At 38.6% G+C, this 144,179-nt stretch overlaps 3 protein-coding genes and 2 long non-coding RNA genes across 5 annotated transcripts; 2 read left to right on the plus strand and 3 right to left on the minus strand.

The window, feature by feature from the left end:
* Window positions 1-4,849: 4,849 nt before the first annotated feature.
* Window positions 4,850-10,356, minus strand: LOC119505318 (cyclin-dependent kinase inhibitor 2A-like). The gene is made up of 3 exons (XM_037798018.1): window positions 10,217-10,356; window positions 7,040-7,315; window positions 4,850-4,977 (listed from the first exon to the last, which is right to left on the minus strand). Exons 1-2 carry the CDS (start codon window positions 10,340-10,342, stop codon window positions 7,043-7,045), a joined length of 399 nt encoding a protein of 132 aa, XP_037653946.1. The 5' UTR covers window positions 10,343-10,356; the 3' UTR covers window positions 4,850-4,977; window positions 7,040-7,042.
* Window positions 10,357-19,843: 9,487 nt separating this feature from the next.
* On the minus strand, window positions 19,844-27,870 carry LOC119505321. The gene is made up of 3 exons (XR_005210715.1): window positions 27,316-27,870; window positions 25,685-25,701; window positions 19,844-23,203 (listed from the first exon to the last, which is right to left on the minus strand). It is a non-coding gene; the product is annotated as an uncharacterized LOC119505321 (long non-coding RNA).
* An 81-nt stretch (window positions 27,871-27,951) lies between these two features.
* LOC119545226 lies at window positions 27,952-42,529 on the plus strand. The gene is made up of 4 exons (XM_037850771.1): window positions 27,952-28,138; window positions 28,294-28,587; window positions 28,791-30,011; window positions 36,607-42,529. Exons 1-3 carry the CDS (start codon window positions 27,952-27,954, stop codon window positions 29,684-29,686), a joined length of 1,377 nt encoding a protein of 458 aa, XP_037706699.1. The 3' UTR covers window positions 29,687-30,011; window positions 36,607-42,529.
* On the minus strand, window positions 35,396-56,051 carry CDKN2B (cyclin dependent kinase inhibitor 2B). Its single transcript, XM_037798017.1, has 5 exons — window positions 55,731-56,051; window positions 44,890-45,076; window positions 44,589-44,763; window positions 42,803-43,957; window positions 35,396-40,519 (listed from the first exon to the last, which is right to left on the minus strand). The coding sequence occupies exons 4-5, from the start codon at window positions 42,956-42,958 to the stop codon at window positions 40,259-40,261; spliced, it is 417 nt and encodes a 138-aa protein (XP_037653945.1). The 5' UTR covers window positions 42,959-43,957; window positions 44,589-44,763; window positions 44,890-45,076; window positions 55,731-56,051; the 3' UTR covers window positions 35,396-40,258.
* LOC119505319 lies at window positions 42,530-72,135 on the plus strand. The gene is made up of 7 exons (XR_005210712.1): window positions 42,530-43,005; window positions 58,404-58,500; window positions 59,081-59,218; window positions 59,906-59,933; window positions 61,380-61,914; window positions 67,365-67,449; window positions 67,936-72,135. It is a non-coding gene; the product is annotated as an uncharacterized LOC119505319 (long non-coding RNA).
* The last annotated feature ends 72,044 nt before the right edge of the window (window positions 72,136-144,179 follow it).

Below are 144,179 nucleotides of genomic sequence, written 5' to 3' on the forward strand. Positions count from 1 at the left end.
AAAATACACATTCTTCTCAAGTGCACATGGAACATTCTCCAGGAGAAACCGTGTGTTAGGTCAAAAAACAAGTCTCAATACATGTAAAAAGATGGAGATCATACCAGGTCTCATCTCTGACACAATGGAAGAAAACTAGTAATTGAAACAGAAGGCAAACTGGAATATTCACAAATATACAGATATTAAACAATACCTTCTTAAGCAAGCAAAGGGTCAAAGGAAAAAGCAAAAGGGAAATTAGAAAATACTTTGGGATTAATGAAAATGAAAACACCACATGCCAAAATGTGTGATACAGTGAAAGCAGTGCTCAGAGGGAAATTTATACCAGTAAATACATTAAAAAAGATAAAGATTTCAAAATAATAACCTAACTGTACACCTTAAGAAACTAGAAAAAGAAGAGCAAACTAAATCCAAAGCTACAAGAAGGAAGGAAATAATAAAAATTAGAGTGGAAATAAATAAAATAGAGAATAGAAAAACAATATAATAAACAAAAACAAAAGTTGGTTCTTTGAAAAAGATCAACAAAATAGAGAAACCTTTAGCTAGACTGACTATGAAGGTTAACTTCATGTGTCAACTTGGCTAGGTTATGGTGTCCAGTTATTTGGTCAAACAAGCACTAGCCTGATTGTTACTGTGAGGGTATTTCCTAAATCATTAGTCAGTTGATTACATCTATAGCTGATTACATCCACAATCAACAAAGGAGATTGCCTTAAGCAATGAGAGGAGTTTCCTTAATCAGCTGGATGTCTTAAAGTGAGAACTGAGGATTTCAGCAGTCAAAAAGAATTTCTTCCTCTACTTCAGCCACCCACTTCTGCTGGGGTAATCAACGTCACTTTCATAGGTGTTTCCAAATTGGAGCCTGTTTATACACACACACACACACACACACACACACACACACACACACACACACCATCTGTTCTCTCTGTGTCTCTGGAGAACCCTAACTAATAAACTGACCAAGAAAAGAAAAAAGAAGACTCAAGTTACTAGAATATATTATATAGAAATATAATTGGGGACATTCCTACCAAGCTTAAAGAAATAAAAAGGATTATGAGAGGATGCTATGAATAATTTGTGCCACAAATTTGATAACCTAGATTAAGATTAAATGGACAAATTATTAGCCACACACAAACTACCAAATCTGACTCCAGAAGAAATAAACAATATGACTAGATATATAACAAGTGAAGAGATAAGCAGTAATCAAGAACCACCTACATAGAAAGGCCCAAGGCCAGCTGACTTCACTGGTGAATTCTAGTGAACATTTAAAGAGGAATTAACACCAATTTTTCACACTCTTACAAAAAATAGAAGAGTAAAGAACACTTCATATTTTTTGAGGCCAGTGTTACCTCTGATTTGTCAGGCAAAGACAACACACACAAAAAGAAAACTGCAGACCAATATCCCTTATGAATATAGATGAAAAGAAATCCTCAGTAAAATACTAGCAAACAAATTCCTATGCCATATTAAAAGGATTATGCAGCATGACCAGGTGGTATCTTTCCCAGGAATGCGTGTGTGATTCAACGTATGAAAATCCATCAATTTAATATACCATATTAATAGAACGCAGGGAAAAATACATGATCATCTTGATTGATGCAGGAAAAACAGTTGACAAAACCCAACACCCTTTTATGATTAAAAAACAAAACAAAACAAAACAAAAAACCACCCAACAAACTAGAAATAGAAGGAAAATTCCACAACATGATAAAGGGCATTTATGGAAAACCCACAGCTAACATACTCAATGCTGAAAGACTGAAAGCTTTCACCCTAAAATCAGGAATGAGGCAAGAATGCCCACTTTCACCACATCTATCTTAATATTGTATTGGAAGTTCTAGCCAGAGCAATTATGTAAGAAAAAGAAATAAAAGGCATCCAGAATGGAAAGGAAGAAATAAAACTATACTAATTGTAGATGGCAGGATCTTATACAAGAGAACCTGAAAGACTGCACAAAAATACTTTGGAGCTAGTAAACAAATTCAGCAAAGTTCCAGATACAAGATCAACATGGAAGAATCGGTTGTATTCTATACACTGCAATAAATAATTTGAAAAGGAAATTAAGAAAACAGTTCCATTTACAATAGCAGTAAAAGGAGTAAATTTAATAAAGGAGGTGCAAGACATATACACTGAAAGCTACAAAATATTGCTGAACGAAATTAAAGATGACCTAGCTAAATGGAAAACATCCCATGTTCATGGACTGTAATAGTTAATATTGTTAAGGTAATACTCTCCAAAGCGATTTACAGATTCAGTGCAATTCCTATCAAAATTCCAATTGCCTAAAATTCATATAGAACTGAAAGTGACCCTGAATAGCCAAAATGGTCTTTAAAAAAGCTACAGTGACCAAAAGAAAATATTGATTAAATATAGTTATGTATAAAGATAGGCATGTAGATAAATGGAATAGAATTGAAAAGTCCAGAATTAAACCTGTGATCTGTGGTCAATTGGTTTTAAACAAAGATGCCAAGACCATTTACTTGAAAGAGAATAGTCTCTTCAACAGAAGATGGTAGGACAACTGGACAACCATCTGGAAAAGAATGAAGTTGGATCCCTGTCTCTCACCATATAGAAAAATGAACTCTAAATGAATCAAATATCTAAATTTAACAGCCAAAACAATAAAACTCTTAGAAGAAAACATAGGAATAAATCTTCAGACCTTGGATTTAGCAAAGGGTTCTGAGACTGACACCAAAAACACAAGCAACAATAGCAGAAAATAGATAAATTATACTTCATCAAAGTAAAAAAAAAAAACTTTTGTGCATCAAAGGAATCTATCAAGAAAGTGCAAAGACAGCCCACAGATAGGAGAAAATATTTGCAAATCATATGTCTAATAAGGGCCTGGTATCCAGCATATACAAAGAACTGTCTTACAGCTCAATGACTAAAAGACAACCCATTTTAAAAATGGGCAAAGGACTTAAATAATCAGTTCTCCAAAGGAAATATACAAATAGCCAATAAGTACTTGAAAAGTTGCTCGACATCATTAGCCACTAGGGAAATACATATCAAAACCACAATGAAATACCACTTCACATCTACTAGGATGGCTATAGTGAAAAAAAGTAAAGTATCAAGTATTGAAGAGGATGTGGAGAAATTGGAATCTTCATTTATTGCTGGTAGGAATTTTAAATAGTTCAGCACCTGTAAAAAAAAACAGTTTGGTAGTTCCTCAAAAAGTTAAACATGGAATTACCATATGACCAAAAGCAGGAACCAATCCAAATGTCCATCAGCTGATGAATGGATAAACCAAAGAAAGTGGAAAATTATTCAGCCATAAAAAGGGATGAAGTATTGATACAGGTCACAATGTGGATGAACCTTGAAAACATTATGTTACACGAAGGAAGGCAGACACAAAAGGTTATATATATTATGTGATTCCGTTTATATGATATATCCAGAATAGATAAATCCATAGAGACAGAAATGACTGCAGGAGCTGGGAGGAGGGAGGAATGGGTAGTGACTACTTAATGTGTTGGGGTCTCTTTTGGAGGAGATGAAAATGTTTTTTGAACTAGATACAGGTGACAGTTGCGCAACTTTGTGAATGTATTAAATGCCACTGAATGGCACAGTTTAAAATGGTTAATTTTATATGATTCCACCTCAACAAAAATACATATGCACTTACACACACACACACACACACACACGTATATGTAATACATACGTATGTATATATACATACATAGCAACCGCGGCCTCGGACCGAGGCAGCACGCGCCGAAACGGCTTCCCCGCCAGAGCAGCGGTCGGGACCGAGTCCCAAGCGCGCGGCTGCTCTGGCGGAGAAGCGCTTAGCCCCCTCTAGTTTGGGCGTAGCTCAGTGGAAGCTCCGCAGCCAGCCAGAACCCGGATGCGGCCGGAGCACGGGGCTGGGCCCAGGGCTGGACGGAACTAGGGGGTGGAGGGGGCTGGACGGGGCAGCCCACACAGGTCCAGAACCGACTGCCAGAACCAGGATCCGCCGCCTCACTCCGTCTCGGCTCCACCACCCGCTGGCTGTGACGCGGAAAGCGAAATACCCAACATTGCGGGGCCCGGGAGTGCTGTCAACAAAAGAAGGCCCCAAGGTGCGAGAAGTCGTTAATCCGAGGGCTCCCCGGAGTTTGATCCCCAGTTTTTACCGCGTATCATAGATCATAAGACTCGGCTGTTCACATTTTGTCACATTTTATCTGAGACTGGAATGTCTAACGATCCATGGTGTGTCATGGTCTAACTGCAGGGTTTTTCTTTCTAAGTGGTACATGAAACAACGGTGAGCCTCAGAAAGGATAGTGTCTTCGATTCAATAGAAATAGGCATTAAAATTTTTCTGCCGTGTTTATGTTTATTAGTTGATGTCTGACTCCCGCAATAAATGCCTGGCACAGTGCCTGGCGCATAAAAAGGCGCTCGATAAATGTTTATTGAATAGATGAAGGAACTCTTGTTTTTATTCCATGCTTGGCTCTGCCATTCATCGGCAGCTTGAAAGAAGGGAAGCCACGTAATCCCTCGGAGCTTCTTTTTTCTAGTTCACAGAACGGTTCTCATAAGGCAGCAGCACCCAGAGGGCGTGAGGCCCGCAAGGTGAAGCGCTCGCGTAGATGTGTGCTCAGCACCTCGATACTCACCCCTAAAACCCGACCCAATGAAAAGACACCGGAACAGTATTATTTTTACCTTTTATAATAAATGTAAATGGAAATGGAAGGAGGAGAAGACTGGTCCATTTTAAAAAGTATTTCTATTTTGTAAGAATCTAAGCAAGCAGGGCAGAAATGGGGTTGGGGTGGGGGTGGGGGTGGGACGTCCAGCGGGTTCAACTTCGAAGTATCTTCAAAGTGTCTCGCGATCTCCTCCAGATCTCCTCCTCCTTATCCTTAAAGGCGAGACTGTCTGCAGAGGGCAAAAAGGAAAATAGGTTTTAGAAACCGGAACTCAAAGATGAGCAGCCCATCCCGCCCTCCTTTTTTGCAGTCCTCCCCTCCCCCCGTGTATTTTGGCACTTTTGGACCAGGTTCTCAAAAGACGCCAGGAATGGCGTCGCCTGCATGACCACTCCTCTCTGTATTCACCAACCCTCGGCACAGGATCTGGCCATCAAGTCTAGACTCTGCCAGGCGCCGCCGCCTTCCCTGTGCTTCCCTGACGCCGCAGCGCGTAACTGGCAGGCCCGCGGCTGGAGCGGACCCTCCCGTGCTTGGGGCCAGCTTCACGTCGCGGGCCTGGAGGGTGCCGCCGCGCGGCCCTTCGGGTTGAGAAAAACATTCCAGCGCCCGGTGCTTGCCATGAGCCCGGGCGTGCAGACGCTTCGCCCTTCGCGGGTCCTCAGGCCTCTTTTGCACTTAGGGCGGAGCGAGTTCGCCAGCTCGCGTAACTAGAAGGCACCTCGGATTCTTCGAGCGGCTTGGCAGTATGGAAACCTTCGGTCCTTCTTCCCCCCAAACTCGCCAATGCCCAGAACAAAATCCACGCTCCTTTCTTTGAACTACAAGGCCCTTACAGGATCTGTCCTCTAACCTTCTCTCTGATCTCGTCGCGTTCTTGCTCTAGCCCGCCTTTTGGTTCTCCTAACCCGCCACGGTCTGTTTGTAAGTCTCTCTGCCTCCCATGGCTACTCTCTTTTCATCATTCAAACTTTGACCACGCTTTCTAAAGTTACTTCCCCCTCCCCATTTACCACTTCAGTCTTTGTCCATCACACGGGTTTTTTTTTAACTCGTTCTCTGAAAATACATTGTTATATTGCGCGAAATCTATTTCCTAGAATGTAAGCTCTATGAGGGCAGGGCTCCTGTTTTGTCTAGTTCGACTTTGAACTTCCAGCGGGCCCCTCTTCCCATGCGGTATCCTATACGCGATTGGGAGAGCAGAGAGGGTGGGCGGGCTAAAGGGTCTTCTCGCCTCTCACTTCGAAGGCGCGTAGGGTTTTGCCTCGGGTACTGACAGCACCTGCAGGCTCCTCCCAGCAGAGCGCCTAGAACCAGCGTCTCCATCCTGTCCTCCGCCACGCCTCTGAGGCCCGGGAAACCCAGTGACCCAATTCTGGGCCAAGAGATAGATTTCAGTACCTCTAAAGCCATGTTTTACCTTAAATATTCATGCGACATTCGGGTATCATTTCAAATATCTATTTTAATAATAATAATAATAATATTCCCTTTCTAAAAACTTAAAGTTGGCACTTGAGGCAGACGGTTGGGGATGGAACGGGTTGGGGCCAAGGGAAAAGAATGGTCGCAGAATGGAAAGGTAAGGAGGATCACAGATCCATCTCCCTCATTCAGCGACCTGTCGCAGAAGCAGGGAAATTTTAATAGAGGAAGAGGGAAAAGAGAGATTCTGCCTCCCGAGAGCGCAGCAAATCCTGGTATGCAGGCTGCGAGGGCTAGCGAGGTCTCCGTCCTAGATGCCTTACGGAGCTCTCTGGGGGAGCGCTGGAAAATTCCATTGCATAGAGCAGAGGGTCGGATTTAGTAGAATTGTGCCGTATCGCAGGGAGTTCGGTTCGTAACAGATCTTTCGCAGACGGTGCCACGCGGAACTGGGTTTGCTCCGCCCGGCTGTTCCAAGGGACCTAGGTATGTGAATGAGGAAACTGGGGCTCGGTTAGCTCATACAACTGGCCAGCTAGTTTGGAGGAAGAGGGGCGCTAGACCTCTTAGTCTCCTGAATCTTCAAATCTCCACAGTTCAGGTCGTGAGCTGTGATAAGAGTGTGTGTTTAGGTGGGGGTAATGGGATGGTCTTTCACACGCAGAAGTACATCTTCCGTACGCAATCCTGCTGGGGCAGCGCGATCGAGGAGATCGCGGTGGCTCCAGAGAGGCAGTGTGTGAGCTAAGGCGAGACTCGAGGCTCTGGCTACCGGGTCCAGCTTTCTCTTCTGGAAAATCAATGCGTGGAGCTCTGGAAACCCTCAAGGTTAAAATTCGTAGATCCGGGGAATCTGTCCTCACCTGCTAGACTGCCTCTGGTGCCCCCACCGCCGCGCGTAGGTACCCTACGACGTGGTGGTGGCCCCTCTCCTCAGCCAGGTCCACGGGCAGGCGGCCCCAGGCGTCGCGCACGTCGAGCCGCGCCCCGGCCCTGTGCAGCGCCAGCAGCGTGTCCAGGAAGCCCTCCCGGGCGGCGTCGTGCACCGGTCGGGCGAGGGTGACGGGGTCGGCGCAGTTGGGCTCCGCGCCGTGGAGCAGCAGCAGCTCGGCCACGCGGGCGCTGCCCATCATCATGACCTGCGCGGGAAAGCAGAGACGTCAGGGCGGCAGGCGGGGGCAGGAGTAATTTAAAGATATACCTATTAAGTCCCCATCTCGTGCACACACGCGCGTACAGGCGTCTGTTTACCTTGCATTTGCTCCCCAGTTCTCCTACCCATCCAGCCTCTCAATACACAATCAATTTCAAAATATTTTCTAAATTTTTGCGGAGCTCCAGCCACATATAGAACACTGCTACAGGCACAGGCACTAGTGAAAGGGTGAGGGACAAACTGGCTTTTAGCACAGCCTAAACATCCTGTACTTTCCCCCCTCATTTTGAGATGAAATCATGCAAGACCCAGAGACTTGCTTTGATCACTGCTGTATTCCTAAGAACAAACAGTGGTAACTGTTAAAAAATGAAAATAAAAAATTGTTAAGAAAATTTATGCCTGCGTTAGTTTCCCAGTGTTATATTTCAATTTTTTTAAAGTGTAAAATGAGAAGGTTTGTCTAACTAGCCTTAAAATTCACTCCTGTGTTAGGAAGAATAATGTTTCCCCATCCAAAGATGTTCCTGCCTAATCCCTGAATCTTGTGAATATATTACCTTACAGTGCAAAAGGGATTTCTGCAGATGCGATTAAATTGAGGATTTTGAGATGGGGAGATTATCTTGTATAATCTGGGTGGGCAGAGTCACAGTCAGACAGAAAATATATGGACAGAAACAGAGGTCAGAGAGAGGAGAGAAGATGCTAGCTCCTAGCTTTGAAGATGGAGGAATGGGTCCCTAGCCAAGGAATAAAAGTGGCCTATAGAAGCTGGAAAAGGCAAGGAAACAGATTCTCCCCTAGAACTCCAAAAGCCCTCAGAACTGTAAGAAAATAAACTTGAGATGGATTAAGCCACTAAATTTGTGGTAATTTTTTTTTTTTTTGCAGCAATAGGGAACAAATACACTTCTCAAGCTTAAAATCTGAGAGTTCATTAAAAAGGAGATGTTCACTTCTTTTGGTTCCTATATCATCTTTAAAATAAAGCTCTTTCCAAAGAGGAATTTTTAAATGGTATACACAGTCACAGCAACCTTACAATTTGGGGGTTGCATGGAGAGTGGTGGTGGTGGAGTCGTCTTTTTAGGAAAACCATTATTTGATATTAGCTCAGGGATAGTGACTGTATAAAGAAGAATTACTTATTTTTAGTTACATTCTGTATCAAACACAAATTACTGTTTGTCCAACTCAAGGAACCAAAAAAAAAATTATGTTTCTTAAATCCTGACCTGAAGGAAGTGAAACTGATTCAGTTTTCAAAAAGACAAGGGAAAAAATTTTAATCAAATTACAGCTTCAAACAGAAGGAAAAAAACATTGCGGTGTGCTTTTTGTCATTGTTTAGCCAATGAAGTCATTCACCTTGGTCATAAAACTGGTCTTAAGTGTTTTTCATATATTTCGCCATATGAAAACAGTGGAAAAGTAATCCAACATTTAAATGGTTAAATTATAATAGCAATCTCAAACAAAAGAAGATGAATCAACTAAACAATATTTGTAGGATGCTTAGAATCCATTTGATACAAAATTAGTTTGGACCTAGTCATTTTTTAAAAGTCTATAAACTAAGTTTTTCTATAGTAAACAAATTTCTATAGTAAACAAATTTCTAAATCAAAATAATTTTCCCTTTTCTGTATGTTCTTACCCCCCTATTAAAAATTGTGAAAACTAATTATCCAACTTTCTTTTTCCTTTTTGTATTTAAACAAAAAAAGGTCTCTCCTAACATATTCCAGCATTCCAAGGCCAACACCAGGGCTCCAGGCTTCTGGCAAATTTTTAAGATGCCAAATTATGAATCACTCAAAAATTTTAAGGACTCAAACTATCTTCTACACTTCAGATCCCAAGTAATCTCGAGTTCTAAGGCATTTTATTTGTATATACGTATTTTAAAGTGTATAAAATTTATTCGTTGTAGGATAGACTCAGGAAAGGAAGATTCATTGTGACATTTTTGAAGTTAGAGGTAGTTACTTTCCTTTGCCTTGTTTGGCTGGAGTTTTTGCAATGTGCATTTGTTTCATATACATTTTATTTTTCAGAATCAGAAATCATTGTAACCACAGGCAATAAAACTGGGGTGGTGATTGCCAGGAAGAACTCATTTTTAGCTTGAAATTTAGGAAGTAGTGAAGGCAAAGACATATAAAAAAAGGGGGGGGGAGGGTGACATGACACGTCTCAACACTGAAGAAATGAAAACTGCCCCCAAAGAAGTATCAAATAAACAAAAAAATAGCGAAAATAATAAGAGATTCCACCAAAATAACAACTAAATTGACAACATTGTCTCAGGAGAGATCACACTAATGTTTTTCTTCCTTTGCGTCTGTATTGCCAAGCTCCCTACAATAAGCATATTTTCCCTACTCAGTTAAAATAAAAACACATATGTAGTTGCTTCTGAATTTTATCGATATTTATTCCAACATACATGGCAGGAGATTTCCACAGATTTCCCCATAGCAAGGAAGATAATCAGCTCCATTCAGGGGTCTGTGAATTCGGGGCTAAGCAGTGCCAACAAACTTTACATTTCTTTAAAAGTTCTCATTTTATCTCAAACATTCGTAGATTTTGTATATGTATAGAATATATTTCAGTCTATATTAACACCAGATCGACCAGATCGTCACACCATTTCAGAGATCTGCACCCTTACATGCGTCCTCATTTCTTCCTTGGCTTCCCGAGGCCCCAGGGCGTCGCCGGGAGGTCTCCGATCCCAAAACCCCATCTGAAAACTCCCCAGAAAGTCTCCTCTTTTTCCAAGAATCGAAACGCTACCAGGTCCCGATTCCACCGCAAACCTGATCCTCCAAAGCTTCCCTCCATCCCCTCCTCCCCCTCCCGACCTGCAACCTACCTGAATCGGGCAGCGACCAAAACGGTTCGGTGCATTGGGCTGTGCCCCGGCCTGGAGCAGCTCCCGCACCTCCTCGACCCGACCCCGGGCGGCGGCCGCGCACAACCGGTCTGCTAACTGCTCCATGCTGCTCCCTGCGCTCCTTCTTCACCTCGCGCCGCGGTCGCGCGCACTGCGGCCCTCCCCGCCCTCCCGTGACTAGCGCCCCTCCTCTTTCCTCCTCCCCGACCAGCGGAAGCCTGCCGCCCAAACCCTGACTGCGGCCCCCAGACCCCGCGCCCCGACTCCCGCGTAACCGTCGGGTCTTTCCCTGCCAAGAGGGCGCCGTGCAGCCGGTGCTCTCTGAGGAGGCGCCATTCGCTTAGAACACGCTGCGAATGTAGCCCTGGTAGTCGCTCCACGAGGCGGCTCTGCTGCGCGGGACCCTGGCTCACCCTGGAGGGGGAGCACTGGCAGGAGGAAGCGGTGGGAGGAAGAGAGGAAGGAGCCCTGGGCCCCTCCTCAGCTCCCGGCAACCGCCATCACTTCTCCCTCACCGAGCTGCACCCCCCCCCGTGCCCCCATCCCCCAACAAACGCGCACGCGTGTCTCTGAAGCGAGTTCGCTCTAACAAAGAAGAATTTCTCTCTAGCTTCCTAACTCCTTTCTACACCCCTCTGGCATTTGAAAGCTGCGCGGGGATTCCTAACTGCCAAGTTTGAATGCAGGTGTTTCGCTGTTATAAGCAATGTATCGCTTCCTCCTTTGTCAGATGAATTGGCCAAAGCCGCCCCCCTCCTGGTAGTAAGAATCCCACCGAGGATCGGGATTCCCGGTGTAAGGCGCCTTCTTTTAGAAGCCTAGATCACACACTCTCTCCTCCTTTTCGGGAGTCTGACGGCTGCCCGCCGCCCCCCCCCCCCGCCCCCCCCCCCCACTCGTGTAAGATGGATGCCTAGGGCGAGGATTTCCGAGAGGTACAACGTTCGTACTTGTGACTGGTATAACAACAGGGTATGCCAATCAGGGCTGGCTCCGAGATGTCCTAAATTTCACAGGGATAGGGAAGAATTCTACCTAGACGCAGGTAGAAATTGGTGAGTCATTGGGCCGACAGACCTGGTTTAACTTAATAAGCCATTTCTCCTAGTCCAGAAAACATGCTCAGCTCTGGAGGCAGATTGGCACAGTGGTTCAGAATCCAGGCTCAGACACACACTGTCCTGAAGTTACTCCCGAGTCTCTTCCAGCTCCCCACACCTCTCCTTCTTACTGCAATTCCTTGCAGTTTTCTTAGCTATAAAATGGAGGGAGTGTGGCTGGGTGGGTGGGTGGGGGGAGGGAGGACAATTGTGGTCCCTACAACATAGGGCTGTTGTGAGTTTTAAGAATTGATGTACACATTGCTATATAGAAGGGAAGGCCAAGAAGACTTTAATCACGGAGAAGATAATTATGCACTCCCCACCACCCCCATACTTTATAAAAGTTTAACAGAACTAAAGAGCGAAAGGAAATCGAACAAGGTTCTAATTTTTCCTGTGATTTTTACTTGAATGTATTTTACATTAAAAAAAAGTTGTGGTCGTACTTGCTAAGGTTTGGCTGATGCCTTAAACTCATGCTTAGTCTGCCTATTGGATAATTCAACTCTGATTAAAAGTGTTTCAAGTCCTGGCTGACTTCTCTTAAAATCCCAGGATACCTTAAAGTCCCAGCAACCTTCAGTTGCTGTTGATTCAGGCAAAGCATGCAGTTTTTAAATGACGCCAATGAAAACATTAAAGGATGCCAAATCTGTTGTAAAAATCCACAGTGCACTACTGTGCCATCTATAGTTTCCTACAGTCACCACTCAATTATCTGGGCAGCAATGAGGTAGAAAATTCAAACTGTGGATAAAGAACCTAAAATCATTTAAATTTAGCTTAAGGCATTTTGTAATGAGGAGAGGGGATAGTGGTTGCGATGATAAGAGGGAGGGAACAGATTTCCCTTGTAATTATGTCTGGTTTTTAGACCAATAGAAAAATTAGTTCCTATTAATAAAATAATAGTTCTTAATCTTGAGGTCGGGGAGAGCAGCCCTTCTGAGAATCTGTTGAAAGCTACGGACCCTCTCCTCAAAAAAAATAAAAAAGTATGCGATGAGGACAAAAACAAGTATGTTAATTTGCATGTGTATTTTTGAATAAACCCTTCTAGGAAGTCACGGATTCCTCTGAAGCTCAATTATGGACTTCTACAACCAGAACCCCTTCAATTTATGTGACTAGGACAATTGGTGAAGGAAGCAGGAGCTGGAACTGTATAGAAACATTCCCTGGGTGTATTATACACAGATATGGAGATTTATTGCTTTGAAAATACCAAGAACAAGTTTTAGACATGTATTCACTAACTCAGGCACTTGCATCAGAGCTCCCAAAAGTTTATGGCATCCTTGGGTGTGGCCCCTTTGTTCTGGAAATTGATCCTCTATTATAATTCTGTATAAATAAGAACCAAACAATAAAGTGAAGGTTTCTCCAGTTTTTTTTTTTTTCTTTTAAAGAAACTATCACACTCCCAATTTATTCATCTATATCAGCCCAGACCTGAGGGGCAGAACTCTAGAAGAAATGAAATATAAAGCTCAGGATGTGGGCACTGGTTCTGCCAGCCTCAGATTTCTCATTCATAAAAACAGGATACTTCAAGAGTGCTTGAAATAAGATGATGTAGGCAAAGTTTTAAATTATATAATTTAATCATAAATAATTTGTGGTTATTTTTGTGATTATTCCCACATTTGCCTCTCCTTTTTCCTGATAATGCCATGGTCTCTTCTAGGTTTGTGTTCTTGACAGGCTTGAAAAATCTATACTATGAAATTTAAATGTTTCAATTCTTATCAAGCTTTTAAAAAGAAAAATGACTATTACTTGTTCATTCATTCAACAAGCCCACAGGCTAACAGTAGAAGGTAGAGGGTTAAATGTGTGGGTTCTAAAGGTGGACTGCTTGGGTTCAAACCTGGACTTTTCCACTTGATAGCTCTTTAACTTTGAACAAAGGTACTTAATGTCTCTGAGCCTCAGTTTTCTCATCTGTATAATGGGGATAATAATAGTACTTGCCTCAAATGTTTGTTGTGGGAATTAAATGAAACATTACTAAAAAAGCACTTAGAAGAATGAAGGGAATAGAGGATGACACAAGAAATTCAAAAAGGGAGCAAACTCATTCTGATGGCTTAGGCAAAAAGCTCCCTAGATCTATATCTGACCCCAGTCTTGAAGAAAAGTGTAGAAGTATAAATATAGAAAACGGAAAAAAAGAGGTTCCAGGCAGAGGCAAGAGCATGTGCAAAGGTGTAGAAATTTAGAAAAACTGAGAGTAAATCACTGAAATGTATGGTGAGCTGCTGGAAATAAAAGCTTCTCCAAGTAGGGCTGCTCAGAGAGTCAGAAGGAAAACCGGGAGTGAACCACATAGCAAGGGAGTGGAGACACTGTGTGTAGACTACTCTTTCATAGCTCAGCTGTGATTGGTTTGAAGAGATATTGTGAAGAGAGGCAGATGGGCGGTGGAAGAGAATGGAGCATAAACATACATTGAAGAGAAAGTGCCAGGTGAAGAGAAGGAACAGTTAGGAGAGAAAACAGAGAAGTTGAGGATGGAAATACCTCAGGTATTTCTGAGGACCTGGTGTCCCTAAAAGAGCAGAAAAAGATGGAATCCAATGCACAGGGGGAGATAATAAATTTGGACACAGGAGATACACATAGATTTGAGGAGGGAGAAAGGGTCAAGTCAGGGAAGAAGTTAAGGTACTTCCTTCCCCAAAGGAGGCGGCTAGCTTGCTTGCAAAGAGTGAGAATAACACCATGGGTTACGAAGTTTGAAAGTGGTGAAGATCTGGAAACATCTGATATGAGCAAAGGGGCATGGGCCTGAGTAGGACTCAAATAGAGAAGGCTTTTCATCTGCCTAGTAGACCCATCTGAGGGTGGAGAACCTGACACCATAGGTGCATCTGACTACTTCATCTAAACCAAAGAAAGCCTACAAATCAAAGAATAATAATACTAGGTATGGATATTAAACACATCATCAGAAAGAGACAGAAAAATATTTGAGAAGATAGTGTTCTGAAATTAGATTCTGGACTGAAGAGGCATTGCAGGATCAGGAAGGTGATTATATGATAAGCAAGATGATTTCATTAGGAAAATAAAAAGGTGTTGGACAAATAATTCTGGGTTAGAACCTAGTGAAAATCCTGATGTATCTACTGAACTGATGTTTGTGTAATCTTTGAGACCATTTTTAGCTTCAAATTCTATGTCTTCAAAATGGGCTGTATCCTACTCTATCCATTATACCTCACAGGACTATTATATCAAGTGGGACACAGAGACTGTTCTAAAAGTTTTCAGCAATTTCGATATTATTGTTATTAAAAACAATTGGTCAAGATATTGTTTGAGGTTAAAAGTAAGATATACACAGAAAATCTCTGGAAAGATACATAAAAGTTCTGAGACTTACTTTTCACATTATACAATTGGTACTGTTTGAACTTTGTACTGTGTGCATATATTAACCATTCTAATTCATTAAACAAGCATAGTGAAAATCAGTAAAAAAGAGTTGCTTTTCTGAGAATCATTATCATAACTTTATTCAACAAAGAGTAACTGAATACTTACTATATGCCTGGCACTTGGTTTAATGTTGTGGATATAATGAGAGGAGGTCTCTGATAAGAGTGCCTGTTGGTAACAACCACCAATATATTTGCTTCTTTGGAGGAGGAAGGTAGTCTTGAATTGTGATGGGGCTCTTGAGAGGAGCCTTCATTAATGGTATAGGAGAAGGAAGACAGGGGGATTGATGCATCCTGTCTGATCTGACACCCCAGACCTGTGTTATCAGGAAAAATATGTTGTATTTCAGTGTCTGAAAAGGATCTCATAAATGGAGAGAAGTTTATTCAGAAATGACTTAGAGTGGGGCTTCCAGGTGTAGCTGTGTTGAGCCAGAGTAGATGGGTACACAGGGTGAGCAGAAAAGTATACAGGGTGTCATAGAGAATTATTGTAAGACCAAAGACCAAGGGATGGAAGAACAATTCCATCCTCCCCCTTTACACAGAAAGAGAGAATAATGTCAGGAAAAAGAGGGTCATGGGGTTAGCTCCACCACCTACTTTGTCACAATGAGCAAGTGATACTTTCTTCTGGCTTCAAAGTCCTCCTCTATAAAATGGGAATAATAAAAACTGTGTCTCAAGGGATTGTTTTCCAGCCCCAACAAGACGAGTGCCCCTCAAAGTGCCCCTGGGCAAGAATTCTGAGGGCTTTGTGTCCAGTCTGGGTGAAAAAGGCATGTTAAGTGGAAAAGAATCACTTGCTTAGGTGAAGAATGGCAAGGAATGAAAGGCTTTGAATTATTTATTTTTCCACAAGGAGAAAAGGTAAGAACTTTGTCATAAAAGGAAGATACCTGATTAAGTAGAGCAGACCTCCAAATATGTTTGCTAAGAAAAGGCAATGTATCTCTCAGAGTAGTAAGTCTCTAGAAATTTCAAGATGGAGGATGTTTCCTTCTCCCCTTTACTTTTCTCTATTAAATTCAAGATAGCAAAATTACCGAGTGTCTGCTATGAATAAGGCACTCTGTTGGGGACTCTATGCTATCTTCTCAATCAGAATTATTGTAAAATCTCTCTTCTTGTTCAAACAGGACCTTGGCAAGAAGCACAAAACTTTAAATGCCTTAGTTCATTATAGACTTAGTGTATATACATTTTTAAACCTTAGTTTCCAAAAGTGTTAATTGGATGTAGAATCTACAGTACCTATTGTCACCTTCCCAAAATCATTTTGAGAACAACTTACAAGAGGATTCATGTTACACAGCATGTGTCTTTTCTAAACTGTGTGTAAAAGAAATGTGATTTTAAATCTACATAAGGAATTTCTATTAAAAGTATCTCTAGAGTGGACTCTGGTGAAATGGAGAATCTTTGCATCCATGAAAACAATTGCTCCCTACCTTAACTATTTTGTAAATGTCTAGTTTTGTATGTTGCCAAATTTCTTGTGGTGAATTACTTATATATGCTTGTAACTATTTGGCCAGCTGAAACAATCAAAGGATTACCATAGCATATGTGTATGTATGTATGTATGTGTGTATATACATACAGGTATATATACTGTATGTATGTGTATATGTGCATATGGTATAATTTGTCTACATGCTTATAGGCACACTATGCTGAGAATTAGCCTCATTTTGAGGAGTAAAATGAGTAATGAGACATTTAATTAGAGGAGAGACAGGAACAGAGACAATAGAATATTCAATGTTGCCAAGAAAATAATAATTCTACCATTTGTTGAACACCAACTAGTTGACAAGCAGTAAGTAGTTTTACATATATTATATATTATTTCTAATCCCTTGTCAGGCCTATGGGATGGAGAATATTATCCTTCTTTCATAAATCAGCAAAAAATAGGCTCAGAGTGCTTAAGTACAATGCACAAGGAGATGGAGTTCAAATCCAAGATTCCCAGTTCTGTCTGAGAGGACCACACTCTCCCCACTATGATATTTGTTTCCCTGATGTTTAATTAATATGGTAAAAGGTGGACAACTCAGCAGTGCTTCCTTTTCTTTGAGAACTGTGCCTTCAAGTAGGCTGTGAAGCCTGGACCAAGGTGACAGGGTCCACACTTTGAGGAACCAAAAGTGTTTCTGCATTATTATTCTTGAGTAGCAGAACATATACTGATAGAAATTTGGATCTGGATGCCCCGTCAAAGCTACTTAACCCAGTACTCTCAAGACTACCTTCCTCCTCCAAAAACTTTTTTTCCTAATTATAACCCACATAAATAAAGAGTGAGCTGTGTAAATAAAATGAAAAATTATACTACATGGAAACAATAACTGTTAACATCTTGAAATATTTCTTTCTTGTCTTTTTCCTTGTTCAGTCTCTACTTGGTTGATATCATACAATTTTGAAGTTAGGTTTTCCTCTCAGTTATCCTTAGAGCATTTTCAAAATTCTCCCCAAACTCTTCATAAACATTACTTTTAACAGCTGCAAAATACTCCACCAAAAAAAAGTGTAATAATTTACTTAAATTATGTCCTGGTTTGTCAAAAATTTAGGATACTTCTAATTGCTCCTATAAATAATACTACAGTTTTTCAAAGAGTATAAGGCTCTTTATATGTATTACAAAACTGCTTTCCACAAGCTACCTCCTTGTTTTACAGATAAGAAAATGGAGGGGCAGCACATTGCTACAGAGGCCCCGTTAATGTTTGTTGCAGATCTTGTACTCAGTTCCTCTCTCTGTGTTCTTTCTGTGGCTACTTACAGTAACTTGAAAAGATGTGGGTGAGGATGCCAACTGTATCTTAACCATAGTCTTGGAGGAGACACAAATGCAGTGCTGAGTAATGGAAAAATCCCAGTCTTCAGATTCAGATAGACCTAACCTGTCATTTACCAGCCATGTGGGCATGAATGAGTTATGTAAACTCTCTGAGCCTCTGTTTCCTCACCTTGCAATGGGGAGAAAATAACTTACCTTGTAGGATTATTGTGAGAAATGAAGAATGTCAGATATATAAAAAATCAGACACACAATAGGCTCTCAATAAATGGAACTTACTCTTTCTTGAGACTAGATATGACATTTACTATCATGTTAATCATTTATTCATTCAATATCCTCTTGGGTAGTTTTTCCTTAATTACTGTACATTCCAGCAGGTATCTGTGGTTTGAACAAGCAAATTCTTTTCCAAAAGGTGTGATTAATTCTGCCTTCTTTGAATTCTAACCCTCTGAAAACAGAGCTTCTTCTGTAACAAAGTTGGCCATCTTATAACAAAAGAACTCCCCAGAAAAAACCTCCTTAAATTATGGGAAGTGACACTGACGTGTGTCATCGTGTTCAAATACAATGTTTCCTCTGCATTCACTGCCACCCACTACCACTATTTCTGTTCTTTGGAGTGCATTTCAAGTAGAAGTGCAATGGAGTGCATTTCAAAGGGGGAAACTATGGCAAAATTGTGGTATTTCAAGTTTACCTTCACTAAACCTCTATTCCCACCTCCCTCATTTTTCTCCTTGGTGGGATAGATTTTCTCCTTTCAAGCATTGCCCTAAATTGCTAACCATGAAGACACAGACATATAAATCCCATTCTGATTATTCTGCCCAAGTATACATTTGCTATTAGAATACCATTGAAATTGATAGAGAAGCAATAGCATTTTCAGTTTTTACTCTTGATGTGGAGTTGAATACTCATCGTTGACTGACTAGATTTAACAATGATTTATGATACTCAAGGATACCATCTATGTTCTGAGATAAGTGTTCCTCTTCAGATGGAGAACTGATTGCTTCTCCGCCCCCACCCTTTTTTAATAATTCAATTTTATTGAGATATATTCACACACCATAGTCATACAAAGCGCACAATCAATTGTTCACAGCACCACCATACAGCTGTGCATCCACCACCAAAATCAATTTTTGAACACCTTCATTACCACACATACAAAAGTAATCAGAATAAAAATTAAAGTGAAAAAGAACAATTAAAGTAAAAAAGATTACTGGGTGCTTTTTTTTTTTTTTTTTTTTTTTTTTTGCCCCCATTTTTCTACTCATCCATCCATACACTGGACAAAGGGGGGTGTGGTCTATATGGCTTTCCCAATCACATTGTCACCCCTCATAAGCTACATTGTTATGCAATCGTCTTCAAGATTCCAGGGTTCTGGGTTGTAGTTTGATAGTTTCAGGTATTTACTGCTAGCTATTCCAATTCATTAGAACCTAAAAAGGGTTATCTATATTATGTGTAAGAGTGCCCACCAGAGTGACCTCTTGGCTCCTTTTGGAATCTCTCAGCCACTGAAACTTACTTCATTTCATTTCACATCCCCCTTTGGGTCAAGAAGATGTTCTCCATCCTACGATGCCAGGTCCAGATTCCTCGCAGGGAGTCATATTCCACGTTGCCAGGGGTATTTACACCCCGGGGTGTCAGATCCCACGTTGGGGGGAGGGCAGTGATTTCATCTGCCAAGTTGGCTTAGCTAGAGAAGGCCACATCTGAGCAACAAAGTGGCATTCAGGAGGAGACACTTAGGCACAATTATAAGCAGGCCTAGTCTCTCCTTTGCAGTAACAGTCTTCCCAAGGGCAAGTCTCATGACTGAGGGCTCAGCCCATCTGTAGCCTGCCTTTTTGGGGGCTTCGTGGTATGTTCATTTTTCTTTGGCCTTTCTTGGATTCCTGGAAATTCTGGAGCCAAGCTCTCTTCTGATATTGTAAAAGATCATAAGGAAATTTTCTTGTGTTGAACCACTTCCTCAAGTTATATTCTTCCAATATGTGATTAAACTCCCCTGGAAGGAATCAACTTCATGATGACATATATCAATCATGATTAAATGAGGAAAATGATTCCTATTTCTGTTTTAGCCCCTTTCCCTTACAGACTTAACATTTCCACTCATGTTTTCCTTTGAGTCTCTGGGTCGAGGGTATAGTTTTACTTTTTTTCTTTCTTATGGTTAAAATAACTTTCAAGCTTCATTTAAAAAAAAGTAACAGAATACACTTTATATTTACTCTGTACTGATTTTATACACCTAAAGTGAATTTAGCATTAAGGAAGTAAAATATTTAATGTATTTTGTCACTTAGATATCCTACTTTTAAGTAATTTCTTCAAATGTGCCTAAGAATAATTGAAGGTCATCCCCATAGAAGACATTATGAAGGCTTTGAAACCTTTGAGGATGACTTTAATACCTCTGCCTCTCTTTCCTTCCATCCCCTAAATACACACACACACACACACACACACACACAATTTTTTATACTAAGGAATTTTTAGAAAGTTGTTCTGCACCAAAACTATTGAGTCAGATATTCAGACTGATGACAACCATCCTGATGGAATTAAGAATCCAGTTACCCAAGCTGCTCCTTCCAGAAATTATTATTCTGGGTTATTATTGAATTTTCTGGTAAATTGAAGGCAGTTCAGTAACTTTTTTTTTTCTTCAGTTTTCTAAAACTAGCTGAGTTTTCATCTTATTAACATGAAGATTGTTTAATATCTATTTAATGATTATGAATACTAGAAGAGTTGAGTTACACTCTAAAAGCCACACCTTGGGCTTCTGTATGGGTGTAGGTAAAAAAGTAGGCAAATTTAGGTGCTACTTTGCAATGTAACAGGTATTTGAATAAATAAATACATTTTTATTTTACTATGTATATTCTATAAAATGGAGTTCAAGAATTCTAGGTTCCTTCAATAATTAATTCTAATTAACTAGGCATTTACTATCAAAATAGGCATATACTAAACTAATGTGCTTTCATAAGGGCATAGTTTAGTTTGCCACCTTAACACTAACTAACCAATATATGCTACTTGAAAGCTTACAATGTACCTTTGCATATACACTTTTATCTGTTTCTAATTTCATGACTACTGTAGGGTACTGTTTCAGGTTTACAGATGAGAAAATGGAAGCACTGGGGGTTTAAGTATTTAGTTCTAATGGTTCACACCTAGTAAGCAGAAGAGATGAAATCTAATCACAGGTCATATGAATACTATGATGACTCAAGAAAGTCATCTTTCTACTTCATGCTTCAAGTTATTCCTATGCTAGTATGTAGGTTTACCATGTATTGCTTTTAAAGCAAAGTGTCAATAAGTAATTTACGTATATATTTACAAGGTAGTTTTAATTAGTTTTATTCTGGGTAAGAAATAAATTTCTGAAAGAAATTAATCTCTTTGTTTTATTTCGAGGTTCGATGACTTTTAGGGCCCATAGCAACTTTGGTTATTATTATAATGCCTTATTTTCAGAACTATTTCATTCATGCAATTAACTAGCAGAGATGGAACTGAAACTATATATATTGATCTCCCCAAACTGTTACAAAGTGGTAAGTGAGGCCCTTGGGGTGAGAAGCACCCTTAGTTCAATTATATACCAATTACTAGCCAATTATTTTTTGGAATACTATGAAATATAAGCCTCAGTTTCCAAATCTATGAAATGAGAATAAAACACCTAAAACATGAAGATACTGTGAGAACTAAATAAGATAATTTAAGTTAAAAAGCTCTATTACTGTTAACCTCCTCAAAATCGTATTCAGGGAAAAAGAGAATTTGAGCATACGCTTTTGGAATAAAGTTTCAAGAAACTTATTTTTAAGGATTAAATGGATATAAAATATATCCAACTTGAACTATTCAGCTTGTAAATGTCATGGAGTAAAAACCAAAGTGCTCCATGTTTTATGGACATTTAACAATTATTTCAAGGTTAAAAGATACCACAGGCTGGGAAAGACTTTCAATTGGGGGGAGTCATTGTTCTTTGAATGGCTGCTGTTTCTTTAAAATCTGGTGAGAGTCGTACATTTGCTGAGTCAGATAATCTGGCAGCCTGAGAGAAACACAGAACAAGAAAATGGTGGCACTTGAAAAAAGAAAGCAAAACATAAGCTTTTTCCCTAATACATCAGCAAAGTCATTGGTGTAACATGAGACAAACTAGTTCAAAAGCAGAAAAATATTACAATTTGGAAGAAATCAAAATTTATTTTTCTTATAAATGCAAGTTATCCTCAGGTCATATTATTCATACTATTTCCCCCTTTCACAGACAACAAAAAGTCCTGTCATTTTGTTCATAAGTGCTATATTCTGTTATGGCCACATTTTACTGCAATCTTGCCCTGATCTTAAACAAACAAAATTTAAACTTGTAAAACACTTCTATGTTTTGTTATTTCTCTCCTACGTGTCTTGTCATGTTTACCAGCATGGTTTGGAAAATAAAAAGAAGTGAAAGAAACCTTATTACCAACAGATAGAAAAAAAAAAGATAATTGTTTTAGTGTAAACAGGGTAAGTGTATATAATACATGTATTTTACAAAGGTAAAATATCCATAAATGTCCTATGTGGAAAATTTCTATATGATGATTTAAAATTTAAAACATAAGTATATCCTGTCATATCCTCCCTGCCCCCATGTTCTGATCTTAAAAATCTGCAATTTAAGACATCTTGCTAATTCACATGAAGGATCAAATAATAATAAAGGGTCTCCTTCATGTGGTGAAATAGCTCCTCCACTCTGACTCTCAGTATCTTTCTTGACACCCAAATGTGACTGGTTCTAAGACTTAAAATCTTACCTAAAAGCCTGGACCTCAATTTAAAAATAAATAAGTAAAAAATAAGGTTTAAAAAAAGCAGCATCTGTCATATTTCTCAGGCCACCTTTAACATAATCCCCCTGAAATGCTTATTTAAATGCAGATTCCTGAACCCACAGCAAATCTGCTAAACAAGATTCTTTGGGAGGGAACCCCCAAAATGTGTATTTTAAACAGTAGCTAGGTAATGATGCTGCTGATGCAGTTGCTGGTTTAATCTTTTTCTTCTTTTCACTTCTTTCTGCTTAAGTAGTTCTGTCTAAACCTAACAGTCATTCCAGCATTCATGGAATACACAAATAATGGCAATAAGACCAACTTAGGAGCACTGAGATTTTTAACTCCCCCCACCCCTTCCTTAAAAACCAAATGCTATTGACATTTAGTAAGTTTAACAATTGTGAATACACATGGGCTTGCTGAATACAGATTGAAACAGCATGAGTTAGGATATGATGAATTTGTTAGGTGCATGAATTAGGATATGGTGACTGCCCTGCTTGGTGGGCTTTTCTAGGAGAGATCAGAGCCTTTAAAACAACTTTCCTTTCCCCACTGAACAAAACCTTCGTTTATTACCAACATTTCCACCATCAATTGGCTTATGCTGTCGTAGAAGTGGATCTTGTTTTAATAGCTACTGACGTTTTTTATTCTAATCAATGGTTTCACTTGAATATTTAACTGAGGGGGGTAGTTTTCAAACATGGGGAAAGCTGCAATATAAAAAGAAAACAGTTATGAGACGTCACTGGGAAAATATTACCTGCTACTCTCTATCTACTATCCCAAGCCCCAGACAGAAACAAAGAGAAGGCCTTTCAACACTCTGGTCTCCACCTGGCATGGAACGGAACTTCATGGCCTCCGTCCGAGTCAGGGAAGTGAACTTTCCGACGGTTCCTTGATGTGAACCTGACCCACCCCTCCCTACTCCCCCCCAAAAAAGGCCTAGCAAGTCCCTACGGAAGCGTCTTAGAGACGCCCGTTATTGCACTCCTGCACCCTCCCGAATCCAAGCGGCCCACTCTGACTCTGCCTGCCCGCGCTCGCCCTGTAAATCCCGGATCCTATTGTAGTGTAACGCCTGGTCTGCAGCTACCGCTACTCTAATCAGATTTTATCTGTGGCAAGTGGTTGGGGTAGATGCGAGGTCCAGAGGAAGCTAAAAGTAGAACCGCTTGTGAGGGGTGGGGTGGTAAGTGGATCCAACCTCTAAACTCTGGCTGGAGGGTCCTGAACCCCACCCCACTTTCCGCTGCCAATTAAATTTCAGGGGCCCGCTGCATTTCTAAGAATTGGGGGATGGGGATAAGGGCCCGGCAGGCCAGGAGGTTGGGGAAATGAGAGGTCGGAGCTGGGTGGGTCCTGCCGCCCACACGCTAGAGTTCCGGGGACTCCCGGGATCCCCCTGCATCTCTCCGGGATGTGAGGGCACCGCTCCGGGAGGTGGAAAGCCCCAACCTAAAATCTTCCCGAGAGGACTCAAAGGGGTTGTGGGTGAGGGGAGGAGATGGTATCCCGAGACCAGAGGCCTAACAACCGGACGCCTTAGAAACAGGTATAAGTATGGATTTATTTTACCGTTTATTTAAATACGGAACTACGCGGCGAACAGGCACAATGTACGTTAGAATGTGCACCCTCAAGCCCCTCACCCTGTCCCCAGACCTTAAGGAGCCACCACCTGCTATATGATACCGGCCCAACTCAGTTTCCTCACCCTTCCCCCTCCCCACCCATCTTACGCTGAGCAAGCTTTCAGTGCATCCGCAAGTGTAGAATTGTTACAATGGCAAAGACTTTGAAAATAACGTATTTTTACTGATGATGCTCATGGTATGCATTTTGGAAAACTCAAAAGTATATCGAAGAAAATAAAAATCATCAATGCCAGCCCCCCATCCTGAGAAAACCACTATAAATATTTAGAAACACAAAGAGAAAGAGAGGGACAGAGAGGAAGACAGAGAGAGGGAAGGAGGGAGGAAGGGAGAGAGAAAAGAGGAAAAGTATGAACTGCTTACTGTTTTGAATCTTGCTGTTTTAAAGTATCACCTAATTTTATAATGAAATACTATACATTCTATTAAATAGTCTGCAAAAACAGGATGATTAATGAATGCTTAATATTTCAGAGTATAATTGCACTATAAGCACCTTACTGCTAGATTTTTAGGCAGTTTTCAATTTTTTTTGCAACTGCTTATCCTTCTGTATTGATCTCTGTCAGAATCTTTATTTCCTTAGGAATAATTACTACATAAGGAATAACTGAATGAAAGTATATAGATATTTTTAAAATTCTTGATACATACTTGCCAAAAGTTTTCTTGCCAGTAAGGTGTTTAAGAAAGTGCATTAACCTCATCAGGCAATAAATGGATACAAAATCATTGGTTAAGTATGTGAGAAGCAGAATTTAGAGAACTGAAGTTTTGTAAAAAGCATATTCAATATTATAATTGTATATTTAGAAAATGAAATGATACCCATTGTTTACATAATTTAAACTGCAGAAAATAAGGCACCACAAGAACTTCTAATCTCATTAAGTTTTGCAGCAGGTAGGGGGATTCTCTGGCCTAGAGTTGTTTTAGTATGCAGGACAAGTGAGATTTTCACATTTCTCAAAAAGGAAGAAACGCTTAAAATCTTAAAAACACTAAGCCAAATGTTCAACCCTGAATTAAGAAAGTATTTAAAATATTTAGCTATTAAATATTTTAATAGTTAATATCACAGATGTTTATATGTGTATAATTTCATATACGAAGTTGAAGAATTGCACATATTTTTGAAGATTTCTGTTCTACCCAAGCCATATGTTCTATCTGCAGATACTTCTTGAAAATGAGGCTTTTCACATAGTGAAGGCATCACTTCACAAACAGGAAGTCATTCACTACTGGAAAATGGCTTAGTTTAACTCTACCACAGTAGTTATTAGTGATGGACTTATGTGTGAGTACAGACCTGTAAAATATTATAGATGTATACAGTAATAGCCTGTTGTTGTTACCTTGGCTTAACAATGAACTTTTTTTTTTTTTTAATTCAAGTGTCCCTAAAGAAGGAAATAAATATTAAATCCTGGCTTCTGAAAGGATTATTGCTCATTTAGAAGACAATACAAACTGGGGGTCAGGTACACATTGGTAATAAAGGTTTATGCTAATTAACTGTACAGTACTTACCTTGAGAGGACACTATGCTGTTAAAGAAAAAAAAACAAAACAACCCTGAGAGTTCTCAAATAGTAAACACAATGAATATATAACTTCCTGTTAAAAATATAACTATTTTATGAACACATCTAAGTACAAGTAACAAATCAATTGACATAATTCATCAGATATGTGTGGATAATCAACTACTAATGTGGAATTTTATTATGCACATTTTCTAGTCACATAAAAATAAAAAGTTTAATGAGCATATTTGCAGGAAGCTTTAAAATATGTTAAAATAATAACAGCATAAATATTTGCATTAATATTAAATAACTGATATAGGAAACTTTTTAGTACTTGTGGCTCCCAAGGCATTGTATGAGGCCCAACATAATCAGCATCCTTATATATTCTTAAATAAATATAACCATAGGCATAATATACATTAATGTGAAATAGCTGATTAAATATTTTTATAGTTAATATCACATGTTTATATGTGTATAATTTCATATATGAAGTTGGAGAGTTGCACATATTTTTGAAGATTTCTATTCTATCCAAGCCATATGTTCTATCTGCAGATATTTGTTGAAAATGAGGCTTTTCACATAGTGAAGGCATTTTTAAATAACTTTACAGATCATTCCTAAAAATTATTTTATACCTAAACAGCAAGAAATGAATGGTTATTTTCCATGAATCTATTTTTAGATTTTTTGCATTTTTTACAATAAATATACTATAAAATGAGTATTTTCTCTAACTTAAAAAGTAACCACAATATTATGTTTTGTATTCCTAAAATAGATAACACATAATTACAGTATTTACATACATTAACTTTTTCTTTGTTACTAAAAATTTTCAGAAGTAATCTGATAATTTAAATGAAATGATTTCACATAGAGAGTAATATTAACGACTATGATATTCAAACACTAATATGTCATAATGGCTAAATTTTGCTGGTATTGATAACCCACCATTAAAAAAAGCAAACAAGATGTTATTAATATTTTGAAAATTAAGCCCAACAACACACGATGAAATCCTTTATAAATGCCTTCTACTGGCTTTCTTAAAAAGCGAACTTTCAGAAAAACATAAAAAAGAAAACGTGTATTTACCCCTTAAATTGTAGATTTTTGCTAATAGAAATCGAGGCACCAAATTAAACAGATAGTTTTAACAGTTTGACATTTTCATGACAAAAAGCTCCGTGGCAAGAAAAAAATAACTCCCCCTCGCTGGGCCTTTGCTTTTTGAAGATACATATTCCGGGAAAGTGATGCCACAAGGAAGGTAAAAAATGAAGCTCACTAAATTATTTTTACACCTTTTATCCAAGTTGTAATTAGGATTTTGTATATGGTAACTATATACATTTTTTCAGTTATCCTTGTCATAGGAAATTACACCGACTGAGTAAAGATTAATCTGAGATGAAGACAAAACTAACTCGGATTCTGTTTATTAAAGGAGTAGGCCTCATTAAAAAAAAAAAAAGCTAAAAGTGGCCTGAGACGATTAAAGTAGTATCAGTTATGATTCCTCAGAGGCACCCTTGTCGTTCTATCGTCTGCTAAACATAAGAGTATTGTCCCAAAGCAGTTTTAAACGCTCAAGCCGCCAAGTAAGAAACCTCTACTCACCAGGAAAGCCTATTCTCTATTTGCTACAAGATTGCCAAGAAATAAGTGTGTGCTCCTTGAAGCATTTACTGATCCATCAGCCTTAGTATTTCGGGAAGTCAAACCACGTAGGTGCACCAACCCCCGTGTCTCCTCCACTGCTCCTGGAAGGCGGGAGAGCTGAAGGCGCGTAAAGGCTAGGGAGAAAAAAGGCCTCCAGAAAACTAAGACGAAGGGACCGTTAGCAGTCAGTTCCCCCGGGGTGAAATAAAATGTGCTCGAAATACACCTTAACCACGCGGTGGTGCAGTCTACTGACTCCCACTCAGGAAACTCAGGAGTCACTGACTTTTATAATCTCCCTCTTCCACCATGAGGTTCAGAGGATTGAAAACGGACTGTGTTTGAACGGGGCTCCGTGCTCCATGTCTTGTGAGAATCGCACCTCTAAGAGTAACTGTAACCCGAAAGGGGAAAGGGGAGAAAGGGGCCTCTTCACCCCGCGTTACCTCCTCCTCGCCTCCTCTGGAAGATGATTTATCTGTGTACTAAATCACACCAAACAAAACCATTGAAGAGCCGATTCTGCCCCAGAGATTTCGAGGGCCTTTCCTACCTGATATGGGATGCGGCTGCCTCCTCACTAGCATCCGCAGAATGGCCCGCAGACCCGGCGGTGCCCACTCACCCGAGGGCCGCGCGAGCTGCACGATGAAAGCCCTCACTCGCGGCGGGCCGCCGCACGCGCGCCGAATCCGGACAGTCACCAAGAATCTTTGCACCATTCTCTGGAAGCCGCTGCCGCCGCGCTCCGCAGCCGAAGCACCGCTCTTTCACTGCATAGGTAGGCGGCGCCGCCCCGGCCCCCAAATTGCAAACTGGAACCTGCGCACCGCCCCCCGCCCCCCCATCCCCCACCCCCAGCCCCTACCACCACCCGCCCTTAACTCCCCGCCCCCTGTTCCCTGCGCGTGCCCGCTCTCCTCTGACCGATTTCAGAACCATTCGGTTCCTGCGCGGGCAGAGGCCGGCGGAGGAGCGGGGGCGGGGCTCCCGCGCGGGCTTCTCGCGCCTTGGGCTCCTCTCTCCTCCCACCCGGCCTTTTCCCGCCCTATCCGTGTACCTCCACCCCCGCCCCCTGCCCTCCGCCCTCTGCGTGGACGTCCCACGCGGTGACAGCCTTAGGGTCTGACGCCCCAACGCATCGCCCGGCAGGCCCGCCCCTCAAATTACCCATCCTTGACACGCCCCTCCAGGAACCGCCGCGCGGCGGCCGTTTCTCGTGCTGCTCCGGTACCGGCTTCCCTGTTCCCCCTTCCTTTATTCCTCGCGCCCGTCGCCGAGGGTCTTCCATTTCTCCAAACCGGATTATTTAAAAAGAGAAAGAGAAAGAAAGAAAAGCAAGGTCACCTCATTGCTCTATCCGCCAATCAGGAAGCGATGTCAATTTTGAAAGAAATGGCCGCTACCCTCCTCTTCTTGATTTGGAACACGAGAGAAATTAAGGGAAACCGCTGCACGCAGCCGACGCGACTTCTGGACAGTGCGTGACTCTGGCGCTGCGGGAGCTGCGGGCCGGGCGCGAGATCAGGTAGGCGGAGCCGAAACGCGAGTCCGGGACCGGGGTGGGGAGCTTCTTTACCTCCCAGCTCACCGCGCTATCCAAGGCGCGGGGCTGAGCCGAGAACGAAGCCCGCTTTATAGAGGCATTTGTTTTTTTTTTTTTATTTTTTTTTATTTTCGGTTTGAGCCTTCAGGGCTCCAAAGAGCATCTGAACGCTTCTTCCTCTTTCCTCCTCCCGCCGCGCTCCCCTCCCCCAAGGGCCGCACCCCTCCTCTCCCGGTCTCCCCGCGTTTGCTTGTTCCCGCGGCCTCCCTCGCGCGTCTCCTCGGAGCAGCGGTCCGCAGCCTCTTCCTTCTCCTCTGCCCCAGCACGCCGACACCCTTGCCGCTCGCTGCCTGTCTCCTCGGCATGGTTCCTGTCCCCTCTTTTCCTCCTCAGTCCCCATCGCTGGTCCTTTCTTTCTGGACCCCGTCATTAACTCCCACCCTCCCCGCCGGCCCGCCATGGTTCACTCGGAACAGGAAAAGCGGGGGAAGAAAAGGAAGCAGCAGCATAAAGAAGGGTGAGTTGAGGACACTGAGGCGGCCTGAGGACTCGGAGGAGCCGGTTTCAGAGCGCAGCTTCGCGGGTCGCGGCTCTCCGCGCCGGAGATCGGACGCGGGCCCGCCGGCTCGCCGGAGACGGGAAGTCGAGCCTAGGACGCTGCTTTCAGGCGGGCGGCGCTGGCCGGGTGCCCCAACCTCCTGTGCTTGGGTTCAGTCGGGATCTGTCCCCAGCTACGCTCGCTGGAGTCGCGGCCTGGCTGACCGGCCATGTAAGAGAGGATGAGGGACTAGGCCTAGCCTGGGAGCCTGGAAATGTGGCCCGCCTCGCAGTGGCTTCCCCTACAGATGCCCGGGCCTGACGGCCTAGCTGCAGACGTGGAACCGCAGCGTGAGAGTTGACAAGGCCTTAGAAATCAGACGCCAATCCCCTCACTTTATGGAAGAGGAAACTGAGCCCTGGATTGGTTAAGTCACCTGTCTAAGGCAGTGCTCCGAGAGAGGCAGAGCGAAGAGCTGCTTCTCCCTTCCCCATCCCCCACCCCATCCCCAGGCATTGCGGCCGAACATCTGTTCAAACTCGCAATAGAAGAAAGCGGTGGTTCAATGAAGTGAGACATACGAATCTCTTAAATAGTTATTCTGAATATCTAGATGTTTACATATGCACTTCTCCGGAAATGTTCCCCCAGAATTTACCGAACATCGTGCTCTGTGCCATCCCCTCTGCGTAGAATGAATGCTCTTTCTCATTCTCGGCAGGGCTGGTTCCTTCATTTCTCATCTCAAATATCTTCACTCAGAGAAGCTACCCTCTCGGGCTCCATCACATCACCGAGTTTATTTCTTTTACAGAGCTTAGGATACAGAAATTATCTTTATTATGTATTTGTTCATGCTCCACGGGAGTTAGATCCTTTTCTTTCTTGCTGTGCACATGTCACCCCCTCCCCAACCCTCATAGGAGAGATGGACTAGTAAAAACATAAAATTATAATTCAGGTATTTGGTTCTTTAGACAACAGAAGAAGGGCACTTGGGGAGAGGTAGTTTAGAAAAAGCATCCTGGAGTTAAAATGCTGCCTGATACCAGGATAGCATCACCGAAAGTCCTGGAGGAGTGGAGAGTGAAGGGTTGCCTGTGCTCATGCAGGGTGATGAGCTGTGGTGATAAACTGTGGTGGAGGTAGGGGACAAAGACCCCTATTACACATTTCTTGAGATTATTATTCCATCATGCCTGTGGGGTCTGCTGAGTCTCATTTTCCCAGCCAAGTTTAAATTCAGGGATCTGTCTGTATGATCGGGCCTGAGTTGCTTAACCCACAACCATTTCTTCTTCACATGTACTTGTTCTGGGGTAAGGCGACTCACCCCTTCAGAGGAATGCCATTGAGTAGGGGCATGAGTGTACAGGAAGCTCTCTTTCTATGAATGTAAATTTTAAAATTTAAACTTTTTTCTTTTTTAAAAATGTTTATTGAGTGCATATTGTATACTGGGTACTGTGCTACGTTTTAGCATGATTCCTACTACCCTAGAATTTATGCTCTAATGCAGATTAAAATTTAAACTTTTAAATTCCATTTGGTTTTCCCCTGCAGCCTACTACCTGTTCTCTTTTAGTTGTAGTATATATGAGAATTGTACTATATATGGGAATTTTAATATCAGTCCAAGTAAGATACAATTAGGGAGATGAGATGAGTCTTTAGAAAACTACTAATATATAGTATTCCAAAGAAAATGACTTTGTCTGCGTGCTCTTAAAAAAAAATTTATGACCAAAGAACTAAGGAGTACGTACTATGTATGTACTTTCACTTGTGTTTCTTATTTTATCCTCACAGTAGCCCTTTGAATTTGCAATTATTAGCCCTATTTACTAGGTGAGAAAACTGAGGCCCAGAGGGGACCAAATCTTGGACACTTCATGGCTGGCATGTGACAGGGCTTTCTGTTGTATCCCAAAGGGTGGAGTCAGTAAGAGATTGAACTCGCTGTTGATTACTTGTGCAGGCAGAGTATCACTGCATGTTAGAGCTTCTTTTTGCTTTCTTCCATTGGCTGCTATTTAATAACTGACAGTCAGTTGTCTAGTTTTTGAAAAGAGAAAAATGATTTTCTGTTTTGGATAGCAAATTCATCCCACAGGCAGAGATAGGAGAGAGCATCTTATTGAATATCTCTTGCCTTATGCCCCACCCCCAACACACCACATGATGCTCCAGAATACTACACACCACACACACACACACACACACAACCATTCTTTGTTAGAGAAGTTGTGTGTTTACAGAACAATCATGCATAAAATACAGGATTCCCATATACCATCCTTTTATTAACACCTTGCATTGGTGTGGAATATTTGTTACAATTGATAGGACATTTTTAAAATTGTACTATTAATTATAGTCCATGGTTTAACTTAGGGTTTGCTGTTTCTGTAGTACAGTTCCATGGATTTTTAAAAAGTTTTTATTCTATTACCACATATACAATCTAACATTTCCTATTTTAATCACATGCAGACACATATTTCAGTGTTGTTAATTACGTTCACAATGCTCAGGTAACTACTGATTCCATGAGAAACTTTCCTAACTTTGCACATGCTCACATTCAAAACCCCAAAGTCATGAGACAGAAGAGAGTATGAGCAAGAATAAAAAACTAGCAATAGTGGATGAAAACATTTGTACATAAATGGAAAAGATTCATTTCCAGAATACATAAATATATGCATAAATCAATAAAAATATACCCCAGTAGAAAACTAGGCAAATAAATTAGCAGGCAGTTTATAGTAGAGGATATACAAATCATCCAAAATTAATGAAAAGATACTCTATTTCACTCATTAGTAAGGAAATGTAAACAGAAGGAATGACATATATCTATAAATGTGGCAAAAATAGAAAAGAGTGCTAAGATTGACAAAGGTGTGAGGAAGCAATCACTTTTATAATGATTGTAATTTAGAACAACCATTTTGGAAGGCAACTTTACTGTATTAGAATTGTATGATGTGTGTATACGTACTCTTTGACTCAGTAATTCCACTCCTATAATTTGTATATATAATGCAAAGACATATACAAATATAAAGTATGGGAAGATATATACTATATGTAGATAGTATATATGGGGAAATATAAATATACTTTATACACTTTATATATGAAGATATATGGACCCTTTGAGCAATTCCACTCCTAGAACTCATGTAATTGTGGAAATTTCTTATCTATATACAGAAATATATACGTACAGGAGGATTATATATACATATATGATACAGGTGTAGAGAGATGCATCCTTTGATTCAGCAATTCTTTGTCTGGAAATTGTTACAGTATACTCTTATATGTATGCCAGAGGTTCTTTATTGCATTGTGCGCAGTAGTAAAAAAAAAAAAAAGAAAAAGAAAAAAAATGAAACAATTTACATGTTCATCACTATGAGACTGGTTTTTAAAACATTAGGGCTCATATACAAAATGCAAAACTTTACAGGCATAAAAAAAGTGAAGTGCATCTTTATATGGAGGTATTGGAAGTTGTCAGAGATCTATTGCTATTTAAAGAAAGCAAGTTGCAGAACAATATGTTCCCATCTGTGTTTTACAAATGTGTGTGTGTTGGGGGAGGGGTGTTTATATGTAACTGTATTTCTGAAAGGATACAAAAAAATTAATAGTGGTTACTCTTGGTAGTGGGAATGGGGGGGTGGGGAAGTTAAAGAGATTTTTACTTAATACTTGTTGCCTTCTGAGCAAGAAGTAGTGAAGTAACAACCACTGCTATATCTATATATCTAGGGGCCCCAAACCTAGATATTCTAATTCTGTAGACCTGGAGTTGGTCAGTAAATCTGAATTTTAAAACATCTTCATGGGAAGTTCTGACATGGAGCCAGCGTTGGGAACTACTTCCCTATATTTCAGCTCCAAATGACTGCTGGGGCCAACACCATCATTGTAGAGATACAATAATTGCTTGGGGACAAGCATATATTGAAGTTTCATTCACTTTTTCCCTAGGAAGGGGAAGACATTAAATTCTTCTATGATGGGATTTAAATGGCTCACAAGGCACCATGAAGTCCTGCAGTAAACCCATATTTGATGACTCGAAACATCAAACGTAGTTTGAGCATGAAAAAATTTCAGGGGAGATTACGTTTTATGACTCTTGATAGCATATTGGCAGAGGATACAAGGGATGGTGAAGGGCACTACTGTGCCCTAAAAAAAATGGTAGAGCTTAAGGAGTCATTCAGCACACATCTTTCCAACACACCCTGCAGGAGAAAACTCCAGGTATTTATTCACAATAACCTGCTGACCTGTTTGTGGGTTTGTGAACAGAATAAGTTGTTTACTGTTTTATATTTATGTATTCTCATAAAACATATTATAAAACATGTACTAACTTAAAATGAAATTGTTTACAATATTATTTGCAACTATCCTAATTATTAATACTGAGAGAAAAAAACCTGGAAGGCATGGCTAATCCTTACATATCTGGTTTGGGACTGCACTGAAAACTATCTGTTACCTATCTGTTATCCACAGCTTAGTATCTTGAGTCTGGTGCAGAGGAAAGTCCAGTTCTCACGGAGACCCAGTTTTCAGCTAAGGCAAGGAGACGGAGAGATCAGTAAAGGGGTAGAAGGGAGGGGAGAGTTTGTTTAAAATGGAATGGGGGCCCAGAGGTCATATTAACAAGGATTCGAAGGAAGCACTTCCAGCCACATCATAATAGAAAGTATTCAAATGAGAGGCTAGATGAATAGAAGATTCTGCATTTTGGGAGAAGGCCAAATATGAAAGGAAAATGAGACATGGTTTAATTACAGTAATTGGTCTTAAAGTTTTGGCCTGAACTCTGGTGTAACATTTTCTGGACTACCAATGACAATGTATACCTATGGGAGATCTATTGCCATGGGCTTCTGAGTAAGAAAGGGATTAATAAGTGTTTGGGGTTCCTTTGTAAATTTTCAGCGTAATGTACATAGCTGTGTGGTAGTCAGTATCATCTTAATATGTCTCTCACAGTTCTTTTCCCAGCAAACTCTTTGGTTTGTAATTATGTCAAACTTCAAATTAGTAAATCAGAGTTGGGTGCTTATTATTTACATACAAGTTGATTTATATTGCCATGCTTAATATATTATCCATGCCAGTTATGTATTATTTCATTAGCAGGATTTGTTTCAAAGCAAATTTTCCTTTATTAAATATGATATTACATGGTAATGGTAATCTGTAAAAGGATATATATGGTATTACCGTATATACAATCTAACATTTCCTATTTTAATCACATGCAGACACATATTTCAGTGTTGTTAATTACATTCACAATCCTCAGGTAACTCTTGATTTATCAAAATTCCATAAGAAACTTCCCTAACATTGAAGTATGTTTTTCTTATGCAAGGGATGATATTAAAATCTGAGTAGGGGATTCAAGAGGCAAGAAAGGAGTAATTCCATTTGTGACAACTAAACTGAGGAAAGTGTATAAAAAACCAAGATAGTAGGGAATGAACACATGAACACATTCCCAAGATTTTAGGCCTAGAAATATTTCACAAATCCCATCAGCATGTAGACCAGACATGGTTTGTGTTGGTTTAATTGAATTTTTGTTGAAAATTTGTCTCCTACAAATCATCACCATGTTTTGCCTCCTTCTATGCCTTTTGTTGCTTTCTTTTCATATCATTCTCTGCTGACGTGTACCAGCGTGCACTGACATGGCTAACATGCATATATTTAGATGACACACACCTCTTGCCTAACCAGTTGTTTCCTACTATCACCTAGACAAGATTTAAGGACCTAGAGTTTCAAGGAATCCAATGCAAACCAACCAGAAAGTACAAGACCCTTTGGAATGGATCCCTTAGGAATGTTTAGTCCAAGAGAGCTGTTCAGAGAGTTACTCAACCCCTAATGATTTTTTCTACATATTTTAGTTTTTTTTTTTTTTTTTTTTTTTTTTGCCTTTTTACCTTTTTTTCCTTCTAATTTCTCCACACTTTTCTCTTGGTTCTGATACCTACAGAGACCTCAGTTGGGCCAGAAACCCTTGTTATATGCTCATATAAAACCATCTTTTTCCTTCAGAACATTTAATTTGTAAGTACCAAGTTCATCATTATTTTGTAAATTTATTGAATTTACTTGCTCAGCTTACTTTAAGAACCTAATTATTCTAGTGTTTCTGAGTGTCATGAGAAAAACACAGCAACAGGAAGAGTCAGAGGTAAGATGAAATGAGAAAGACCTTAAAAATTAAACTATTTGTTTTGTGCAGATACATTTTTTTCTGTCACAGTTCCCACAAACTTGTCTTTAGTCTCAATTAATTGATGGAGGCAGTGTTTATGAACTTTCCCCCCCACCAAGGCTCCAGAATTAAAAATGTCTGTACTCTCTCTTCTGCTCTCCTGTCCATTTCTCTCTAAGTCTTTCCTTGTAACAAATTTAACAATATATATGGCAAGATGATTACAAATAAAATATAAGACCCTTACCAAGTTATGTATACAATGAAATCATAAAGGTATAAAACTTTAGTGATGGAAGAGAATTTAGAAATAATCTAATCCAATCCACCCTTTATAGATGAGGACAGTTTAGGCTAATCAATGTTACATGACTTAATCAGGTAATATATTGAATTAACTGAAGAACTGATATGGGAAACAAAGTATCTTCCAATGGAATTCTAGTTTCTCTTTTCTCCATATCCCCTTTCTTCCCTGGGGTTATAAATAATGCAGGAGATGTTGAAAGCATTGAGGTTTACCTGTAGTTGCTCTTTCAAGTGACTTTTAAAATTAAAATTTTCTTATATGTGTGTATATACCTTATACATATGTGTGTACATATACATGCATACGTTTATATGTTGTACACACACACATTTTTCACTTAGTGGTTGTGAAATCACTGTGAAATCACAGTAACCTAAGAATTACTAGGGTTTACACCAAATAACTAAATTGTTAGTTTGTGTTAATAATGAAAACCTAGTGAGCATCTTAGAATTTGGTTATGATTAGCTGCTGACATAAACATGAAAGCAGACCTTACTGTACTTTGGGCAACACTGGCTTTTGCATTTGCCTTAGAAGGCAGTCCACATGAATGTTTCTTCTCATGACTTTTACTATTTTTGCAGATCACTAGTTCTGTTCTTCTGGCAGACTGGCAATGTATTGCACACTGGAATTATTATACTCTATCATGAAAATAACCAGCCTCTGGTAAAGTGTAAAAGGAAAGTGAGTGTCTTTTCTAAAAAGTTTGTAATTTGAAGTAACTGAATAATTTAATTACAGAGAGGGTAAAAGAAATCGGTATGATTATTACATATTAACTCACATATAGCTTGTTTGTTTGTTTTTAAATATTTCCATAAGGGAAGGGCAATATAGAACTTCAGTGTAAATGTAAGTGAAATTAGTTTTATTTATTTGCTGAAGGTCAGTTAACTAGCTGAATTATTTGGTCCTGGACAACCATACTGTGTTTGCCTTATACTTAAATCAAATATCATAAAAGAATATCATATCATAAAAAATCATACACACTTTGCTAAAGCTGTTGGTTTTATGAATCTCAAGCACTCTTTTTAAATAGGATTCATTTTTTAGTTCTGAAATTGCTAATTTTAGTCATTAGAGCACAAGAAATGTTAAATTGATTTTGCTTTCATAGTAAATCATCCTTGTTTTTCCATCTACCTGCTCAGCTGAAAAAGGAAAAGTAAGAATGAGGCCAAGTGAATAGAATGTTGGATTTCTGAATTTATTTCACTTCTATATCTTCTTGGAACAAAGGTCAAGTAGTAGGATGTTTACAAATCATGGTACTATTTTAGACTTATATACAAAATTAACATGTATATTTAATTCTCTGTAATTTCACAGTGCATCCAGAAGCAGGGCTTATGTTAATTGTGCTTATTTATTTGTGTGTATCTTATAAATTTGTGAAATCTGTAACAAACTTAACAGTATATATGCCTCCTTGTGCTGCTGGAAAAAACACCAACCAGACCTATCTGCTAGGTGGCTTTGAAAACTTGAGTTAAATTTTACATGGCAATAATAACTTACTGTTTCAGTGCAACCAGGTGGTAACTTATATCCAATGGTATTCCGGTTTTGTTTTATATTTTTACATTAAAAAAATCCACTCATAAACAAAAAGAATGTTTATGGTACTATGGGGTCCATAGCCAGTTTTTTGTTTTGGTTACCCTTAGTTTCAGGTTGCCGTTAGGAAAGACTCCACAATTTCTTTAAATTAGTGATGAAATCATTTATGTTTCATATATTTCAAGAGAGAATCATTGTTCATTATTCAGCCTCATACAATTAGCAAATTTGAGCATCTTGGAACTTACAAAGTAGAGCACAAAATAATATGGAATTTTATAACCAAGAAGGTGATGTAAAATTCATGACTTCTTTTATGCAGAATGTGTCTTAGTGTAAAACAATATAAACTTTAAAAATGCTGTTCTTGTAGACAATAATTTATAGAGTTCTTAAATGATAGCTAAAATTGCATTTTCTGTCCTTGTAGCTTAATTAAAAATTCCCATTATCTTTATTTTTACTCATTATCTTTGTTCCAAAAGTGTTTTTTAGTGTTTCTTTTAGGGGCTATTCTTCATATTTTAGACACTTAAAATAGATTTAAAAATAGTATGCTTAGATTTATGGTATTGTACTAGATATACAGAAAGAAAAAGTCATCCTAGGAATTCACAAGCAACATCCTTGTTTATTTCTACTTTGTTTTTTTTTTTAAATTGACTTGATATGTATTATTAATGATTTTGAAGGCAGGATGGTACAATGGGAGAAAAAAATGAAAAGCTTTAGATTTGAATGGTGACTTTGTGTGATCGACTGTTTTGTGACATTTGTCAAGTTCCATATTTCTCTGCTTCATTGTCTTCATCTGGGTAACTACTTATCTCTCAGATTTCTTCTAAGTGTTAAATGAACAAATGCATTTTAAAGTATGCCTGGCACTAGTTATATTTAATAAATGTTGATATCTTTTTCCCAGTAAGATATGTTCAGATTCTCAACTAAGTTTCCCCACCAATATATTAATTTGGGGGATAAGGAACTGATGGAGAAGTAAAGATTTGCATATTTAGCTCAAAGGTACCTTCTTATAGATCTTTATTCTCAAATTATCTTTTTGTTCCCTCTCCCTTCTTTTAAATTTGTGTATAGTAGACCAGACATTTAGAAGTACTGTGTATTAATGTTATGTTTAACTTTCTATGGTATATGTAACAGTTTTTATAAATTGTGGTTTGTGTCACTTATAAGCAATTTCAGAGTGTGAGAGAAGTGAATCCTTTCGCATCTTCGACATTTCTCAGGAGTTAGTGGTAAATTGATGGACATACATTTTAACTTGGACTTCGAGCTCTATTGCTTCTTTATTAAAGCAGTGAAGTATCAGTTGTTCCAGTGCTATAATGAATCAAGCAACATTGGAAATTAAATCCCATAGAGGTACACCTTTTGTTTGTTCAGCAGATATTAAGAAAAGAAATTCCGCGAGTTATCATAATATATTTTCAATGGTTTTATCCTACTTTTTCAGCAACCTTTAAAGAAATATCCTGGGATAATTTACTGAGTAAGTGCATTGATCTTTTAAAAGACAAAATATTTAATAGTTTGGCCCCCTGAGACACTGTAGCAAAGGAAAAGTTTAGAAACTTTAACAAAGAAACAAATAGGTTAAGATAAAAGTAATCTAGGTGTTGGCACTAGGACTCACCACTCTGCCACTGCTTCTTTCCTTTAAAACCGGTAGTTCTTCCTCACTTCTTTTACCGAGGGCCATAAGTTACTTTGTTATTTAAAGTATCCCTGTTTAAAATGGCCGTTACTGAAAAATAACTCACAAGTACAAAATATCGCGAAATCTTTTCAAGTGGCAATTTACAGGGGGCTTCAATATCCTGTCGAATGTAGGAGCAAGCCACCGCAGTTAACCACTATTTTTGTTCTCACTGAACGCCTCCACTTCATTCCGCGCGCTGTTGGTATCCCGGAGCAACTGGACTGCCACGGGAGTCTCTCCTCGACTAAATGTGAACAACAGCCAGTACCTTCCGGACAGCTATTCTGCATCAACGTGTTCCAGGACATTTCCGGGCAACTCAATCGTCACTGCTATCTCCTCTGTTTCCTCTGCACCATCCAGTTGAACTGGGCGCATGTCCCCAGGGCTTCCAGAGTTTGCTTTTGCATTTGACTTGCGTACAGCCCCGCGCAGTGCCTTGGGTGCCTCTCGACCCTTATCTTCTGGGTCTCAGTCTTCAGGTTTTCCCTAGCATGGCCTCAGCGGGGGTCACAGGTGGCTCTTCCACTGTTAGTGGGGCGAACTCACCTACCGCCCCCGACCAAATCGCAAGTTACCAACAGCTCCCATTCCGCTGCCGGCACCATCGGTGTGAATATTCGCAGGCACCGCGGTCGTTTGCGGACTTCTTCACGAGCCACTTCTCATCAGAAAACCCTGAAGAGTTGACACCTAGGAACTCACACGTCACTCCTAACTCTTGCTGGAAATTTATGCACCCCACCCCTCTGCGTCTGCCTTCACGGTGAGTGTCTAGGGCTGAACCCAGCAAAAACATTTATGAACTTATTCCTGGTCTGCTTCTCCTAGCCCAGGAAGGCTTGCAGGCTTTCCGCTACTCCACGTTTGCAGCCTTCATTGAACTACGTGGGGGAGGGGAACGGGGAAATGAAAGAAAAGTCGTCGTGGGTGGCCGGGTACGCCCGCCGTCAATCCCCTGCAGCCGCATGTAAGTACCGGACAATGTCGCAGTGGCCGCTCTCCTCAGCCAGGTCCACGGGCAGGCGGCCCCAGGCGTCGCGCACGTCGAGCCGCGCCCCGGCCCTGTGCAGCGCCAGCAGCGTGTCCAGGAAGCCCTCCCGGGCGGCGTCGTGCACCGGTCGGGTGAGGGTGACGGGGTCGGCGCAGTTGGGCTCCGCGCCGTGGAGCAGCAGCAGCTCGGCCACGCGGGCGCTGCCCATCATCATGACCTGCGCGGGGAGAGCAGAGACGTCAGGGCGGCAGGCGCGGGGAGGGGAGGTGCGGGTGCAGCGAGATAAAGAGTGGGAGCTAGTCTCCGGAGTGGGGAGTGGGTTGGGGTCATTTTAAAGAAATAGCTGTTTATGAAATATCCCTCAATGCAGAGGCACGTACAAGCCTCAGGTGTCTGGTTACTTCCCTCCTTATGCTACTTACTCAGCACAGATTGAATTCCATTGTCTCCAAACGTGCGGAGACAAGAAAGAGCTGACGACAAAGTGCTTATTGTCCAATAGGAAAAAGAGATTCTTGATTTCCACTGGAACATGGAAATCCATTTGGTTAAATGATTTATGGGTAATAGTTACGTTTTAAAATCTTTTAAAATCTTGAATTATTTCCCTTGATCTCGCCTCCCTCATAGTCCAGGTCTAAAAATATTTGTCAACTGATATTTTTTAGAAGTTGAAGTACTTCTTTAAGGGGAGAAAATAAGAAACTAAGTTTTTAAAGAGCTTATATGTTTGGTTCTCATAGCAAATCCCTGGTGGAAGGCTTCTGACTGTACTCATAAACGCATTATAGTCTGATAATTTGAGCCAGAGTTGGAGATAGAGGGGAAAACAAAATCAGGTTATGCACAGTCTTATAATATGAAAATAAGTGACTGTTTTAAATAAACATTTAACCATTTTTAATGGTGCTAATATTATAAATAACTGCTAAAGTTTAGGGTGTAATATATTCAATGCAACATAAAGTAAACACTGTTTACATTGTACAATTTTGCTAGGATTTTATAATTTTAAATTATAAAGATTTTGCTATATATAAAAAAGCTTGAATTTAAGCAATCAAGTTTGAACAACATATAACTCAGAAGAAAATGTTTTGGAGGAGTAATCCTATAGCATCCAGTTGTGTACATGTACGTTATGTATACATTTATTTTAAGTGAACAATAAAGCAATTTTTGATAACTAGATGTCTAAAATGGAGATGTTTATTCTTGTGGGTTTATATGATTTAAAAGGTGCCATGTAATTAAGACAATAGACTTCTAGTTTATTTTTTAAAATTTGTTTCATGAATACTAGAAACATCCATTTCCTCCCTTGAAAACCATGATATAATTCATCATTTCTATTGGTGATGTAAAGGGAATTTTAAATATAGCAAAGAAGAGAATAAAGTGATTCTTAATACCTCAGAAAATGGTGATTAAAACTATAAATAAGAAAACTTGTTTTACAATGACTAATGTATTTGAAGTCTTTAAGAATCACTTTACATTATTTTTGTTGCCTTTAAACTATCCTTCATTTGTTATACCACTTTTCCAAGAATTGCCATGTATTCAAAAGGAATGAACATGTTTTCTTTAAAAAATACAGAATTAATAAAGTTTCTTAATAATAACTTAGTTCTGGAAGGTAATGGTGAACTGAATACTAAATATGAACCATAATATTCCAACAGTAAAGCACAAAAGCACCAACTTAGATTTTAAAGAAAATGTCAAATATCAGTACTAATTAAAGTAAAATTAATAGTTAAACATATTGAACAAATGTATTTTAATAATTAAGAGGCTGTTTATGAAGACACTTTGCCACTTAAAAAGGACCTAACAATTGTTGCTTGTAATCCAAGCATTCAGTATGATAATTAAACAACACATTTATGGAAGCATATTTTTTTTATGTAATATTTAAGAGATTCTGCTAATATGAAATAAAATTAAGTACTGTGGATGAGGACTCCTTTGTCATTCCTTTGTATTCAGTTCACCTCTATGAGGAACGTAAACAAAGGATTTTTTTAAATAGCAATTTAAAAGTAAATAGTGAAATTGTTTTTCATGTATTCTGATTTTGTAGAAATCCTTAAATCCGATCCAGACCGTGGAACTTGTAATTTACATAGCTTTGTCGTTGAAGGTAGACTGACAAAAGAGTCCTCCTCGCCAATGAACTCCGTTTCCTTTCCCCCCTTTTCTTCCCCATTGAATCTATCCCTTCCATCTTTGATCACGAGATGGCAGAGGAAATATTGTAGATAGTTTTTCCACCATTAGAAAGAAAACCAAACTGAAGTAGTGGATTTTTCAGTCCCTTTCTTTAGGATTTTTGCTGGATGAAAACTTGCTTTACGCTGGGGTTTCACACCTCTACCCAGAAACCCAGTTGCGCAGAGTCTCCATCCGCGGAGAACTCGGTTCCAATCCCGGCCCGCCGACACCGCGCCCCGCGCTCGAGCGCCCCCTGCCGGCAAGGTCCAGGGGCCCCAGGTACCTGAATCGGGCGCCTCCCGTAGCAGTTGACTCCATTGGGATCTGCGCCGGCTTCCAGGAGGTGCCGCACGGTCTCCACTTGCCCCCTCGCAGCGGCGTTGGCCAGGCCCACATCGTCGCCGTCACCACCGAGCATGCCCTTGTCCTCCTCGCGCATTCCGCAGACCCCAGACACGGCGCGGCCCGGATAATCCACCCCTGGCTGTGAGTTTCGCTACACTCCTCTTTCTCCCCACCCTGCCCCGGAGCGGTCTCCCCTTCCCTGGAGAACTAAGCTTAGCTTCGGGCCCCTCTCCCGTTCTCCTGCTGTTCGGAGCGCGAGCAATGGCCGAGCGGCTGGTGGATTTTTTTTTCCCTAGCGCCGGAGAATCAGCGGTCGCGCCCGGCCGGCTCTCTGTAAAAGGCACCTCGCGCGGCCGCAGCCAAGCGCAAAGCGGCTTGGGCCGCAGAGTGCGGGCGCTCCACAGCGTCCTCGCTACCGAGCCTCGCTCTCACAGAGTGGGGAGTCCGCCGGAAAACAATTCCGTTCCCAGCTGGGCCACTGGCCCTGCTCGCCCCACCCCCTTAGGCTCCGCCCCCTGCTGGGCTGGCCGGCGTGGACCTGTCCGGCTGTGGTCGCCTGGAGGCCTGGCCTGCAGCCGATGACGTCACAGCCTACGGTAGGGCAGGGAGCCCGCCCAGCTGGTCCGGGAACGCATGCGCCAGAGGCTGGCTAGCCGGCCGCACTGCTTGCCAGGTGTCCGGCAAAGCCAGAGGCTAAGTTTTTGAAAATGTTGACCCACTGTACTCAGCATCTAATCCCCAGCAGGTGGAGCAGTGGATTTCTATTCCATGTCAGCCCGGAGCCAGTCGGTTTCACTTAGGGGATATTTCCTAGTCTCTCCCTTGTGATCGGGTGGCTGAGAGGCATTTAAAATAACTTCGTCTCTTTTAAGATGTCTCACAGTGACAGCTCTGTACCTGTCATATAGGTTAAATTCATTCTCAGGTAGTACTTGCACTTCACAGTTTCACATCTTGCATCAATCTTAGCAATTTTCTTTTGGGTGTGTCTTCATATCTTAATCAGTCAACCAGAAAAACATGAAAAATCCCGAGAATCCTGTTTTGCGTGCGCCATTTTGTTCCTTTTCATCTTTCAACTATGGATGCAAGCCTCAAAAAAAGAAAGAAAAGAAAAAGGAAAAAAAAAAAAACGATTTTGAGATTGAGGGTGGCAACCTGGTACACGAAAAACCTGAAAAAATTATATTTTAAAGAATCTATGATCACATTTTCATGATTATTTGTACAGTATATCTTTGAACTATTACCTATTTAAGCCCGCCTTGGCAGGTATTTGATTGTTATTTATCATGAGTAATAAAGGAAATTTATGCAATAATAATGAAACATAATAAAATAGGGTGTGGTACTTGGCCTGTCATTAAACAGGCTGAACCTGTCATTAAATCCTCTTCTGAAGATTTAAAGGCTAAGTGGTTTCTTTTCCTTCCCACTCTTCCTAGGTGAGTTTGAATTAATATGTTCGTTCCTTTAAAGATTTAAAAAATTGCAGTTAATTCTACGTTGAAATAGGAAGAGAATCACAAGTGATGTATGTGTTGCCTCAAAACTTTGGTGAAGAAATACATGAGAATGAGTATCTCCTAACACTGAACAGTTCTTATTTTATAACTGGTGTTTTTTGTTTGTTTGTTTTTTGTTTTGTTTTGTTTTGTTTTGTTTTTTTGGTTCAGAATGCTGAGGAAGACAAAGTCTTAAAGGGAGGCCAGTTGCTTGCTTACTCAAGAATGAGAGACTTCACAACATGCTGCTTCTAGCACAAGCTAGCTCTGACTCCTCCTCCCCCAATCTCCTGTAGAATAAGTAAGAGCTCTTTTCAATTTAGAGACAGTGGGGCCTGTGGAAGTGTTGTTTCGAGCTGATGATCTACTGACTCTCATCAGGGCTGAAATCCACCTGGATAGGGAAGGAAGGAGGTAGCATTAATAATAAAATTTTTTCTCTCTCCACCAAACCCCATTTCTTGGTTTTCAGTGTTTTTTTTTTTTTTTTTTTTTTTTTTTTGTTTTTTTATTCCTCTACCTTTCACTTTTATTTGAACTTCCATTTTCATCTGGAAAAAATTCCTTTTGTTTGTTGATGGCAACCCTGTTCTTTAGTCTGGCCAAAGGAATAGAAGTCTGCTTTTTGGTGAAAAGAACAAATAAGCTGCTTTTGTTGTCTCTTAAGGATGAGTTCTCATGCACAGTGTATTGAGGATTCCAGGTGTCTAGGAAGAAGGGAAGAAGGAAGAGGAAATATGGGCATTGGTCAGACAGAACCTTTGAAATAGGTAGTATTGGTTCTTTGTCAGTCATCCTGAGGGACTGTTCTCAGACTGATGTTGGTGGATCTGGTGGCAAATGAATTTAGTCCAGAATATCTTCATCAAAATAACCTACTTATGAGACAAAGTGCATAGCCAAAGGCAACTATGCGGGTTGCCTTTCAAAGAAATTTGTTGGGATCTTCCTTCTGATGGATCAACTAATTGAGTTTAGTTAAACAAAACTCATTTCAGCATGTCCTATGTTCTATGAGTCTAAGTTGAATAAGTTATGGGTGCTTGCTTTCAAGAAGCTTTCACTAGTGCCGTTCAAATCTAGTAAATAGAAAGGTTCGAGGTAATGTGATAACTTTACTAAGAGATGTATTTACAAGATACTTTAGGAGTAAGGAAGAGGGGAATTTAACTCAAGTTGGAGAAGCAGGGTAAATTTCTTAAAGGAGATGCAACTGAAGAGAGTCTTTAAGGATGAGGCAGAAGTTAACTGAATTCCTGTATTCTCACATATGGCCTTGGATTTCTTTGAAATTTAACAAAAAGTTTAGGAAAAGGTAGTGTGAGCCAATTTCTGAGCCCTTTTCTTAAGGGATGTTCTTGGCCAAAGTGCCTGAAATATAGAAACTATTTGGAGTCGATAAGGTAATGGAAGACAATTTTTTGTTCTTGTTGAAGACGGCATAGATAGAGTGGTGAGTAAGGCAGGGAAAAGCAATGAGTAGAATGACTGAGAATCTTCCACGAAGCAGGGATATGAGCTTCACTGTGAGAGTTGACTGGAAAGGAACATTGGCCAGGGGAAATGTTGTTGGGGCGTGCGCGGTTACTAGCACCACGGACAGCGCTTCCCTATTAAACATTTCTGGGTGGTCGGAACCCGCTCTACAAGGAATTCTAGAGTATGCTTCAAACTTGATCCCCAAAGCCCTTCTCTTCCCTGACAGTTAAAGGAAACCACGTGAAACTCAATGGACTTCTTGGCAAAACCAACCTGCTCAACCTGATTTCCAAATATTATTGATTTATCTAATATTAGAAAGAAAAGAGGAGGAATCACACTGGTACCCTGTTCCAGGTGCTTTACAAGAACTATTTCATGTAACCCCTATGAGGTATGGATTAGTACTATATCTCAATTTTATAGACAAGGCAAAAGGATCAGAGAAGTTCAGTAACTTGCACACTAGCTATCATTGTTGGAAGCGGGGTCTAACCTGTGTGGCTTCAGAGTCTCTACCCTACATTACATAGTGTCTTTAGCAGCTGTCGTGGTAAGCTTCACTGGAAAAAAAAGCAATAAACTGGCTTGTGGTTATTTTTCAGTCTATGCTATGTTTTCCAGATGGCTCACCTCACAGCACACACTTATAGACTTTAAAGATGACATTTCACATGTACACAATAGCACATTTGTCTTGGACAACAGAGTGAGATAATGAAACATTTCACTGCTCTCTGAAACCCAGCTGTCTCTAGGATGAAACACAACCTGTTGTTAATGCTTCAAACACATTTAGGAGATGAAGTGAATGGGAACATAGTGGGCAGCTGAAACTTGGAATTATCACAGCCCTGCTTTTTTAATAGGATAGGGAATTTAAAGTGAGAAGACAGAGAGAAAGTGGCTAATAGGTGAATTGGCATAGAATTTTGGAGAATAATGAAAGAATGAGTAGAATCAGTTCCAATCTTGTACGTAATACAAATCACTATGATAATGATGTTTACATTACTAGTTGGTGAGACTATATATGAAGTCACTATAAAAGTGCAGCTAGAATGAGTTGAATGGTCAAGAGAGGTAGAGACATGTCATCCTTTATTTGTTTTTTTTGCATAAGGTTGGATCTGAGACTATTTCTAAATGAGAAGAGAAAGAAAATCAGGATCATGCTTGGAGCTTTCTCAGAACACATATTAGCCACCTCCCCACCAGGGAGCTTGATTCTTTCTATTTCATCAGTAGAGAATTATTCCTGTAGGATCCATAGTATCTCCCCTTCCTCCCCATGTTTCTTAAGTTTAATTGAATGGTGGACATAATTCATCATTTTAGTATATCCTCCAATTTTTACACATATCACTTTTCACTTCTTTTTAAACTGTTATTAATAGTTTATTTATTTAAGTACAGATGAAAATAAGGTCAAAACTTTGAAATTGTTGATATGTCTATTATGTCTCTTTTAATCTATAGGTTTTCCTCTTCTTCTTTCTTTTATTTCATTGCAATTTATTTGTTGAAGAAACTGGGTTGTTTGTAGTTTTCTGAACTCTAAATTTTGCTGAATGCCTCTAAACAATGACATTTTATGTATTTCTCTGCTACCTGTATTTCTTGTAAATGATTATTTAGATCTAGCTGGATGTAATTCAGGTTTGATGTTTTTGCAAAAATTCTTCCTTATTGGTATTGTGTACTTCCATCAAGAGGCACATAATCCAAATATTTGTTTTTGTGCTTCTAGCAGTCATTGATAATTATTTCTTAGATCCATTTCCTTAGTAATTGCAAAATGGTGATTTTCAAATTTTATCATTCCTTCTTCATTTATTAGTTGGACTACTTCAATAAAGTGAAAGTTTTCTTCATTAACTGCTTGGTTACCCTCAGGTATATATAAGAAAGATAGGATAAATACTTTATTTAAAATTTACCAGTTTTCAAACTAATAAGTTACATCCCCTAGCCTCCTCCAAAGTTGACTAATGATTTTTAAATTATTATTAAGAACTTAGGGATTTAAACATCCTTGGAGTGTTTCAATCCACTATAGTTATTATTTCTATTAATGCTCAAACCCTGTATTTTAACTAATGGAAGCTTCTTGTAATTTGTTCCTGTGTCTTTTTTTACATGACCCCAGTAGTCTCTGATAAAATCCTTGCTTTCTGGTATGACAATATTCTAGTTTTATCTCTAATATTTCTTGTCCTACACATCTTATTAACCATTTCTCAAAGGAGTGTTGGCTCTTTTGATGTGGGAAATGATATTTAGAGGCCACAATCTGGGTACTGGGGGAGCTTATTGCTACTGAGTTGGTCATTCTGTTTCTAGGCTTTTTATGTTTATATGTAAAACAGAATTAGTTTCTTAACTCAGATAATTACAACTATTTTCACCCACATTAATGTCCAGAGGATTGTTAAAAATTGAAAGGTATGGGCCTTTTGGTCTGTCTCTGGACCAGTAAGCAAATCATTGCTACAACCAAAAATGGTTCTAAAAAATATACAAAGTGCCCATAGGGTGCCTTCCTCTTTGAAAAAAGTCATTAATTTAAAGGACACAAGGATAAAGGGAGATTGGATCAAAGGGATGATTTAATTCTGGAATCAGAACTTTTCTGCCTCACATTGTTATGCATTTCCCTCTTAGGCTATCCTTTCCATGCTCCTCCCCACCAACTCCATCTAGCATATGTGCTAGGCAGAGTTGGACTTTCAGGTGTACACACTGTGATTCACACTAAAGTTCAGGCATACAATAGTTTGTTTCATCACTTTATCAAAATTTGTCATTGAAGCTCATTCTTGAATAAAATTATCATCTGTAGTTCAATTACAGCAGGGGCCCCATTTAAAAAAAATTTGGCTAATCTCGGCTTGCATACCTAATAGCATCAGTATTGTACTGCTCCCTTATTCATCAGAAATTCCATAATGAACAACGTACCTAAGTTATTAAATTGATTCTGCTATAATATCAGTGTATATTTGTTTGTTCACTTAACAGGCATTTTTAAACAAAGGAACCTTTTAAAGTTAAGAATTTAATAGGCCATTGCATGCAAATGGGGGCTGCATCAGCAACCAAACTTTAGCTACTGATGAATGACCTTGTGTTCAGGTTAGACATGTTGAATAACCCAGTAATATGGGAGCCAGTAATTGTTTGTAAAATTAAATTGGGTATCCAGACTGTTTTTTTTATGCCTAGTACAAATACTAAGATCTAGTGTGTTTCACCACTGATGTTATTATAGATGAACTATCAGCAGGGGGAGTGAGGGGCTCTGTTAAGTGAAAATATTTTCTCAAAGTAGAGATGATTTCTGGGAGCAGAATTTCTTGAAGAATAAGGTGAAAAGGTCAAAGAATCAAGAATTTTAATTTTTACGAATTTTCTTTTGAAGATTGTTATTTAGCATAAAATGCATATTTAATTTGCTTTTTTCCTCAGAAATGCATGGTTTGTGAAATATGTTTAATAAACTTTTATTAGGAATGATGTACACATTTCTGAGAAAGCATATATTCTCTCTTGGGCTTTTGAATGAAATGCACCCTACAAAATATAGTTATTTCTAAACCATTTTTAATTTTAGAAGGGTTCTTTATTAAAAAATGTATGTGCATATAGCAACTGTTAAAAAAGCTGAAAAAGAGTCCAGACTTTAAGTAGAGCTATGAATGAAGCAGATGTGGTTAGGACTAGGGCAAATCGGGCCAAAGGGTAAAAGGACAATACTGACTGCATTTTAAAACTTTAAATTCCATCGGAGACCAAGGGAAGAGATGTTTAGTTGGTGCAAGATCTATACTTCCTAAACAATTTAACTCATACACTTTGTTCAAATACCATAATTATATGGAACTTTTAATAGGAAGTGAGACCTGGTAGGTTTGCATAGGTTAGTGTGAAACAGCAACACATCCCAAAGTAATTCCAGAGAATAAAAATATATATGCAGGGCCTCCCCTAAGGAGCTGGAGGAAAATGCAGAGGTGTTGGGTTTCCTCACCTAATTGTTGCTGATGTTCTCACAAATGTTGAGGACTGGTGGTTTGATGTGCTGAGCCCTCTATCACGGGACTTGCCCTTATGAAGCTCATTACTGCAAAGGAGAGGCTAAACCTGCTTATAATTGTGCCTAAGAGTCTCCCCCTGAGTGCCTCTTTGTTGCTCAGATGTGGTCCTCTCTGTCTAGGTAAGCCAACTGGGTGGGTGAACTCACTGCCCTCCCCACTACATGGGATCTGACTCCCAGGAGTGTAAATCTCTCTGGCAACACAGGATATGATTCCTGGGGATGAATCTGGACCTGACATTGTGGGATTGAGAACATCTTCTTGACCAAAAGGGGGTTGCGAAAGGAAACAAAATAAAATTTTGGTGGCTGAGAGATTCCAAATGGAGTTGAGAGGTCACTCTGGTGGGCATTCTTATGCACTATATAGATAATTCTTTTTAGGTTTTGATGCTTTGAAATCGCTAGAAGTAAATACCCGGAGCTGTCAAACTGCAACCCAGTAGCCTTGACTCTTGAAGAGGATTGTATGGCAATGTAGCTTACAGGAGGTGACAGTGTGATTGTAAAAAGCCTTGTGGATCACACTCCCTTTATCCAGTGAATGGATGGATGAGTAGAAAAATGAGGACAAAAAACTAAGTGAAAAATAGGGTGGGAGGGGGAGGTAATTTGGGTGTTCTTTTTGACTTTTATTTTTTATTCTTATTTTAACTTTTTCTGGTGTAAGGAAAATGTTCAAGAAATGGATTGGGGTGATGAATGCATAACTATATGATGGGACTGTGAACAATTGATTATACACTTTGGATGACTGTATAGTATGTGAATATATCTCAATAAAATTGAATTAAAAATATGCATGTACACACAGACACAAGATATGTGTAGATACACCTATCTCAGCAGAATCAATTGGCTTAAAGATCTGATTACTCTGATATGCTGTGGATCCAGGCCTACATTGGAGTTTCCACCTTCCTGAGCCATTGTGAATTGGAACCCCAATTTTTTTCCACATCTAAAACTGTTGCTCTTGTGTAAGTCTAATTGCACAGCACGGACACAATCAAATAATTAACTTTCATGATGCTAAATAAAGTATTCAGAATTTAAGGTCCTTGAAAGAGTGAAATGTCCATTTCCATTCACTTTCTTAATCTGACTTTCACCCAGAATCTGGATAACCAATTTGCAAGGTAAATAAATTACTTCCTTGTTGATAGATCCAGTGATCTCAGGCTTCATCTCACTTCACTTTCTTCTCTATAGCTTTGGACCCTGAGAGCCTCTCATTTCTTGGTAATTTCACCATTCTTGCCTCTCATGAAGTCATCCTCTCATATATTATTGCTAAACATGTATATGATGTAAATAATACAAATGTTTACATCCTTATTAAAATGTATTCTTATTCCATATTTCTTTCTTTCATGATTTTAGCAATAATACCAAAATAATATCCTGAATTTTAAGCGATCTATAAAGTGTTTATTCATCCATTCAAATAATATTGAGCCCCTACTCAGTATCAATGAATTGGAGATGCTCATGCGGGAGAGAGAGTTGTTAAACAGGTTTCTTTAACAGGAGAGGTTGGTGATTATGGTCACTAAGATAGGGAACACTGGATGAGGATACAGTATGAGGTGAGGATCATGAGATCAGATTCAGAGGTTAAGCTTGAGACAAGGTAAATATCCAGGTGATGTTCAATGGCTGGATGTTTAATCCTAATTTAGACTATTTTATGCCAACAAATGTAAAAATGAAATTTTCTGGCATAATGTTAGCATAGAAGATTAGTTTATTTTCTAGAGAAAGACTAGTATAAGCAATAGTATTTAATTCTAGAATTAATTCTGAAACTTTTCTAGCAACAAAATATTTGATAACATGTTGCCACCTTTTCCCTCTCTAAATTTGCTTCATCATTCTGAAAACACTTTTCGTATTTCCTTACATTGTTTATGTTTTTCTTTTAATTTTAAAAACTATAGCATCAACAACAGTTTCTTACATTACATATATATAAAGACTAGTTCCCAATAAATGCATGGAATTCTAACTCAAACTTAGAAGAATAATTAACTGAAAAATTTCAGAAAACTGGTTAAAAACACTCCAAGAGAAGGCATTTGCCACATAACATCCCAAAAGACAATTCTCTTTTAAAATTTCTCTTTCTATAGCCATTCTTACCAAATGAAAAAAGTGAGCAAAACAATATTATTGGAAAACCACTTGGAAATAATGCCCTTCCTGAAGGAGGAATGCTTTTCTCACAGTTGCTCTTTTCTGGGTGGAAGTTTGTTTTAATTTATTCAATACATTTAATAGCCATTTGACAAAATATTTATTGAATGTCTGTTGTGTGCCAGGCAAACTTTTAGGTACTAAAGTTACATGGGTGACAAAATAGTTAAAGAGCCTTTCCCTCATGGCACTTATGTTCTAGCAAGGGCAGCAGTTTTTGTTGTGAAATTAACCGCATTGCGGAAATAACAAAATAAAAGAGATTATTTAATATTGAACATGCTATACTATGTCAACAAACATACAAAGCCTGGATTATAAGAAACCATATCCACATCTTATAAAGACTTTTAAAATAATTTTGGTTACATGAATGAATCAATAATAATACCATTTCCTCAATAATCATAAACTAATTGCAATGTGATTGTCTATCTCAGAGAAACCTTGGTAGAGTGAAAAATAAGTATTTCAAACAACAAAACTTGGTAACAAAATTAAGGAAGTCTTAGGTTTTTAATTTTGCTATACTCATATCAAATAAGTACTCAAGATTTAGTGGTGAAATACTAGATATGGTTAGAAACCAAGGCACAGTTGAAATGAAAGTTTAAAAAAAAGTATCAAAAGCCAAAATCCAGTATCACTATGATGCATTTTTAGGATTTTGATTTTGACACCCTAGTCTCAAATTTGTATTTGATGTGGTTTCAAACCTAGACAGAACTGTAATGAAAGTTTCAAAAAAAAAAAAAAAAAAAAAGTCAAGAGTTACAAAAAGGGAACAAATTGAGAAGGGAATTTTAGTAATTTTAATTTTGGCACCTGTGTTGGTTTGCTAATGCTGCTAGAATGCAAAACACCAGAAATGGTTTGGCTTTTATAAAGGGGGTTTATTTGGTTACAAAGTTACAGTCTTAAGACCATAAAAGTATCCAAGCTAAGGCATCAATAATAGGGTACCTTCAATGGAGAAAGGCCATTGGTGTCTGGAAAACCTGTTAGCTGGGAAGGCAAGTGGCTGGCGCCTGCTTGCTCCCAGGTTGCATTTCAAAATAGTGTTCTCCAAAATGTCAGCGTCACCTTTCAACAGCCATCTTCAAAATATCTCTCCAAGCTACAGCTGCACTGAGCTCCTTCTGTCTGAGCTTTTATAGGGCTCCGGTAAACTAATCAAGACCCACGCTGAATGGGCAGGGCCACACCTCCATGGAAATAATCTAATCAAAGGTATTACCCACAGTTGGGTGGGTCACATCTCCATGGAAACAACCTAATCCAAAGATTCCAACCTAATCAACACTAATACATCTGCCCCCACAAGATTGCATTAAGAACATGGCATTTTGGGGGACATAATACATCCAAACTGGCACAGCTCCCTAGTCTCAATTAGTACTTAGTTTAACAGTGAAGTGTAAGATGTGTTTATAAAACAATGTTACTGATTGAGATGTATGATTTGTGAAAAATTTTATATGTAATACCACTTCAGAAGTCTGTGCATTGATAAACTTGAATCCCTTAAAAATATCTAATGTTTTTCCTAGGCATGATACAAATAAATTATGAAAGTATAATAATAATGATGATAAATAAAATGACAATATCACCATATATTTATAAACTTCTTGCAGATTGTTTGATTATGACATAAAGTGTTAACATTGCTATAGTGTTCAAAATGGACTTTTTTTCTCTTAGCAGCTTTATTTGGGACAATTGAATAGTAAAAAGAATGATGTTGCAATTTAAACCACATTAAATTAAAAAATCCATGAGGAGAGGGAGGGGGAAGGTTTTCTTTCTAGAGGAATGGTAGCTAACAAATGTAGAGCAAATTCTAGTATTAGAAAATCATCATATTGTGACCTTCCAATGGATAATTTAACCATTGATAAACTGTGGTTAGGAAACAGAATAGTCGCATGATCTCACTCTATAGATTTATTAATTACTAAGGGAAAATGTGCTTCACAGGATCTGGCTATTACCACCTTAACCGAGTGGGAGGGCCTGACCACATACATGGGGAGGTTCATCTAGGTAGATTCTTGATGGGATGTTTGATCTGAACCTAGTTATGAGGAAGCATGACAAATCCAGACTGCCAAATGTCCTACAGGACTTCTGGCCAGGACTTTTCAAGGAACTCAAAGGAAGAGAGAATGTTGGTGGCTGTTCTAGTTTGCTAATGCTACCAGAATGCTAAACACCAGAGATGGATTGGCTTTTATAAAAGGGGATTTATTTGGTTACACAGTTACAGTCTTAAGGTCGTGAAGTGTCCAAGGTAACACATCAGCAATTGGGTACCTTCACTGGAAGATGGCCAATGGTGTCCAGAAAACCTCTGTTAGCTGGGAAGGCACGTGGCTGGCGTCTGCTCCAAAGTTCTGGTTTCAAAATTGTTTTCTCCCAGGACGTTCCTCTCGAGGCTGCAGTTCCTCAAAAATGTCACTCTTAGTTGCTCTTGGGGTGTTTGTCCTCTCTTAGCTTCTCCAGAGCAAGAGTCTACTTTCAATGGCCGTCTTCAAACTGTCTCTCATCTGCAGCTACTCTCTCAGCTTCTGTGCATTCTTCAAAGTATCCCTCTTGGCTGTAGCTCCTCTTCAAAATGTCACTCTCAGTTGCTCTTCAAAATGTCACTCACAGCTGCACTGAGTTCCTTCTGTTTGTCAGCTCATTTATATGGCTTCAGTGTTTAATTTAGACCCACCCTGAATGGGTGGGGTAACACCTTCATGGAAATTATCCAGTCAGAGTCATCACCCACAGTTGGGTGAGGCACATCTTCACGGAAACACTCAAAGAATTACAATCTAATCAACACTGACACCTCTGCCCACACAAGATTACATCAAAGATAATGGAGTTTCGGAGGACATAATACATTCAAACTGGCACAGTGGCCATGATTTGATGATTTCTCCTATCCTGTCGAAGGCCCAGACTGCCCAACTCTCTTTGTGTTATCTTTGTGGTTGTCAGGGCATTATACATCATGAAGGCACATGCCTATTGCTGTTTGTTCTGGGGGGATATTGGGGAAATGGTAATCTTCTAAGTCTTTGTGGGAAGAGAAAAGCAATGGGAAAGTGTCTTTTCCAAATTTAATCCCTACATTGGTAGAAAATATTTCAATGATCTATTTGCAAACATTGACTTAAAATTTTCATGTATTACTTCTATAGTTTTACTTTGTATTTTAATAACTAAGTAATCTGAGCTTTGTGATTAATATTCTGTGATTCAAATGAGCAAAAACTTCCTTTCTGTTACAAAATGCATAATGGATAATTTGAGTATAAAAATAATATTTCTTATATGGGACTATTCCACTTTCTGCAATTTTCTGAATTCTGATTCCCACTGGTTAGTGAGCTAAATTTTTTAAATGCAGTTTTATTGAGCTATATTCACACACCATACAAAGCATCCAAAGTATACAATCACTCACTGGCTCACAGTATCATCATAGTGAGCTTAATTTTAGTAATGGATTTTCTTGAAATAGAGTTTCAAGACTGAAGAAGTAAAGCCCAAAGCTCTTCTTGAAGGAGAATTATATACATTTCAGTTACACTTACCTTTGGAGTATCTGGTTTGTCAAAACTCACGTAACATTCTGATGAAGAAAAAGGGAGTTGTTGTCTTTTCTTTAGAGAGACTTATGTTTGAAGCAAAACAGCTCACAGGTGTTTGGAGCCCACGAGTAATAGACTTCTTTGCTTGTAGAATTATCCTTGGGAGGGGGATCATACCCGGGAAGTGGTGAGCAATGTACCTACCCAACACCCCTTCCTGGGGGGAGCCCAGCAAGTGTCTGAACTTCTTCTTTCTGTTTGCTCCTCTGCTCTTGAGGGTGAGTGGAGTAGGAGAGTTGGGGCCCGGAAGCAATTGCTTCTCATGCACTATTTAGTTTGCATATCCCGCTTGGGTATTTGGCAATAGATGACTCATTCTCAGACCGTTTTTGCAAGCCCTGATGTTGATACATTTTCCTACATTCCGGAGAAGAACTATTACAATGCTAAAATGTAAAAGTGTGAGAAGTAGAAAAAGTTAAGGTGTGGGATAGTGAGTGGAAATTCAGTTGTTTACAGTTTTACTGGCAGAGTAGAATTTACACAGACTTTGTAATCAGTTAGACCTTAGTTTAAAGTCTAGCTCTGCTAGTTCTTAGTTAGGTGATTTTGACCAGTTATTTAACTTCTCTAAGCCTCAGTTTCCTCATTCATAAGATAGAATAATATAATCTTCCTCATAAGGTAAGTATTAATTGAAATAGTAATAGTACATTCTAGCACACATTAAGCTCCTAATAAATGGAAGTTATTAATACATTGCTAGGAGAAGAAAATATGTCAAGGAACAAATGATATAATTGCCTTATGAATAGGAAGAGGTTCTTTGTGGACAAAGACTTCAGAATTGGATTATTAAGTGGTCTCCTCTTTCACCAAGTATAGTTGGGTTTGCTCTGCAGTGAAAATTCCCTTAGCAAAGAATATGTCCAAATACATTCTTAAACCAGAGTCATGGAAATTAATGAACAAGCTTCAAAACATTTGTGGATAATTTGCTATTTTTTGCAATCACTTTTGTCACCTTCACAATGTTTGCCATATTCTCATGCCATCTATCATATTATTTCCCTAATGTTTGTCTTCAAATTAACTCACCTTTTTAATCTTCATTTAAGTCTTATCTTAGGCAGCAATATCTGTAAAGTCATGGATTTGCTCTGCAAGTTATATTTTTCTAACACACTTTAAAACAAATACCTTAAAGTTGCACCTGTATGTATCTCCGATAATCATCTCAGCACCTCCAATGCTGTATTACTGTGCTTTGGAAACACTGACATACATTATCCTCCTTGACCCTCAAAATTGTTATATAAAGTAAATCAGGAAAGCATAATTATCCCCATTTGAAAGATGAGAAAAATCAATTTCATGTTTAAAATCTTATAGCCAGTAAATTGCCAAAACCGGGCCTGGTACCCATGCCTTCTGTGTGTTAACCCAGTGAGCTACTCTACCACTAACTTCTCTAAGGAATGCAAAATCAGAACTAAAAGTAAAGTTTTATATATTTAGATTTGACTTTTTTGGAATCTTGTGGTAACGTGACTAGATGTCAGACAGAAAACAAACAAACAAACAAACAAACAAAAAAAGCAAACAAAGAAACTCAGAGCAGATGGCCAAGTGTGGTAGGCAGCCTCTAAGGTGGCTCCTAATCACCTCTGCCTCCTGCAAATCATGGTCTTTTCTGATCCCCTCCCCTTGAGTAAACTGCTTCAAACCAGTAGAATATGGCAACCTTGAGGAGAAGCTCCTGCTTTGATTAGGTTACAAAAGACTGTGACTTCTGTCTTGCTAGAAGACTCTTTCTTTTGTTGGCTTTCTTGAAGGAAGCTGCCATATTAGAGAGGGCAATGGCTGGTGAGGAATGGAGGCCCTCAATTCACGATCCTTCAATGGTCGCGCCTGTTAGCTTGGAAACTGATCCTTCCCAAGGCCCCAGATGAGACCCCAGCCTCAGTGAGCACTTTGACAGCAGCCTTGTGAGAGATCTTGAAGCAGAGAACCCAGCTAAACTGTTCCCAGAATCCTGACCCACAGAAACCATAAGACGATATATGTGTGGTGTTTTAAAGCTTTAAGTTTGTGGGGTGCTATTTTATGCAGCAATAGATAACACAAGTCTACAGGAGTTATTTCCAGAAGTGACTCATTGGAAGTGGATTCAAGTGAACACTTCTGTGCATGGTGCCCAGGTGCCTGCTTTCCTATGGGCTGCGACATCTTACACTGGACACTTTTTCTTTCTCCCTTATTCTCCCATTCTCTCCTTCCTTTCCTTTTCTCTTCCCATTCTCTCCTTCCTTTCCTTTTCTCTTCCTGTACTTCACGGCATCCCTTTTACCCTCCTCTGTATATTTAATTAATAGAGCAGTTGGAAATGTAAAGTCAATAGTGACATGAAAGAAGACTCCTACATCTGCAAAAAATGATCATTTATACTTTTTATCCCCAATGCTTTGCCCAGGGCTTCATGTGTAGGAGGGGCATATATAGGAGGTGTTCAACAAAGGTTTGGCTATTGTTCTTATTGAATCATCATGCAGAATTGCTTAGTTGCTGTCCATTTTATTTTGAATTTGAGTTTTTGTTTTTGTTTTTACTTATGGGAATGTCATTATTTTAAAGGGCTTTTGCACTCATGTTTTTCTCTCTTCTCTTCCTCTGCAGGCAATTGAAAAAATCTGGTATTTAGCACTGATCTATCAGTACCACTTGCTGACTTAGGTGTGAAGATGATTTTTCTTAAAGGTACATTCTCTACAAGGTAAAAAAAAAACATTGATAATGAGGAAATAGTGTCCATAATTTTATGTTGTTTTGCTGACTTTTTGTTTTCCCACTACTACACTACCTTAAAGATTTTCACTTCCACAGTAGTGTTTGCTTCTGTTTTACATGCACAAATAGCTAAAGTGAATGAGGCACAAACCATAGCAGATAAGTTCATCTGTATAAAGCCTTGAAAACTATCTGAAGCTAGCCTTTTGATAAAGGGGGAGGGAATTGGAAGGTATGAGGAAGGATGGAGCAGGTAGGGGATATGTATATGCACACAAATTTGAATCACAGCCCCCTCGCTGTATGCCAACACGATTTAATAATAGCACACCTAAACACACACACACATGTAAGTGAGTCACACTATAAAAACTTTTAACAAGTGCTGGCAAGTCAGATGGCAGACTTACCCTGAAACCTGTCTCTCCAATAAAAACCTCATAACTAAAAACAAGGCTGTCCATAAAGCATAACATATAATAACAATTATTTGCAACTGGTACAAGACTTGATTAGAAAGTTGAAAGTTCACTTTCTCAGGTGAAAATTCTTTATTACTTCTACAGTATGCAGCCAGCAGGTTATCATGTATACATGAACTGTGAGATGCTACCCATTTCAACCATCGACACTTACTATCACTGATCCAAGGGGAGATTGGGGTGATGCAGTTTTACCTACCTTTATAAGAACACCAGTATTTGGTATGTATAGAGGGAATGCCTACCATGTGGCAGATACTTTGTTAGACACTGAATTTGCTATCTCATTTCATCCTCTTTGCAATCAGGTAACAATTATATTTTACTGATGACAAAAGTGATAAAAGCTCAAAGTTGTTAACCAACTTTCCTAAGGTTACACAAGTAGTAAGTGTCCAAAGCTGGATTTGAACTCAAGTCTGTTTGATCCCCACGCCATGCTCTTTCCATCAAATGTGTGGTCTTGATAAATAACATAAAATTAATGAATATGTGGAAATCTATGACTAGGATACTGTTGTGGCCTGACACTGGAACTTGTTGAACATGTGATAGAGTGGATGAGAGAAGGTTCTTCTCTGTTGCTACTTGTTTTGCCTTGGAGAAGTCACACAGCCATGTTGGGTTCTTGATTTTCTTTTTTTTTTTTAATTGATAAAAGGAATCATCTCAATTGGTTGTTGCCTCATGTGCCTTCTATATTAATGTTCTGTTATATAAGCCTATAAATTCATCCATCCAGGCTTGCACAAGTCCAACAAGCCTGAATTAAGTAGAACCCTGAGATTTAGCATGTCCTTTTTCAGAGTCTCTTTTTGGCAGGTGGTCAGAGTCTGAAAATGGAAGAGAAGTTTCATGAAGCTACTGTGTCATGTTTTCATTGTCTTCATCCCTTTCTTTCTCTTTTAGGTGCTTAGCTTTGGTGAGACATCCCTGGGTGAGAACCTGAAATGGGGAGAAGCTGGAGATAGGACTGGGGAGAAGAAAACATTAGTCAATAAAATTCCATTTTTGTTTTTTGAAACAAATATTCTTTCCTAAACTCAGTTTTTAAGGAGTGGAAGAAATCTCTCTGCATAGGCAGAATGTCTTAGGGTAGCTGTTAATAAAGAATTTGATTGCAGTATCTCCCATTTCTAAGAATTTTATAATTTTCTTAAAGTATTCATTATACCCAATCTTTTAAAAGTCTTTAAGGCATACTGCAATGCAGGAATCAGCAAACTTTTTTTTGTAAATGACCAGACTGTAAATTGTTTAGTCTTTGCAGGCCATATGCTCTCTTTGCAACTACTCAACTCTGCCGTTACAGTAACAAAGCAGCAATAGACAATATATAAATGAATGAGTGGCTGTGTACCAATAAAACTTTATTTATAAATAAATAAAGTTTATTTATTTAGGGATTTGGTCCAAGGGCTGCAGTTTGGTGACCTCCATTATAATGGAAAGAGTTCAACTGAAGTTTGATTATGACTCTCGCCCTTTATTTGGTGTTCCAGTTTGCTAAGGCTGCCATTATGAAAAATACCAGAAATGGATTGGTTTTATAAAGGGGATTTATTTGGTTACAAATTTACAGTCCTAAGGTCATAAAAGTGTCCAAATTAAGGCATCAACAAGAGCATACCTTCAATGAAGAACAGCTGATGGCATCTAGAACACCTCTGTCAGCTGAGAAGGCCTGTGGCCAGTGTCTGCTGGTCCTTTGCTCCAGGGTTGTGTTTCAGCTCCTCTCTCTCAGCTCCTGTGCATCCTTTCTTCTCTCTCCCAGGGTGTTTCTCTTTAAGCATCTGGGGATCCTCTCTTAGCTTCTCTGGGGCAAACTCTGGGTTTCAACTCTTAGCTTAGCATCTCTAAATGTCCTTCTGTCTGCATCTCTAAGCATCTCTGTCAGCTCCTGCTCTGCTTCTATCTGTCTTCCTGAGCCTCTTAAAGGACTCCAGTGATCTAATTAAGACCCACCCTGAATGGTGGGGCTACACCTCCATGGAAATGAACAAATCAAAATTTCTCACTTACAATTGGATGAGTCACATCTCCATGGAAACAACCTAATCCAAATATCCTACAAGATTGGATTAAAAGAACAGCACTTTGTTGGGGACATAATATAGCCAAAACAGCATAGCTGGGTATTCTTGAGCAAGATTCTAATTTCTATTTTGTTGTAGTTTCCTTATCTATAAGATGAGGATAATAAAATCTATTTCACAAGACTGCTATGAGAATTAAACTATACAGCAAAACATAGTAAATAGCCTGGCATCTAATAGGTGAATGGTAACTATAATGATTATAATCATGATAATTGTATTAATATTTTAATTTCTCTTAGTATTGTCATGTTGTTTGTGGGCTAACTAATTAATATTATTCACAGTGCTTATTGAGGAAGCTAGAACTGTGTGGAGCTAGATCACCATTGAAGATTCTTCTACCAGGCCTAGTATCTGCTTTACTGATTGCTGGTGCATATTTCATACTGACTGAACTAATAACATTCTCTCTTAGTTCTTGCTTCTCCACTTCAAGTCCTTTTCAAAAGAAATGTATAGAAATGGGTGCATGTGTTTGCTTTACTTTGTTATTTTCCTGGTTGGGTAATCACGCCTATGGCTCTCACTTAGCTCTGCGGCAATAAGTTTCTATTGACATGAATTTAGACCAGCCCTGGCAGCTCTGGTAAGTAGGGGAAGTCTGGGTGTGTCTGGCTTGGGCTGTGGTGCCAGGAGAGGGTGGATGCACCTGTTCTACTTGTGTAACCTTGGCACCAATGTATGATTGCCTCTGTGCATATTTGCATTTGTCTTTTTTTGTGAAAGGTCACTGGCTGATTTGAGCTGCTGGGCTGAGTCCCACATCCTGCGCATGCTACATTGGCTTTCTTTCTGTGGCATTCTGCTTCATTTCTAGAGGTGAGTTGGGGAGGCATGATTTTGGCTTATAGAGGCTCTCTATCTTTATAAATTTTCCTCAAAGTAGAGAAGGCCATGATCATATCTGAGAGCCCTGAGTCATTTTAGACATGAACTTACTCAAAGAGAATTTGTTAAGGATGGAGAAAATGATGCCAATCACATGAAGCAGAAGCCACCAAATGGAATGTAACTTATGGTAGATTGCAGCGCTACAGTTAACAACTTTCAGTTTCCTGCTGTTGGAAGGGATGGTCAGTCTTTAAGCTCCTTCTTTCCTCTCCCTTTCCTTCTCCTTTCTCATACTGAAGAACATGAAATCTACTTTGGCCTGACATGGGGCAAGCAATCCATTTAAGAACAAAAGTTGGGTCAAAATTCACTTTTCTCTTTTTAACATTGAAATTATAGTGTGCATAGGATAATTAGATCGAAAGCTTTGAACATGAAAATAAAGCTTACAAAAGTGGCTGCAGGAAAGGGCTGAAAACAACCTAGTAGTATTTAGGGACAATATTAAAAGTCTTCACATATTGCACATTTGGATACTTCCTCAAGATGAAATAATTTTTGGCAGGTAAAATAGCCAATCCAGGCAACAAGAAAAGAATTAAAAATTCAGCAGAAGTCATTACAATTCTGGAGATGTAATCATGATAAGAATGGAGTGCATTATGGTTCACATTCTATTTACATATTTTTGCCATTTTCTGCTTCTACTTAACCTTTAGAAAAGGTATTTAAATTGCAACAAATGACAAGGTTAATCTGTAGTCTAAATTGTTTCCTCCTACCTGTTTTCTTTCACTTTTCTACATAGGGAGATCTTTCTATGCTAGAGTTACCCCATTCTTTAAAAATTGCTGCATGGGATATACAGTGATTTAGTTTACTTAAAAAGATTTAGAGTTGCTTCCCCATGACAAAGTTAGGAATCATACATCCATTTAACTGTTGGTGCTTTCTTCCACAAATCCTCTGGCTTCTTGAATACCTTTGTGAATGGTCTTTCAAAACAAGCCTAAAATGCCTTTGGAGAGGAATTATAGATGTTCATATCTACCTCGGTCTGTTTCCATAACTGAGCTGCATCAGAGACCTAAGAGTATGTGTTTGAAATTCAGCAAAAACCAGTACTATGGTTGAACTCTAGTGGGATGAGTTGCCATTAACTTAGCTATGGGATGGGATTTCAAAGTGGCTCTTCCACAGCCTAACATCAGTACCAATTTGGCCTTAGCTTCTTTCTTTTTCTCCCTCTCCTTGATTCCTCTCATATAATTATTTGTATACTTGTCTGGCTTTCCCACTCCTCGAGGGCAGGGACCTTACCTTATTCACCTTTGTAGTATTTAAAGTTTCTACCACAGGGCCTGGCCCAGAGTGGTTGCTCAAGAAAATGTGATAGAGAATTATATATAAGAGAGACATTCTTGTTTGGATTCCTATGTCTGAAAAACTGGCTTTCTGTTTTTTGGGTGGGATGAAGATGAAATATGGGTTTTAGGTACATACTGTCTTTAATGTATAATTTAAGAGCTGCCATGCAAGTACAAGATAGTCTGTGGTTTTCAGTGTTAATCCCACTTCTATTACTGGCCATGTCTCAATGCTGGGTGACTCTTATACTGGCATGTTTTGGCAGGAAAGGACTCTTTACCTGGTTTGCCTAATCTACACTGGCTTCTAGTTTCAACAAGAATTGTTTACACACATTTAATTTTAGCTTTCGGGCTATAGCATGTCATTGTTCTTTTTACTTATCTCCTCCCCTTACTTTTGGAAACAGGACAGGCATCTTCAGCCCTTGCTGTTCCTGTTTGGTGTTGCTCTGAGATTAATTTTAGCTTTGCTCTTCATCTTTCATGACACTCCAAGATATTTTTCTGTCATACTTCCTGTATAAGAAAATTTAGACTATGTCATCACAAAGGGAAGTGGAGATTTGGGGGGCATGATTTAAATCATTCAGGGAACTTGCATCATGGGTTGATGTAAAATTAAAGCAGTGTATTTGGATTAAATTATCTCTCATTTGATTGTCCTTCTATATCAGATTTACAGAATAATTCAGTCACCTCTTATTCAGTTTTATCGGTTGTTTTCACAGAGTACAGTGAATCTGGAAAAACAACATATATGATTAAAAAATCATGCATAGAAGAATCACTTTTTTTCATATTTAGGGAAAAATGAATATCCTAGGAGAATTCTAATGAACTTTGTGCAAAACAATCTTTTCCTAAGAGTAAGCCATGAAAATTGAAACTACCCAAAGCAGTCCTGCATAAATGCTTTGAAAGTCTTTTGTAGAATTCTGTTCCTTTATTTGATGTACATAGTCATATTTCTTAATGACTTTCTATTAACATTTTGACAAGAAGTTTAAAAATGTAAAAATAAAGAGAGAACTTTGGGAGAAAATATTTTTAGGGACACTTGCTTCTCTACTATGGAAAGACAAAAAAGGATGGATTTTTAAAGTATGATTTTCATAAGTCTATTCTAGACTAGGCAGTAGATATAATATACAGAAGGAGGTATGAGTTTGCCACCTAGAGGAGAGATGTGAAATTCAACTTTTCTTCAAATGTTACTTCAGTAGAATTAAAAAATTAAGCCCTTACTAGGCTTAATAATAATTATAGTCTTATATGTCAGTGCAGATTTGTTAAAATTATTCAAGGGCTATGAGCTCAAAGAAACCATGAAGTTTACCTTACTTTAATTGCTCAACTGCTTTCCTCTAAAATCTTTTATTTTTTAGAGAATATAATCAAAATATATGGATAATTCCAAATATCCACATTTGGGATGAATACTACTTTTAGCTCTTGGGTTACAATGAAGATTTATTCATTTCAATTTATCTCATCCCTTTACTTTTTTTAATCTTTAAAAAACAAACCCTGATGTGGCTAAGATGTAGTTTCTTCCATCAAGGAACTCATAAGAGAAATGTGATGGAGGCCAAAATATTTGATGCATTTTAAATAACATACTAGAAATAATGTCTAGAAAAATACCGTCATTTGGTAAAGACAAAGTATGTGCATATATGCTTGTACCATTTATCTACCTTCCAATTCTTTCTAAAATTAACAACCAATTATCTTCCTTCTTTTGCATTACCCAGCAATATTTGGCATGTTATTATAGGCATAGGAAGTATTCAATAAATAGTAGTTGCATTGTTGACTTGATTATTTTGGAGTAAAACTTGCTTTGGAAGAACCCTGACAGTGATTTATGAGACTTATCACTAGATTGGGGAAATAATTGCAAGAAGGGCACGAATATTTTTTCCTTATCAATATTTATTCTCAATGGGATTTACAAGTTTCTTTATCAAACCACTCTAGGAAATGGTACTTAAAGACTGAAAACTACATCTAATTTGTTAAGGCCAGGAACCACTAAAAGGAGATCCACAGCTTTCAACTTCATTGCTTAATAGAACTAAAATCATTAATTGCTCACCCAGAGTAGCTAATGTCACCCTAGCTGTTAAATCTCTGAACTTCCCAAGTTCTCTCTCTGCAGAACCACCTCAAATCCCTCTAATAGGCTGTATTTATGGAACTGGTGGGATTTTTCTTCCAGCTCTTGCCCTATTCATCTTCATTTGGCAACAATATTCAACTCTCTATAAAAGAAATACTCTGTCATTAGTTTGGTTGTATCTTAATTGTGTAATACCTATTTAATCTATATTTTAATTTTGTCTTTGTTTATAGCAGTGTTGTTATAATCATTTTTTTCTTAAACTTTTCATTTTGAAATAATTTCAGACTTACAGGAAAGTTGCGGAAAAAAAATACAAAACTCAACAAAACTCCCTTGACACCCAGATTTACCACTTTTAACATTTTGCCACATTTGCTTTATCACTCCATCCATCCATCCATCCATCCACTCTCTATCTATCCATCATCCATTTTCTAGACATTTAAGTGTATGTTGTATACATCATGCTCCTTGAATACATAATACTTCCATATACATTTCCTAAAAACAAGGCTATTCACTTATGTTAACTACCTTAAGTATAGTTATCAAATTCAAAAACTGTAACATTGATACAAAGCTTACGGTCTATATTCCAGTTTTTCATGTCCAAAAATGTCCTTTTGGGTCTTTACTCCTTAAGTCCAGGATCTTGTATTGCATTTGATTGTTATTCAAGCATGTCATTCAGTAGGATTAATCATATTCACAATGTTGTGGTACCCTCACCACTTTCCATTACCAGACTTTTCCCATCACCTCACTGAGAAAATCCTATATCCATTATGCATTAACTCCCCATTCCCCCTCCCCATCCCCCAGTAACCTGTACTCTACTTTCTATCTCTATGTGTTTACATATTCTACTTGTTTCATAGAAGTGTAATCATATAATATCCGTTCCTTTGTGTCTGACTTATTTCACTCAGCATGATTTCTTCAGAGTTCACTCATGTAGAGCCATATTTCAGAATTTCATTCCTTTTCAAGGCTGAGTAATATTTCATTGTATGTATATACCACATTTCATTTATCCATTCATCAACTGATGAACATTTGGGTTGCTTCTACCTTTTGGCTATTGTGAAAAAATGCTGCTATGAACATTGGTATACAAATTGTAAGCTTCTAGGAGATAGGTAGTGGTCACCATTATTTTCTCCCTTTTTTGAATAAAGAAATACAGGTTACCATAGTAAAAGTGGAATGGCAAATTAAGGTAGATATTCAGATAATTCTTTAAAAACAAAGATTATAGATAGAGTGGCTGAGCAATTAAATATGGTACACTGTATGGTTTCTCTGAGTTCTCTGCTCCCGCATACATTTACCAAGTCCCTCAAAATTTTCTCACTCCATTCAAACTGTGATAATCAATGCGAGTTTCTATGACCATGTATCATCTTGTTTATTCCTTATAAGTACGCTCCAAATTAGGAAGTGGAACCTCAGAAAAATTAAATAAAAGTTTTAAATTGTTATAGTTATTTCATAACAGTGCCAGAATTTGAACCCAAGTAAATGTGACTCCAAAGCCTCATCATCCCAGTCAATTCTAGTCCAATCTATATACTTACAGATAACCAATTGGGGGTGTAGGCAGTGCTTATGGGTTGAGAAGAAGAACATGACCACCATAGGATTGCCAGCAGCAAGGAAGCCAAGCAATTAGGCAGAGTATATGAAAGCAGTTAGGTTTGTTTTTATGCTGGATTCCCTGTACCCTGAAGGTTGAACTCCTGAGTATCCCTGAGTTAGTCCAATCCAGGCAAGAGTGAACAGAAGACTAGGGACAGTGGGTGTGCATGAGTGCCCCTCTTTGCAGCTGGGTATCTAATCTCAGCAATACAGTTCACATAAATACAGAGATATACAACTTGCAAGTTAATGCAACTTGTAACTCTTGTGCAGTCTGATTTGATCTTATTGACATTTCTGTTCAGATAGAAAAGGCCAGTATTAAGACACTCATTTGTTGATGGAGAAACTGAAACACTCAAGAGGTTCCCTGACTTCCAAGTCAGCAAGGTAAGCCTTGGTGTCAGGACTGACCTCCAAGTTCCATGCTTTCAGTCAGAAATGATTGCCAATATAATCAGCTTTGCTTTCTCTGTTTTTCCTTATCCTCCTTCGGTTTCATACCGTTCCCTCCCTCTCACTAACAACTCTCTGCCAGGGCACAAATTCCCATGAAAATAGAAAACAGTAGTGCCAGAGGGGTTGATGGATATGGGATAAAGTAGAGATAATGAGAAGGCATGTTGCAAAACAGTGTCCTTCAAAGCAAAAGAGAAAAGGGATATTGGGAGGAAAAGAAAAGAAAAAATTAAAGGCAATTTGTCAGTTCAGAGGTGGAGAGCAGAGCAAACGTCTTCTGCTATTTGATCCTAAAGAGTTGGGTATAAGGCGAACAAAAATGTAAACAGACCATGGAAATTGTCTAGCTTTGGAATTCTACTCTGAATCAATTTTTAAAGTGAAGAAAACTGATCAACCTCTCGTTTATGTTTATAGAGAAGACTTTGCCCAGCTGTTCCCAAAAATAGCTTCTTGAGAATACCACAGAAGCACGAACCTGAGACAATTTTTGTTTACTCGGAAAATTTGCTTTAAAAGGAACATTAACGTTTGTTGAGTTCTACTGCATGGATGTGATAATTTGTACGGTGGCTTTTTATTATAAATTTGGAAGACTTGCCCCTTTGCATCTACCTACTCAGGGATATTATGACGGCTTTGAACCACTTCAGTTCAAATCTGACTGAAAAGGCAGCACCAGAGACTGTATCTTATTTATTTTGTAACTTTCTTTGCACCTAGTACAAAACATTTGTGTGATAACTAATAAGGGGTGCTGTATTTTATTTAGATTCTAGATAGTTTATTCAAAAAATGTTAAATTACTTTAATAAAGATATTTGAAGAAGTTTACAACAAAAAACTTTATCAATTTGACTCACATTTCCCTCCAGTTGAGAAGAAAACTCAAAGACTCTAAACAATTTTCTTTTGGAAAAAAAAGAAAGTTTCAGAAATCACCCAGAAGCAATAGGGAGTGGCCTTGAACCCTGTGTTTTTATTAATGTGCGGCTAAAGTTCAAGTTTCTCAACATACCATAATCTCAGTGTTACTGGCCAAATTCCACAGTGGATAATTAAGCTCTAGCTTACCAGGACAGATTCGGATGGTGAGCGCAATCACGCTGCTCTGCTGGGAATCTGTTAGCCAGGTTTACTGTGTTTTACATGAGTGTCGACTCACCTCACTGGCTGACTGGACCAGCCCAACAGGTCTGACCGGTGAGATCATTGTTGGCTCTTCCACTGCTGGGCCTGGTAGCCAGAAGAGGCCACTAAATAAATGTCCCGAATTAGGATCACAGACAAGTTCCTAGCATTTCCTTATTTTTTTCTCCCAAACCCCTTCCACCAACAATCTATGGACTGAAGCATTCATTTATTCACTGAACAAATATTCACTGAACACCTCGAATGTGTCAGGCACTGACCCAGGCACTGGAAATTTAATAGTGAACTAGACATTTCCAGCCTTTAAGGATCCATAAACAAGTAATTATAATATTTGGTGGGAAATGTTATCGTTCACAGAGCTCAGTAATCCAAATTCTTATTATTTCTGTCTTTAAAAGGCAGAAAGTACACAATTGCTCTTTGGAAGGGACACATATAGGTATTTATATACTTCAACACATAAAATTAACAAATGTATGCAGACTGGTTCATCTGTTAAATTGTGAGTTACAGTGCGTCTTCCCCTTAGCCCACCCCTCCCCTCTTACCCAAACGGCCCCTCTACCCTGTTACATTGCCGCCACTGTAGTGACGGTGGAAGCACTTCTCTGAGCCTCAGTCCATGCTGTCTTGGGGTGTTTTCATCATGTTGGCTCGCAAGAACTCAGACCCAATAGTAAGATAAAAAATTTGACCATAATATGAACCTTGGCCTTATCACGTTAAAACCAAGAAAACTGAACAGACGCCAATGAATTTACTTCTTAACAGCCCTATGTCACTGCAAAAGTCTCCTGAATTCTGACTCTTTTGTCACAAAATCAAACAAGAATTACTATGCTTAATTAAACTCTCCTAATAAATTGTATCTATTATATACTTGATTGGGTAATGTGTTGCTGTGGTTACAAAATGTATGTATGCTGTGAAAAGCTATTTACAATAGAGTTTTATGACATTGCAAGGAAGAGGCTGTCATTGTCACATTATTGTAACACACTGTTGGAACGTTTATATAAGAAATTGTAATTCCATGAGCTTGTTTTTATTTTTAGCTCTGTTTTTTTCTAGTTGCTATCAGGTCTACATTTTATTTGATTCTGAAGCTTTAGATTATTTGTTGCTATAATATCCACATCAGTTCATTCATTTAACAAAAATTTATTGAGCGCTACTTTGTGCTTGGAATTTTCCGATGTTGTAAAGGGTGATTGGCTAAAGTCTTTCCTACATTTATTAGTAGTTTGAGGTCCCCCCCGCCCCCACCAGTTTTGAAGGCTGTCTCATATTCCCAGGTTTTCTCTCCAGTAAGAAATCATTGATGTTGAATGAGACATGTATTACAGTTTAAGGCTTTCCCACAGTTGCTTCCTGTAAAGATTTTTTTCTCCAAGAGCTATCTGAATGAGGGGGTATTCTGTTTGAAGTCTTTCCTACACACAAATATTGCTTTGATTGTCTTCAAATTTATGAGCATTCAGTTGTTGAGCATATATTAATATACTGACTGGAGTGAAGGCTCCTTGTTTTTGACCTCAAGGAATTTATAATCTAGTGAGTGAGACACTTGTCTCTTTGAAAATTTGTATCTGTTAAATAGCAAAGTTGATGTGCTAGTTATACAATTTTTGAATATGTATTAATATAAATAGGTAAGTATAAATTAAATAATTTTTGTCTATATACATCCCCAAATCTTTTCAAGTGCCCTTAGTCCAGAATACACAGCCTTTGGGAATACAGAAGAAAACAAAATGCAGAAATAGTAATAATAAAGTGGCAGTAGTAACCAGAGCTATTATTTGTTGAGGGCTTTACACATGTCATTTGCTTTATCTTGTTTAATCGTCACAACTCTCACAGGTATCTACATCACAGAACTGTGAGGCAAAAGGGAAGGAAAGGAGAGATTGTAAAAGTGAAACTTCATTTTGCCCAGGGCAGCTGTTCCTAATACATGATGTTTTAGTATTTGCTCTTTAATTTAGTCAGCTGAGATTCCACACTTGATTAGTTTATGAAAATTGGGGTGTGATGGTAGCTGATTAAAAATTTTTCTTTTATCAAATGTGTTTGCTGTTAGTCAAACAAAATAACGTTCCCAGAAAAAGGATGTCAGCATCCATTACACCTACTACAGGAATGCTGAATCCACTTTCATCAGGATTGAGCAGCAGAAATCAGATTAAAACACATTTTCTTCTTTATTTTTTACTAATGATTTTGTTTCTCCAGTTGCTAATCAGTAAGAATATCTTTGTCCTGCTGAACCAAGGCATTTGCTTAAAAGTCTCTGCATTCTCTGGCACAATTGCCTAATTTATTAAAGGCAAGAATCTTCCAGTTCTCTGCTGGGAACATTGTGAAATAAAAATTTTTATAAACATACAGAAACTCATAAAATATTAGAGTTGGAAGAGACCTGAGACCTAAGACAACTCTCTCTCTCTTTACAGAGGAAAAAGTTGAACCCTAGCAATAATCAGGAAAAATTTCTCTGAGTTTCCATAATTGATATCTCTGTTGTAATGTTTATGACATGGCTTTGGTTTTAATTGTCTACTTGAATTTTGCTTCCAATATATGGTGAACTCCAAGTACAAATCATGCCTTATTTCTCATCCTGAGTTCTTAGCAGAGTGTCTTGTACATGGTGCAAAATAAACATATTTTTGACTAAGTGGTATGTTGTATGCCATAAATTTGCCTTTTAATTCTCCTTTGACTTGAACTTCCTAGATGCTTAAGCCTCTCTTAGCATTCCATTATTTATCTTCCCTATAAAAGTTCTAAAGACAGTGTGTTTGTGAGATAATTTAGTGAATAATAAGTACTTTGATAGCTGGAATAGTATGCTTCCCATTGTCACTTTTATGTATTCTGAGTACTGACAACATTTTTCAGAATGGTAAAACAAGAAAGATGAAAATCTAAAGGTGTATGGACTATGTTAGTTAAATATCTTCATTGGACATTTACATAAATGATAGGAGCTGTGAGAAATAAATTTATCTTTAGTAATTATTATGGAACAAATTAAAGCTTGTGAAATGCTTTGACAATATGCCAGGTGTTTCAAATAATTAAATTATCAAATAATTTTTTGGACTTCATTTCACAGTAGTCTAATTAAAATCCAGCATTGAGGCTGATGGTATATTTGTGTGAGAATGTTTTGGAGATTTTACCATTAACTTTTCTGTGTAGGTTGGTGTATACTTCATGTTATTGTCACGTAGGTGACTGAAATGATAACACGGTAATTCTGCAAAAAACACTTTGGTTCATAATGCTCTTTGGTGTGAAGTGCACTTTAAGAAGTGTCACAATTCCAGGGCTATGATTTTTACCTGTGAAGATCAATGCATCCTCCTTGTTATTCTCAGGATTGTTTTTTTAATGGCTTGGTGAAACAAGACATGCTTCTCCACCCCCACCCCTTCCCCTTTCCTGTGCCTCTTCCCCTACCAGTTTTTTTTCTATTCCTTTTGGCATCTGGATTCCTTTTGCTGCCAGATGAGTCAGTTAGAGGGGAAATGTTTAACCCACTTTTTTTTTTTTTTTTTTTTTTTTTTTAATCTTGGCTGGGAAAAGAGCTTTGAAGGCAAAAGGTGCTTGAATATGTTGCATTAAGCTCTTCACACAACCCTCTTGACTTTCTCTGGAGAACGCCACCCTATATTCAAGTCAGAAGCTGCTAAATGGTTCATTTCCACTCTATATACATGTCACAAGATCAGTACTTATTTTGTAACTTTTTTTTCCTTTGAGGAAGTAAGTGAAAAATTATTATTCATTTACTTTTGTGTGATTGCCTTAATACCTAGTTTCTCTCCATAAAGGATATGAGAAGGTTTAACAAACAAATAATATAGTAAGATTAATAGTGAAAAGGAGCAATATGTAGATTTAAAAGAGGAGAAGGGGAAATATGGGTAGGATTATAAGGTGAGAATGAATTGCTTGTATTCTCACACAGAGTAGCTACTATTTGTTGGGTGCTTATTATATATTGGGCCCAACATTATCTAAACAATCCTATGAATAGTCACTATTTTGAATTGGTTTGATTTTGTAGATGTAGAAACTGAGGCTTAGAGAGAGTATTCCTTCAAGTCCACACTGCTAATGGGTGGTGGATCTGTGATTTGAACCCTCTGGAAGTCTCATCCAGAGCAAAACCATGATAACTTCTATAGCTTGATTTTTGGCACAGGTATTTATTAGTGTTAATGCACAGTACTATTTCAGAAAATAAGTTAGCTTCATTTAATTAGTCAGTGTTTTTCAATTGCCAATGCTTGGGAAGTGGGATAGTTTGGGGGAACAGTAATTGTTGGGTGCTAGTGGTGGATGTGGTGCTGGTGGAGGAAAGTGGTAAAATCCAAAGGCTTTCCCTGATCTTTGCTGCAGCACAGTTTATGAAGTTCCTCATTTAAAGTGTTAAGCTATCCTTTGGTGTTGTATTCTTCAAGAACTTGATGTTAAATAGATGATATAGATTCATCAGTATGCTATCAAAATGAAGATACAACACTATTCTATAATGATGTAAATTGCTCAAAATTGTGGTTCAAGCTCTTTAAAATGTTCATAAATGACCATTCCTATTCATTAAGCAATATTTTATATATTGTTTATTAAGCTGGATCATAGCAATAATTCAATAAAAATGTACTGACTTGCTATTAGGTTTCAGACATTATGCTAGGAACTTTATGTAAATCATTCTGTTTAATTTTAATAGCAACTCCATGAGATGTTATTATCCCCATTTTAGAGATTAAGAAACCAAAGAAAGTTCAGAGAAATAAAGTAATTTGCCCTTTCAAGGCCACTTCAGTGATGGAGCCAGAATTTGAACCCAGATATGATGCCAAAGCCCATATACTTAGCCATTGGACTGTCTGCATGCCCCCTCAGTGAACTGCTACAGCTGTCTTGAAGATGGCTGCTTCAGGAGAGAAAAAAAAAGGCATGAATAGCTGGTACATGGGTTTAAACTAGGCATCCATGCTAAAGATGAACTATTGAAAGGTGGAATTATTTTTATTGTTTATTGAGTAGAGGTACACCATATGCAATGTATTTTTCTACTTCACACAGTTCATGTGATATGGGTGTCCAAGGAAGCAGGATTAGGAAATATCTGCTATGTTTAAGTCACAGCTAAATCAGGGAAAAACACCTGCCTCTTCTTTCTTTCTCCTATATCCAGTCTCCCCTTTGATGAGGAGAATAAACCTCATTATAGTTCATAGTAAAGATCAATGAAAAGACTTTTCTCCTCTTACTATCAGTCTTATGTTATCTGAGCTTAAAGAACTGGAAAGCACACATCAAAGGAGCATTCCCATGGAAGGAGAGGCAATGTGATACAATGAAAGAGAATAGGGACTGTATCGAGTCAGAGATCCTGGGATTGACATCTTTTAGTAGTGTGGCTTACTTCTTTGAACCCAGATATCTTTTTCTGGCAAATAGAGGTGACCCAAATTACTGCCAGAACTATAATGAAGATATAATGCATATAATGCATATAAATTCAAGACAGTAATAGACACAAGACAAATGAAGAGAAATATTTCAGCACCTGCCTCCAGCCAAGCTCTCCCCTCCCTTCTCACCCTTTCTCTTTGCCATACAATGTTACAAATGCTAAAATGTATTATGATAATAGGTTTTAGTTTCCTAGGCTGCTCCAGCAAATACCATGAAATAATTCAGCTTAAACAATTGGAATTCATTCGCTTACAGTTTTGAGGCTGGGAAAATGTCCAAATCAAGGCATCATCAAGGTGATGCTTTCTTCCTAAAGACCAGTTGCTGGTGATCCTTGGATCCTCTGCCACATGGCAAGACACATGGTGGCATCTTCTGGGCTCTCCCTTTTCTTCTACGTTTTGTTGATTTCAACTTCTTGTTTCCCTGGATTTCTCTCCCTGTGTCTGAATTTCATTCCCTTATAAAGGACTTTAGTAATAGGATTAAGACCCATCCTGGTTTAGGTGGAACACACCTTAACTGAAGTAACCTCATCAGAAGGTCCTACTTACAATGGGGTTACATCCACAAGAATGGATTAGATTTAGGAACGTGTTTTTCTGGGGTACATACAGCTTTAAACCACCACATAATTATTACTGTGATTCTTATAACTCAATTTGATAGTGTTGTATAGACTTTTGTACATCATTTTATGATGTACACTCTCTCAGTTAAAGAAAATATACTGTGAAACACAGAAAACTCATAACCAAGAATACAGAATCAAGGATCTACTATATTAACTGCATCAAACATAAAATCTCCCTTTAAGGAGATTTTGGAATCTAGCTTTGCTGTGTTTAGACACTGTGGATGAGGAAACATTCAGTTGGAAATCCCAAGGATGATATAAATAATTAGGTATATTCTAGAGCTGGATTTATCAATGAGTAGCTTGTCCCTGTCATCCTGTAAGGGCCTTTCTGTGTTGACCATGTTGCCCCAGGCAGTCAGCAGCAGTGTTACTTCCAAGGTGGATGCTGGTGTGAAATCTATCAGGTGGGGCAGGCTTTGGGAGGGATGGAGCCGATCAAATCATTTCCCCAAGGTCACTCAATTCAGATTTGTGCAGTGTGAATCAGGAACTCACATTCTTTAACCCCTCATTATTAGAAAGCATAACAAGCCCCAAAATTGGCCTCATAAAGCCTGCCCCAGAATTTACAGATGCTCCAAAGGGTGTGTACCTACCAAAGCTCCTCATGTTTGCCTCACCCTCCTGATCTTACATTCTCAACACAATTTCTCTTTCTCCTTTTCTTTTTCATAACTCCAGTGGAACAATTTCCAAGTGGAATAATTTCCATTTAATTGTGTGGAAGAGTCTGTTCATAGTGTGAGTCTGGCAGTTAGGGTTCTCCATTGGGTTAAATTTTGCAGTCAGTTTCATACATTTGCACATACACTTTTCTTGGAGTCATGGTTTATTCTCAGGCATTTTAAAGTTAAATATCTTTGATAGTTTCTTTTAAGATTTTACTTTTGTTTCTGGATAATTTCCTGGCATATACACGCTGTCTCAAATCAATTCAGGGAAGTAGTAGGAAAAATGAATTGATTTTGGAACCACTTTGGGTGATGGAATGAAATATTTTTGAGAACTCTGGTGAAGTGGCAGGCTGGGGAAAGAGGATATTTGAAAATGTTCCATTATTCTTGCTCTAACTCTACCCACTTTTGTCATTTTGGTGGCCATTTTGACAATGGGAAATATTTGCTGATAAATTCAGTTTTCTTATTTGAAAATGGGAATCATGACATTATCTACCTCTTAGGGATATTATGAGATTCAAATGAAATGAAGCATATAAGAAGTGTAGCACTGTGATTGTCATTCTGTAAAAGCTCAATAAATATTAGCTATTCAGCTACTATTATTAACTCTCAATTCTAGCATTTTATTATTTAAATCTTTCCCAGTTGATGTTTCTAAATAACATCTCATGTTATTTATAATATTTATTTATAATATTTATATTATATTATATATTATTTATATTATATTTATAATATTCATAATATACTCTATGGGTATTTTAGGGTTCAAGCATTATGATGAAGCACATTAGAAACCTTTTCTGAGTCAGTAATGCTTTCTAGGAAAAAAATTGGAGATACCTACCTGGAATGTATCTAATCCAAAGAAACCATCGAGGTAAGAGGTGGGGGATAAGAAACAACAACTTTTTAGACATTAATCCTAATTGAATAAAAGTTCCCAAATACCTAGTTGCCACATCTGAACAACAGTACTTCTGCTCCATACACAAACCTCTGTGGCAGTTACCCAAGAAATGCAGCCCTTCAAAACCAAGTGTAAGTCCAAAGGTGCTTTGCTCATGAAGCCTCTTTTGCCCTCTCCTTCTAAAACTCATCCCTCACACCTCTCCCTCGATGTCACCCTCTGATAGGAATTTGCTCTTTAAAAAGGACAGCCAGGGCAAATGCTAAATCCTCTGGGCTGAAAGAGAAATATGGCTTCCTTCTCTGAGCTAGTGTGGCTCTGATTCAGATCAAGGGTCTTGAAGTCAGACAGACCTGAGGTTGAATCTCATTTCTAACAATAACTTCGTGCTTAAACTTAGGCATAATGTATAATGTTATTAAATAATATATACTCCACAGGATTGTAATGAGGAGGAAGTGAAATATTACCTGCTTCTTAGAATGGCTAGCATGTAGTAACCATTTCATAATCAGTAGCTATTTATTTTTTCCTCATAATCTTTTGTCTTTGGCTCCCTGTTGATCATGAAAGTCAGTCTTGTGTAGACTCCATAGCCAGGACTGTGGAGAGAAAAATTGTCCAAGTAATCAAGACAACCCTCCTTTCTCCAAAACCAAGGGAGGCATTTTTGTTCTAAAATATCCAGTATGCCCATATTACTTAACTTGCCAGATTTATACTTCACTTTTATCCAATTGGAAAACACATTTTAAAAATTGTATGTTATACACGCTCACATACACACTTAAGTACATATATATGCATATACTTTCTATAGTGTTTTGCTCATCTATTTTCTCCTGTGACCTTCCCTATAACCCCAGGAGGTAGGTTTTATGTTACCTCATTTTATGATTGAAGGAAAATGGAACAGAGAGAAGCAAAGTGGCTGGGCCAAAAGTGGAGTTGGATTATCTTGACCCCTTTCCAGTCTTCCCTCCTTTGTGCTGCTCTGATCACTGTAGAAGTGGAATTACTGGAACTTGGCTGCCTGAAGAAGTTTGCAGCTGAAAGGTAATCAAAGCAGAGGAATACTTCGAAATAGCTTGCTGAAATACAGTGAAAAGTTAAAATCCCTTTTTGAAATTTCTCCTTGATTGACAAAAGGAATTTCTGTCACTAGCCACTTTGTAAATAGCAGGAATGTTAGCAAGAGCTCATCATGGATGCTTCCCAAGGGGGCAATGATTGCTTTGCTTGGTGTGCCGGTTTGAAGGTATTATGTCCCCCAGAAAAAGACATATTCTTTGATGCAATCTTGTGGGGCAGACAGAATAATGGGGATTAAGTTGGAACGTTTGAATTAGGTTGTTTGCATGGAGATGTGCCCCACCCAGCTGTGGGTGGTGACTCTGGTGGGATACTCCCATGGAGGCGTGGCCCCACGCATTCAGGGTAGGCCTTGATCAGTGGAGCCATATAAACGTGCTGACTCAGAGATGGAACTTAGTGCAGCTGTGAGTGACGTTTTGAAGAGGAGCAAGCTTGTTAGAGAGGAATGTCCTAGGAGAAAGCCATTCTGAAACCAGAACTTTGGAGCAGACGCCAGCCACGTGCCTTCCCAGGTAACAGAGGTTTCCCGGACGCCATTTGCCATTCTCCAGTGAAGGTACCTGATTACTGATGTGTTACCTTGAACACTGTATGGCCTTAAGACTGTAACTGTGTAGCCAAATAAACCCCTGTTTTATAAAAGCCAATCCATCTCTGGTGTTTTGCATTCTGCAGCATTAGCAAACTAGAACACCTGGATTCTGCGGTAGCAGTTTGCTGGTGATCAAAAACCTGTGTCAGACAGTCAGAGGCGGTAACCATTTTCTAATAACCACCTCAGGCTTTTGGCACCTAATTCTCTGGCACTGTCTAGGGAAGCTTTTTATGCTACTTTTGTGCTACTTGTCAAGTCAAGCTACTTGTCTAATTTTGCTGGGAAATCTGATACTGCCAGTCAAATTATTCTAAGTAGGATTCAGTGTGTGATCTGCAAAGTGCACAACTAGTGTTCCGATCCTCTTTCACAGGCAAACAGCAGTGATAGGGTTTAAAATATGGCTCCCATTTTCACAGCTTTTCTGTCGTGTTTCTATGGTGTTTGAAATCAGGATACAGTCCTGAGTTAATGACACAAGGAAATACTTTACTTTTCAAATTGCCTACTTGGTTTTCCTGAACCTCACATGGACTGGCTTTATCCTGTTTCAAAGGCCATAGCGCCACTCTATTTCCCTCCCTGCTTCCTGTGCAGGCCTTCCTCTGGTTTGTGGGCTGTGCCCTTCATCGTGTTCCTTTAAGGTGCGTTCTGACAAGCCAGTGAGAGAGACTTACTGTTGGTGACTTCTGTTACCTGCTTATTATCTGACCTAAATCTCAGGCTTTCTCTCCCTGTTTTTTTTTTTTTTTTTTAAAGCCTGAAGTAGCTCTTCTCCAGTTTGTCTATAGTCTCTTTCAACTTTCTTCTCTTTGTAGTAATGAAGTAGGAATTATGCTACTCTCCCAAACCTTTGTTTTGTAATATCTTTATTCTTAAAGAGTTTGTTTAGAAGATTAACCTAAATATGTTGGACTTGGTATTGATTTGATGACTTTATAAACCCCAGATTCCTTTACAGTTGTGAAAGAGCTTGCTTTTAATCTCTGTTGATCTACCTGAATTTCCTTTTAAAAGCGGTTACATTCAATTCTTCTTAAAACTAATTCTTTAAAGTTGCAGTTTGGCAGCCTCCTACTGGTACTCTGGAAGGTTAATAAATTGTGGGGATTGGAGGTAGGAAAGTTACATCTAGATAAATGCTACTTAAAGAGACCCTGAATTTCAAGGAAGTTGGAGAATTTTTGTTTATTTGCTAGGTGGAGACCCATAAAATGTAACTTTGGGGTTAGTTGCTGCAGTGAACTTTCCCTCTCTAGATTATATTATTTTCACATTCAAACATTCCAGGGATTTATTTTTAGCTGCTTATACCATTTATGTTTCTGATCTGGGTAGAAAAGACAGCCTTGTAGATTTAAAGGGAGATTGCAAATTCATAGAGTCTAAAAGTAGAATATAGGGAGAATCTAAGATGGTGGCATAAAGAGGAGTGGAAGCCAAGTAGTCCCCTGGAACAACTAAAAAAAAAACCAGAAACAACTAGTAAATAAGCCAGAATAACTGCGGAGGGACAAATGTGACCATCCACTCATCATGCACCAACCTGAACTGGGAGGAATGCCCAAGATCACAGCATAAAACTGTAAGTAAAAACTGTGGATCCAGACCTCTGGAAGATGGTGGTTAGGAGAGACAGGGCAAAAAAACACCATTGTGAAAAATCCTAGATAAAAGCCAGAAAGTGACCCAGAACACCAGTTCCAGTGTTGCACCAGCTGGACAAGGTCTGCTAATTCCACAGGGGACGTGCACTTGGTGAAACCGGGAGTCTGTGTTCTGAAACAAGTGAGTAAACCTGCTGAATGTCCAGCAGCCACGCTGCAGTGTGGGGAAACTGTGGGTTGGCGTTTGGAGGTGGACTATGTCTTTCTTAAAAACCCAGAAGTGACTGCATGTACAGCAGCGAAAATTGCACAGGGAAGCATGGCAGGAACAGTGTCTCCACAACCTGTGAGTACGCCTCAGTATCTGGCATGGATGAAAGCCTTTCATGCACCTGCTGCTAATTGTCTTCGAGCGAGGCAGGCAGAGGTTACCCAAAAGGGGAAAAAAACCATGCCCCTTATAGCTATCTTCCCGGCGGGCTGGGAACGCTCCTGCCTGGCACTGGCACCCCAGCCCAGAGCTGCATCAAAAAAACCCAGTGCAACGGGAAGTGTTTCCAGCAATGCGCGCACATGCTACAATATCTGGCGTGTACAATAGCCTTTTGTGAATCTGCAGCTAATTGTTCCAGAGCTAGGAAGGCAGAGTGGTGTGAAAAGAGGGAAATTAACACAACCCATTCAGCCATCCTTTTAGCAGGCTGGGAACACTCCTACATGGCCTGGCAACCCAGAACTTCCCTTGAGGTTCAGCACTCACTTGTGACTTAGCATAGCCTTCCCTCAGCAGAGGCCCTAGAAGGGCATGGCTTGGAAGAGGGACCCACTTGGAAATCCCAGGAACCATATGCCAATACCAAGGGTTTGTGGGTCAGCGGCAGAGACAATCTGTGGCAAGACTGAAATGAAGGTTTAGACTCTTGGAACAGCCTTAAATCTCCAGGAACACCTGGAGTTTTGATTGTTAAAGCCACCCTCACTCCCGAACAGCTCAGACACACACTCCACATTCAGAGCGGACAGCACCAACTACACATGCAAAACTCGTTCACCAATTGGACCCCACAAGAATCAGACCCCCACACACCACAAAGACAAAGTTGGGAGAACTGGCTTGAGGAGAATAGGTGGCTCACAGACACCACCTGCTGGTTAGTTAAAGTGTACTCCACCAAGCTGTAGATCTGACAAATTAGAGAGAAGCCTTTGAATTAGCATACATATCCTAAAAGAACCCTATCAAGTTAAGCAAATGCCAAAAGGCCAAAAACAACAGAAAATTTTAAAGCATATGAAAAAACCAGATGATTTGGATAACCCAAGCCCAAACACCCAAATCAAAAGATCAGAGGAGACACAGTACTTGGAGCAATTAATCAAGAACTAAAGACAACCAGTGAGAGCATGGCACAGGATATAAAGGACATGAAGAAAAGCCTAGAAGAGCATAAAGAAGAAACTGCAAGAGTAAATAAAAAAAAGATGATCTTACAGAAATAAAAGAAATTTGACCAAATTAAAAAGATTCTGGATAGTCATAGTTCAAGACTAGAGGAAGCTGAACAATGAATCAGTGACCTGGAGTACGATGAAATGGAAAATGAAAGAACAAAAGAAAGAATGGGGAAAAAATTGAAAAAATCAAAATGGACCTCAGGGGTATGATAGATAAAATAAAACACCCAAATATAAGACTCATTGGTGTCCCAGAAGGGAAAGAGAAGGGTAAAGGTCTAGAAAGAGTATTCAAAGAAATTGTTGGGGGAAATTTCCCAAACCTTCTACACAGCATAAATACGCAAGGCTTAAATGCCCAGTGAACTTCAAATAGAATAAATCCAAATAAACCCACTCCAAGACATATTCTGATCAGACTTTCAAATACTGAAGAGAAGGAGCAAATTCTGAAAGCAGCAAGAGAAAAGCAATTCACCACATACAAAGGAAAACACACAAGACTAAGCAGTGATTACTCTGCAGCCACCATGGAGGCGAGAATGCAGTGGCATGACATATTTAAAATTCTGAGAGAGAAAATTTGCCAACCAAGAATTCTTTATCTAGCAAAGCTCTCCTTCAAATTTGAGAGAGAGCTTAAATTTTTCACAGACAAATTCTGAGAGATTTTGCTAATAAAAGACCTGCCCTACTTGAGATACTAAAAGGAGCCCTACTGACAGAGAAACAAAGAAAGGAGAGAGAGAGATGGAGAAAGGTTCCATTATATTAGATGAAGATGCATTTTTTAAGCCATATAGTGACCACTGAACATAAGTTTGGCTTTATTATCATCATAGTCATCATAAGACACAACCCTATATTAAATTCTTTTTAATTCCGTATTCCAGAGAGGAATAAACAGACATTGCAGAATGGTGATATTATGAAAGAGAAAATACACCTGGTATCACATCCTATTCCATGCTACCATTTCTTTCACTCTATTTCAAATGGATAACTCAGGTTTATGGTATGACATTCTTTCTGAAACACTAGAAGTCAGAAGATGAAGAAACTTGCCTCACTTTTCTGACTTGCTGATTGTAAATGTGGTCATCTCACTTAACTTGTAAGATGACTCTTAGTTTCCTAATTGATAAAACAGGAATTAGACTAAAAATAATTAAAAACTATTAAATTTAAGTCTGAAAATGTAGACTTCTTTTGAAAATCCAAAAGAATACTCTTATACTTTTTGAGACTATTGAAAAATGTGTATTCTGAATTATGTTTTTTTGGTTGGTGTAGATGAGATGCCATTGTCTGGAGATAGGCATGGGATATATAGAGCAAAGGCATATAGGGAGCAGAGTTGGTGAAATGTCTATTTATATATGGAAAGACATCTGTTATGGTAGTCATTGAACCACTAAATTTAAGTGGCAATTATTAACTTCTATTTCATACACTGAAGCGAACATTAATTGTGGACCCAAGATTTGCTATTTATTGCATAGTTAATGGAAAATACTTAACCATTTTAGCTTCTGAGTTCAGATAGAGGGTTTGGCAAAAAAAAAAAAAAATCTGTTTACTCTCTGATCCCTAAGCTTGTATAGTTTACAGTGAGAATTCCTATGAACAAAACAAAATTATCTCCATGCATTTAGTTCCTCAGTTCAGATAAAAATAATTTGAATAGCAAGGGTTATGTGTAGGCATGTTTGTAAATATACAAAGGAGGAAGGAGGAGAAGTATTGATCTGTATTCTGATTTATTCTGCAACCTATGTATGGTGAGAATAGTGCAACAGTATCCTCATCTGTAAAATTTGTAACATGGCCACTATTTTGTGATATCAAATAAGATGACTATAAATATCTGAAAATTAAATACTATTCTGGAACTTAAAAAAAAATAATAGAGGGGCATATAGGGAAAACTATACCTATTGCAAACTAATTACAGTTAGTAGTATTTTAACCTTCTTTCATCAATAGTAACAAATGTACTATATCAAAACTTTGAGTCAACAATGGAGGGAGGGGTAGTTAGGGGTATGGGAGGATTTGAGTTTCCTTTTTTTTTTTTTTGTCTGTATTTCTTTTCTGGAGTAATGAAAATGTTCTAAAAATTGAAAAAGAAATTGTGGTGATGGATGCACAGCTGTATGATGGTACCAGAGGCAATTGATTGTTTAATTGTATACTTTGAATCTTTGAATAATTGTATGGTATTTGAACAATCTCAATAAATAAAAATTTTTTTAATTAAAAAAATAATAAAAGTAGAAAACAGGTTACCAGCGACAAAGGTCAGGGTAGAGAATGGAGAGTTAATTCTTAAATTTTACAGAGTTCTGGACTTCTGGGAAAGATGGCAGAGTGCAGAGTAGGGAGCTCTAGGACACAGTCCTCCCACCAAAACAACTATTAAACAGGCAGGAACTGTTCGAAAGAAACTATTTTGAAACTCCAGAGGCCAGAAGAATGCTGTATAATATCCAGGGAAGAGTGGGAGGAAGAGGCTGATAGATTATGGTAAAGACCAGTAGATTGCTTTCTCTGCATGGTGGCTATTGGTGCAGGGTCCAGCTCTGGCTAGCTGCTGCTAACAGAAAGGGACATAAAAATTCTTTTCCCCAAGAACAGGGGTGTACGTGGTTGATCACTGATCATGGCTTTTGACTAGCAAATTTGGATCACTGGATCCCAGCTCTGAGGGCAGCTATCGTTTCAACCCACCCTGTACAAAGGCAGTGGCAGCCATTGTTTCAGCCTTCCCCAGATGGGGGCAGAGATGGCAGAGGTTTAAAGATGCAGGGCTTCCTTTAGGGGAAAGGTAGCTGAAGGGCAGCATTTGCTGGGCAGACCAGGAAAGCTCAGCTTTGGGGAGCTGTTGGAGAAGCTTTGGCAACCTTCCTGACCCCCTGCACAGTACACTTTGGAGCTAGTCTATGCCCACTTTGTGTGTCCCTGGCCCTGTTTTGGCTAGGAAAGACTGAATTGGGAAATTCCTCCCCGGGGTGACCTTCCTCTCAGAATTTGCCCTCCAGAAAAAAGCAGTATGAGACAATGAATCGAGTGTAAAATCCAAGGCAAAAGCAGTAGAGACAATGAAAGGAGTGTAAAAAACTGGACAGTCTTGGATAAAGACCTGTCAGCTTCAAAGGGAGAGGGAAGTTTGACCACTGGAAAACAGAGGGGACAACCAAACTCCTGTAAACAGCAGAACTCCAAAACAACTAACAAGCAAAAGCCCAGGACAAGACAGAGGCCCAGAAAGATGGGAAAACCGTGCACACTGCTGCGTTCATCTTGGGTAGACCTTCCTGATAGGAAGACTGAAGCTCAAGAAAATCTCTGTCTTATCACCAGGAAACAGACATCTCAGAGAGTAAATCCCAGAGTTAACATTTTAAAATATTAAGATGTACAGAGTAAAAAACAAAGAAATAGGAAATCATGGCTCATCCAAAGAACAGGATAAAAATACAGAAAACACCAATGAAGAAGAGAAAAATGTGGACATACCAATTTTTTTTTTAAAAAAGGTCTTAAAAATGCTTAAGGAGAGGAAGGAAGGTACAGAGAAAGAACGACAGGATATCGGGAAAACAATGAGTGAACAATATGAGAGTCTAAGTAAAGAAGTAGAAATTTTAAAAAGGAACTGAACAGAACTACTGGAGTTGAAGACCACAGTAATGGAAATGAAAAATGCCCAGGAGGGTTTCAAAAGTAGAATGGAAGTGGCAAAAGAAAGAACCAGTGCACTTGAAGACAAGACACTTGAAATGAGTCAGACTGAGGAGGAGAAAGAAGAAAGAAATACAAAAATGCTAATAGCCTAAGACAGCTATGGGACACCATCAAGTGCACCAATATTCACATTATGGGACTCCCAGGAGGAGAAGAAAGAGAGAAAGGGGCTGAAGGAAGAGTCAAAGAAATAATAATAGAGAACTTCCCCAACTTAAGCCAAAGGCGTGAATATGCACATCCAAGAAGTTCAGAGAAAATCAAACAGGGTAAATGTGAAGAAAAATACACCCCATCATATATTGATTACATCATCAAATAAAAAAGACAAGGAGAGGGTTCTGAAAGCTGCAAGAGAAAAGCAATGTGTTGCCCATAATGGCAATTCCAATAAGATTGAGTGCTGGTTTCTTATCAGAAATCATGGAGGCAAGAAGGCAGTGGGTTGAAATACTTAATGTGCTGAAGGAAAACAACTGCCAGCCAAGAATTTTATATCTGGCAAGACTCTTTTTCAAAAATGAGGGCAAGATTAAGACATTCTTAGATTAAAAAAAAGCTAAGGGAGTATATCACTACTAGATCTGCCCTACAGGGAATGCTAGAGGGAGTTCTTCAGACTGAAATGAAGGGACACCAGACAGTGGTTCAAAGCAGCATAAAGAAATAAAGATCTGCAGTAAAGTTAACTGATTGAGTAATTATAAATGCCAGTGTTATTGTATTGTATTGTATGGTATGTAACCCTACTTCTTACTTCCTACAGGTGCTAAAATGAAAATACATAAAAAGTAATGATATATCTAGGTTTTTGGGCATATAATGTACAAAGATATAAGTGGTAACAAGTAAAACAAAAATGGTGGGGGGAGGGAGAGGAGGGTATAGAAACAACATATGTGCATGCTATTGAAGTTAAATTGGTATCAATCCAAATGTAATTGTTATATATATTTAGGATGTTAAATTTTAACCCTATGTTAACCACAAGGAAAAATAGATGAAAAATACATCCAGATAGAAATGAGAAGAATGTGGTATCACACAAGAAAGTAAATAAATATAAAATTAGGATTTAATGGAAATAAGGGACAAAAAGTGTATAAAACAAAGGCTAGATAGCAAAATGTTAGAGAAGAAAACCTGTAGTAACTAAATGTAAATGGATTAAACTCTCCAGTCAAAAGGCAGAGATTGGCAGAATGGATAAAGGCATGACCCAATCATATACTGTCTGCAAAAGACTCACCTTAAAGTCAAAGATATGAGTAGTTGACAGTGAAAGGATGGAAAAAAATATACCGTGCAAACAATAACCAAAAGAGAGCTAGGGTAGCTATACTAATACTGTATAAAATAGACTTTAAGTCAAAAACAGTTATGAGGGACAAAAATGGTCATTGTATACTGATAAAAGAAACAATTAAACAGGAATATGTAACAATTATAAACATATATGCCCTAAAATATATGATGCAAATACTGATGGATTTGAAGGGAGAAACTGATAGTTCTACATCAGTTAAACTGATAGTTTAACACAGCACAGTCAATAATGGATAGAACATCTAGTCAGAAAATCAGTAAGGAAGTATGGGATATGAACAATACACTAAACCAAATAGACCTAACAGACATATATATAGAACACTGCACCCAACAATAACAGAATACACATTTTTCTTGAGTGCACATGAATCATTCTCCAGGATACACCATATGGTGGGTCACAAAAATAAGTCTCAATATATTAAAAAATATTGAAATCATAGAATGTATCTTCTCTGACTACAATGGAATGAAGCTAGAAATCAAAAACAGAGGGAGAAAGGGAAAATTCACAAATATGTGGAAATTAAACAACATACTCTTAAACAACCAATGAGTTAAAGAGGAAATCAGAAGTCAAGTTAGGAAATATCTGCAGGTGACCAGTAGATTGCTTTGAACAAAACAAAATTATCTCCATGCATTTAGTTCCTCGGTTCAGATAAAAATAATTTGAATAGCAAGGGTTATGTGTAGGCATGTTTGTAAATATACAAAGGAGGAAGGAGGAGAAGTATTGATCTGTATTCTGAAAATGAAAATGGCAACATACCAAAATTTATGGGATGCAGCAACAGCAAAGCTGAGAGGGAAATTTATAGCTCTAAATGCTTACATTAAAAAAGAAGAGAGACTTCAAATCAGAGAGCTAAACTCAAAACTGGAAGAACTAGAAAAAGAAGGGCAAACTAAACCCAAAGCAAGCAGAAGGAAGGAAATAAAGATTAGAGCAGAAATAAATGAAATAGAAAACAAAGAATCAATAGAATCAACAAAACCAAAATTTGGTTCTATGAAAAGATCAACAAAATAAACAAACCTTTCACTAGACTGACAAAAAACAAACAAACAAAAAACAACAAAACAATGAGAGAGAATATACAAATAATGAAAATCAGAAATGAAAAGGGGGGCATTATTACCATCCCCACGGAAAAAAATGGACTATAAGAAGATACTATGAACAACTGTATGCCGATAAATTATATTGGCATGAATGGACTAGATGAAATGGACAAATTCTTAGAAACACACAAGCTACCTACATTGACTCAAGAAGAAATAGAAGGTCTCAACTAACCAATTACTAGTAATTGGTTTACTATCTGGCTTTACTACCAATTATTAGTAAAGCCAGATAAAGAGACCACAAGAAAAGAAAACTACAGAGCAATATCTCTTATGCAAAAATCCTTGACAAAATAGTAGAAACCAAATCCACAGCATATTAAAAGAATTATACACCATGATCAAGTGGGATTTATCCCTGGTATGCAATGCTGGTTCAGCATAAGTAAATCAATTAATGTATTACACCACATTAACAGAATGAAGGGAAAAAACCACATGATCATCTAAATCAATGTAGAAAAATCATTTGACAAAATACAGCACCATTTCTTGATAAAAACACTTAGAATACTAGGAATAGTAGGAAACTTCCTCAATGTGATAAAGAGCATATATAAAAAGCCCACAGCCAACATTTCACTTAATGGTGAAAGACTGAAGGCTTTCCCTCTAAGATCAGGAACAACACAAGGTTGCCCACTGTCATCACTGTTATTCAATATTTTACTGAACATCCTTGACAGTGCAGTTAGCGAAGAGAAAAATACAAAATGCATCCAAATTGGAGAGGATGAAGTAAAACTTTCCCTGTTTGCAGATGATATGATCATATAAACAGAAAATCCTGAAAAATCCACAACAGAGCTCCTTGAACTAATGAATGAATTTAGCAAAGTGGTGGAAAACAAGATCAACACCCAAAAGTCAGTCAGTGTTTCTATACACAATCAATGAACAATTGGAACAAGAAATCAAGAAAAAAATTCCGTTCACAATAGCAACTAAAAGAATCAAATATATAGGAATAGATCTAACCAAGAATATAAAGGACTTGAACACAGAAAACTACAAGACATTGATAAGAGAAATTAAAGAAGACCTAAATAAATGAAAGATATTCCATTTATGTGTTCATGAATTAGAAGACTAAATATCATTAAGATGTCAATACTACCCAAAGCATTTTATAGATTCTATGCAATCCCAATCAAATTCCAATGTTCTTCTTTGCAGAAATGGAAAAGCCAATCATCAAATTTATATGGAAGGGTAAGGGGCCCCTAATAGCTAAAGCCACCTTGAAAAAGAAGAATGAAGCTGGAGGACTCACACTTCCTGAACTTAAAACATATTACAAAGCCACAGTAATCAAAACAGCATGGTATCGGCACAAAGACAGACATATAGACCAATGGAATCAAACTGAGAGCTTAAAAATTAATCCTCACATTTATGGCCAACTGATTTTTGACAAGGTGGCAAAGACTACTCAATTGGGAAAGAATAATCTCTGCAACAAATGGTGTTGGGAAAATTGGATCTCCATTTGCAAAAAAAAGGGCCCTACTGCACATCATATAAAAAAATCTACTCAAAATAGATCAAAAACCTAAATATAAGAGTCAGAACTATCAGACTCCTAGAAGAAAACATAAGGAAGCATCTTTAGGATCTTGTTTTAGGCAATGGTTTCTTAGACTTTACACCCAAAGCACAACCAACAAAAGAAAAAATAGATAAATGGGACCTCATCAAAATAAAAAACTTTTGTTCCTCAAAGGAATTTATCATGAAAGTAAAAAGACAGTCTACACAATTGGAGAAAATATTTGAAGACCACATATCTGACAAAGGATTAATGTCTAGTATATATAAAGAAATCCTTCAACTTACCAAGAAAAAGACAAACAACCCAATTAAAAAATGGGCAAAAGACTTGAACAGACACCTCTCCAAAGAAGATATACAAATGGCCAGAAAGCACATGCAAAGATGCTCAACATGATTAGCCATTAGGGAAATGCAAATCAAAACCACAATGAGATACCATTTCACACCCACTAGAAAGGGTGCTATTAAAAAAAGAAAAAATAACAAGTGTTGGAGAGGATGCAGAGAAATAGGAACACTCATTCATTGCTGGTGGCAATTTAAAATGGTGCATCTGCTGTGGAAGACAGTTTGGAAGTTCCTCAGAAAGCTAAGCAGAGAAATACCATATGACCTGGCCATCCCAGTACTAGGTCTATAACCAAAAAAATTGAAAGCAGGGGCTCGAACAGATACTTGCACTCTGATGTTTATAACAGCATTATTCACAATTGACAAAAGATGGAAGTAATACATGTGCACATCAACTGATGAATGGGTAAATAAAATGTGGTACATAGACACAATGAAATATTATTCAGCTGTAAAAAGGAATGAAGTCCTGATACATGCAATGACATGGATGAACCTTGAAGATAACATGTTGAGCGAAATAAGCCAGACACCAAAGGACAAATACATGGTTTCAATGATTTGAAACAATTAGAATAATCAAACTCACAGAATTAGAATCAAGAATATAGGTTACCAGGGGATGGGTGGGTGGGGGATAGGGAATGGGGAGTTAAGGCTTAAAATGTACAAGGTTCCTATTCGGAATGATGGAAATATTCTGGTAATGGCTGGGGGTCATGTTAGCACAGCACTGTGAACACAATTAACAGCACTGAAATATATATCTGAATATGATTAAATGGGGAAATGTAAGATTGTGTATATGGTAAGAGAATAAAAATTAAAAAATCCATGGAACTACATTACACAAACAGTGAACTATAAGTTAATCCATGGACTTTAGTTAATAGTGTAGTTAGAAAAACACGCTATCATCAACTGTAACAAATGTTCTCCAATGCAAAGTGTTGATGCTGAGGTGGTATATGGGAACCCTGTATTTTATGCCTGATTGTTCTGTAAACCCAGAACTTCTCTAATAAAGGAAAAAAAGGTACAGAGTTTCTGTTTGGCATGATGGGAAAGTTTTGGTAATGGATGGCAGTGACGGTAGCACAACATTGTGAAAGTAATAAACAGCACTGAATTATGTACTTGAATGTGGTTAAAAAGGGAAATTTTAAGTTGCATATATGTTACTAGAATAAAATAATAAAAAATAGGACTGTGCAACACAGTGAGCCCTAATGTAATCCATGGACTATAGCTAATAGTACAATTATAATAATATCCTTTCATCGATCTATTGACAAATGTACCATACCAATGCAAGTTGTTAATGATTGGGGGAGTGGAGGAGGTGGTTTGTAATATGGGAACTCTGTATTTTCCGCATGGTTTTTCTGTAAACCTCCAACTTCTGTAATGAAAAAGAAAAAGACTGCATCAGCTGCTGGGAAATTTTTCTTGAGTTAGTTAAGATATTGTGAAACTTAGACCTTGGCATTTCACTAGCTGTAGTTTGCAATAAAAACTGCTTCAATCTGAGGTTGAATGATGGCTTTGATCTCACAGCATAGTGGAGACACTGGTAACCAGCTAAAGGGAAACCCCTTATTACTTCTGACTTCCCTACAAACATATGGTGACCTTAATTTAAGGACTTATTCCCTCCCCCACTAAAAAAAAAACCTCAAATTCTGATAATTGTCCCCAGCCAAGAAAATAAAATTATAAGCATTTTGTTACCTTTTCCTGTCCCTCGAAGTTAAGTCTGGCTTGGGTGTTTCTGAGGGTTTGGACTGTGTCTGACTCAGTCATCCTTTTATCCACAGAGCCTTACACAGAACCTGGAGAAGAGTAGGCACTAAATGAGCATTTGTTGGATGAGTGGAAAGATAGACACAGAGTTCACATTTTAGTGGCCTGAGTGTACATTTTCAGGATAATGTAGGATTTACAAATGGACAGTGGTGACACATTTCTAAAAGGAGATAAATGGAGCATTTAATGCTTTCCAAGAAGAAGGAATTCAGCTTCTATCACTTGATCTAGTTTTCAATTACAGAAGAATTGAGAATACCCTGGGGCTGAATATGGGTGAATCTTTAAAGGCCAGTTGAAGGGCCCAGTCTGCCTTAGTGGACATCAATACTCCCACGGAGCACTTTCCAAGAAGAAAAGCTTGGGCTTGGTGTCTTTTCATCAAAACGCCTAGAATTTGGCTGGCTGCCTGGTTTATCCCAGGACATTAGTCAGCCCACAAATCCCGCATTTGTTTATTCAGTCCAGAGCAAGTGAATGTTGCCATTCTCCCATCTCCTTTGTTAGAAAATGTGTTGTTAACCTGAATTGAGATCAGCAACAAAAAATCCAATGCCTAATCTTTTGGGGGTTTCCCCCTCCCAGGTGCTTGCATGAGTAGCTAAGTCTATAGACAAAGAACTCCAACTAGTAGTTTTTCCTTATGCTACTCTTATTTTGATGGTTCTGTTGTTGTCCTTAAAGAAACCAATACCTTCCTGAGTGTAGTTGACCTGGTACCACCAATAAGAAAAGGAGACCACTGGAATTTTTAGTGTGGTGAGAAAATGTTAGAGACAAAAGAAGATTAAGTTGATTATCTATATTTATGTAGTCTTCCACCATGCATTTGCAGTACTCATCATCTTGCCCTCTCAAAAAGTTACCTAGCTCTAAGTATTTGGGTCTGAAAGTACAGGAAGTATGAATTTCAACACAAAGTCACCAGTTTGGTTGATCATGTGTTAGTGTGTCATGGATCTGGAGTATGAACCTAAACGGAATGCATGTTCTTAACAGTGGGATATTTGTCTATCTCTAAATATCTATAAAGACCTGGACTTATGAGAGTTTGAGAAGCTACATTGCTGAATTGGCATTGACCATAAAGAGTGATTAGTTTTGGAAGACAATCGTAGAAGACAGAAGAGTTGTAAAGGAAATCATAAAGCTTAACATTTTCCCGATAAGCCCAACCATTTTTACCGCATGTTGAACATAGCTTGGCAGAGAATTCTTGTTCATCATTTGGTCTATGGAAATTCTATGTAGTTCATAAAATTTTGACCCTGACTATGTTTACCATTGGTAACCTGTTTTACTCTCTCTTCTCATCTTCCTCCAACTCTTAGCCAGCACGATCTTCCAGACGACATCTTTCTACCCAACTTCTCCCAGCCAGTGTAAGAGAATACAAGTGTAGACTGATGTCTGAAGCAAGTACATTCAAGAACTTCCCCATTAACATAATTTCTAATGTAAATATACTAGTATGGAGAATACAGAGAACAGGCAGAGCAACACATATTTATTTTAGACTCAACTGCTGCTTCTTCTTCCTTAGGCTCTTCCTAATGTTTTCTGAACTGTTTTTAGTTAATTGTAACCACCAAAGGAAAAAATAAGGATTTTTAACTAGTACATAAATGACAGAATTTTAGCTAGTACATAGACCACTGGTGTAGTGAAAAAGCATGGCTTTGGAGTCAGGAAGCTCCGGATTTGAAACAAAAGTTAATCAATGAAACCTTGGGTAAATTACTTACCCTCTTTTAGATGATGTTTCCTAATCTGTAAAATGAAAATAATAATCATAAGATTAGCTAACATTTATTGTGTGTGTACTGTGTGCTGATGCTAAACAATTTATGTGCACTGTCTCATTTAAGTCTTCTAACAATCCTATGAAGTATGTACTATTATCATTTCTATTTTACAAGTGAAGAAAGTAGACTTAAGGAGTGAAGTTAAGTAGTGTTTCCAAGATCACACAGCTACTGTGTCATAGGGCTGTAAAATGAATCCCAGCAGTTTGATGCCAGAATATACTTTTAGTGACTATGTCTGCAAATCTATAACACACAAAGCACAAAGGAGGTGCTGAACAGGTGTTATCACGGCAATAATATCTGCAGCTGATTATGAGCCTACTCAGTGCCAGACAGTCCTTTTTATGCTAATTCATTGAATCATTATTAAAGAGAGTTATTCTTATCTTAATTTTTCCAGTGAGGAAACTGAGGCCTTGAAAGGCTACAAAACTTGTTCAGGATTATATAATTGGCAAATGATGGAGGTGAAAATCAAATCCAGGTTTGTCCTACATGAAAGTCCATGCTGTTTCTGCTCTGCTGCCTGACTTTTAACCCAGGCTTGGATTAGTATGATCTTTTTAGCTTATTGAAATTTAGGGATCACAAAGGTTGATTCATCCATGGGACTTTTGAAACTTGCTATTTTTGTACCTGAGATCTGGGGGAAAGATTAGTTTAAATGTTTTTTTTTTTTTTTTTTTTCAGTATTATTGAAATACATTCACACACCATACAATCATCCATGGTATACAATCCACTGTCCACAGTATAAATGGTTTTTTAAAATAGCCATTAGCTCAGGAGATATTTAGCGCAGGCATGTGACAGAGTTTTTCTTGTGTTGCTCTGTAATTGCCATGTAGCCTTTAATAAAAGATGATTAAAACATTTTGTTTTCTGAGAATGACTGACTCTATTAGTTTTCTACAGAGGGCCAGGCAAATGTGTAGGTAATTCCTGGGCTTGTGTGCAGATGGTCAGTATGCTGACAAACAGAAATCTAAAGTGATAAATGTGATAATTCTTAGAAGATGCTTTTCCATATTTCTGGATTTGATTTAATGAAAATCAAATTATTGTTTTTATAGCATCTGTATTAGTCAGCGTTCTCTAGGGAAACAGAACTGACAGGAGACATATTATTTATTATTGGAATTGGCTCATGCAACTGTGGGATGGGCAAGTCAAAATTCCATAGGGCAGGCTGTTAACTGGGAACTCCGATGAAGGTTTTTGAAGAATTCCCCAGGAGAAACTGGCTGGCTGAAGTAGAAATGGAAATTCTCCCTTCTCTTATGGGTTCAGTTGATGTTCAACTTCTGGCTGCTCTCTCTGGCTTTTTTTCTCTGTGTCTGAATTTCATGCCTTTATAAAGGACTCCAGTAATAGGACTGACACATCCTGATTGAGTTGGGTCACACCTTAAGTGAAGTAACCTCATCAAAAGGTCCTGCTTACAGTGGGTTCGCACCCACAGGAATGGATTAGGTTGAAGAATGTATTTTCCTGGGGTACAACTCCACCCACCAAAGCATCTATTGCATGCTGGACACTTTGCTACATTATGAGGGAATGGGGACCTATAATACAGTCTAATTGGGTTACAACAGGATGAAGAATGTACACACCCAACTACAGTACAAAAGCAGAATATAATATGGAATACAATGGGTTATGGGGTATGATGGAGGAAGAAGGCATATTTTATTGGTGGAGTCAGGAAATGTATTACAAAGATGATGGCGTTTTTGCTGGGTCTTGAAGAATAGATAGGATTCTGACAGATAAGAGGGCATTCCAATGCACTAGAATAATATGAGCAAAAGCACAGTGGTGAGAAAGGGCAGGGGAACAGTGAGTATCGCCATTTAGGCCAGAGGCAAGGAAATAAAGGAGGTTGGGTTTATATTGTAAATAGTGAGTAGCATGGGCACAGTTGGCTGTTTCCTCCTCTTGAACCACTGTTTTCTTCAGCATCACCAACCACATCCTCCTGGCTCTGTTCTGACCCTGCGGCCACTCCTTCTCAGCCTCCTTGCTGGCTCTGCTTCCTTGTCCTGGATGCTATGTGGTGAGGAACTTTGGAATCAGTTTTTAGGTCTCTTCTCTATACTTTCTCCTAAGTTGCTATCATTTAGTTGTTTTTAAATGCCATCTGTATGGCAATGACCTCCAAATCGGTGTCGTTTGCCATAACCCATGGCCTGAACTCCAGACTGTATAGCAAACTCAACATCTTCACCTGGAAATCTAAATTACTATGCCCAAATCAGAATTCTTAATTCTTTCCCTCCTCCCTTTGCTGGAAAATCTGCTCTTTCACCAGTTGTTACCTAGGAGTTATTCTAGATTTAATCTTTTCTCTCACCATTACCTTCTAATAACAAATTGTTTTGAGTTGACCTCTACTCTATCAAACAGGTGATGATATTTTTTGTTGTAAGACTTATGGTACTAGCACAGGCCTCTAAATGTATACACATGAATTACTTTGAGAAAAATAAATATATCAAAATTTTTATTTTACAGATATTGGGTCTTGATTCCTTTCCAGAAATCAATTCACAGGTTGTCCAGAAGAACCATATAGCCTATAGTTTATGTGTGTGTTGGAATTTCTTTCTCCCATCTTCCAAAAGAGATTTCACATTTTTTGCCTTGTGAATATAGGTGCTATGGATTAGCTACACAAGCTCATGTCCTTATATATCTGTTACATGGTGAATATAAAAATGATTCATATAAATAATATTGCTAATAACTAGCACAAGTTAAGTATGTCATGCACTTTGATAAGCACTTTGCATTTACTGATGATTTAAACCTCTTGATGACCCTATAGATGAAGACTATTCTTGCTCCCATTTTAGAATGAAAACATGCTGGCTTACCTGCCCAAGTTCATACAACTGAAAAGTGGCAGATAAGGACATTAAACCTATTTCCTGACTCCAAAACCCATGCTTTTAACCAAAAATACTTTAAATTTTGAAGTCACTGAACAGAGTGCAGTCTGAGTGCAAAGAGTATTTAGACTGAGCACACTCAGGAAGAGATAGAGATAAAGCTCCAAAAGATGATATAGTATCGAAAATAGATCCTATCTACATTGCCTCTCCATAGGCCCCACTGTGTATTCTTATGTAATTTTCAAGTTAACATCATTTTAGGGGAGGCTGAACAATTTTTTTCCCTTACAATTATTTCTTCTCAGCTTCTCCAATAGACACTTTCACTGACATCAGAAGTATAAAGAGAAACATTAAGCCAAGTGGATAAATTGGATTATTAGAAACATTTTTCAAGGGAAGGACCCTACTTTGTGGCCATTTGAATTTTTCTGGATTTGACAGGATACCACACAAGCCCACATGTGAGCAGATGGAGACAGGATAAACCAAGTTTTCCTGTGGTAACAAATAAGCTTAAATATCAGTGGGTTAAAAAAAACAAAGGTTTATTTTCACTCATGGTACATGTCTTATCCGTGGTCTGCAGGGGAGCTCTGCTTATTGACATCACTTAGGAACGTAGGTTGATGAAGCAACCACCTCTTGGTCATTTTTGGTAATTATACCATGTTAAAAAACAGAACAAAACAGCTTTTTAAGGTCTTTTACTGGCAATCAATGCCTGGCTTGGAGATGAAACACATTACTTTTGCTTATAACTGATTGGCCAGAAGTAGTAACATGGCCCCATCTAGCTCCAAATGTGCTAGATGAGGGGAGAGCTGAAATCTTTGGCAAATAACACAAATGACTAGGGACAGAAGGGGGCTGCCACTCTGGAACTCCTCCCCAGTCCTCCCATTTCTGGGACTCTGGGATGACAATCCAAATAAAGGCATACTTTCCTTCACTAGCTAAAAGAGAGAATAAGAACAACAAAAAAACTCATTTTTCTTTTATTTATATTTTCAAATATGAAAACATTGTTTATAAGGAGGTGAAGGTTGAGCACCATGGAAAAAAATAAGATTTTAAAAATTTATATAATTAAGACTATCAGCTGCAAACATGGATCATTTATTAATAAAAATCTGGAATTATGCTTAAAAACTTATAATCAAGCCAGTTAGCCACAAAGATTGATCAGATGTTTGTCTGTTCCAACCCTTACAAGGGTTGTGACCATGGTTAAGCTTTTTACCTCTGTAAGCCTCAGTTTTCTCCTCTAATAAGGGGAGATAATAATAGTACCTACTTATTGTGTTGTTATTAAGATTGCATTTGTCAATATATGTAAAACATTTCAGCTTGTGCCTGACATTTAGCAAGTGCTCAAAAAGTGTTAGCTATTATTATCCTCATTATTATTATACGTGATAACTTCAAAACTTAAAGTGAAAGCCTTATGAAGAACTTTTCGTGAATCAAACTCAGATGACCTCTTCACAAGAAAATGAATTTCAGGGCAATTCTTTAGAGTCTCTAGACACCTGTCATGGATGTGCTGAGTGAACAGGCCTTTGAAGGGAAGATACAGGTGTTAACTGGAGTAATGTCTACGGTTGGTCCTGATATTTCTATCTGTGTTCATTTTTTCTCAGTTCCAGAGCTGGTTGAGCTACTGCCACCACCACTCCTGGACAGCAAAAATGCCCTTGACTGCTATGTTAGCATGGTGAATGAGTTCGCCTTTGTTCAGCTGACAAAAGGTTAAAGGTTTACGAGAGGATTCTTAGGTATGCAATTAAAGACACCACTTTGTTGGAAAGGATATCTTTACAGCGTACAGGCCCCCCATCCTGACACCTCACTTCTGGCCTCAGCTTGGACTGAGAGTATGATCTCTCTGAAATAAATTTAGGGTGGCATTACCTTTGGGTCTAACTCTGATGAAATCATTATCCTCTCTTCTTTCAGAGACAGAACTGTGTCACTCATGATTTTTGACAGCCCTCATTGGTACAATGAGGAAGGCACTTCCTTAGATAACTCCAAGTACCCTTCCTTTGGGTTTTAGGCCATCCTGCAGTTGAAATAGTGTCATTTGTAGTTCTTGGAGATATCCTTGGTCTTGAATGCTCCCCCAAGTGAGGCGGTGTTCTCAAACTCTGAGCATGGCCTCTGGAGGCCTTGGGAGACTGAGTTGGCTTGGCCACTTACTAGCTGAGTGACATTGTGCAACTTCTTAACCTCTCTCAGCTTTAGTTTCCTTATTTGAACAAGGTTGTTGTTCATTATTTGAACAGGGAAAAGTTATTGGATTTGAAAGAAAGTTAGGAGATAATATTTGTAGAAATTGTTGATGAATTGGGTGAGGCAGAGGAAAGAGGGATGACTATCAAGTTTCTATTTCAAGCAACTGGGTGGGGTTGCCTTTTACTGCAGCGGAGATAAGAGCAGGGATCTGTGTGTGAGGGAGGGGAAGGTTATAGATATTATGAGTTAAATTTTGGACACCTGGTTTAGAGGAGCTTTCTAGATATATGAGTTGAATTTATAATGATGCTTAGAAGAGAGGTCTGAACTCAAAAATAGAGATTTCAAAGTCTTTTGCATAAAGAGGGTAACTGAAGTATAGGAATGGATGGGATCTATTTCTGAAAAGGAGAGGAAAAGGGAGCATGGGGGAGCTCTGAGAGCTTCTCTATAAAAGTCTCAGAGAGAGAGTGGAGGGTTCAAAATAGTTGTCTTTTATGACACCACACTCCTCTGCTTTTCCTCTTACCTATCTGAACATCAGTTTTTTTTCATTGAAGAAGAAAATTATGTTGTCTTCTTAGAGTGAAAGTGGTAGGCTTTGGTAGGGTGCCTTGATAGAGTTCTAAAATAATTACCAAGAAGAATGGGAAAATTGGTCAAGAAAAAGTTAAAGTATTGTTCTGAAGTACTGAGATCAGAGACCACATGTTTGTTGATACAATATCTGAATGGTTGTAGCATTTTTACTTAGGAGTGCTCAGCCTTTTAGATGTGAGATGGCATTGATCCTCTGTTGGGAATTTTTCATGTGCTGGCAATATAGAGATGTGCTTGGATTTGAGGGTGGTGGTGAGCAGGTAGTTCAGACAACTACTTGTGGTCTGTGTAGGGAAAGGCTTACGGACTACAAGGAAATGGAGACCCAGGAGCTGGAGGACAATGATTTTGAAAAGCAGGTATGTGTGAGTGAGGGTCTGAGACTACCGGAAGAAACCCAGCTGGGTAAGACAGTGGGATATTTGTATTTAAGATTTTGGGTGTATGGAATCATTCTTGGTGATTAGGTTCAGGATGTTTTCCTGGCAGTGTGGGAGAGCATTCATTAATTGAGGGATGTGAGATATGTTATTGTGAATTTGAGGTCAAGGAACAGTAGGATGTTTGCAGAAGTTGGGGTTGAGGGGAGAAGATGGCTGTTACGTCTTGAATGAATGTGACTAGGAAGTCAGTAGATAATATAAACATAGAAATGTACAAGGTGGTCTTGTCAGATGGCCTGGGTACCAAGGTGGAAGTATGACGATTCTAAAGTGACATTAAGGAACCAATAAGTTGTCACCCTACCCCTGAGTTCTTTGGTAGGTAAAAGATACAGAATGATGACGGGAGAAGAGGTTGAGCTTATAAGAAGGTTTTTTTCTTTTACAAGATGGAAGAAGATTTCTGAGAGCATAGTGGTTTGAAGAGAGGAAAAGCCAAAGAGAAGAAGTAAGAGCAATAATGGGGTAAGCACAGGCAAGGTAAATGGACTTTTGGCATATGAGGATTATAGGAATGGATTCTATAATCAGGATTAATCTACCACAAATATTCCAAAGACGGAGTGAGTCATTTGGTGACAAGGTTGTCTGAGGGTCTGATGTGGGATCTGGCCCAGCCGTGTGTGGGTGGGCTCACCGTCTGGGGACTGGGTCGTGCAGACTCTGGACTCAGGCTGTCTCCTGTGTGAGAGTGGAGGGAGCAGGCCTGTTCTCCCTGGGGTGGGCTCATGGTGTGCAGAGTGGCCACATGAGGGTAATTTTCATTTAACCATCTCTTTTCTAGCCTCATGAGAAATCTGAAAGGTGGGCATAGCAATAATGATAACAAAATACCTCCCTCTCTACCTCTGTCCCTGGAGTTGTGAAGATTTAATGCAATCGTTTCTGGAAAAGAGCTTTAACAATGGTAAATCATATGTTACATATACTATATATATATATGTGCTAGTTTTATTATTACCCACATCTTTGATCTATTTCTTTTTGTGCTCTTCAGTATATCTGTAACATTCCCTAGGATAATCAGGGCTTCCCTTTGACAAAGCCACGATTCTTTATTTACAGTGTTAGGTTGGCAACTGGGCTAATTCACTTTGTGATTATATACTCTTGATTTGGACTGGCATCTTTCCCTGGAGTTTGAGCCCCCACCTCAGCAGCTTCTCATGGCCAGAAGCAGCTCCATCTCTGAGTCTTTCTATTTTAAAGCCCTTCTAGGCCACCCACCAAGTTTCTCTCCAGTGTTCCAGATGCCTCCAGCTCCTGGCTCATTCGCAGAACTGATCTGACTAACTTTGCCTGAGCAAAGGTTACCAACTAGTCAAATCTTCCAGATTCCCCTTGATGATTTGATAGGAAGGTATCCAAGGGGTTGTAGGTTACTAGATGCTGCAAATTACAGTTTTATGATGTCAAAGTCTTTTAGACTTGTAGGAAGAGAAGCAGGTATGATTCCAATCAATGAAAAGGCATTCCTTTGTTAATAGCCCCTACCTCCCTTTGAAATTTAACTGAGACTATTCTTTAGGTATTAGAATTTTTTTTAGAAGGCAGGCAGAAGCTTCTGTGATGAAATACCCTTTTGTTTTTTTAAGGTAGTTCTCAAGCAGTAGACTCATTAGGAGAGTCCTATTATCACTTTTCTGCTAATATAATTTTTCTCATTGCTTGGGGTATGGGGACTGTTCTGCAGAAACCACATCCCTTGGAGTCATGGGGTACACCTACCTCAAATGTTCAGTGTGGTACAGCACAGCCACTCAGCTGTTAAGAGGCACACACATATTTAGTAAAATGTGATTTAGTCTTTGGGGAATTAAGTAGATGATAAGTTCTTTTTACTCACTCAGTTTACAACATTCTCTAATGTTCTTTTCTTATTCAGCATCTGTTTGTACCCCTGTCTCTTCATCCTGAGAATAAGGAGCACTTTTCGGCTTCAGGTAGAAACTTTGCCTCAGGAATACACCTTGGACACAGAAGTTCATTGAATTATGATTGATTTTGTTTGAGGTTTTAAATGACTCTCTCTTCCCTGGAAGGCTGATTATCTCCAATGTCTCCTTTCTCTGATAGCTCTTATTGAATTCTCTCCAGCTCTCTGATTTTAGCCAGATGAATCACCCCAAGTTCCTTTACATCTCTAGAATTAGCATCATCTGGGAGATGACGATCTGTCACCTACCAGGTAAACATTAACTTGTTTGAAATCCTTGTTTAACTTACATTTTCTTCCTTGGTAATGTTAACTTTCTTGGATTCTTGAGAATTTGCAAAACCCTATGTCTATCCTTTACCACATGACTCCAAACTCCATGGAGCATCTCCATCAGAGCACAGAAGTTTGAGAAGAGAGAATTTTTGTTACCCACCCCTCCTCCCTGTCTCCAGAACTAGCTTCTGGAAGAAAAATCCCAGTTTTCAAAGATAGAAAAAATTTTTGATCACCCTCCTCTTTTTGTACGTCAGTGAAAATTTAAAATAAGTGTGTTTTTGGAATAGCACAGGCTCTAATATTTAGATGGCGATTAGCATGGTTTTTCTTACTGTAAGAAAACAGATCTAGAGTTTTGTATCTTTTATTCAGGAGACTGGATTTAATCATTGTTATCTTTAGTTGTGCAGCAAAGGCAAGATTGTCAGAATGGGGGTGGGATGTGGAATAAATGAAGCTTCGTAGAACATGAGTTTTTGTTAAGTCACGTCTCAGCTTCTTCACCTAACACAGCATTAAAATGTGTTGTGATTACAGAGCGCAGATTTAAAGGGAAGATTAAAAGTATACACAGGTATGCGCAAGTGACTGAGTATATAGGAAGGATGTGGAGAGTTGAATTGTGAAGGCAAGGCAGGGATAAAGCATATCTTTTGAAGTACACAACTTTCAGTACTTAGCACAGCGCTGGCCACTGGCAAGGACTCCAAAAATGTTTGTTCATTGAACTAGTTTTGAAAGAATATAGAGACAATGATGCACAAAACAGCTTTGAAATCTAAAGTGGTGACGACCTTCAAATTTCATATTTAGCTATGGGCATATCATGCGTGATGCAGTGCCTGATACATAAAAGGGACTTACTATACATATCTGAATGTTAGTTTTACCCCCACTTCGTATTTCTTTTCCAGATATCCCTTTCCTTTCCTATTTGTAAAAGCATAAGGAAAACTTCCTCTTCATCCTCCGCACATTTAATCAGACTACTCCACACTTTTCTTTCCTGATCGTAACTGTGAACAAGACAGAAAAGGTCCTGGTCCTCATGGTGTTTGCAATCAACCAGGCAAGGGAGACACTGAACAAGTGATTATGGGTGTGATAAGAATTAGGGAAGGGAAAGTTCAGGATGCAAGGGGAGTACAACCTAATCCAAGAGATCATGGGAAGTATCCTTGGGAACTTGGAATTAAAGGAAAAATAAGATTTTATTATATTGAAATTGGGGAGAAAGGGATGTGGGAAAGAATGACAGAAAGGCATATCAGGAAGAGGGACTGGTAGGTACCAAGCCTGGATTTGAAAGAGAGCATGGTTCATTCAGAGAATCTAAAAAGTGACGTTTCTGTGACAGTAGCATGAGGGTGTAACTCTTAAGAGACTCTGTTGGTGGTTGTCTGCCAAAAAGACTTTTCCAGTGGCGTAGAGTGTGGTCTCAAAGTGGCTTTGCAGTGATAATAGCATTAGTATTTCAATACTGAAAGAACTCTTTTAGTAAATATGGATACATACTTTCTGAATGTTTGTTTGTTGGTTTTCCCCAAGTCATGGGCAGTGAGTCCAGCAAATGAAACATCAAGCTTGGATAGTACCTCTCAATAAGTTCCTTAGTGTTAAGCAAGACCGGCAATAACCTGGTGGTCAACATGTTAAATGAGCCTTAAGAAGTAGTAGCCACAACCAAGTCAGTACTGCTGCCACTCAAGTTGAGCTTTCCCCTGCTGCAGTGGATCATGAGAATTATCTCAGGGACTCATGCTTTGGAGGCCCTTCCTTGCTGGCAGCTAAAGATGTCATCAGAGGTTTATTTACACACTCTCGTAACCAAGACACAGGCAATGGCCTGCCCCCGCTCATTGCATGTTGTCTGTCTTTTCCTATCCTAGGCATTTTCAAATGCCTATTTAAATTCAGTTCTCTCTCTATAAAAATAATGAGGTGGGAGACAGGTGGAGCACACAGAATGATAACCCCCCACCCAAGCCTCTGTCTTGCAGCTCCCTAAGGAAGGCTTTTCATGCTGCACTCCTGTGGCAGAATAATCTCTGGCTAGCAGAAATATTATGATTAGTTAACAAACTTCCAGAGCACACAGATTTTTTTTCTCAAATTAACCACCATAGCTGATGAATAGTGGCAACACTAATTATTTACTCAAGAAACTCCATTAAAATTGTTTTCAGTACTCTCATCAAAGAACTGCTAGGACAGTGGGTAGAAGAGATATATATGATTGTATAGGAATTGAGAAGTACAGTCCCTAGACCCCAGGTGCCTGAGATTTAGATGTGATGGAATCCCATTCATTCTGTGAAAATCAAATAAACACTCTTGTCCTGACAATGTTTAGAAAAAAGGATCAACTCGATTAATGACAATATAAGACTGTAAAACCATATTCATTATTGCCAGGGCATTGGGGTAGGGGGATAGGAGGGAGTGGCATCATTCTTAATTAGGGTTTAAATGTCAGGATGGGAGTCTGTAATGTTCTAGTTCAGAGGAACTAGAGCTCATGTATTAATTCAACAAAATTTATTGAATGACCGCTGTTTCAGGCATTGTACTTGGCCCTGGGAATACAAAGATGAATAAGGCATCGTCTCTGTCCTCCAGATGCCAATATCCATAGAGAAGGCAGATAAACAAATGAGTACTCTACAGTATGATATGTACACCAATCTCAGTAGGAAGGTCCAAGCATAATTGAGTGGTCAATCTCACTTGAAGAGAGGGTTGTCATAGGGAATGTTTCCCAAGAATGTGTTGTTTGGGTCAAATTTGTAGGATCAGTAAACATTTTCCAGAGCAACATGGAAAGATAAGGGCGTTGCAGGGAGAGAGAAGAGAGTGTACAAAGGCCAAGAGAGTGTACAAAGTCCGAGTGACATGAGGCAGCAGAGTACAGCAAGGATCCTAGAAACCACCAGAGCTGAAGCGTGAGGCTCACGACAAAGGGCTAGTTACTAGTCCAGGCATGGCAGTTGTGGTGCAAACATTGCCTGCCTGTGTTGCACAGACAGATGCTCAGGTTCCTCCTAACAGTCCACACACTCCTTTACCTTAGGACAGAGAACAGAAATCAATGCATATGCAACAAACTATGAGGCATTTTGTCCAGTGTAGTTGTTGATTTTGCCTAACCAGCACCTCTTTTCCTCTCTGATAACAAGACCCTGATTTTTCTGTGGGGCACTACTACCTTTCCCACTCCAGGTAAGTGTGATTCTGGTAGAGCTGACTATCCTTGTCTTCCCTCTCTTTGACCCCTACTTGGTCTAAAGCATATGACTTAGTCCTGGTGAGTCCAATAGTCAGTTCTCTGGACAGTGATTGGATTAGTTAAGAGTGCATTATCCAATCACAGGTAATGAGACAAAATGAAATTTTTGCAGTGACTATTGAGAGAGAAGTACGTTCTCTTTCCCAAAGGACTTGAATTTGGGAGGATGTAGGCCTAGAGTAGTTAGCAGCCATCTTGTGAAACATGGGGCCTGAAAACAGATCCCATATGGAGGAATACGCAGTTAAATGAGCGCAGACTGGGTCCTGTGACATGATTTAAGCCCCTGGATTAATCCACACCTGAAACATGTCTGTTTCTGGACTATTCAGTTAAAAGAGATAAAAACTTACCTGTTTTATGCTTGCATCAGTTTGGATTTTTTTTTTTTTTTTTTTTTTTTTGTCAATTGTAACCTAACAGGTACATCTAATCTCTTTATTTTACAGTTCAGGAGACTAATAACCAGAGTGGTAAAGTGGTTATTTAGAAACTGAGAATAGAATTCAGGTCTCAAAAATGGTTAATTAGAAACTGAGAATAGAATTCAGGTCTCTTGACACAAAGTCTTGACTCAAAGATATAGCTGGCAATTTTTAATCATTTGCATGTGAGGGCCTAAATATACATGTATCTAAAAATCTATTTTGCAGAAGCCACATACTTGAGAGTGTGATGGAGTTTAGTTTAAAAATGAAATTTCAGAATGATAATGTTGTAGAAAGATCACTGAACCAAGAGTGTGACATTCTGGGTTCATGGCCTGCTTTACCACTAATTATCTTTGTGACCTTGGATATATATCTCGGGGTCTCAGCTTGCTCATGTGACTTGATTATTTCTAAATCCTCTTCAACATTTTCTATGAGTCTAAACAAAAGTACATTCAATTTTCAGTTATTTACTGTGGCTTTTTTTACATTGCTGCATGCCCTGGGGAAATCTTGCTTCTCAGCTGTTTTTTGATATTCTTGACTTCAACTCCACAAGTATTTGCTGAGCACCCAGTGTGTGCTAGGTGTTGCACAAGTGAATAATTATTCCTAGTCAGTATTGCTTACTTACTTTTGTATTCTCAGATGTAATCTGACATTAATTGTAACCCCAAGGCATTAAACAATGCCTTCTGATCCTGGGGATGTGCAATCCAAAATAAGAACAAGATGAGAACAAAATAAGAACAGGTAAGATATTGAGGGTGATCTTAATGATATGGGAATGCTCAGATGTGACTATAGTTCGTTAATTTTCTTTTGGTACAGTAGGAGCATATTGGAAGTAATGAAGTTATTTCAGGATATTTGTCTTTCCCATTGCTTTGCCTTGTTTTGTTTGGAAATGTTTTTTTGCTTTGCCTTGTTTTGTTTGGAAATGTTTTTTTTTTTTATTTGATAAATAAAGTTAATTTTTTTTTTAAAAAAAGAGCAAGATTAGAGAGAGGGCTAGACTGTCACTTTGCATCAGCCTAGGAGACGACACCAGAAGTGTCCAGGAGACATAGGAAGGCACAGAGCAGAGTTCTGGACAGTGCAGGTGGAATAGGAAACAAATGTGTGTACAAAAACATATTCCTCCCCAAATAGAATTGGCTGTGGATCATAAGTCTTTAGAAGGTCTGCACCATCCTTGGGTATAATTTTCGGTTCATTGAGAGTGGTTTCCTCTGAGAGTAATAATGACTACCTAACAATCTTCTTTGCATGGCATTATAAGCAGTTAATTGCTTGCTGGATTGTTTTGGATAATCATTTTGTGCTTGAAGCTGTGGTCTGTTTCTTAGCCTGTCCACGTTGAAGTAGCACTGTTGGCTGGAGAATGAACCTGGAGCTCCACAACTTCCCTTGAGGAGTCTTGGGGAGAGGAGGAGACGCCAGCTCTGAGGTTTGACAGAGCTGGCTTACATTTCCTCTTTACCCAATTCTGCCTGTGACCCCTACGCATATAGCTTAAGCTCTCTAAGTCATTTCCCATCAGTAAAACAGAAATAATATCGCCTCTAAATTATAGCATAATGTGGGTGATTATTTACAGAACAGCCTAAATGTTATTAGAGAATACAGTATCAGTGAGTTTTTGATTGGACCACATTGAAGTGAAGTAGTAGCTACCAAAGTTGCAAAAAGACAGGAGTATGAGACAGTCTAACTTGTAGGGCAGATATACAGTATGCCTATGTACCACTGTTTGACATTTTCAGTTGACCAGAAAATTAAAGAAGATTTAAGGGCAGGATTTGTTCTTGGTTCTCTGCTATCTTGTTTCATAAGTTTCAGAAAATTATTTCGCCTCTTGAGACTTCTATTTCCTCCTAGTTAAATTGGGAATAATATTCCTATCTTATTTCATAGAAACTGAAAGGATATAATAAATATGAAAGTTCTTATGAGAGTAGAAAACATGAATGTGAAAGATTATGCTTCTATGGCACAACACTGAAAGTTAATTTTACAGACCCTTCCTTTTTTGTATAGTACAAATTGCTTTATATTGATATTGATCTGTGCCACTTATTAAAACATTATTTTCCCTCCTTATTAATTTCTGTGAGACTAATACTCACCTCTTACTTTATCAAGGGACCTAGGAAAGGAGTATTTGTCAAAGTTTCAGGCAAAAGAATAAAAAGAGAACACCTATACTGTTGAAAATGACTACTCTCCATATATTTTTTCCTACTAAGAAAATAATTCTTTCCTTATAAAGAACTATTAATTTTTAGAGTGATATTTTCACTATTCAAAAAGATTATCTGGAGCATGAGTCAAACAATTACTTACCTCTGCAAATATTTTAAAAAGCGTCTTGCATCTAGGCTGGGGAAATATGCAAAAATCCCCTGGCATTTTCACATCAAGCCACGTGTGTTTAATATATACCACCTCAAAGAGGAAGATTAACGCTCTAGTGCTACATGGGGAGGAGAGAACTAAGTTGATTTCTAAGAATATATGGGTGTAATTTTCTGCTAATTGCCCTGAGGGTGATTGACAATTCGTGGAAATTTGCCTCCAAAATAACCTGCTTGTAGCACTGTTAGTTTTAGTCGGTGTGAAACAAACTGCTTGCTGCTTGCTGATTTAGCTACCAGAAATTCTCCCTTTATTTCCCACCTTAACTGCCTTGTTCCCTTATACAAAAGCAATGTTTATTTAATTTATTTTTTCAAACTTGTGTTCCTTTGACAGTTCTTATTATCTCTTTCTGTTTGAGAGTTGGTTGAAATAAGATCATGTATAGACAGTACAGTGTAGTCTGGATCTACAATCAGCATGCACCTAGGGAATTTTAAGAAAATAGAAATGCTAGAATTTTAAGATATTTCCAAAAGGAGGAGTTTTGTTTAATTTCATATGCACAGACAAAAAACAACTATATTGTACTAAAACTTGTAGTCCAAATAAGAAAGTAAACTTAGAAGAAAAAGCCAGGCTAATGTTTTGTCTGCCAAACTTGAGTTAAGGGGGATTCTGAAACTATCACTGAATAATCTTCAGTGAAGGGGATGGGGAGAAAGAGGCACTGCAGAGAGATCCATCTGACCACTGTGGGATGTGTGGCATACTATAGGTAAACATCAAACCTTGCATATTTGTTTCCTTTTGCTTCCCAGTTAAACTATTTATCCATGCCAACAATTTCAGTATGCTCCTCACTCAGATGCTGCTTCTGGGAGCTGGAAGCTGGGAGGCGGCTGGAGTGGGGAACGAGTTTCTTGGGATCATTCTGCTTTTCCTGGACTTTACTGGATTCTGAACCCCCTACTCCTCAACTCATCCCTGGTCCTGAGCCCAGAGAGGTAATCTGTATGTCTGCGGGCCACAGTTCACAGACAGTTTTTGCCTTAAAGAGGCTCTATTTGGTTTCTTAAACACCTGATGATCAGTTCTCCATGAAATCTTTCCCAGACTAATGTCCGTACTTTCGACTTCCATCTAGTTTGTCACCAATGTTCTAGACCATTATTCCTCCATATAATGAGTGTACCATTAATGGTAGAAGAGAGGATTTGGGGTGGTACATGGATAAATGCTTTTTATTTTGACTGTTATGTGTTTTTAATGCATATGCAAAAATACTACTTTTACATTTATGGTAGTGATACAAATTTCTTCTTTAAATACATTTAGTTAAATTAAACATGTGAGTTGATTTAAAGTCAGTATTAATAAGAGTTCAAGAGGAACTCAGGTATGAAGTTGACATGTGAGTGGTTGAGGTTTTGGGAAACCACTGTAGCCTAATCTAGCCCCTTGCTTATACCTGGGCGAGTAATCTAGTTGGACTCTCTCAGGGGGTAGGATATGCATTTTGGCCTTTACCTTAAGCTTTTAGGCAACAATGAGAAGTACACTTAGGAAATCCTAGGAGACCTTCAACTTAGAGAGTAACGACAGATATGAAAGAAGGGGCACACATTATGGTGAAGTAGAGGAAAGGACATTGAGACTCAGCAGCTGGGATGTGGGAAGGTTTCCCATAAGAGAAAAGCCTTAACTGGGTTTTGAAGGATGAACAGGAGCTAGCTAGCCACGTGAAGAAGAGGAAGAAATGAATAATGTATTCCAAGGTTTTAAAAACCATAATCCCAGATTAGGAGTTTTGGCGTCTTAATGTGGGGGAGGTGGGAAGGACTGGGTTCTCTGCAACTTCTTAACTGACACCGGTTCTCAAGAGAATGCAGCTTGACATTTACTGCTTCCTGTTGTTTCCCTTCTGTGACAGTCCCTTCCAAGGACAAACAGTTCAATAGGAAATGAGGTGAACCACCTAAGGACCACCACCCACCTGAAATAAGGGAGGAGGCATCAGAAGGAATTTATCTTTGTGCTTCATACATTCAGGAATGCCCCGTTTTATTGTCTGGGAGCATCTTAGAGTGGGGAAACTGTGTGTTTCTAAGAATGCAACTGTGTTCAAACCTTTGCTTGAACCTCTGCAATACTTGGTGGGGAGACGACAGGGAACAATACTGGAGACCTTGCTTTTTGGAGCAGAGCTTGCATCTTTCTTTCTTAAGTCAGGCATATCTGCTAGAAAAGTTAAGTACTGGCAACCTCAGCTTGGAGAGGGTTCAGTTCCTTTTTGAATGTTAACAAAGAAATAAAAATAATAGGCTCCCTTGGAATAGTATAGAACAGGACTGTCCAACAGAAATTTGATGTGAGCCACATATATAATAAAAAATTTTAATAGCCACTTAAAAAAGTAAAAAGAAACAGGTAAAATTCATTTTAATAATACATTTTATTTAACTCAATATATTCAAAACATTGTCATTTCAACATATAATAAATATAAAAATTAGTGAGATATTTCTTATTCTTTTTTGTGTAAGTCTTTGATATCTGGGGTATATTTTATATTTACAGCACATGTAAATTAGAACATTAAATTGTCATTGGAAATAATATTTAGATTTCATAACATTTTATGGTTCAAAAAGTAGATTCATCTATCCAAGTTGTTCTAAGCATACCTAAAACTTTCCAATAACTGAACTGAAGACCAGTGTTTAAATGTAAACTAATTTAAATTAAATGAAAATAGAAATTCAGTTCCTCAGTTCCACTATCCACGATTCAAGTGCACAAGAGTCACATGTGGCTAGTAGCTAATGTATTGGACCACAGGATAGAAAAAAAGTCACAATCAGTTTTCTTTGTCTAATCTTTTAGCTCTTTTTTTTCTAAAATGTTTACCAAGGCAGGAGTTTTGTAGGAAGCTGGGTGATGGAAGCATGCTGGATAAAGAGGCATGGAAAGTTTCATTCTAGACTTTGCTCCGTCACTTATTAGCTCTATGATATTTTTCTCTCCTGTAATTTGAGGAGAATGACACCTGCTTCTCTGCCTTGTTGGTGTTTGTGGAAGATGCTTTAGAGATCCAATGAAACCATTAAATCATGGAGTTCTGGGGTTTGAATGGTCCTCAGATATCTTGGCCATGGTTCTCAAATTCTTGTCCTCAGACCAAGTGTTGTTTTTTATTCACATGACACTCCTCCATGATTTTTCACCGACTCTGTCCTTTAATGAGTTTAACACTTCCAATCCTTCAACATGTTTTCTCCTATGACATGATTTCAGTTTCCTTCACTATGCGGATCCCTCGCCACTGAATGCATTCTGGTTTGTCTTTATCTTTCTTAAGTGTGATTTCTGGAACTGAATGTACTCAAGGTGAGGCTTGACAGTGTAAGACAGGGCAGGGCAGTCATCTTCCTTGATCTAGAGACTGTGCTTCTATGAATACAGTCTTAGCTTTTGCATTTGCTTGCTTTTCAGAATTTTTCTTTTTTCTTTTGGTAGCCACAGCCGCTCTTGAGTCATATCAAGCTTATCAGTAACTGAAACCCCCATTTCCCCTCTTCCTGTACTTGTTTGATTAGTTTTGTTCACTTTCTGTAAGCCTTCACTTTTTTTTTTTTTTTTTTTTAATTAAAAAAATTGACTCTGTCCCTGTGCTGTGTGAGGCAGTTAGGTCTTTTCTTACCCTATGCAACATTTTAAGCCCTATTGCATTCAGTCTGTTCCACAGTTCTAAAGGGGCTCAAGGAATCTTAAGGAAGTGCTTCTCAGACATCAGTGAACACACATACCCACTGGGGATTTTGTGACGATGCAAATTCTGATTCTGTAAGTCTGGGGTAGGGTCCAAGATTTTTACATTTCTAGTAAACTCCCATTGATTGTTCTTAAGGTATTTGGAGGGTTTTCTTAAAACTGGTCCCCCTTCCACATTTTCTTCATTGTCAGTTGAATATGCATTTTCTCACTCTGTAGACAAGCTCTGAGATCCTTTGTAATCTTAGCTAGGACTTATGTATGAAGAGTTTTGAGACCCTCAGCTCCTTCAGGTAAGAAATCATACATAATCTTCTTTTGGGTTTCCCCATGGGCTGGGAAAATGAAGAGTGTCAATAAATGATGCTGATTTTTACTGAGTTTGTTTGGATCTCCTGTGAGAGCTGGAAAAGGCCCCAGTTATGGAAGGGAGACTTAACAAGGAGGAAGGACCCACCAACACTAAAGCAGTTATCAGTCTCTGGAAAATATTTTTCCAATTGGTCTTGTATCAGGTTTCATTTTTATTTTCTTCAATCCTGAGGCATTTTGTGAAATTTAAAAAGACGTCAAGTTAAAAACATAAAAATTAGAGATCCTTTAATTTCATTGGCTGGTGGAAGGGAGAAGAAGCTTGAAAGAGGCGGTGGTGATTCTTGTCCCAGGTGAGGAAACAATTAATGAAGTGAATTTAGGCCTATTAGAAGGCTCAGGGCTCCTCAACTCTGTTTACATACTTAGATGCAAATCAAAGTAGGGTAAACAGTGAGTGGTTTTTTTTTGTTGTTGTTGTTGCTGTTTTTTAAATTTCACACAAGACTTTTCTTCTCTTGATTTCTTCACAGCCCCAGATCCATATTTCCCTGAGATGTCCTGGTCCCTCCCTCCAGTGTTACAGCTTTTAGTCTTCTGGCCTCATACTGCATTTGACATATTTTGAAAACCTATTGTTTGTCAGTGGTCTTTCTAGTAATCCAGAAACCCCTCACTCGATTCTTTGATGTGGTTTTGGCAGAGTCATATATAGAGCAGCTTTATGGAACTGAATTTGACTAAATCTGCCCATCTACCCAAATCAGCGCCAACAGGAGGTAGGAAAAACCAGATGTGCTTCACACCTACAGATCTGAAAGGAGCCCTTTTGGGTGTCTTGTGCTCTCAACTAAATCTCGGAGGTGGTGCTGAGTGAATAAACATGAAAGTCATGAGATAATAAGGAATCCTAGTTTGGCTGGCTCTGTGTAGTCAGCTGCAGCCAGGCATGTGTGTGTAAGAGAGAGAGAGAGAGAGAGAGAGAGAGAGAGAGAGAGAGAGAGAGAGAGAGGGAGGGAGGGAAAGGACTGGGTTCTCCCTAAGCTGTTGGGATTACAACAGACTTTCCCTTTCCTGGCTCACTGGAGAAAAATGGCTGCCAAGGAATTTTGGAACAGAGACTTAAAAATGTACTGACCACTGGAAGACAGTAACATGGGTCCTTTGATATTTTCCATGTTCACTGTGATCAAGCTGGCATCTGCTTCCTTCTTAGGTAAGGATCCTGAGATATCATTGGCAGATGCCAGGTGTGACCTGGCTCCTTCTGTTCAGAATACACAGTGAAGGGCAGCCCTATTTAGATTGGGAGCCCTTTGAGAGAAGTGGTTTACAGATGAGTTCCAGTGGAGCCCATCAGGGAGAGGAAGGGAACTGAAACATAGCGGGAAATGTTTAACAATTAAAACCAGTCCTTGCTTGTGTGGTCCTATGTTTTACTGCATCACTCTGTGGAAATAGACTGCTGGGAGGAGAACTGGATTTCTGAAGGTTTATGAAGCCAGAAACCTGTTGAAGGCTCTTTATAAGGTAGTGGAGAAAATGGCATAACCTTCAAACCTTTGGGGAAGTTACTTAATAGCTCTGATTACCACAGGCCACCAGGGTGCTGGGTCATGGGATCAGGGCTACGTGACGAAGAAAAGAGGATGGCGGGCTGAGCCAGACTCAGAAACAATTACAAAATGCACTATAACTTTCTGGGAGGCTTGTTGCTTTTATTTTTAAAAAATAAACTGTATTATTTTTTTGCAATGAGAAATAACCTTTGCTCATTAAAAATATTGTAAAATGTCAATAAGCCAAAAAAATAGTGTACTCTCCATTCCTACCACCTAGAATCAATCTCTGTTCATACAGTGGTTCATTTTTTTTTTCTTTTTTCTTTTTTTTTTTTAGTGTTTTTCTATACTTTAAGCAAAAACATAATTGTGTCTGTATGGTAGAATAATTTTGATTCCATTTGTACCTTTAGTTTATATTGTAAGTATATATTATATTTTAAAGTTGTTAGGTATCTAAGTTTTAAGACTGCTTTTTTTGTGGAGTTGTGTCAGAAGTTACTTTTTTGTTCTCACATTGTTAGAGAGATTGTCATGTTTTTTCTTTTATATTGTAACTAATGTGGCAATATAACTCAAGTATTTTGGATTATTTCTCCAGAATTGATTCTTGGGGGGTGGGGAGATTTATTTTTAAGTGATGGGAAGGATCTAGTGGATTTATGAGTGAACTCTTGTTTTAAAAGAACTTCAAAGACAGGATTGCCTAGGCTAGTGGCTGAAGCAATTGTCTAAGTCACCTAAATCACTCCCTGCTCCAGGCCCACCTGCAACCAGCAGGCTCAGCCCTGCCTGGCCTCAACCAAGGAAAAAGGATCCTGGGAATTAAAGAAATAGGAAGCAGTTGTGGCCCTGAGCACAGTATTCAAATTGATGCAAAAGAACCCCTGAGACAGGTTCATGCTCAGTGAGTGGGAACCCCCACTTGAGTGCTCTTATGATTGGCCTTCTGCCCGGGAGCTTGTTTACTAGCTGTGTAACCTTGGGCAAGTTTCTTAATTCCCCTGAGACTCAGTTTCCACATCTGGCACTCAACTTCTCGTAAGGTTGTTGTGAAAATTAGAGAAACTGTTCATAAAGGGATTAAGATAGCACCCAACCCATAATGGATATTCAGTCTAACTTAGCTATTATCAGCATTATTATTGTTGTTGTTATGTCCTATTGATCTCTTTCCCAGTAGCTCCACTCTGCCTCCCCATCCGCCTACAAATACCCCCAGCCACTGGCTGGGGTCCTGCTTTAACCACAATGCAACTTTCTGGAATCAAGATATTCCACCCCTCTGATAAAAAATATTAACAGTCTTTTGAGACACTTACTGATATGACCAATCAGGACCTCCTACCCCCACACATAAAATGATGTCTCTGGTTCACTTCCTTCCTCTGAACATTACAATTTATATGATCAGTCACTTTCTCTAAGGGTTGGCCTTACTGCAGGTTAATTTTTATATTTCTGGTTCTCTTGGTTTGGTTGAAACTTTCTCTCCCTGCTGCCTTTCCAGGGACATCGTAACATGTCTCGAAACCACTAATATGTTGTGACATCAGTGTCACCATCATTATTGTCCTTTTCGTAACATCAATGCAATTGTTTGTTGAATATCTCTTATAAGCCAGACAATGTGCTCAGTGCTTAATATGCATTATCTCATTTAATCTTCATTGCTTACACCAGCCCTATGAGGTGTGATAACAGGTGTCCTCCTGTTCTACATAATGATATGGAGGCTCAGAGACATCATGTACCTTGCCTAAGATCACACATGTGGTAAGTGGCAGAGCCAGAGCTGGGACTGTGTCCATTCTATCTGAAGTCTACTGCACTCCAAAATTTATTGAATGAAAGAAAGGATGAACATACCATCTTTCTGAATTGTAATCTTTACTTCTACCTGAGTTTAAATTTTAGATATTGGCTAAGGCAAGAATCCCTCAGAACTTTATTCTTAGGGAGGAGGGAGGAGCATATAATTATGTACATCACATAGTTGTGGTAAATTGGGCACCATATAAAACATGTAGAGAATTGTGTTTATTAACCTGATTTTGAGTCAGGACACCTGACCCTATCTAGTTGGTAGTTGGATAAGTGAGACCTGGGTAGAGGGTGAACCAGATCATGCAGACTAGCTATTCCCATTTGGCTGAGCCACATACTCTGGGCAGGCCTCAGTGGTGAGCCATGCGGAGAAATCTAAAAGGACAGGTAGAACATCAAAGGTTGCTTTGCAACTGGCAGTAATGAGAGGTCCAGGCTGGAGAAAGGCCACTGGAACCAAGAAGTTCTAACTGTGGGATTTGCTGTCCAAAAAGGAGTTGGTAGCAGGTGGAGGGCATTAAACATGGGGATTACATGACTGGATATGTGTAATAATAACAAAAACAATGCTGAAACCAACACTAATAACTTGCTATATGCCAGGCCCTGGATTAAGTACTTTACATATATTATCCCATCTCAATCTCATTTAACAGATATTATTATCATCTTCATTTTCATGATGAGAAAATTGAGTCTTAGAGAGATGAACTAACTTCCTCAAGGTTATAGACCTGATAATTAGCAAATCAGGGACTTGAATTTAGATAGTTTTTCTCTAAAGTCTGTGTTCTTTACAACCACAGTTTCAGATAAATGGATCTGGCAGCATGGGAAGGATAGATTAAACAAGGATGGAGTGGGGAGGGACTGGATACAGTGTGAACACCTATGGAGCTATTTCATTATTCAGGTGAGAATATGAGGGTCTGAAGTCACTATGCGGGAGTGAGAATAGGAGGAAGGTACAGATACGAGATATGGTAAAGGAGAGTTGTACATTACAACATTAGCTCCCAAATCTCAACGAATATCTGACTCTGCAGAGAAGTTTTCTTTGTTTATTTTCAGTTGCAGATTCCCACAGCATATCTCAGGCCTTCTGAATCAGAATTTCTGGGGTGGAGCTCTGTATTTTTACAAAGCACCCTAGATGATTCAAGAGCTCTGCCAGTTTCAAGAACCACAGCTCTCTCGGCCTTGATTTTTATGTTTGGTTTGGGGCATAAGAGAGAGGGAGGATTTTAGGATGATACACAGGTTTCTGAATCTTGTGACTGAGTGATTTGTGATACCCTCCCCTAAGCTAGGAAATGATCTTAGTCAAAAGGCAGGATGCTGAGCTCAGTTTTGGACTTGTTGAGATGGTGCAGTCCTGCAGGTTCCTGGATATCAGAGTCTAAAGCTTGTAGTAGAAGTCAAGGCTGCAGATTTAGATATGGAGGTCACTGGTATATGGGGAGTGTTGATCTATATTTTACATGGAATTTTCAAAATACCCAAACCTTCAATTTTCTCTCTAATAAAATAACCATGCTACATCTTAAGTAACTTCCCTTTCTGACCCTTGACTGGGTCTATTTTTTTTTTTCTTTTTCTTTTGAAATACTTTAGAACTTACAGGCCAGTTAGAGAAATAATACAAACCTCAAACAGAGAACTCCAACATACTCATACACTACCCCCACACCCAGATCCACTAATGTTAACATTTTGCCACATTTGCTATATCATTCTATCTATCCATCCATCTATCAATCCATCTGTTTATCTGCCCATCTGTCTCTCTCTATCAATCCATTTTCTGAAAACTTGAGTATAGGTTGTATGCATCATGTTCCTTGAGCACTTAATACTGCCATGTACATTTCCTAAGAACAAGGATATTCACTTACGTAACCACCTTAAGCAGTTATCAAGTTAAAGAAATTTGGCAATGATAAAAGATTACAGTCTATATTTCAATTTTTGTATGTCCCAGTAATATCCTTTTCAGGATATTTTCTCCTCCCTTGTTAGATCCCCTTCAGCATCATGTATTGCGTTTATTTGTTATTAGTTAATCTTTTTTTTAAATTGTGGGAAATATACATAATATAAATTTTTCCCGTGTCAACCACTCCCAAGCATACCTTTCCGAGGTATTAATCACATTCACAATGTTGTGATATCCTCACCACCTTCCATTACTCAAACTTTCCCGTCTCCCTAAATACCCACTATGTGTTAACACCCCTTTCCCTTTGCCCCCTGCCTCTGGCAACCTATACTATACTTTCAGTTGCTATGAACTTGCATATTCTGGTGGAAGGGAGAGTTTGTAGTTATCATGGAGCTTAAATTGAACATCCTACATCTTTAACAATTTTGTTTGCTTTATGTTTCAGTTTCCTTGGCTGCTCAAGCAAATACCTTGTATGGGTTGCCTTAAACAATGGGAATTTATTAGTTCATGGTTTTGAGGCTAGGAAAATGTCCAAATCAAGGTGTCATCAAGTTGATGCTTTATTCCCAAAGACTGGCACGCTGGGGCTGGCTGCCAGAGGTTCTTGGTCCTGGGCTTCTCCATCATGTGGCCGTGCACATGGCCTTTCCTGGCTTCTCCCTTCTTTTCCAGGTTCCACTGACCCTCAGCTTTTTGCTTCCCTTGGCTTTCTCTTTCCATTTGTCTAAATTTCATTTTGTTTACAAAGGACTCCAGTAATAGGATTAAGGCCCATCCTGACTGAGGTGGGTGGGCCACACCTTAACTGAAGTAACTTCATCAAAAGTTCCTGCTTACCATGGTTTCACACCCACAGGAATGGATTAAGTTTAAGAATGTTTTTTTCTGGCATACATAGCTCCAAACACCACACTTTGATACCAACTTGACTTCAATAGTACACACAAATTATGTTCCTATACCTTTCCATCCCCCAACTTTATGTAGTTCTTGTCACAAGTTACATGAGTCCAAAACCACTGATTTATCTTTACATTTTATGCAATTGCCTTTCAGATCCTATAAGAAGTAAAAAGTGGAGTTACAAACCCAAAATACAACATACTGTCATTACCCTTACTGGAGATCTTTATTTCTTCATGTGGCTTGGATCTATTGTCTATTGTCCTTTCCTTTCAACTTGTAGAACTCTCTTTAGCATCTTTTGTAGGACCAGTTTAGTAGTGACAACTCCTTCAGCTTTTGTTTATTTGGGAATGCCTTAAACTCTCTCTCATTTTGAAAGATTTATTTAGCAATTGTTTAGACTGATGTTTTCCGAATTTTGGTCATTTGCATACCACTTTTAGGATTTTTGTCATATATTTTTATCTTTGTTATGAATGCATTTTTCTTTAAGTTCTTTCTTCTTTTTAAATCAAATACATTTATTTAAAAAATAAACTTTTTCACTAACTATAAATTAAAAACCGGTATCATTTGCCTGAAGTAGAAGATAATCATAAAAAGAAATAACATGAATAAAATAATGGTATTAAATTCTTGCCAGATACAGTTGCCTGTGAAGACTCCAAGCTTGAGACTTGCTCTCTCTGTTGAAAAAGGAGATTAGTAGTGTTACAGAACTGGTAAAATCTTTCCAATAACAACTTAGACTATTTCCTTGCCATGAGTGGAAGAAGTAAAAGAGAATGTCAATGGAGATGTCTGTCACTATCTGAATTTATCTGCCATACCCAGTGCCATCTAAAATCATTGGCGTACCACCAGGAGTCTTCTTTCCCCTGGAACTGATCTGGACAGAGAGTTCTCTCAGGCCTGACTTCCTGAGAAATACTTCCTAGAGCAAAGCCCAAGGTTTCCCTGGGGAGAGGAGAAAGGTTTAATCTTCCTTTGATTTTTGAGATTATGGAAGATCATAAGAAGTCAATGTTACCATATTATATTTTACTTGATACTAAAATGAAGATCAATGAACATTTCTTACTCTATGTTAGTGTTTTTAACTTTTTGGAATCATTTGCTCTGTTGAGAATTTCTGGAAAGCCATGGTTCTTCAACCCAGGAAAATGCACAATTGCACACACACAAAATTTTCACACAAGTTCATAAAGTCCATGGGTCCTAGGCCAAGAACCAGCATTCTATGTATTTTGCATATGTCTTTCTATAGCTCACTGTGCAATTCAGTTCAATGAAAACTGCAATTGAGTGCAAAACCTGGTTTATTGAATATGTCTATCAATGAGTAAGAATGATGTGAATTTAAATGCACTGAAGAATTACCCTCCCCTCAACATCTATTCTGAATAAACATAGGTTATGCTGATATTGCCTTTCAGGAGGCTTTGAGAGATGAGGTCAGGTTCTATAAAAGGAAAATCAGCCAAACCTGTAAAGTCATCATTGTGAACTTTGAAATGTACCTAGTAAAATTGTCCCTGGGCAAGCAGACTCCCAGGGCTGGGTGGAGTTCACATGGGCTCCTTAGCTAAAATAAACAGAAGTGACTAGTGACTTTTGGATTCCCTTTGTCTGAACTGGAGTGTCTGGATGGATCATCAGCAGTAGCGTATCACACACCTGCTGGTCAAAGCAAAGAGAAAGCCAAACAGGCATTTGTTCCTTAAAATGTCAACTGAGCAAAAATATCACAGGATTCTAATTTATGATGGCTCATTAGTCCTTAATAAACACCCTCACATACTTTTCCAGCCAAATAATACTTCCTTTAAAAGGCATAGGATGAACAGCAAGATGAAGCAGACCACTTTAATCTCTAATTTCAAAAGTTATTAAAAATATTCAGTTATAAGTCTAAGATGTTAAATATGCAATATGACCCAGAATAGTTTTTGGAAGAAATTTCAATGGGGCTATGAAATTAAGAGAATCATAAACTGTCTTAAACATTTTTTTTTTTCTTTAAACTTGGAATTAGATTAAACCAATGGTTAAATTCAAACATCTGTAAATGGTTAAATTCAAACGTGTTACTTCCAAACATTGCAAGGAATGTTTGAATTTAAAGTACTTAGTCAAAGTAATTTTTGAAGAGGAGATCTTGAACTGGTGATATTTATCTGATATAATTCTTTGCATAGCAAATGTTAGAAAAATACTAGAAGAAACTTATGAAAGGTTAGATGTTCATTATCTCTGAGTGTAGTTACTTGTTTCATATTAAGAACCACCAGATATTTTCCTTTACTGTTTTAGTGTACTCATGGCTTGGTAAAAGACATCTAAAAATGATTAAATGTCCCAAATGCTTGTTTTTTGTTGTTGTTTTCTTTTAAGGTCGGTAAAGATGAAATTATTAACCTCACTGGATTGTGAACATAAATTTACCTATGCAAGGATTTTAGATTTAATTTCTTAATGATACCGTGAAAGCCATAATAGTACCATCAAGTGGAAATAAGAAAATTTCATTTTTATCTTTGAAAATTCTTTTGTTCCAAAGCAAGACATTGTCCAGTTATTTTAGCACAGAATCAGTTATTACAATTAAATTATAGTGTTGCCTTTCCTTGTGGCTGGTGAAAATGTAAACTTGCCCCTTCAACTTCTTAATCTATGAAGTGGGGCTACAAACGCATAAATTTGTTTTATTATTAATATTGGAGATGCTTATTAGATGAACTTCGTGAAATATAGTAGAACATTCTTGATGAGCAGGTAAGGAATATTGTTTGAATAAAGCATGGTTAGCTCTCTCTGGGTTATAGGAAACACAACTCATTTTTTTTTACATAATCATGTTACCGTGTATAGTCTAGCAGGGACTGAAATTTAAGACTCAGAAGTATTAGAAAATGAAATTAGACACTAAGTTCTTTTAAGGAAACTTGAAACTGCTGAGATCAATGCTCACATGCATATATGTGTGTGTGTGTGTGTGTGTGTGTGTGTGTGTGTATGTATTAGTCAAAGGTGTTTTTATTTTATTACTGATTTTATTCTTAAGACTTCAACTGTGATGTTTGCCCAAATGCTTTGAGTTGGTTGGCAGTGATAGATAATTCCCAATAAGTAAACCCTTTAAAGTAACAGTTGATCTTAAATCTCATGAAAACTTCGATTTGGCTTTTTAGAAAGTCTGCTGGCTCAAGGCAAAAATAAGCTGATTTAATCCCACAGTACTGCTTTTCAGTGCTGTCCCAGGACTAGCTACTCAGAATCCCCTGAGCACCTGTTAGAAATGTAGGTCTCTGGGCCACATGACTTTCTTATTGCCCAGAATTCCTGGATGGTTCACTGGTGGCTGAAATTTTAATAAATGCTCCCAAAGATTCAGATGCACTACAAGGTTGAGAAGTGTCCCAGAGACAACCTAGAAATGTTGTCTCTGGGAACTCAAGTTATTTCCCTTCTTCAAGGAAGTAACAGTGAAAAGCGTTTCCATTCCTTCCAGCCCTGGAGGGCAGATGGTGGGCCTTTTAGGTGAATAGGGAGAACTGAGCTGAAAACATCATCAGGGCAATCTTCCACAATCCCCCTCTTCTTTCTTATCATCACCATCTTTATAGCTGCTGCCATTTCTCCAGCATTTACCATCTGCCAGGCACTGTGCTGACTGCCTTTCAGACATGATGTCACTTAATCCTCACAACGGTTTTATGACTGTCACCTTGCAGTAAAGGAAATGGGGCTTCAGTGCATACAGCTGGTACAGAAAAGGGACGAGAATAGACCTTGCATGGTGGTGGTGACCTAAAATAGTGACTGGGTGGAAGAAAGAGAGAAATGACTTTTAATAAGCACTTTCAGCCAACCAGACATTTTACATGCTTGGTTATAATTTACTGCTCTCAACAAGCCATGAAGTATCTACTTCTATCTTCGTATTATAGACGTCAAAACCGAGGCACAGCAAGTTAAGTACCCACCCAAAGTTCACAGCTAATGATGGAAAGGCTCTGATAAAACCCTGTGCCTCATCTCTTTTGTTTTTGTTCTCTCTCTACTCGATCCAGCTCTAGGCCCAGAGCCAGACCTCATGGGTTCAAATCTCCTCTCTGCCTTGTGACTTTGGGCAACTTACTCAATGTCTCTGTGCCTCAGTTTCTTCATTTTTAAAATAGGGATTATAATAGTATGGATATGAGGATTAGATGATGGTATATGTGTGATATGCATCACTTAGACCAGTACTTGACCACAAAACTAGTGCTCTGCAAGTTATTAACTGTAATAATAATCATTAAACTGCAAGGGGAGAGAATAGATGGCAAAGTGGAAACAGTTAATTTTGGAGAAAATGGAAAGAAAATTAGTTGTTTCTAATTTTTTCCCCACACATTCAAGTTGGAAGGAATATGCTGTACCCATGTCTTGATAAACAGGATGCTGGTAACCAGGATTGGAAAAACTTGCCGATAGTGGAGGGTGATTGTCATCACATTTGGGGAAAGCAGGGGAAAAGGAGCTGATTGCACTGGGCTTTGACTCTTCTTTGTAAAAAGAAGGATATCCAGGGGGATCTATTGCTTCTAATTCAAAAGCCAACAAAATCATGATCATGACTAGGAAATGCTGAAAGTGACATAAATACATTACTTTTCATTTGTACAATGATACGAAGCTTGTGTCTGTCGCTATGTGTGGTTCTGGCTCTGCAAGCTCCCAACAGGATAGTTTGGATAAAGATAAGATCTGAAGGGCAAGTGAAAAAGGATCCTTAGTCCCAGGACTCTTCAATCTGCAGATATGAAAGGGAGCAACACAGAGAGGAAATCACAAAGGCAGTGGACTTTGCAGACATGGAATTATTCACCAACTCCCAGAGCACATGCTGAATGTAGCCTGAGGTGACTGAGGTGACGTCGAATACCATAAAGGAAGAACTGCTTTACACATTGGAGAGTAAACCATGAGACTAATCAACTCTGAAAGTGATAAAATTTAAATAGCTTTGAAAAATTGTTAAATTTCATAAAAGATTTTTGAGCATCCGTTATGATCCAGGCCTAACTGGGGTAGGTGTTGAGGAAGCAAAGGGGACAGTCCCTGCCCTCTGGAAGCTCAGAATCTAGAGCTGTACATAAAAAAGTGTAATACAAAATGTGATAAATGCACAAAAAAAAGCCGTAGAGCTAAGAAGGTACACAACCCAGAACCAAGGAGTAAGTGATAACCTAATATAGGTTAGCATGGTGATGGATCATATTAGGATTCCAAAAGGCTTCTCCAAACAGGTAAAATCTAAGTTGAGTTTTGAGACATAATTGGATTTCACTAGACTGGCGGGAGATAGGGACAGGGAATTCAAATCAGAGGAAACAGTATATGAAAGGCAAACAATATAGTGCATTTGGGAAAACTGTAAAATTTTATTGTTGTAGGACTACCAAGTCTTGGGAAATATTAGTTGATGAGTCTGGAGAGTGAAGTGAAAATTATCATTAATTCTTTCATTTATTCAATAGACCCTGTTTAATTACCTACATTGTGCCGAGTATTGCATAAGCATTAGGGACACAAAGATGAGTGACTCTAGATACCCACTGTTCACTCATTCATTCACTTATGAATGAATGACTATTTTCCAGAATAGTCATGGAGGTTACACCTTAGTGTGGAAACAGACAAATGCTTATTGCAATGTAATAATTGAGATGCTACAGGCAGAGTTCTCAAATGCAGGCCTGGGAGAGTGACCATTCTACAACTTAAATCTGATCTTGTTATTCATTCCCTGCTTAAAATTCTCCCATGACTCCCAGTTGTGCCTTCAAGTTAAAATCTAAGAACCTGAACATGATTTCACAAGATCCTTCATCATCTGGGTCTGGCCATTTCTCCAGCCTCATCTTGTCTCTCACCATGACCCCTGCTTTGTCCTCCTGCCATTCCACGTCTGGCATACTGAACTATCTGGAGTTATTAAAATGCCCTGCATTATTTCAGGGCTTAGAGCTTCAGTGGTTTTGCAAGTCTCATTCTCTCTGTCTTTCTTCACCTGGCCATCTCCAGCTTACCCTGTCAGATTATCAGACTCAGACATCACTGTTTCCAGAATGATTGTCCTGATAACACACTCGACCCTCTCCACCTTTGCTGAATTAGGTGCCTTTGTTTACCTGCTCCCTTAGCTCCCTGCACTTATTTCCTTTGGCTGCCAGATTTGCAGTGTTTGTGGCCAGTACAGTGTAGAGAGCTGATTCAGGCTTCTCCTTCTCTGGGCTTATATGGTCATACAGAGTCTTGTTCTCCATCCCCAGTTAAGACCATTAGGAAGATTCTGTCCTTTTACCCAGACCATTCTTAATCTCTCTGCTAAGTTTTGTGCTGTCTGTGGACATGACAAATCAGGTCAGAGTGACAGTAATTTACTGGGCATGAGATGGTCGACCTCCTGCCTGTGCTGACTAACTGATTTGACTTATCCTACCTAGTCTCCTTCCCTGCCCACGTGGAGAACATCTGTAAAGGTAGGTGAGAAGTCAGGGATTTGGGAGTGAGAGCATAGCGAGTGATCTGGGGGATATTTGTATGGGAGTTTAAGGACTCCAGGACACCAACTCAGGCCATTGTAGAAAAAAGTCAGAGAAAGAGAGAACAGGAGCAATCTGGGCTATAATCAAACTCCCAAAGGAAAGTCTGTTGTTCTAATAACCTCATTTTGCCAAACTTTTAAAGTCCTAGTAACCTTATCAGATTTACTGTGATCAATACAACTCAAAGAATAGTAACTGTTTTACAAAGGCCAAACCACCTCCTTGTACTACAAGCTCTTGATTTCTACATAAACATAGCCTTAAAAAAACAATAGCAGATCCTGTTCTGTATGTGAGGCACAGTCCTAAAATGGGACCCATTTATATTTCTAAAACAACGATCTTTTTTTTTGTTAATGGCAGAAGCTCATTACTGAGCATGTTGTTCATATGATGAAAAATCAGGTAGGAAACAGCAGTAGTTAAGATTTACTAGGCTGCATGTTTGTGCTGTTTGCAGCCTCTTCCAATTGCAAGGTAACACATTTTTCAGCCTGGTGCGATTTCTTTGACTGTGGCTTGGTTTAACAGGCAGAATGTGTCTTTCATTGTTTTAGTCATGCTGTTTCTTTGTGGTTTCCTTTAGAAAGAGATGAGCCTGTGGGTCGGATATAGTTCAGAGTTGTGATGTGAAGCAATATTAAAGTCTCTCTTTCCATGTGCTTGTCCACCTGATTGGAATCCTGGGAAAACTTGGAAGGTCACAAAGTCCCTTTCGATATCATTAAGTGAAAAAAGTGACATGCATAACAGTAGATGTAATGTGGTACATTGTGTGTGAAAAGAAGAGAAGTGTACTATGTACTCATATATGCTTGTATTTGCAACTTAAAAAGTACAGGAAGATATAAAAGAAGTTATTAAAAGAGGTTATCCACAGGGCTTAGGGGTCATGGAATGGGCAGGACTTGGGTGTAGGTGCTATTTGTTTTATCACCTTGATTTCGGAAACAAGATATATATCACCTTCTCAAAAATAAGATAAAATAAAAACAGAAAAACAAAGTCCATCTGGTATTGCAACATGTGTCAGAGGTGTGTTTGTTTCAGGATACATAAAATCTGTCCCACGCGGTAGGCTGTTTCAGTTGCTGTCAGGAAAACTGCCATGTTTTGAGTGCCAACTCAGTGCCAAATAATTCAGGTGCTTTCTCCCATTTAACAGGTAACACTGTTCATGTTTTCAGACAAGGAAATGAAGTCTCGGGAACATTAGCTGACCAATTAAGGTCAGAGAGAAGTGTCAGAGTCTGTAACAGGTGTTGTCTGACTTCAGTGCACTTTCCCCTCTACTGTACTGGCCATACCACCATTACTGTAGATGTGTTCATCACATCCAGGGGCCAGTGTATACATTCGTGCAATAAATGTTTATTAAAGGTTTATCATGTATTGAAGACTTATCTTGTGATACAAGAAAAGTAAGATTAAAGGAAGACAGGCAAGGAAATAAAGAATCCTAATAGTAGATAAGAAGTGGTTTTGATGGAATTAAGTGCAGTGAGGGTGGCAGTAGAGAAAGGGGCACTTTACTGAACAGGGAAAGTTCATGGCAGTTTTCCCAGAGATGAATCTGAGAAGATAAAGGGTATTTAGGGGGAAGGGGGTAAAGTGTACCAGGCAGAGGGAACAACATGTACAAAAAAGCACCAAGTTTTCAAAGAGCACTGCATTTTTGAGGAATATGAATAGTTGGGCATATTTAGAACATAGACTAGTGGAGAGGGTCTTCTAAGCCACACTAAGTTATTTGGACTTCACCTGTAGCAATGGGAAACCATGAAGGATTTTAACAAGAAGATGAAAAGGTTAAATCTAGAATTTAGAAAAATCAATCTAACAGGATAGGAGTCTATGAATTGAAGGGGAGCCAGGTTTAATGCTGTGATGTGGGGAACTGGTTGGAAAACTTTTATAATACCATATTTTATTGTTTATATATATATTTAAAATTTTTTCTAAAATTGGGATGCAGCGTCTCATAACTAACTGATGGCATCTCACATTAGATGAAGCACAATGGTCCAGGCAAGAGGTGTTGAGGGCCTGCTCCAGTGCCCTGGCAGTGCGGCAGTGCATTGAACCCCATTGTAAATGGTGGACTAGAGTCAATATTACAATTATAAAAATGTTCTTTCATGAATTGTACCAAACCTACCACACTGTTGCAAGGTATTACTCATAGGGTGGTATATGGGAACTCTGTATTTTATGCATGATTTTTCTGTAGACCTACAACTTCTCTAATAAAATGATACAATTAATTGGGACAGAAAAAAGATTTGAGTGATATTTAGATTCTGATATAGCATTTTTTATAAAGTAGAAAAAATAAAAGTGCAGAACAGAGTGTATAGTATACTACCAGTGGTGGAAAAAAAGGGGTGTGTGTGGTGGTGGTGGGGACGTGGAGGATATAGAATAAAATGCATATTTTCTTATGGATGAATAAAGTATCTCCAGAATGATACACAAGAAACTGATAACATTGGTTGCTTCCAGGGAAGGGTATTGGCTGGCTGAGGGAGAGCAGTGATAGGGGCAATTCCCATTATATTCTATTTTTTACATTTTGTATTTTGAACTATGTGTTACCCACTCAAAATACATAAAAAAATAATTTAAAATAGGGGATATTTGGCAAGAACAATGGAAAATTTGGTAATAGATTGGTTAGGAGATAAAGAAGAGAGTTTTATGGCTCTTGTACTATTCTTTTAACAGTCCTCTGGTTTAATTTTTTAAACAACTTTTTTGAGCTATGACTTAAATACCATACATTTACTCATTTTAAGTGTACGACTCAATGGTTTTTAGTAAATTTACTGAGTTGTGCAACCATCACCACAACACAGTTTTAGAACACTTTTGTTACCCCAGTAAGACCCTTCATGCCCATTTGTTCATCCTCATTCCCACTCCCAGCCCAGAGCAACCACCAATCTACTTTCTATTTCTATAGATTTGCCTTTTCTGGACATTTCATATAAGCGGAAACATAGACAATGTGGTGATATGTGTTTTGTTTCTTTCACTTTATGTAAGTTATTTAGGGTTATACATGTTGTAGCATGTATCGGTATTCCATTCTTTTTTATGGCTGAAGGATACTCTGTTGAATGGAGTACCACCTTCTGTTTATCCATTCATCAGCTGATGGATATTTGGGTGACTATTAAGAAAGGTGCTACTGTGAACATTCAGGTTCAAGTCTTTGTGTGGAAGCAGTTTTTTCATTTATCTTGGGCAGACATCCAGGAGTGGAATTATTATGTCATATGGCAAATTTATAGTTAACTTTTAAGGAAAATGCCGACTCTTCCTGAGTGGTTGTACTATTTTACATTCCCACCAAGAATGTATAAGGGTTCTTATTTCTCCACATCCTCATCAGCACTTGTTATTGTCTGTCTTTTAGATTATAGCAATCCTAGTAGGTGTGAAGTGTTCTCCTTTTGGTTTTAATTTGTATTTCTCTAATAACTAAAGATATGAGCACCTTTTCATGTGCTTATTAGCCATTCTTAGATCTTCTCTGGTGATACGTCTTTTCAAATCTGTTGCCCATTTAAAAATTGGGTTGTTTGTTTTTATTACTGAGTTGTAAGGGTTTTTTGTATCCTCTAACTTTAATTTGACTGAGGATAATTGTCCACCAGTAAGGAGACTCATTTCTCTCTCTATTCCTGAAAATCTTTTTAATTCCTATGCCTTTTAGAAAGAACTTTCAAAAGTCTCCCCAAATAATTTTTCAGAGTATTTCCATGAGAACACAGGGATCAATGATGAAAATTATTCTCAACTTTCTCTGTTCACTTGCTAACTCAACCAAGAGTTACAAAATAAATCTTTGTATTGGTTTCATTTTGTATTACTTTCAGTCTCGTAATTATCTTCCTAATCGTCTTCATAGACATACTGAAAAAAAAAAAACCTCTCTGAAATCAGGATGTTATTGGCTCTAGAGACATGACAAATGGCTACAGAAGTAGCAACCTTTAATAAGCTAAATACAAAGGCTGTGTTGACATTAAGTTTTGTCTCAGTTTTGTATCTTAAGTTTTACCTGACCTAAATACCAACCCTATTAGTATTCTTGTGGAAGATTAGAAACAGGGTAGAAATAGATAGGAATGGTGTAAGAGTGACCCATAAAAAATATATTTTAATGTTTTGTGATAAAATAAGCACAGAAAAATGGCCTTTAATTTTTTAGTTCTCCCTGGAGAATACTTTTTCTTTTATTTTTCCTTCTGAAGTAATTGCACATTGTATCAAAAAAACTTCTACCCCTAACCTTCTTTGACACACACACACATGTGCACACACACACACTCAAGACATCTAGATTCTAAATGGACAGAGTGCAAATTAATCTAACCATAGAAAACAAACAAAGAGGAGAGGCCTATAAAAGAAAGAGTGGACACATTTATCTCAGGTTTCAAGAAAGTATTTTTTTTTATTTTTCTTCTACCTACCCAAGGATGGAGAGGAATTTGAATATGGTGTCCCAGGTTGGCAGATGGGTGTAAGAAGGAGGCAAAAAGAGTCCTGCTCTTGCTTCTGTCATGCTCTGTCTGTGGCAGATCTCTTAGATACTGTTAGAAGTGTTAGTTGGCTCCAAAGGCTGCAACTGGCCACTTGCAGTCATAATTCAGCTTCAGCGCATTTGGTTTGGCCCATAGAGTGCTTTCTGTTTTGTTTTTGAGCTAAAACTTAAAATGTAAGAGATTTAAAATAAAATCCCAGCAAAAATGGGATGATCTGATGATATTGGGCTCATATTTTCACATAGTAACAATTCAATAGCTCTGAGTGATAGGTGCATCTTTGGATGGGACTTTTGTTCTTACTTTGTTCTCCTGTTGTTTCCCTGTCTTTGAAACTATCAATTTTAGTACTGTAAATTATATAGGATGCTTAAACCAAAATTTCCCCCATCCAGACTGCTTGCTCATTTCATTACCCTGCATGATCTCCATAAGGTATTTGAGTTTGTAACTGTAGAGGTTCCTCGGGCTGCTGTAACAATTTACCACAAACTTGGTGGCTTTAAAACAACACAAGGTGTCAGAGCCTCCAGAGTTCTAGGAGAGTTCCATGCTCTGCCTCTTTCAGCTTCTGGTGACTCCAGGCCTTCTTGGCTTGTGGTCACATCACTCCAAACTTGGCCTCCGTCTTCATATGGCTTCCTCTTGTTTTCCCTATGTCTGTCCTATGTGTGCCTTTTATAAGGACACTTGTCATCGGATTTAAGGCCCACCTGGATAATCTGGGATGATTTCATCTCAAGACCATTAACTTAATTATATTTGCAAATACCTTTTCTCCCAATAAGGTCACATTCACAGGTTCTGAGTCTTAGGAGTCTCCTGGAGGACGTTCCAGCAGAATGGGGGAGTTGAGGCTGGTACCATCCACCAGGATAAAGGAAAAAAAAAATGGTGTTAAGCTAATAGAAACTTTGCCTTAAATCTTGGTTTACCAAGGGAATCAGCCTTAAACCCTGGAATACCCACATTTCACCAAGTTGAATAAGGAATGACTTAGTTTCTGTGATTCGTCAATCCCCCATTGGCTTTTACATACTGGTGTAATTGCTTATTTGACCTTGGTCATGCTACCTTAACTGCATATGCTGTCAACAATTTACTTTCTGCTTTCATTTGCCTAAAACCACAAGAATCATTTAAAGAGTGCCACAAATATGAACATTTTAGTTAACTTAGCTCTAAGACTCTCTGCTAAATGTGAGGATGGCACAGATAGTGGGAGACGAGATGTGAAACTAGGTAGTACATAAAAATAGGTAGGTATAGATTAGGCCTATCTACTGTGGGGCAGGCAACTGTGCCAAGCATCACAGCACCTGGAAGCCAGTCCTCTCAGAAAGCTCCCAGGTATCTAAGCTTGTGGGAATATAGACTGTTAGGGTGGAAACTATCTCTGAGACAGTCCTAGCTCTCATCGGGGTCATCAGTTGGAACAGTCATAAATGGGGAATTGAGGCAGCTCAATAACCAGGAGTGCAGACAGCACACAGTCCATTCAGAATCTAGAAATCTTACTAGTGACTGTGTAGATTTCTTTCAGTATTCCGGTGTTTCCTTCCTAGACATTTGTGTTTGTGTGGGTGTGGCAGAGGGGGTTATACAGAAGAATATGCCCAGCCCCCCAAATATCTTAATCTTGATTAGGTGAGTATATTGGTATCTGCAGAGGTACATAGCTGAAAGAGTTTAGTGTTCTCCTGCTGAGATCTGGTGAGGATTTTCTTTGTCAGAGCATGGTAGCCAGGGCACCGAGAAGCTCAGCCAGGAGGCTGGTCAGAGGTGACCCCAAACAGCTTTGCTTAACTCTGGGCTGCTGCTGGGATCTGTGGGGGACCTGCCCGAGAGAAGTGCCTGACATTCTTGCAAGCTGACATCAAGCTGCGAAGCTGCTGCCCTCTGGTGAGTCAACAGCAAAAGGCTCACATCGTTCGAGAGCTGCTGCCCAATCAGAAGATGTGGAGCCAGGCCTCAGAAATCTTTCTAAACCTCAGCATACTGAAGCCTTCAAAGGGCTCCTTCCAGAGAAAGAATGCAGAGATGATTAAACCTTATAAGAAGCGTAGAACCTACAATAACAGGAAGATGACCTCCACATTTGCTTTTAAAGCAATTTTTGACTATAGACAAACAACCTCATGGATTTTGCTCATTTAAAAAATATTTTATACTTTTCTTTTTATGTTGAGGCAAGTGGGCACACTGAAGCACTAGCTGGTACACTGGAGTTGTCTGCATACTGAAATTAAGATGTCCTGGAGTGACACTGAGTTCCAATGACAGTCATTGGCACTCAACCAGCATATCCATCGAGTCAGCTGTTACAGTGTGCATTTTAGGTATAAATATACATATATGCAAGTTCTGTGGTGAAAATGAAAATTAAGTATAGAATTTCTCTTCTCATCTTACTAACCAAGTTTGTGTTGCTGTTTAGTAATTTCTTTCAATTTCCCTCTATTGAGCAGGAAATCAGTGGGGAAAATATCATGCATAAGGCAAGAGGTAAATTATTTGCTTATGTAGCACAAACCTCTCATGCAAACCTCACATGGCATTGCCATATCGTGGAGTCCATAAAAGGGATTGACATTGTAAAAGATTAACTGGATTTTACTTGGCAAGCTCAGGCATCTAGATGGCATGCTATAAAATGGTTTGAAGTGGCAAGGGAGTCTATAGTTGGAGACCAAGCAAGATTTTGGCATGGGCTTTTCTTATAGTCCTGTTACCTGCTTTGGATTGTCAGAAGAGAATTCACTTGGCCAAATGTGGATGCTGTCCATTTGGTTTTGGGGATGAGTCCATCTTACTAATAATGACTTAGTTGTGTAGCTTCACTAGGAAAGAGTGAAGAGTTGAGCTTGACATGGAGAAAAGCAAGCAGCCAGCACAAAGATAGCTTTCCCATGGACCAGAGATCTTCATCTTCTTTCCTGTCCTACGTGCTGGACATAATGGGTTGAAGGGAGGCTAGATTATACTTGCCCATTTATTCATTCAACAAAAATGAATTTGCAATCTTAGGTGTAGGCATTGAGAATACACTGTTCCTGTTCTCAAATGACTAGAAGGAGAGAGGAGGAAACAGACATAAATTGATAATTAAAATGAAACATTATTAGTGCTTCAATAACAGTAACATGTACTGAGTTCTTACTAAGTTACAGAAACTTTGCCAGGAGCTATAAATGAATCTCTATAATGCTGCAATAATGGGATTTTATTATTATTCCCTTTTGGAGGAAACAGTGGTCTAGAAAGATTAAGTCCCATAGTCTGGAAGCAGTGGACAAAAAATTCAAGCCTAGACTTTTGATTTGAAACTTGGATCCTTAACCACCACTTGCAGATTTGGGGGAAAGATGACTGAAGTTGCAACACCTACAATGACTCTTGAAAGCAAAATTACTCTTTAAATGAGTGTATTTGTGTGTGTGCTGGGTGGGGTGTCATGGGCTCATGGTATTTTTAGGCAGAGACAGCTACACCTGTGAACACCATGGAAGTTGTGTTGTCAGGGGGAAATGAAAGTGATTAAATAGTGTCAGAGGTTTCTGTGGTGTTCTGGTTTTCTATTACTGCAAAACGAACTACCCCAAAATTTAGTGGCTTAAACAGTCATAATCATTTATTTAGCTCATGAATCTGCAATCTGGGCAGGGCTTGGCTGAGATAACTTCTCTCTGTTCTGCGGTGTCAGTGGGGCTGCTTGAGGGATGACTGGGGCTCGGCAGCTGGGGCTCCTCACTCATCCCTATCCTTATGTGTTCTCTTCACTTGGTCTCAGGCATGGAGGCTTCAGGAGAGCTGAACTTCTTACATGGCAGCTTAGGCCTCCAAAGGTGCTTGTTCCAAAAGAGAAAGCCGGACAGGAGCTGCATTGCCTTTGATGACCTAGCCTTGGCTGACATATAGCCTCACTTGCTGGACTCATTTGAGGCAGTCATAAGGTCCTGCCCAGGTTCAAGGGGAGGGCACATAGATTCTACTTCTTAATGGAGAAGTGGCAAGGTTCTGGAAAAGCATGTGGGACTAGAAATACTGTTGCAGCAAATTTTGGGGAGTAAGGTGGGATAAAAGCATCATAGTATAGTTATAAAAAATTGTATTTGGAATTTGATGGACTTTGATTTCAACTCTGGGCTCTGCCACTTACTAGCTGGGTTACTTTGGACAAGTTACTTAGCCATTTTGAGACTCAGTTTCCTTATTTGTAAAATGAAGATACTAATACTGAGCTCAATGAGTTGTTAAAAATTAAATATATATGTAAATCTCTTAGCTTAAGGGCTGGCTCAAAGTAAGTACTCCCCTTATATGAGCTGTGATTATTGATGGGCCAGTAGCAGGAGAGAGAACTGGAGAGGGAGAAGGAGCTAGATGGTGGAAAGGATTTATAGCTAATAATTGTGTTGGTGAAATACTAATAATGATATCCAAAAGTTACTGAAAACTAGACACAGTGTTAAGCCCTTGAATAGGAGTATCTCATTGAATCTTAACAACAGTCGTATGACTATTACAGAGGAGGAAACTGAGGATCAGAGAAATTAGGAAATTTTTTCAAGTTGGTAAGTAGGAGAGACAGGATTTGGACCAAGGTACTTGTTTTACTAAAGCCTATACTAGAATGAAGGCTATCAGAAGCCACTAGAGAATTTTGTTAAAAGCAGTTTTATTGAGCTATATTCACATACCATACAGTCCATCTAAATTGTACAATCAGTGTCTTCTAGTATATTCACAGAGTTGTGCTTTCATCACCACAATCAATTTTAGAACATTTCACCCACAATAGGGTTCACTATGTTATACAGTCCCAGGTTTCATCCTCTGGCTTTCCTTCTAGTGATATACACAGCCCTAAATTTTCCGTTTTGACCACAATCACACCCACATATCATCACTGTTAATTGTCAAATGAATTTTAAACAGGAGAGTCCTGTGTTCAAACTTGCTCTTTGTAAAATGGAATGGAAGATGGATCAGGGGCTGGCAGCAGGGAGAGCAATTAGAAGATGATAGTTCTAATCCAGGTGAGAAATATCGAGGCCTCAGTAATGTCCAAGACATCAGCAGGGGAATGTGGAGGAGGTCCTAAGAAGGCAGTGGTGATCATCCTTGATTACTGATTGGATGTGGAAGGAAAAAGAGGGAACGTCTGTAGCCACTAGTTAGCTTTGATTGTAGCCACTGGCATGTGTATTATTACTCAGGGCTCTAAGCAGAGAAAGAAAACAACCCCAGGCTGTCTTCTAACCTAAAGCGTATTTCCTAAGTCCTTGCACTCTGAGTCTAGACTAAAAACAAACAAAGCAGAATCGTCTGAAATGCTGGAAACCCTCCCTACTTGAAGTTCTCAGATCTCTTACCTTGCAATTCTAGCTTTCAAATTCCCTGCCGAGCTTCCTTTCCCACACCCCAAGTCTGTGTACTGGGGATTACAATGATGGATTGTGGGTACTGGATGATTTTTCTTTCTGAATCAGAGGACTTGAGGGGGATAAGCTAAGGCTGTTTTCTCCTGTCCTGAATTCCTCCACTTGGCATTGCACCCATCCATGCAGTTTGCAGGTTCTTCTGGCGGAGGACTGACTGGCTATCTTAGTTTTCCCACAGGGCCAGACAGAGGTGGTGTGAAGTGGTCTTCAGGCAGCTAGAAGGATCTCCATATGAGGTGCTTTTTGACAGTGTCATTTAGTTTCATGGTGAACTTCATTTGAAGGGACAATATGTGTTTAGGAGGATGGAGAAAGAGTATGTGTCATTCAATAAGGCATCCCAGATCTCTCATCAAGAACTTGACTTCAATCTATTTTGGGGCAAGGTCTGAGAAACAAACTGACTCTCCATAGGAAAGTTAACTAAAGCAAGTGAAGAAACCAACAGACAATATCCCAAACTGAGTTTTTCTAACTATGAAAATATTTGTCTTTTCAAATTCTTTTCTTTAAACTGAAATAATTTCTGAGATTTAAAAAAGTTTGCCATGACCTTGTCTGATCGATATACGTGTTTGTGCCCTCCCTCCCTCTCTTTCTTTCTCTGCTTTCTTGATTCTAGAATTAATCTTGGCAAATGAACTTTATTCTGATGCTACATTTTGAATAAATCACTGCTTCTCTGAATGAGCTATGGAGATTGGTGTTTGATTGATTTGCTTTCTTTCACTGACCATTGCCTTTCGGTATAGTAGATGCTTCATTGAACTCAGTGTTTTGGACAATCAATTGAGAAGGGAGTATTATTGTAATTGTTTGAGCACTTGTCTATGTAAATTGCTTGACATTCAATACATGTCTTTTGTTGTGAAATGCTCAGAAGTTATAAGCTGGTTAAAGTATACCACACCAGTGCATATGGCCACCAATTTTTCAAGCATTTTCATCACATTTCTGCTCTAGGATCTCAAACCTAGCCTCTCTTAATAAACAGGGAAGTTTAAACTTAACTTTATGCATAGAATTATTCCTTCAGAGAAATCATCCGGTATATTTCCATTACAATTCAACTTTTTCATTTATAAGGAGGAAAAAAAATGAGCAACTTTACAATTTAGATATCTCCCTCCCCCCAAAATGGATTATATTTAATTGTGCATTTCTGTGAGATCATTAAATTGGTGAATGTCTGTGGGTGAATAAGTGATGAAGTAATACTTTCTTGTTATGGGCTACTATAAACACTGTAGAGTGGCAACAAATTAGAATGTAAAAGTTAGAGAAGGATCTGATTTCTGTTCAGAGGCTTCCATGCGTAATAAAGAGGTCCCCCAAACCACTGAATATCAGGCAAAAAAAAAAAAAATAACAAAAAACAAAAAACGTTGTTTGATCATCTAAGTTCTTCTTCCTTGAATTAAACCTTGCATTTAGGGGATAAATTTTCTTTTTTTCCCAGAAAGAAACTTCATCCTTGGGACAGCTTCAGCAATTTAACTGCATTTTCCAAGCACATAAAGCAAATAACAGGTAATCATTTGTCAGTCATAAAGATAAGCCAGGGAATGGGAATACTTTTGTAGGTCACGTCACCTGACAGAAACTTTGGACTGATCCTTTCCTGGTTCAAGAGTTCAGCCATAAGACTTACTTTCCCTATCAGCTGGCTCAAGCTGATAACGTCCTGAGGCAAGCAAAGGTTCTTTATGAGCTTTTATTTAATTGTCCTTGTGATATAGCGGTTGGAGGTATTAGTCTTCTTTTTGGTCTATTTTGAATAAATCACTCTCTCCCCTGATGGTACAGGTAAATGGCATTTATTTAACCATTTCTCATCAAATTCTCAGTGTCTAGTATAGAGTCCTTAAACCTAGCAGATTTCCTGTGGTGCCTGTTGAATGGAAAATTATAAACTCTTCCTTAAATTGGTTATTTTCTAGGGATGAAAATGATTCAAAAGTAGAGTAAGTAGAGTAATTAAGTAAGAGAAGTTATTGTATTGCATACCCATCAAATGGAGTAGATGCTGGTGGGGGTGGGACTGAGGGTGGCAGAGTTCTGGGAAATTGTATATGAGATGTTATCTGCTATGCAGAATTATCTGGGTCTGTCATCTTTCTAGGAATTTGGCCCCAAAGAAGTTCATTTGGAGGTGTTACCCAAAAAGTGGTCTGTTAGGCTTATATTCTAAAGAAACTTCCATGGATTCCAGCTCCTATGATTCTTTGAAGGGAATTGAGGGCTGGATCTCCCATACTTGATCCCACTCACTTTCCCTTCTCCCATCCGCCTCTCATCTTTCTTTCTGTGTGACCTGGTGAACACCAATAGTAGGGCACTTTTTGCAGCTTCCATCCTGACTTGTGTTCTAGTCCTGAATTTGCCACAAACTCACTATTGACCTTGAAGAAGTCAACTAACCTCCCTGAACCTTAGCTTCTTCAATTGTAAAAGAAAGTAATTGAATGAAATGATGGCCAAGATGCTTTACTGTCTCCATTCTGTGAATAGACCCTAGTTAGAATACCTTAAAATAAATACTTGATCCACTGTCTTATTATTTTCTGTACTCAGATGAGATTATTAATTGATCATTTTTTCCTCAAAGGTCTTCTCCTAAATTCTCTGATATTAGGTAACTAAATACCTCATATATATCAGTATGGGTATCTACTGGCTACCTGATATTTACCTGATTAGAATTCTTGGCTGTGGCTGAGAATCTAATTATTTCTTCTGGTACTATCCCTGAGGTGAGTGAAAGTTGGATTTCTAATAGACGTTGGATCTAACACAGATTTCGAAGGGTCTTGGAAAACAATAGTGTAAACAGACAAAGATGTATTCTTAGTATTTTCTTCTCATTTGTGGTACAGATATCTGCATGTCATTACATCATTATTAAAGTTCCTATAATTTATTGAAAACTTACTATGTGCTAGATACTGTTGCTAAACATGTACAATCATATTTAATTCTCCAAAAATGTGACATGTAGTTGCTATAATTATTATTTCTTCTTTGGAATTATCATATATGAGTGCATAAAAATATATGTAAATTTTATGGAAGATTAGAAAACAAATACCCATATACACACTTTTCACTTAAGACATGGCTCTATCAGTCCTTAGATGCTCCTGTGTGCTCTCTCCAACTTCATCTCCCTCTAGCCTCTAGAAGAAACTACTATCCTAAACTCTGTGTAAACCTTTATTTTTCTTTAGTTTTGACACTTATGTATGTATGTTGTGCTTGTTTTTGAACTTGATATAAATGGAATCCTATAGTATGAATTCTTCTAGAACTTGATGCCTTTCTCAACATTTTATTTTGATATTCATCAATATTGAAGTGTATGGCCATAGTTTTTCATGTCTTTTGCTGAATAATATTCCGTTAGATGATTTTACTATAACATATTCTACTGTTAGTGGATATTTAGGTTGTTTCCCTTTTATTTTATTTTATTTTTGGTGTTATGAAAAATACGGCCTTGAACATTCTTGTATAAACCTGGTGTATGTATGTATGTTTCTATTTCTCTATCTTTATATGCATGAGAAAACCGAGGCCCAGAGTCACTACGCAACTTGCATACTGTTAGTGTGAGTTAGTGGTCAGGCCAAAGTCTGAACCCAGCAGTCTGTTCCCAGAGTTTGCATCATTAACCATAATACTCTATGGCTTCCCATTTTCGAGAAGAGGCTTTGGAAAATTTAGAAAAACTTTCCCAAGGTCATGAGGCTATTGAGTAGTAGAGCAGGGATTCAACAAATGTCAGCCTGTCTATGCCTTTCATTATTTCTTTATCATCCAAAGCATATATTATGATTCTATTTGTGAAACATTAACCAATCACAAGAGAATGAGTTCATACTCAATACTATGATATCTTCCTTATGATCTTAGATGTCAAAATACAAAAATTATAGATTACAAATTACAAATATATATGTTTGACAAAATTATTATGGCATTTTCCTTTAAAATATGAATATAAATAAAAAAACAGATTTTTACAGTGGAAAATATTTCTCTCTCTCTTTCAACCTGCCAAGTCTCTTTAACAATATGTAACACTTGCAACTCATTTAATTTCAGTGCCAATAAAAAAATATTCAACAATGAATATACTAGACAAGTGACTAATAGGTGTTTATTATATGATACTGGCAAGTTACAGAGTACCATGTTCAAGATAGCATTAATAACTTGAAATTTTGTGTATGTGCAAAGCATTTGGGAAGGAGTAATGGTATGGTGGTGAGCAAAAAAGACACAATGCGAGTGGCGTTGTGATTAAAGCCTTAGTTTTGATATGAAATGAATAAAAATGAAAATCTTAATGAATCAGCAGTGTCCTAGAGAAGCATGGCTGACTTTCTTGGCTAAAAGTTTTTCCTGCCACATAATGATAAATATTTTCAAGGGAAAACAAAATAAAATTTCTCTGTTGTATTAGGTTTCTACTGGTTGCAAGAGACAGACATCCATCTTAAACTAGCTTACATAAAAGGGGAAATATACTGGCTTGTGGAATAACAGATAACACTGAACAGTCAAACTATGGGAAAGGAAGAGGTGCAGCTGGATTTCCAGAACAACTTTAAAACAGAGTCAAACATTACTAGGGATCTTTCTCCATCTCTTGCTTCTGTTCCTCTCTCTGGTTTGGCTGTCTTCTCTTTCACTGCAGATTGGCTTTTTTCACATGGCAAAGAAATACTGCTACCAACACTTCTTGGGTTCTAAACCCTTCAGCTTCCACCACTTGTGATGGATTAACTTAAGCTTTCTCTGGTCCAAACTTAAAAATTACCAGGGGAGGGACTGATGGCCTCATCTTGGAGATGTTGCTCATCTCTGGACCAGTTTAGGGTTGTCTGGGGATAGTGAGTGTAGGGAGTTAAATAGTGTCCCCCAAAATAGATATGTCCAAGTCCTAACTCCTGGTACCTGTAAATGTGACTTTTTTAGAGAAGGGGTCTTTGCAGATGAAATTATGTTAGTCCAGGAAATCATCCTGGACTAAATGCAATGACTGGTGTACTTATAAGGGAAAGGAGAGGAAGATTAGAGACAAAGAGACACACAGGGGAGAAGGCCATGTGAAGATGGAGGCAGAGATTGGAGTGATGCAGCTATATCCAAAGAAAGCCAAAGATTGCTAGCAGCCACCAGACGCTGGAAGAGGCAAAGAAGGATTCTCTAGAGTCTTTGGACGGAACACCTCCCTGCTGACACCTTGATTTTGAACTTCTGGCCTCCAGAACTGTGAGAGGATAAAATTTCTGTTGTTTTATGCCACCAGTTTCATTGTAATATTTTACAGTAGTCAAAGGAAACTAATAGTGAGATTATATAAAACATGAATATTTTCTTGGAACCACCTGGTTATACTGGGGGAATATCATTTCCAGAAGGGGAGTATAGTTTACAGAAGGGAGTAGAATGGACAGATAAAATAATGGTTCCTCACTATGCTTGTTCAAACAATCCCCATGGTAGTTTCAGTATATTACAAAGAGCATTTTAAAATGTTCCCAAACAATTGTGGCAAAATTAACCTAATAATATTTTCTTCAATTATTTCATTTATAATTTACCTGAAGCATTTTCAAATAAAGAATCAACATGAGAAAATGAGAATTCTGTCTTCTTTTTCTTTTTTAATTTAGGAAGTTGTGGGTTTACAAAAGAATCATGCATAAATTACAGGGTTGCCATATGGTTCTATCTTCTTGAAAATGAGTTCAGGGCCAAAGGCTCAGGACCCAAAGGAAATGAAGTCAGAGTGAAAATAAATCACCTTTAAAAGCTAAAATTCTAGTAAAAATGAAATTAGCAAAACTAGAGAGTTAGTACTGTGCCCTTTTCAGTTTACTGTTGTTTACTTTTATTAGCATTAGTTATGAGTCAGTGTGGTGTGGTGGAAAGTGATGAACTCAGAACACCCATGTGTTAGTTTTCTGCTGCAGTGTAACGAATTGCTACAAACTTAGTGGTTTAAAATAACATATTTATTACCTCAATGTCTCTGTGGGTCAGAAGTCCAGGCACAGCTGGGTTCTCTGCTTAGCAAGGTCAAACTCAAGGTGTTGGTTAGGGCTGCGGTTCTCGTCTGGGGTTCGGGTTCCCTTCCACCCTCACTGGTTGTCTCCTCATGCCTTCTATATGCTCCCACCCCATCTTCAAGCTGGCAAGGGCCCATCGAGTCCTCCTCCTGCTTTGGATCTCTCTGATTCCCCTTCTGCTGCGTCTCTCTCTGACTTCCTCTTCTTTTCTCTTCTGCCACCAGCAAGGGAAAATTCTCTGCTTTCTGAGGGCTCCTGTGATTAGATGAGGTCTGCCACCTGTAAAATCTCCATTTTTTAAGGCCAATTATGCCATATAATATAATATAATCACGGAGTGATGTCTCACCACATTCACACATTGCGGGGATTAGGCTGTGGAAGCCTGTGGGTTATTCCTAGAAATCTTACCTACCACAACCTGGTTTCTGGGTTGGACTTTACCATATATTAAGTATTTAAGTCCCCTGAGCCTCAGTATCTTCATTGGTAAAAGTGAGTTTTAAAGCCATTTGCCTCCTTACCTCACAGGGTTGATGTTATGTTTAAATGTAATAATGTATGTTAAACAATTTTTAGTTCAGTTACACAAACATTATTATTTTTCATTGGGGATACAAAGTTCCACACACTTGAAGACTTGTATGGAATACAAAAATGAAAATTACTGCTTTTATAATAAATGCATTTCTATTGGCTGAAAAATTTTGAATCCATTAATATCTGATGCAAATAATGAACTTTTTCACTTTTTCTGATTATGCAAAGCTTTGTAATCACAAACCTAAAAACTGTAAACAAGACACCCCTAAAGCCAGATAAAAATTTAGAGTCCTCTTAAAAGAACATAAGTTCATCTATCCATTAACCAAACTATCCATATGGAAGTCATAGAATCTATTCAGGTTCTTTAATTGGCCCTTTGACCTAATGTAGCATCAGATATGCAAATGAATCACTTCAGGCTTTGATTACTTTCACCTCTGCCACTACCATCACAATCACTTCTGTCACTACCTAGCTATTCTCAGAAAGTTCTTTCCCACATCTGGTCATTATTCTTCTTAGTCCATTATTCTTCCTCTTAGTCTTGGATAAAATTTTCCCTAAATAAATTTTTCCCTAAACAGCCTAATTCTTCCCGTCCCTCAACATATCTCTACTTGGACCACTGCATTAGTTTGGGTTCTCCAAGAAGCAGATGCCAAGATGGGATTCAATGTGCAAGAGATTGTTGGGAAAAATGGAGAGGAAGCCAAAGCTAGCTAGGAGGTTGTCAAACCATGGTGTAGGACTGACCGCTGTGAAGCAAAGAAGGAAGGAAGGAAGACCTTAAGATTACAATTTTTAAGGAGAGAGAATTATGTCTACATGAAAGCTAATATTAAAATAATTGAAAATAAAGGATCGTAATTCTAAGAAAGGGTAGGCAGGGCTGATTGGGAGCCTGCAAGACAAAGTTGTCCAACAGTGGAGTCCTGCATGTTCCAGGAATGGGCCTGGTTAGTACCCAGTGCTCTGCTCAGTCATTATCTGGAAGCCGCTACAGGAAGCATGGACTCAGAAAACATGTGATGGATTTGAGCCGGCAACAACTGGGACTATTGGTCTATTATATTCTCCCAAATGGCCACCATAGTCACCATCCCAGCAAGCTGCTTTGGTACACTCATGGGATAAGGGTCCTCTCTTTCATGTCTCCAAATGCTAGGTCATGGAAAGGGCTAATTATTCAAATTTATGCTGCATCTTGGATTGAATACTTTCCATTTATGATTCTTTCTTTTACTTAAAAATGTTACGTACTAAATGCCCTGATGGTGTTTAGTTAACATAATTCACCCTTGCCATCCTGGTTGCCTCTTCTCCTGTCTTCTCCCTATAAATAATATTGTAATGCATATTACAAACCCCCAATCCTCAATCAGCAGCCAATGGCAATTATGGAGTCTTAAGTGTAGAAATATATCAGGCAAAGGAAACTTCATTACTACTCACCAAGATTTGAACCTGTGCTAAACTGATCTCAGTCCCGAGGACTCCTTTTCCTTTGTTGTTTGAAGTTAGACTGGAAGAAGATTTACATCATCTTGTCTATGACTCCTTTAGCTTGGTACCTGCTTGTCATTTTAAGGTGGAGGAGAGTGGGGAAGGTGACCTCTCAAGTGCCCATGTATTGTACATTTGAAACGGGCTACTGATAATACTTAACGCCAGGACAACAGGCATAAAACAGGTTGGTTGTGAGAAAACCTGGAAGTATGGTAATTCTGCGGTTTCTCCTCCTGGTGAGGGTAGCTGCTCCTCTTACCTCACCAAACGTAGAAAGCAAGCAAGCAGAAGTGATTCGGAAGAGATGTCTGGGAAGGAGCAATGTGGAAAGGCAGAGCTTTCTGCTTTTTTCCTTCTCAACGTTTGACCCCCCAGCACTGTGATATACTTATGCTGTCTTCGTTCCAGAGCTTTTCTTCCCTGGGGTGAGGATGGGGAGAAGAGGGCAGAGGAGGGGGGGGCAGGCTGTGCTCCCTTGAAAGTGCCTCCAGGATCATCTCTAGATGGTTCTCTGCTTGGACCACATGTATTTGGCAATTCTCGGTGGTTTGCCTTAGTAAAAAGGGCACATTTTGGAAGATACATTCTTTTCCCCAACATTTTGAGGGGAAATGTCTTTTATATTAAGTCAAACCCAGACATATTATAAATTAGAATGCAAAATTCATCTGGATTCTAAAAATAAAGCAAGAGACTTAAAAAATATTTTACCCTTTGCGGCCACTTTACACTCCTGTTCTGATCTTCCCCTAAGCATCATTATTCACTATTCCCAACTATTCATTGTATCTTTTTGGAAAAGTTTAAAAAGAAATGCCAGAGAAATAAGAGTGTGTACTCAACATTCTCTTAGTTCTTTTGTCTCATTCCAAAATTGGATCAAATGACTTTGGACATTAACCAGCTTCTTACTGCTTTGACAGCCATCTGAGGATATCATTGTAATTGATAATTCAGACTCGATTATCCAATGTGCAACAAGGCTAAAGACAGCCAGAACTCCTTATGATAGATGGAGATGAGCCAGGGTTGATTCATTCAAGTATTTATTGAGTGCCTCCTATGTGCCAGGAGCGATTCTGAAACCTATCATATAGCAGAGAACAAGACAGATAAAGCCCTTCCTCTCATGGAGCTTAACAGAATTGACAGAAAATGAATATGGATAAAAACATAATTAAGAAAACAAATTAAAACATTCAGACTGTGAACATTCAGACTGCTGGGATGAAAACAAAGCAGGAAAGGGGTTACAGCCTGCTTCGTGTGGGAGACAGGGATGGCCTCTCTGGGGAGGTGACATTTGACCAGAGACCTAAATAAGGAGAAGGAGGCAGTCAGATGAAAATCTAGAGGAAGAATCTTTCAGGAAGCAGGAATAGCAAGTGCAAACATCCTGAGACGGCTTGGCCCATTGGAGGGACAGGGAGAAAGCCTGTGTGTGGATAACAGAGGATGAGGTGGAGACTGGCTGGAGAGAAAGAAAGACACCAGGCCATTTAAGCTTCTGTAGGTCATGGAAAGGGGTTTGGATACTATTCTAACAACAGTGAGAGGATCCTGGGGAGTTTTAAGTTGGGGAATGTTATAACCGAACAGATTTAACCAAACAGTCAAATCATCTCTTCTTGATTAACTTGGCTAAAATGGATGTTATGGCTATGGATGATGCAAGAAGATTAAGCAGAATGTGGAAGAAAGGCCTCAATTAAAATTGGCCTGATTTTAAGATCTGCATATCAAAAGGATGCAAGGGTAATGAACTTTAATAATGAACTAAAGGTTA

This window comes from Choloepus didactylus, chromosome 10 (assembly GCF_015220235.1).
Source record: "Choloepus didactylus isolate mChoDid1 chromosome 10, mChoDid1.pri, whole genome shotgun sequence".
NCBI classification, from domain to species: domain Eukaryota; kingdom Metazoa; phylum Chordata; class Mammalia; order Pilosa; family Megalonychidae; genus Choloepus; species Choloepus didactylus.

Coding starts and splice junctions, on each gene's coding strand:
- LOC119505318 (XM_037798018.1), bottom strand. CDS start 10,342: ATGGAGCAGTTAGCAGACCGGTTGTGCGCGGCCGCCGCCCGGGGTCGG. Junction 7,316..10,216: donor TTGGTCGCTGCCCGATTCAG/GTAGGTTGCAGG, acceptor TTTCCCGCGCAG/GTCATGATGATGGGCAGCGC.
- LOC119545226 (XM_037850771.1), top strand. CDS start 27,952: ATGGCCCGCAGACCCGGCGGTGCCCACTCACCCGAGGGCCGCGCGAGC. Junction 28,139..28,293: donor ACCGCTCTTTCACTGCATAG/GTAGGCGGCGCC, acceptor GACCGATTTCAG/AACCATTCGGTTCCTGCGCG. Junction 28,588..28,790: donor CCGTTTCTCGTGCTGCTCCG/GTACCGGCTTCC, acceptor TTGGAACACGAG/AGAAATTAAGGGAAACCGCT.
- CDKN2B (XM_037798017.1), bottom strand. CDS start 42,958: ATGCGCGAGGAGGACAAGGGCATGCTCGGTGGTGACGGCGACGATGTG. Junction 40,520..42,802: donor ACGGGAGGCGCCCGATTCAG/GTACCTGGGGCC, acceptor CTCCCCGCGCAG/GTCATGATGATGGGCAGCGC.